At 39.1% G+C, this 121,896-nt stretch overlaps 2 protein-coding genes across 2 annotated transcripts; both read right to left on the bottom strand.

Annotated features, from left to right (window-relative positions):
• Positions 1-16,353: 16,353 nt before the first annotated feature.
• On the bottom strand, positions 16,354-71,821 carry Sms (spermine synthase). The gene is made up of 11 exons (XM_027927388.2): positions 71,651-71,821; positions 45,319-45,439; positions 42,674-42,767; positions 40,765-40,829; positions 33,814-33,989; positions 32,740-32,894; positions 31,814-31,903; positions 25,221-25,335; positions 24,096-24,175; positions 18,442-18,557; positions 16,354-16,489 (listed from the first exon to the last, which is right to left on the bottom strand). The coding sequence occupies exons 1-11, from the start codon at positions 71,697-71,699 to the stop codon at positions 16,450-16,452; spliced, it is 1,101 nt and encodes a 366-aa protein (XP_027783189.1). The 5' UTR covers positions 71,700-71,821; the 3' UTR covers positions 16,354-16,449.
• A 41,519-nt stretch (positions 71,822-113,340) lies between these two features.
• On the bottom strand, positions 113,341-113,843 carry LOC114086157 (NADH dehydrogenase [ubiquinone] iron-sulfur protein 5-like). The gene has a single exon (XM_027927448.3). It carries the CDS (start codon positions 113,777-113,779, stop codon positions 113,459-113,461), a length of 321 nt encoding a protein of 106 aa, XP_027783249.1. The 5' UTR covers positions 113,780-113,843; the 3' UTR covers positions 113,341-113,458.
• Positions 113,844-121,896: the final 8,053 nt, after the last annotated feature.

The following is a 121,896-nucleotide window of genomic DNA, read 5'->3' as shown; positions in this document are numbered from 1 at the left end:
AAACAACAACAACAAAAAACTTAACACCAAAAAAACCAAACAACCTAATCAATAAATGGGCTAAGGAACTAAACAGACACTTCACAGAAGAAATACAGTTGATCAACAAACATGAAAAACTGTTCATCATCTCTAGCAATTAGGGAAATGCAAATCAAAACTATTCTAAGGGGCTGGGGTTGTAGTTCAGTGGTAGAGCACTTGCCTAGCATGTGTGAGGCCCTGGGTTCAATCCCCAGCACCACATTAAAACACACACACACACCAATAAACAAAATAAAGGTATTAAAAAAAACTAAGATCTCATCTCACTCCAGCCAGAAGGCAATTATCAAGAATACAAACAATAATAAGCGTTGACCAGGATGTGGGGAAAAAGGCACACTCATACATTGCTGGTGGGACTGCAAATTGGTGCAGCCAATATGGAAAGCAGTATGGGGATTCCTTGGAAAACTGGGAATGGAAACACCATTTGACCCAGCTATCCCACTCCTTGGTTTATACCCAAAGGTCTTAAAATCAGCATACTACAGTGATGCAGCCACATCAATGTTTATAGCAGCTCAATTCACAACAGCCAAGCTGTGGAACCAACCTAGAGGCACTTCAAGAGATGAATGAATAAAGAAAACGTGGTATATATACACAATAGAATATTACTCATCCTTAAAGGAGAATGAAATTATGGCATTTTAAGGTAAATGGATGGAAATAAATGGATGCTAAGTGAAATAAGCCAAACTCAAAAAACCAAACGCCAAATGGTTTCTCTGATAAACCAATACTGATCCATAAGGGGTGGTAGGTAGGAAAAAATAAAAGGAAATTTGGATTGGGCAGAGGGGAGTCAGGGGAGGGATGGGGCTGTGGGAATAGGAAGGAGGATAGAATGAGATTAACATTATTCCCCTATATACATGTATGATTATACCAGTGTGACTCTGCACCATGTACAGCCAGAGGAAGAAGTTGTGCTCCACTTGTGTACAAAATGTCAAAATGCATTCTATTATTATGTAAAACTAATCAGAACATTTTTTTTTAAAGTAACATTTATTTTCTAAGGTGGGGTGCATAAACCTGGCTTAACACATTGTATTAGTTCATTTTCCATTTCTATAACAAACTATATGAGGCTGGGTACTTGATTTTTTTAAAAAAATGAAGTTTATTTGGCTTATAGACTTGGAGGAATGAGAGCCTGGTGCTGGCTTCTGTTTGGTTCTGATGAACACCTTATGGCTATGTCACAACATGGAGGATACCACCATGATGAGAAGTTCCAGAGGAGAGTTCAGATGACAAGACAGGAAGCCAGAGTGATTCAAGGGTCAGGCTCACTCTTTCATAATGTCCCATTCTCTTAGGAATTAACTTGTTCCTTAAGACCAACACTCATCCCATCCAAGGGCAGCACCCCCAATGACCTAATTACCTCCTGCTAGTCCCCACCTCCTAAAGGTTGCACCTCCTCTCACATTGCCACATTAGAGACCAAGCTTCCAACACATGAATCTTTGGGGGAGGGGAGGAAACACATCCAAACCATAACATACATTCACTAACTTCTGAACTGTTCTTAGAATATGCTTTTGTTTTGATGAACTGTGCATGCTGAAGTACCCTGTCCACAAACTTAATAATCTTAGTTATGATTACCACATCTGATAAAATACTTTATTCACAGCATCTTTGGTAATTTGTTATAAATGTGACTGTTTAGCCTATGATAACAGATTCCATGTAACTTAACTACCAATTTAAATGTTCAAATGTTTGAAATTAATGCTTAAAAATAAATTATAATGTGGCCCATCATAAGAAATCATTTCAGCTAGAATGTGATCAACATCTTTTTCCCTTTTTGTGACATTCTAAAATATTATCCATTAGCATTTTGAAGCCATCCGTATATCTTTTTTCAAGTACATTTTTAGCTCAGCCCTATCAACTATCAGTTTCTCAAAGTAAAAAAAAAAAAAAAAAAGCTGTTATGTTGTTATACCTAATACAAGCCCACAAGTAAATAATTTAATATAGGATAACAAATGTTTTTCAAACACTTGGGAATGAATAAACAATTTAAGTAAAGGTACTTGGGCAAGTGGTGATCACAATGGAAAACTACTCTTACAACTCATAGAACATAGCATGCCAAAAACAACAAAATCTTTCCTCATATCCTACCCAAAAAAAAAAGAAAAAAATGGCTCATAATTGAAAATCCAAATTATGAAAAAACAAAAGTTTAAAACACTCACACACACATATGCACATATGGCAAATAAGACTAGAGAAAGGTTCTAAAGACACAGTAGACAAAAAAAAATACATAATGAAAACAGTAACAAATCTGACTATATTCAAATAAAAAACTTAGGTGCATCCAAAATACCATTAACAAATTAAGTGGCATTAGATACATGTAATACTGTAAGCTAAAAAGAATTATCCTGAAGACTGTAATAATAACACATCAGTAGGAAAATAAAAGTACAATAATCAAATGGACAAAACAGATACATTTCCAAAGAGATATACTCTCTGTCCAATTAACTTAAAAAAATGTGCCCAACCTCATTAGTACTCAGGTTATTGAAAACCTAAACTATAAGAAATGACCATTTCACACCTCAGACTAGCAAAAATGTTAACGTCTAACAAAGCCAAGTATTGGCAATGGAGCAACTTCAATTCTCATAACCTGATCATAAGTGTAGAAATTGGTATACCACTTTGGGAAGCAATTTGGCACCATCTAATAAATTTGAAGCCTGGAGAAGCAGACATGCAGGAAGATACTGGAAGAACTGGATTTTTATTTCTGTTTTCAAAGTCTATGATGAGGTGCCTTCTTAAACGAATTGCAAATTTCAAGGCCAGGAGCCAAGCAATGAGAAGTAGCACATAGGAAAAAGATTCATTTCTAGGTCACCTCTGATGAATTTTGCCATTTACCTTTGTCATTTCAGATGATTTGTGTTTTTAGCCCTTCACATGTGGTGATTTCAGTGCCTGGTAGGATGTTCCAAATGAATTCTTTGGTACATAACAAAAATCCACAGTAAAATGAATGTTTTCTAACTTCTCATTGCTTTTTTATATAGTAACATTTTTGTAGCATTCTGACTCTTGTGAGGATGTTGACATTAATCTTACAAATTCAAAGGACTGCATGTTTAAGCTTGATTAAATGCATTTGTTCCATGAAAGAGAAAGCCGATCATCCTTTAGTTGTTCATTTCTTTCTCCATGTCAGTGCCCAGTTGAAACATACATTACTCACTGTTCTTACCATTAGGTTGAATCACCTAAGTCCTCTGGATGTTATTGGATCTTACAGAGCCAAACCACCAGATGTCATCTTCTTTGTGATTTACATTTCATATCATCTCTTTGATCATTTATATTTTCATTTTCTCTTTCCTATTAAGTATCCGGTGAAACTCAATAGGCATGGTCCCTGCCATCTTTTTGTTGTTGTTGTTGTTGTTAAAAAGTTTATCTAACCTTGACCAATTGTAACATGCAAATTGAACATCATTCACCTTTCCCTTAAATGAGTCCTTCCCAGATAAAACAAGAACATCTAACATCTTAACTGCACTCATTTAATTATCACTGAACATAGTCAGATAACTTATAGATGTGGAAAAAAATCAAAGGAAAAAAATGGAATATTTGGGCAAATCAAAGTAACAAGTTAGTGAGTACAAATATTGAAAAGGACAATGCTAAACGTATTTTTCAGATTCCACTACCTGATTTCTTTTAAAGGCAGCAGTAGCACAACACAGTAGGCAGTTTGGCTGTACTGGTATGAATTCTGATTTTGTGTTAACTAAATGTTTGAAATCTGATACTTGCTGATAAATAATAAAAATATGACATTTGAGCACTTACTCTGTGCCAGAAACCAATCTAAACATGCACTCTTTGATTTGATCCCAATAATCCAGATGGAGGGCCTGTTATTTCATCTAACATATGCATAGAGGGCCAAGGTATCGGAGTCAGGCAGTAGGAAAGCCAGGACTTGAGGTCAATTCAATGGTCTGAATGGAGAGCCTCTGCTCAAAACCACTTTTATATCGTGGATCCCAGAAACAGTCTTTGGAGGAATTGGTGTGGCCTATGATGAGTACACTACAGCACTGCTAAGTATATGTGAAGCACTACCTTTATGCTGGAAATTTAGGATTCCTTGAGCCAGTCTTGATCTCACCACTAAAGGCAAGGTGTAGAGAGGGAACAACACTGTCTTGTAACTCTTGACTTCTAGGCAGAATGGAATACAACTTTGTCTTGTGTCAGGCTCCCCAATTATCAAGGGAGTAATTGCCAAAATAATTCTCATTCAAGAAAACCACAAATTTTGGTATCTCAAGTGGACACAGGATGCCTGTGTACTTCACAGTACTATTTTACATATGAGGTACCTGTTATTATTTTGGGTTATTTTCTTCAAAGATTTTTATTTTTTATCTATTTTTATTTATATGACAGCAGAATGCATTACAATTCTTATTACACATATAGAGCACATTTTTTCATATTTCTGGTTGTATACATCTTCAAAGATTTTTAAATCTTTTGCTAGTAAGTGGCCATCTGTTGAATATTTTGCTTAATTAGGCACAGGGCTATAAAATTCAGTCTTTGTTACATTTGCCAGACTCAAGCTAGATTGCTGCTACTTCTGAGAAATTATCCTTATTTTCTTAATTACCATTACTTTTGAATTGAGAAAATAAAAAAAAATCCCTGGATTTTAAATTCTGAAGTAGAATGTGATAGATTGAATTCATTTTCCCAATTCTTCATTCCACTATCATCTATCTCCTTGCCATGGCCTCTTGATTGGTGGAGAGTTCCTGTTTCTAAGCCTTGGGCTTAGCCATGCAATGTGCTTTGGACAAGGAGACAGACATGGTACCTAGGCTTGGCCTGTGCTTACATCATATGCTTGCCCTGTTGCACACCTGCCTTTTACTAGGCGAACCTGATTCAGGTAGTCCCTGGTTAAAGTGGATGAGAAACATGTGGAACAGACCAAGCACAACACAGAGCTTGGAGCAGAGCCCAAACCAGATCAGTTGAACCACAGCCTATCCCACAGATGGGTGAGAGACAAATCAATACTTGTTGCTATGCGCTGTTGAAATGTCAAGTTTGCTTGTTATGCAGTATTATTGCACTAATGGTTGATATATAAACCCTCTCCCATCAGTGTGTAATAGCTTCACATTACTATAACAAAATACTCAAGACAATTAACTTCTAAGAAAAAAGGTTTATTTTGAATCATAGTTGTAGAGTTTCCGGTCCAAGATTGGGCAGCCCCATTGCTTTGGATCTCTGGTGAGGATGGCACATCACAGCAGAAGCAAATGGCAGAAGAAATCACTTACATCATGAACCAGGAAGCAGAGAGCAAGAGGATAGGTGAGGTCCTACAATCCCTTTCAAGGGCATATACCCAATTACTTCAGGACCTTCCATGAAGCCCCACCTCTCAAAGATCCACAGCACTTCCCAATGGTACCATGCTGAGGACCAAGCCTTTAACATGTGGACCTATCCAAACCATAGCAGCCTGCCTAATTATTGTGAAGACCATCTGTATTAGCCCTCTGTGTATGCTGCAACAAAGTACTACAAACTATGTGGCTTAAACAATAGAAATTTATTTTCTCAGTTCTGGGAGGTAGAAATCCAAAATCAGTGATGGCCAGGTTGTTTTCTTCTGAGGGCTATAAGGGAAAATCAGTTCTGCCTCTCTCCCAGCTTTTGGTAGCCTCAGGCATTCCTTGGCTTGTTGATGGCACTCTCCTTGTATGTGTCTTCATATCATCTGCCCTCAATATATATCTTTCTGTTCAAAATTTCCCTTTAATATTCATTTTTTAATTTTAGGTGGACACAACATCTTTATTTTTATTTGTATGTGGTGCTGAGAACTGAACCCAGCTATCCCTTGAGCCACATCCCCAGCCCCCAAAATTTCCTTTTATAAGGACATCAGCCACATCATATTAGGGCCCGCCCTAAGGACTGCATCTTATCATTGGCAAAGATACTATCTCCAAATTAAGTCGCATTTGCAGGTACTAGGGGTTAGAACTTCAATATTTTTTTTTTTTTTTGAGAACACAATTCAATCTTTAATACCATTCCAGATGTTTTTCTGGGGGGTGGAAGGAAGATATAAGAGTGGAAAGGTCTAATGACCTTTCAGCTAATGGAAAATTGAAGAGGTCATGTTATTATATAGCTATAGAAGCAGTGAATGGGATTAGGCTTTGCTGTGTCTTCTAAATGGTATTTTATTGGGCATTTGTAGTAAATCACCTTTACCTCTGCCCATCCCTTAAACTAGGATGTATGTGCTTTCTTTATAGCTTTTGACTTATTAAGCCTACACTTCCTCTTCATGCCTCTATTTCCAGGAGCCCTCCTAGTGCCCTATTGCTTTGGGCTGATGTTTTATGCTGCTTTTTTTCTCCTAAAGATGTTGCTCACATGTTCTTTCCTTGACACACTGCCCTGAATATATCTGACCCCCTACACAGAGGCTGCAGCATAAGTGCTGCTGAAAGCTGTTCTAGTACATCAGAATGGAATTGTATAACCTCTAATCTTTCCTCTTATTATTCTTTGCATTTTTAATAAACCTGCAAAAGATCCAAGCACCAACTAAAATTTGTTCCAGTTTTTACTCTCCACAGAAATAAACAAACTTACCTAAGCCCATGAAATCAAAGCACAACCCAGGCTTCAGTAAATTGCATGTTTAGTTGAGTAAAGAGTATAATCCCTTATCCTGTGTTTAGAGTCCTCAGTGTGCAATGTCTGCACACTGAACAGGGTCTGCATCCTTTCAGAATCACAGAGACTTGAAAATGTCTGCACTGCTCATTGCTTCAGTCTTCAGTAATGGACCTCTTATCTGTCACCACTGCTATGGATATCAGTCCCAGATTAAAAGTTTTGGTTTTGGGGGGTTGTGCTGGAGATTGAACCCAGGGCCTCTGATGCTCTACGTAAGTGCTCTACCATGCAACTGCACCCAAGCCCTTCCTTTTAAATAATATCCATAAGAACATTTCTAGCCATTGGAAAATAAACAGGAACTCATTTTAGCAACTATTATGGCAATATTTATTGCTTTTGAAGCCACTTATAGTTAAAACACAAATAGAATTAAGGACAAAAATCACATGATTATCTCAATAGATGCAGAAAAAGCATTTGACAAAATCCAATACCCATTCTTGTTTAGAACACTATAGAGAAACTAGGAATAGAAGGAACTTACCTCAACATTGTAAAGATTATATATGACAAACACAAGGCCAATATCATATTGAATGGAGAAAAACTTAAAAAGCATTTCCTCTATAAATAGGAGCAAGACAAGGGTGCCCACTCTCTCTCATCACTCCTATTCAACTTAGTCCTGGAAACTCTGCCAGAGCAGTTGGGCTAGACAGGGAAAGTAAAGGGATACAAATAAGAAGAGTTCAAATTATCTCTGTCAACATACATAAATCAAATACTTTCCTATACTGAATCTGCTGAAAAAGAATTAGGCAAAATAATGAGTTGTAATGCATTCTGCTGTCATATACAACAAATTAGAATTAAAACAAAAAAAGAATTAAGCAAACTATCCCACTCACAATAATCTCAAAAAAAAAAAAAAGAAAAAAAAAAAACACTTGGGAACTAATCTAATGGAGAAGTGAAAATGCCCAATAAAATACCATTTAGAAGACACAGCAAAACCTAATCCCATTCAGTGCTTCTGCAATAACAACTAAAGAACACTAAAGAAAGAAATTGAAGACCTCAGAAGATGGAAAGACCTTCCATGCTCTTGCATAGGCAGAATTAATATTGTCAAAATGGTCATACTATCAAAAGTAATACACATATTCAGTGTAATCCCCATCAAAATACCAATGACATTCTTCACAGAACTGCAAAAAGGAGTTCTAAAATTCATTTGGAAAAATAAAGAGAGCCAGAATAGACAAAGCAATCCTGAGCAAGAAGAATGAACCAGGAGGCATCACAATACCAGACCTTTAACTATACTACAGAGCTATAGTAACAAAAACAGCATGGTACTGACACCAAAACAGACATGAAGACCCATGGAATAGAAGACACAGAGACAAACTCACATAAGTATAGTTATCTGATACTAGACAAAGGTGCCAAAAACATTTGTTGCAGAAAAGATAGCCTTTTTAACAAATGGTGCTGGGAAAACTGGATATCCATATGTAGAAGAATGTAACTTGACCACTATCTCTCACGCTGCACAAAAGTCAACTCAAAATGGATCAAATACCTAAGAATTAGACCAGAAACCCTGCACCTATTAGAAGAAAACATAGGCCCAACACTTCAACACATTGGCACAGGCACTAACATCCTTAACAAGACTCCCAAAGCATAAAAATTAATAAATGGGACGGTATCAAATTAAAAAACATTTTGCACAGCAAAGTAAACAATTCAGAATGTGAAGAGAGAGCCTAGAGAATGGAAGAAAACCTTTGCCACCTGCTGCTCAGATAGATAAAGAACTCAAAAACTTAACACCAAAAAAAGAAAAACCCTAAATAACAAATGGGCAAAAGAACTAAACAGAAACTTTTCAGGAGAAGAAATACAAATGGCCAGTAAATATATGAAAAAATGTTCAATAACTCTAGCTGTCTGAGAGATGCAAATCAAAACTACATTGCGATTTCATTTCACTTCAGTCAGAATGGCAAACATCAAGAATACGAATAATATGGGCTGGGGTTGTGGCTCAGTGGTAGAGCACTCACCTAGCCTGCATGAGGCACTGGGTTCGATCCTTAGCACCACATAAATGTAAAATAAAGATATTGTGTCCACCTAAAACTAAAAAATAAATATTAAAAAAGAAAATAGAAATAATAAATATTAGTGAGTATGTGCAGGGGAAAAGGTACATTCATATTATTGTTCATGGGACAGCAAATTAGTCTGGAAAGTAGTATGGAAATTCCTCAGAAAAGTAGGTATGGAACCACCATATGACCCAGCTATCCAACACCTTAGTATACATCCAAAGATCTAAAATCAGCATATTATAGGGATATAGTCACATCAATGTTTACAGCAGCACAATTCACAATAGCCAAGTTATGAAGCATCTCAGGTGCCCATCAATAGATGAATGGATCAAGAAAACATGGTGTGTGTGTGTGTGTGTGTGTGTGTATATATATATATATATATATATATATATATATATATATATATATACATACATACATACACAATGGAGTATTACTCAGCCATAAAGAAGAATAAAATTATGGCATTTGCCAGAATAAAGATCAGCGGAGTAAAGGAAGGGGATTGAGGGGGAGGGAGGAGAGACAGGATAAGGGAAGAACAGTGGAATGAATCTGACCTAACTTCCCTATACACATACATGAGTTTTACCTTTATGTATATCCACAAGGCACTAATTTAAAAAAAAAAAAAAAAACAAAACTATAAGTAAATAGCAGAAAGACTAGTAAAGGGAAGGGAACAGGGAGGGAGGAGGGAGAGAAAGAGGAAGGTACAGGGAACTGAATTAGAGCAAATTATATTCCATGTTTTTATAGTCATGTCAGAATGAATCTTAATGTTATGTATAAATAAAAAACTAAATTTAAAAAAGGGGGAAAAATCCGCAATTCTTCATGCCTTGGCTTTCTGTATTTTTTTTGCAATGCAACCCATCTGATTTTCCACTGACCAATACTCAAAGTATAGTCCACAGACCAGCTGCATCAATGTCCACAGATAAGATGAAAAATGCAGACTGCTGGGTCCTGCCCCAGACTTACTGAATCCAACTTCTTTTAATGTGCTCTTCAAGTAGTTCTCGTATGCACTCAAGTTAGGAAACCACTGCTCTAATTTTTCTCTTCCTGTACCTAGATGGCACAAAAACTTTTCTTTAAGCAGAACCTGAAAAAGCCCTCAACCACTTTTTTCATAAAACTAATTGAATAGCCTTTTAATAGGATCCTATCTTCAAATTTGAAATATTAGAACAATATGGGGCTCTTGGCCTTAAATCAAGTCCTCAGACTTCCCTCTCATTCTCCATCCATCTTTTTTTTTAACATTTATTTTTTAGCTGTAGGTGGACACAATACCTTTATTTTATTTATATACAGTGCTAAGAATTGAACCCAGTGCCTCACAATCAAGGAAAGAAAGAAAATAAAAGACTTCATGCTTGGTAATGTCTTAGCAGCAGATCAAGCTCAAGCACAATCATCTAACAGCAAAGACAGTGGAGCATATGAAGCAAGTTCTTTCCTCAGGGCCTTTTATCCCTAAGCCAGTAGGATCCACAAGAGCCTGAGAGTAGCTGGAAGGTGAACTGTCACACCATCCTCTTACTCTTGCTGGGTCTCCCTTTTTTATTTCTCCTACAGCAGATGTCATGGGCAGAGCCCTACTCCTCTGGCCTTCATGATCTCTATTGGAAGCTCCTATAGCTATGGTTTCTTTTTTGTGTAGCAGACAGTTGGAAAGCCTCAAAGACACAATTTAGCCACTAGAACTTCTGCAGCTTCAGGAACATGTCTCTTATGGTAGATCTTAAAGCAGCAGGCATGCTTTTCTTGGGTGTCACACAGGTCCCTTGAGCCTTATTCCTGCTAGATTTTTGGTTGTGCCCAAAATTCTCACAAGCATTTCTCTCAAGCAGATGGGAAACCATATATCTGTGCCAAGAGTACCCCCCCACTAGGTTTTTTTTTTCAAATGTTTAATATTTTATTTGGAAACAACTTGGTTGCAACAAAAACTTCAGTGAATTCAACAGATATAATACCTATATTATAAAGAGATATAGATATATATTAGTAGATACTTTTTTAGTTGTTGATGGACCTTTATATTATTTATATGTGGTGCTAAGAATAAAACCCAATGCCTCACACATGCTAGGTAAGCGCTTTACCACTGAGCCACAACCCCAGACCCACAAAACCTGTATTAAATTGAGACTACTGTCTGTATTCTAATTTGCCAGTTGACAATAGTCTCATGAAAGTGTCCTTTACAGCATTCTCCCCTCCAATATAGGACTTAGTTTAGGATCAGGTGTGACACTTGTCATGCCTCTTTAGTCTCCTTTAATCTGAGAATTTTTCACATTCTTTTTGGTTTAATCTCCAGCAACACACATATCTTTGAAGAGCGCACTGGGACTTTTTCTTAATAGACTGTTTCTCATCTGGTGTCTAAAGTTTCCTCATAGCTGGGTTCAGGTAATGGATTCTTAGCTAAACACTGCATAAGAGGTGACAGATCCTTCTCAAACTATCACATTTGGAGGCACAGGATATCCACTTGTCCCTTGGATATGTTGATTCTGGTCACCTGGTGTGTTATTCAGTTTCTTATCATTATGACCAAAATACCTGACAACAACAACTTAGAGGAGGAAATGCTTATTTGGGGCTGTTTCAGAGGTTCAGTCCATTGTTGGCTAACTCCATTGCTCTGGGACCAAGATGGGGCAGAATATCATGAAGAAAGGTATGACAGAGGAAAGCTTCTCAATTCATGGAAGCCAGGAAGCAGAACACAAGCCTGGGTAGCCAGGGACAAAACATAACCCCCAAAGGCATACAAATAACCTTCTTCCTCTAGTCATGCCCCACCTGCCTACAGTTACCACCCAGCAGTCCATTCAAATTATTAATCCATCAAATGGATTGATCCACTAATGAGGTTACAGCTCTCACAATCCAATCATTTCACCTCTGAACCAAAATCCAAATGTCTCTTCCTTTCTACCAAGATGCACCATCTCTGCAGGCATGAAACACTTCAACAGACATAAAGAGATATGGGGTGAAGATTATATAATAAGACTGGAGAAAAATTGAAACACTGAGTGTGAAAGGTACAGCCAATGCAGGAGATATGTTGACAGCTCCTCTTAGCATTGAGAGGATAGATGGAGGAAAATTTCAGGTAGCAAATTAAACCCAGACAAAAACAGAGAGCAGGGCAAGGGAGAATATCTAGAAAGTAAATGATATGAAATATATACAGAGTTGTATGTTTAGTCAGCATCACTTGGCATGAATGTAAGTTACCACCATCATTAACCAAGATATAAAATGATTTTAGAACAAAGTCAAGACACAAGGATTTCCTAATAGGTAGAACTAGAAATGATCTCTAATAAGGTTAACTCTAGGGTCAAAGTCAATGTCTGCAGAGACCTGCCCCTTGCATGTCTTTACTATGGTGGATATTCCATCTTTGGGGAAATGGGGTGAAGAGACCACCCAAACCTCCCTCTCTTGGATACTGGAGGTCTGCTTTCAAAACAGGATTGTTCAACCTGCCTCTTTACACAGGAGGGACCCTGATTCATTTATTCTGTTACAAAGTTGCAGAGAAGAGCCTATTCCCTAATGCTTCATCATGAAGGAATTGCTTACTGAAATGATCACATGGTTGGTTGTTGCACAGGAAAACTGTCTACATTAATGAGCCAGCCTGAGCATCCCCCGGACCCCCAGATACAAGAGATAAGTATACCTGTCTAGTCACATTAATCATCTGATTTCCCAGGGAAATCACATCCAAGAGTACTCAAACAGCTTTCCAAAAGCACTGGGATATTTCTTGCTCATGTTCTATTTCTCATTTTTGAAATAATGAGTAAAACAGAAATCAGTGGAATGACTGCACCAGGTAATTGAGATTTTAAATGGTTCTGGCTGAGGAGAACTGACCTGCCAGAGTTAATTTGAGGTTCTGACAGAGGGGAGAAGGGACTCAACTACTTTCCTCACCACCCAAATCCAATCAAACAGTGGAAGCATAAAAGTTAAAGGTTCTTAACCTGGGGTATGGACAGAATTCTGTACATCCAAAAACTTAGAGGGGACAACATTTTTATCTTTCTCTTCACTAACCTCTCACTGAAATTTAGCATTTATCTTAAGCATGAACACAGGTAATAACCATGACTTTGTCAACGAGAAGAATCAGATGCCTTATCACATTTTAGTTCCTACGGATTTTATAAATATTTATGCTTATTACAACTTCAAAATTATGGAACTTGACCCACCACTCAATTCAGCTATGTAACAAGTTAATAAAGCAGCCCAAATATTAAGCCATAAGTTTTTTAAATCTAATAACTCATTTTCTTGTAATCCTATGTAATATGTTTTAAAACTTGTTTCTAAGAAGGAACTCTCAGGTTTTGCCAGGCAGCTCCAGAAGGAGCCCAAGGTACAAAAAAAAGGTTAAAAACCCTTGATGGAAGCTTCCATGTTAGAAACTGAGAATGCTACAACCTAGATTTAAATTGTGACTACCATGGGACCCTCAGGCACATTCCACACTTGGACTGCTAGCCTACTCAATGACTGGGCAAGAAAACATAAATGAATTGGTTCATTAACCAAAGACACAACGATGTTAGAGATTATTTGCTACAAAGACACTTAGCAATAGGGTGGGCAACAGGGTGATTGAAGGGAGTCAAGTGTTTCTTCAAGGTCACATAACAGTTCCTATCTGATACACACCTATCAAATAATACAACCCAACCAGCCTCTGAAACAGTGCACACTTAAAATGTTGTTTCAAGAATATATGGTAACATGTCAGCCATGGTGGTGTCCCTCTATAATCCTATCTGCTTGGGAGGCTGAGGTAGAAGGATCCCAAGTTCAAGTTCCAGGCCAACCTGGGCAACTTAGTGAGACCCTGTCTAAAAATACAAAATAAAAAGGGCTGGGGATGTAGCCCAGTGGTAGAGCACTTGCCTAGTATATACAAGGCCCCAGGTTCAATCTCCAACACCACAAAAAGGAACTTGTGCCACTATGAAAATCAGTACACTAGTGTTACCCTCTCTGAGAAAGTCTCACCATAAGGAAAAAAAGGTCAGCTGAAATAAAGCACTTAGAAATCAAAGAGTTGGTTGATGGACCAGACTTTGGGTAGCATTGCTCTGATGCCTCAAACAAAGGCCAATGTACATAGGACACAACACCCCCCACACACAACTCCCTGCCCTCTTTAAAGAGTCAAGGGAACAAAATGCAACTGATTAATTTATTGACAGATGGTAGAGAGAAATGCAAACTCTTGTGTCAGCAACAGTTAATGCAAGCAAGGACGTGACTTACTCAAACTGCACAGAAAGGAACAGAACATTTTATTTTGACATCAACAGTGCTTCAGCCCATTAAAAACACCTTCAATCCAGCCTTCTACCAGCCCAATTGGATGATCATTAATCAAGTTTTATAAATATTCAATCACATTTCCAAGAGAAAGCAGCATTTCATTTTTTAAATAAATCAATACTTGATATCTGGTGATGTGTTGAATAGAATTTAAACTATAGCCATGTTAGTCTTGTCTTTCATTAAAAAAGCAGCTACAGGATACAACAGTATATTCTAAAGGAGACCTTAACACTATATAACACTGTAGCCATTAAAATAAGATAACAGTGCTAGATCATTTAACATTTCCTTAAAAGGCAGCAAAAGCCAAGATGAATTTAGTTGTCATTATTCAGTTTGCATGCTTTTGTTTTAAAATAACAACAAAGACATTCAAAATAATCAGACATCATCCTTTCTCCAACACAAAGAAATGGGTTGGATCAGAATTCAATATTATCACCAAAGATAAAAATATCTATCTTTCCATTTCTTTCTTCCCCCTCATACCACTTCCCTTATTTTCTCCCAAATGCATCATCCCGTGATCTGGCACAACCTGATCCACTTAATTTCTTCCTGTCTCAGTTCTTAACAGGACCTGTATCACCAGACTTATTAGTGGATCTGCTGCCTTGGAATCAAGTTAGTCCTGTGTTAGTAATGCACACTCTAATCATATCATATCAAATAGCAGATACATTTGGTTTCTTTTCTAAAATGGAAAGAAAAAACACCTCCATTCTATTGACCTCAAACAGTGTTCTAACAGTAGCAGCAGCATCATTTTAAAATCCTACCCAACATACAGAGCCTTTGCATAGCACTATAGAAGAATTTAAAGGCACAGGAAGACGTCCACCAGTTCCATTTTTAACCTATATGTGTACAAGAAAAGTATGTGTTCAGCTTATCAAGTTTCAATGTGACTCTCTAACTCCTTTTATTCTACCGTATTGTTCCTCATCAATCCAATAAAAAAGAACATTTTTAATATACTATACCATTTAGTCATACCTTGGGGAGAATGTTCTATGGTGACACTAATTATATCTCAACTGGATATTTCATTTTTAATGTTTTGCTTACTATAAATTCACTGTAAATGAAATGATTCCACTGATTAGTATAAATTTTTATAATACAACAGGATTACCATTGCCATCTAATAATCCAAGTCACTATAAATTCCCCTTTACCCAGAATACAAAAGCAAGCTCTAAGTTATGTGCACTTTCTTAGTAGTTTTTAAGTCATTCCTTTTGCCACAGGCCTCTCCATAAACTCTATCATGTAGCTGTGCATCTAAGAATCTTCTCAAAGTTTCATAGCAGCTATCCTAAATGATCTCATTTCTACACTTAATATACCAGTAAGAGTGGGGATAGAAATAGGCTTTAGGCTTTTGACTTTCAACTTTACAGTCAAGCAAAATTTCTTGCTATCCTCAGGTCAACTTTATAAGAAGGAAGTGGTGAATGTAATGGGCTGTGTATCATTTACCACAGTGCTAAATGAAGTCATTATTACTGTTCAAGAAAGGCCCCAAGGCTATCCCATTATAAAGAGATAAATGGTACCAAGTGCTATAACAAAGTAAAAACAGTCCAGGAGATACCTTTGTTCTAAGCCAGAGGGAGGAAGAGGGGACTGGGCTGAAAAAAAAAAAAAAAAAAAAAACAACAACAACAAAACACATGAAATGTCTCCTTTGTTATTTTAATTGAAGCATTGCTATTCATTTTTTAACTTTCTTATAAGCACCAAATTTTGATATCTAAATCCATTTTGGGGGAAAGAAATCAAACCAAGAACTTCCCTCCAGAACAAAAAAATGATGTTCATTCCTCCAAACATCCAAATTTAGGTCTACCAAAACCAAAAAAAAAAAAAAAACCCACACAGAACTAAAAAGTAACAAAAATCACATTCTAAGGGGTCAGTGCACTTCGCAGTCTTTGCTGTACTATCTAATTGCCCTTCAGCTGACTTTCCAAAAATAACACCCTAGCTCATCAAAATATACATTTTCCATTTGCTTTTTTAAATTAAAAATAATAATTAAAAGAAGAGAAACTTTAAGGAGTTCACAATCAATTGCCCGACTCTTTTTAATGTCATGTACAGCATTCAGAGGTCAGGAAAGCTGTTTGCAGCACACATGATTGGGGGATATTCATCTTCAAGGTTTAGCTTTCTTCCAAACAGTGTAAAATACCCACCTGGACTGAGAGTCAAGGAATGCAAGCAGGTAATTCAAGGAGGAACAGGCATCACTTAACATTTGTGTGTTGGCCTACAAATTGGAAGATGAATGAAAACACTTCATGGCTTAGAGCATTGTGATAATGAGAATGAAAGCCTTTGAACAAGGCCACTCTAAAGTGTGAGATTTCTGAAGGGAGCACTAAGTAGACAAAAGGCTAAAGAAATGCACAGATGCTCCTGGGTATCACTACTGCTTACCAGGTCTCACAAAAGGTTTGGGGAATTGGTATGAGGAGGAGAGGAGAGGAGGGGAGGGGAGGGGAAAGTGAGGAAGGCAGAGAGAGGGTGAGCAAGGGGAGAGGGGAAAAAGGGGTAGAAGGAGGGAAAAAGGGGAACCATAGGACTGAAACCTTTTCCCAAATGTTACCAACTGACATCTCAAATGTCTTAAGCATGTGAACACTCACCTGAATGAACAAAAATGTTCCTGTAGCAAATGATAGTCCATACCCTTATAATTATGTAAAAAATGAATCCTAATGTTATGTACAACTAAAAAGACTGAATGAAAAATGTTCCTGAAGGGAAACCCTGAATCAAGCTGAATTGTAGGAGACACTGAATCTTTCTACAGGCCATGGAAGGACATGGCCGCCTCACAAATGAGAGGATCCCCCTCCTCTCATGGAGGACTAGGGAATTCTTGCCTCTTGCCCAGCATCTGGCCTCAGCAGGCTGCCTATGCTCTGCCAGGTTCTGTCACTTCCAGCCTTACCACAGGCTGACAGCGGGAATCCCTGAATGAATGACATAATTTTCCTATGTACATATATGAATACACCATAGTGAATCCCACCATCGTGTACCTCTACAGAATGGGGTCCTAATTAGAATAACATATAGTCCATGCTTGTATAATTATATCAAAGTGGACTCTACTGTCATGTATAAATAAAAAGAATTTTAAAAAGAATGAATCCTGGGCTGGGGATGTGGCTCAAGCGGTAGCGCGCTCGCCTGGCATGCGTGAGGCCCGGGTTCGATCCTCAGCACCACATACAAAGATGTTGTGTTCACCAATAACTAAAAAATGAATGTTAAAAAATTCTCTCTCTCTCTCTCTCTCTCTCTCTCTCTCTCTCTCTCTCTCCCCTCTCTCTTTAAAAAAAAAAAAGAATCTCTCCCCTCTCTCTTTAAAAAAAAAAGAATGAATCCTTAATCACTTAATTTTTTAATCATATAAAAAAAACTGCTGTCACAGGAACCTAGGTTCAGCCATAGTCTGCCTACTTTTTAGAAAAAGGAAATACAGCGCAAATTTCCAACAATGATGCTCTAATTTTGGTTTCTCTCCATGTTCTTTCCTTTGTGATTGGGACTAACTTAAGTGGAACTCATGGAGAATACCAGCATTAACTCTGCACTCCCAGCATTATTTCAGCTCTCGATTTCTACTGCAATTAGCAGCAAGTGTAGAAACTAACATTAAAGACTGATGATTTAAATATGAGTAAAGTGAGTGTCTCTAGGATTTTTATCTGCCACAGGTGGGGCAGCATTTTACACTAGAGCATTATGGGTGCACACAAGTTCCCTGGAGGACTGGTGAAACAGTTCGCTGGCCCCAGCTCCAGCACTTCTGATGGGGCAGCTGGTCAGGGTGGGATATGATAATCTGTATATATACCAAGTTCCCAAGTGACGTGACAGGTCTGGGACCACCTTTGAAAACCTGTTTTTTGGACCAGTGGTACTTGATAATTAAAAGCACCTGGCAAACTGTGGCAAGCCACACCCAAGAGTCTCTAAAAGAATGACCCAGAAATCAGTTTTTTTTTTAAAGCTCTCAGCTTAGTTTATATACCACAGATCTATTTGTTTATTACTAGGATTTAAAATATTAAACTAGCACAGGATTGACTTGGGGGTTCTGATCTGACAACACAATGTCACAATCAAAGGATACAATTCCAAGTATGAAGGGACACAGACGATCTCCTTTGAGAATTCCACAGGACAATAGAGGCGCCCGAGCTGTTCTTCATAGAGTGACAAGGCTTCAGTCAAATTAACACAGTTCCCCTAAATCAAAGAGAGAAAAGCAAACAATGGGATTCTTGAGTCCCAGTCATTAGAATGTCTCTAATAAAAGAGAAGAATTCTAGCCTGAGATAAAAGTTCATCTTTAAAAATGAGATAAGGCCTCTGTACTTTCACAAAATGCACAGGATTCTATTTATAGACTTATTAGCTCATTCTCCTTCTACTTCATTTACCAAGCTATTTCAAATTATTAGAGTATGAAGTAATAGAAAGCAGTGAGACCAATTTCTCATTAGTGACACAGTTCACTGTATCTGCACCATGCAATTTAGCAAAGATTCATACACATAACTCATTCAAAGTAAATTTTTTCAATAATGGTCACCACTGTGTAGAAAATGAAGTATTAAAAAAGACAGTGTTCTTGCTTTCCAAATGGTTTAAACTACAACACTAAGAATCTAAAATGTTGACAAGGAACTACATTCACAGTTCATGCTTCTTTCCCCAAAATCTGTGATTTATCTTAAAGCATATGACAACAAAAGTTTATTCAGGATATATGCTAAGGATATCTGCCCCCTTGATTGCACTCTTTATCAAAAACTTTCTTCATTGTCATAACTTTTCTTCCCTTTTTGGTCACCACTTTTTCAGTCTCCCTAGCAGCTAGGGATGGTCAATGAGATAGATAGTGGAAGTCTGCTAGGAAAACTTTAGATTCTAAACATAGAGGGAGTGATCTGCCACTTCAACTCTCTTCCAGTCTATAACCTGGATGTGACATTTGGGGCTGCAGTAGCCATCCTATGTTCACGAAGGAAAAAGGGTGAAGAGAATCAATGACTAAATCTGCCTACCTCAAGAGCAGTGCTTTGCAATCTTTAATGTGCATATAAACCAAAGGGGATTCTGTTAAAATGCAGATTTTGATTCACTAGTTCTGGGATATGGTTTATCATCATTACAGCAAAATCACCACCACTCTCCGCCCAGTGATTTTCACTTTGGATTTAGAAAACAAGATGGGTATATTTAATATCACCTACAATTTTTTAACCATTGAAGTTCTTAACATTCAGAATACCACTGAATCTGTATATTAACTCCATTTCTTCTTCACAAGAATTATACTATTGATTTGCCTCAAAATAGCCAAGTACGATGCAAGGCAAAATAATATACAAACAAAGGCACCCATAATGTGAGAATTTCTGAGAATGGCATTTCAAAACCAACCAGCTAGCCAGCCAGTCAGCCGTGGACAAAAGGTTAGAACTATTCCAAGAGCTGGCCTTGGTGGTTTTAACTTAGCACATTCGCTCAGCATGACGTTGCCATTCAGTGCCAGCCTGTTTAATAACACATCATCTAGGGTCATGCAGTGGGATTTGGCCAAAGTGTCCTTCACCAGCATATAATTTGGTTTCAACATCAAGTTCACCATGAGAGCGTATAAACACCACACGTGTAATTTACGACTCATAAATAGAAAATGCTACCAGATGTTTTTAGAGCACATCACCACTAGGGAAGCTGCTATAGAATGGAAATGCCACCAAGGTGCACAGCTGAAGGGTTTTCTTTTCCATCTTAAAACTGACACCACACTCTCGCTTTAGAGAGGACACATGGGAGGACCTCCTTATAGAGAATGTGGAAAGGAAATGGGAAAGCTTCAATTTGTTCTTTCCCAACACTGCCAAGAAGCAATTTTTAAGAAGGAAAAAAAAGAAACTCTCCACAAATAGAAACCTACCCCCCAAAATAACATGATACACATTTTACTTTGCTGTCTACTTAAATAGAACACTTTTTCTTTTATTTTTAAGACACACAGGGCATGCAGAATGGAAACCAAAAATAGCAAAAAAACAAATGCCCCTTAAGGATGAGAGAAAGAGATGAGACAATAGGTAGGAACATAACTAGGGGTTAAACTTCAATTCTATAGCTTCGGCTGCTTGTCCCATGTTACATGTGACAATTTACTTTTTTTATTTTATAGATTTCTGTATTGTTTGTACCTTTTAAAGGTAAGTTAATTATATATTATTTCTTTTTTAATATTTTTTTTTTAGTTTTAGGTGGACACAATATCTTTATTTTATTTTTATGTGGTGTTGAGGATCGAACCCAGCAACCCGCGCATACCAGGCGAGCGTGCTACTGCTTGAGCCATAACCCCAGCCCTAGTATATGTTATTTCTGTAATGTATAAAAAGAAAACTGAAGAACACATCCTTGACATGCCTTTTAAAATCAGGTTCAAAAGCAAGCAAAACTAAGTTATATAGGAAATTACAAGTATGTGAACCATCTATAAAGAAAATATAAGAAATTTTTAAAAATGATACTAAGGATGGATTACTTCCAAAAGCAGCAAGTATTAGGCAGGAATATAGTTTGCATAAAGAGTACTGGTAATGCCCAGTTCAAGTTGGGTAGAGTGGTCAGGTGTCTGCTATTATTTCACACAGCATAATTTTACACTTATTTTTTATGCATCAAATAGCCTATCATTTTAAAAATAGGGTTAGGGGAAAGAAGGCATGTGTTCAAGTCCCAGAACCTTCCTCCTAATCCCATGAGAACAATTCCTCTACAATTTTACTTCTGACAGCCCCACCTGGACCAGCTCAATTCCCACAAAACATTCCCCAGCTTCATGGCATGCTACTAAAGGCTGCCTTCAAGCAGTAAGGTGACATCACAAACTTTCAATGTGATACAAGCCATTCTGGGCAGGAACATTTAGCTTTTGTGAATCACTATACAACCTATACAGCACTTTTATCCCATCCTTAAACTTACACTCCAGTTCTAAGCTGCACACTTCAGCAAGCAGAGTAAGCATAGCAATAAATTAAGGGTATTGCCCAAGCATATCACTCTGCAGTTTAAAGAAAAATCAAGGGCTGAGGGTATAGGCTTGCCTAACATGCATGAGGCATGAAGCCCTGGGTTCCATTCCCAGCACCAAAACAAATAAACAAACAAAAGCCTTCACTGGTAAGTATATCAATATATCCTCAATTAGGCTACCCTGCTTCTTGACTAGTCTTCAGCTTCCTGAAAGGCCTGCACACTTCATTCCATATGAATCTCAGGATATGGCACATTTCACTACTGGATTTACTCCATGTTCCCCAAAATGGATATCACAAAACGAGATCACTTTGTATTTCCAACTATAATAAACATAGAGACAGAAAACATGTTGTAATATATCTTCTGGAAAATTCTTGCAAAACAGCAAACCCCTGAGCACATAATACCTGTGATTTTTGAAATAAGTCAATTGGCCAAGGCAAGTTATCAAAGCCTAGATAATAAATATTTATGACTGGACTGGTATTCTAATTAAGCATTTCTATTAGTCTCCCATACTAAGATACCAGTTCTCTATAGGAGTCAGTCTACCAGTCAAATGTTCAGGATGAAGAAAACAGTCACATTTCCTTTCCAACACCACCTGTTATCTATTATAAACTGACTGTGGGGATCCATTTTTTTTTTCAATCTCCATAAAAAAAGTTTTTCTTTTTGCCATTTTGAGACAGGATCTCACTAAGGTGCCTCAGACTTGTGATCCTCCTGCCTCAGCCTCCCAAGTTGCTATGATCACAGGCCTTAAATTTGCAATCCTCTTGCCTCACCCATTATTGATGTATGCCATGCCACCTGGCTTTTTTTTTTGGGGGGGGGGGGGTCTGGTTTTAGTTAAACATCTTTCTTTAACTTAAACCTGCATGAGCATTCTATTTGCAGAACCATGAAAGAAAAAATGGTACAAATATGCCCTGCTTAAGAAATTCCACTCACAAAAATGCCCAATTCACTGAATCTGGGTTGCTTTTATAATAAGAAGTCTTTGAGCAGCTTTCACTGTAGATATCCTATAAAACAGAGGTCAGCAAACTTCCTCTGTAAATAGCCATACAGAAAATATTTTAGGCTATGCAGACCATAAGGCCACCCCCACAACTACTCCTTGCTGCCATTGTAGCACAGAAGCAGCCATAGACACTATGTAATGAATGGGCATGACTGTGTGCCAAGAAAACTACAAAAGCAGCAGAAGGCCATAGTTTGCAGACCCTTAGTCTAAATAGAATCAAATTTAGAATGTGTTAAAAAATCACTTCTAAATATCAGGAGATAAATTATCCACTTATAGGTAGTTATATACTCGCCTCAAAGCTTTGCAACTCTTTCACCAAGTGCAGAGACAGGATGAATCACTACATGCCTGTAAGCATTGCACACAGTGGGAAGTGCGAGAAAACAGAATAGGCTAGAGTCTGAGTTGAGGTGTTTCAAAGTTATATTATTCATCTCAGATCCCATAAAAAGTCCAGGGTTGGGTAGGGTCTGGAGGTAGGAACCTTCCCAGGAAAATATAGACCTCTATCTGTTATCGATGGTGAAACATATTAACCTTTTTTTAAAGCCATTGATCAATGGGTACAAAGTTAACAGTAAGATTGGAGCAAGAAATTCTGGTATGCTACTGCATAAAATGGTGACTATGGATAACAAAACTATACTACACATTCTAAAAAGCTAGAAGTAAAGGATTCAGAATGGTCTTTACCATAAAGAAATAAGAAACATTTGAGGACACAAAAATACTTACTGATTAAAACATTATCCCATCTATATTCATGTACTGAAACATCACCTGGTACCTCATTAATATAACAATTTTTATAGGTTTATGTCTTTTAAACAATTTAAATTTTTAATTAAAAAGTAGCACATATGACTTAACAAATAAAGTACATATTTTTTAGTGAAATGAGTTCCCAAGATCTAAATACAATATATTATTACTTTGTAAAGTTGTTTACATATACAGAGTCATGTGATTAGGACTGTGGATATATGGTAGAATATGAAATACTGTTTATGATAGTGTTTATGCTTTAAATAGTAAACCTCTTATGTCAGTATAAACAAAAGTCAGGGTAGTGGGGATTTTTTTCCTGTAAACCCAGAAGAAGCCAGAGACAAGAGTGCAATACTAGGTTCTCTGTATGTATATGTATATGTGTGTGTGTGTGTGTGTGTGTGTGTATATATAGATAGATAGATAGATAGATAGATAGATAGATATACCTTCAACGTTCATTGAGAATTAAAAATTCACTAGAGAATGAGAAAAACACCACAGTTTGCTTCCATCTGGTGGCAGCAGCTCATACTACAGGCAAAGCTATTATTAAGTGTATGTTGCTAAATGGGCTTTTCAACCAAAACTGTCCTACAGGATGAGGGGAGAGGGAAAAAAAGAACCACAATCTGTGTCTCCATCTGGTGGCAGCAGTTCATACTACAGCCAAAGACTAGGGTTGACAAATAAGGATAAATCTTGAGTGTTGCTATGAACTGATTAATTCTCAAGAGATGACAGGTCAGGAATTTAGAAACTTACTACTTGAAAAAATATCACCCAGTGACGTTGTTCTATCATTAAAAGACATAAATTTTGATAATACACATTCAACCTTCAAAATATAAAATTCTTATTCGGAGTCTTAGGAGGAAAAAAAAAAAAAAACTTGAGTAGCCTACCTGTGTAAAATATTTCCCATCCTGTTTCAATACTTTCATTGAGAGGTCAAGAATCAATCTGAGAAACTCCCATGTGGAATCTGAATGTTAAAAAAATTAAATTTTATAAGTACGGGTTTGCATCAAAAATATCTATCACCAAATATTCACTCTAGTACTCAATAATACAAAAACAGGAAGGAAGATCCATGAGCTTGAGACCCACTATTAGAGGGTTTGTTCATGAACAATAATGCAACAGTCATATAGTTAGTCTTACATGCACACACACATAAATTCCAAGGTCAAAATCAAATTTGTATCTACTTAGCATTGTTCTCAAACCACCAAAAAAGATTTGACATAGGACGTCAAGACTATTGATCAGTGGTAAAGTGCTTATGTAGCCTGCAAGAGCCCTGGGTTTCACTGCCAATAACCTCCACAATGCACCCAAGTAAAAAAAAAATTCCACACAAAGGTAATTGTTGAAATCTAAAACTGCTTCAAAGGGGGAAGTAGCAACATTGGGAGAAAAATGCAAGGATCATCAGATTGGGACCCCATTCTGCAAACTCAGCCAGTAAATCAAGTTTACAGAAAAAAAAACATTAATAGAAAACACAAACTAGCAGCAATTGGAGGCATGTGGTTTGAGGAGAATTGTCTCTTGTGTTGCTTAGAAAGATTATCAGTTTGTCCCATTATAGGTAAAAACACATTATTTAAATAAAATATCAAATAATTTAATGTCTCCGTATTGTGATTATGGGCCATTTCACTTAATGTTTGTTTCAAATGACTGAATTAATTCATTTAAAGGCAGAACAGGAATTAAAGCCAAATCCGAATCCAGCCATCTTTCCACCATGGCCCTCAGTTTAACTCCATTTAAGAAAATGAAATAGGGGCTGGGGCTGTAGCTCAGTGGTAGCGCGCTAGTCTAGCATGCATGAGGCACTGGGTTCGATTCTCATCACCACATATAAATAAATAAAAAATAAAAGTCCATCAACAACTAAAAAATATTTTTAAAAAAAAAATGAAAGAACTAGACAATCTCTAAAATCCTTTCACCTTCACAAAGTGCCAGGAGAAAACATTTCCATTAATAGTTATCTTGGTTAAAAACAAAACACAATCTACCTTCTTCTGGAGATGTGGAGATTGGAACAGCTGTCAAATCATTAATCACATAATCAAACTCTCTCCCTTCTTTGGCGTACCTCTTCAGTACTGGAATACAGTCTTCTATTAGAACCTTCCAGAGATAATAGGATTATACAAGTGAGCCAATACATGTGGATGTAATTAAACAACATTTATAGAGGAAGGGGGAAAATACAAGCCGGAGATTAGATCCACAGCACCTGCCACACAAAAATAGACCTTCATCCATGTTTGTAATGGCAAAAATAAGTGTTCATTATATGCCTCATACGCCTTCTCATTTCAACTAAACGACAATTCTACAAGGCCTGTTATCATCACCATTTTACCAATGGAGAAAGTGACTTAAGAGAGGTTACACCCAAAACCACCCAATAAACAGACAAAAAGTACACCAAGAACTATCTGAAAGCCAAGTTCATATTTTTAACTCTGATCCTGACTCCCTCTCCTAATACTATCTGAATTTTCTTCTAGTTTTTTTTAATTTATACTAAACACTGAATGACTTCATGGCTTATTAATTCTTGCATCTTAAACTATTAACCTATGGTTTCTGAAATATTGAGTACTACAGATAATTAAGCCATTTCATAAATATCAACTTCCACCACAGAAAAGTCATCAAGAGTGGAGAATAGTAGTTAAAGGCTGAAATTTTCAGACAGATCCTGTATAGTAAATATAGTAGACTCCCCCTTATATGCAGTTTCACTAGGCATGGTTTTAATTACCCTTGGCCAACCTCAGTCTGAATGTATTAAATGGAAAATTCCAGAAATAAACAATTTGTAAGTTTTAAATTGTGTGCTGTTCTCATGATGAAATTTCACATCACCCTGTGCAGGACATAAATCATCCATTCGTCCAGAGTATATATTACTACTAGTCATTTAATAGCCACTTAGTAGCCACCTCAGTTATCAGACTATTATAATATCGCAGAGCTTGTGTCAAAGTAACCCTTATTTTGCTTAATATGGCCCCAAAGCACAAAACCAATGGTGCTGGAATTTTGTTACAGTATGTTATTACTGCTGTTCTACTTTATTAATAATACCTATTATTAATCTTACTCTACATAGCTTATAAATTCAATCTCATCATAAGTATATACATATATATATATATATATATATATATATAGAGAGAGAGAGAGAGAGAGAGAGAGAGAGAGAGAGAGAGAGAGAGAGACATGGTATATATAGAAATCTGTACTACCTACAATTTCAAGCATCCACTAGGGATCTGGAATCATATTCCTCCAGAATAAGAGAGGACTAATAAATTTTGGGTTTGCCTCATCTTTGAAATACTGAAGCTATATGCTGAGGACACACCTGGGTCTAAGTAAAACCCTGAAAGAGACAGGAGTTATTCTCCTCATCTGTTGTTTTCCTAATTACAAAAAAAAAAAAAAAATCGCATGTACCAAGTCAGAAATCAAAAGTGTGCCACAATTCCCTATGATGACATCCTGTAGTTTTTAATCAGTCATAATTTTAAAAGAATTTTACTGTCCTATTGTTTTATGACTTGTCTCAATGCATCAGAATAGTTCAAGAAGGCAAAGGTGACGTACTAACAGCATCTTATAATCTACATATTAATCTCATTTGTCATAATTTTCACAGTCATATAGATTCTTATACTCACACACACCTAAACACAAATGTGTTCTGTTTTGTAAAACCTGAATCACATACATCATTCTCAACTTGGACATTTTTGTCTAACATTGTTTTTATATCTTTATTATAATAATTGTATTTCTATATAATGAATTTTAAGATTATGCCATTTCACTAAAAATGTTCTACTCTTGTGATCACCAAGCCTTGGCCTCTATGAACATAACAAACTTCCTTCTCCTGATGCCTTCATCTGTGAGCTGGGTGCTCAAACACTGGGTTAGTAAGGTAATCAGCCACATGTGTTTTAAGTTTTCAGTTTTGGAAACAACTCATGTTCCAACCAACAATGCCTGCAAACCACAATTTCCTTGCATCCTCCCTAGCATGGAGTACTGTCCTAAATTTTGCCAAGTTGCTTGCTAATGTTTCCAAAAAACTTCCTGGGTCATCAACAGGGGTAAGCATCTTGAAGTATTTTGAAAAGTCATTTGACTTTATCCTCTTCTAAAAAGTACCAGTTCATATTCTTTATACTTTTTAAATTTAGCTAACTTCATTTGTAAATTTTAAGTGGTAAGGACTCTTTTTTATTAGTCATGGGATCAAAACCCTATCATATTTGTTACCAGTACTTCTCTAGTCTTGTCTTTTGGCTTGGTAATGCCAAAAAAACAGCATCCACAGTTTCTGAATGTCTTTTCTTAAAATGTTTCCCAATTCTAAATTTTCATAAATCTATTGATCTGAAATTCCTCCTTCCATGGTTTCTAGGGTTAGCTAACTTTGTTCTCATGCAGATGGTTAGCCCACTATGGCTTATTAAATCAATTAAACCTCCTTTTCCCAAATGAACTGAAACGTATCTTATATCTTAGTTCATGTACTACAGATCATGTACTAACACTATGTGTAGGGATACACACCCAAATATGCAAGTTTCTGTTTCATTCCTCTAAACTATGTCTAATCCTATGACATATTTCCTATCTGAATACTGTGACTTAAATTAGCAATCAATAGGGGCTGGGGTTTGACTCAGTGGTAGAGCGCTCACCTAGTATGTGCGAGGCCCTGGGTTCGATCCTCAGCACCACATATAAATAAATAAATTAAATAAAGATATAAAAAAATTAGCAATCAATAGGATAAGTCTCCCTTCACTATGATTATTTTCCAAAATCTTCTTGACTATTCTTAGATATCTATTTATCTTTTAAAATGAACTTTAGGGGCTGGGGATGTGGCTCAAGCGGTAGCGCGCTACCCTGACATGGGTGCGGCCCGGGTTCGATCCTCAGCACCACATACAACAAAGATGTTGTGTCTGCCGAAAACTAAAAAATGTAAATAAAATATTTAAAAAAATGAACTTTAAAATCAGTAGGTCTAAGTCTAAATCTACTCCTTGGAATTGCTTATAACTACAAAAAACAAAAACAGGTATTTTTTTCTCTTATCCGTGAAGGAAATAAGCATGCCTCTCCTCCACATATTCAGACTTTATGTGATATCTTTCAATAAGATCTTAACATAATTCAGATCACTCTCAGAACACCATTCGTGTTCAGTTTTTCCTAGGTGTTTAACAGTTGGTTATTACTTTGAATAGGATTTCCTGCTCTCTCACTCCTCCCTTTTTTTTTTTCAAACTATTCAGCATTTCAGCAGGGAGAATATTTTTCATCTGTCCCTATCTATCACTTTACCAGATTCTCATGAATCCAACTGATTTTCTATGGTTCCTAGATTTTTTACAGTGTTCATTTTCCTACCTGACTATATTACCTGCCTCAAAAACAACCATGAAGACAAATAATAAGCATCCTCTTTTTGTTCCTAGTTTTCAGGTGAAATAGCTTTTACCACTTATATTACTATAATTTTACTATTGTTTCTTTTTTAATATTTATTTTTTTAGTTGTAGTTGGACACAATACCTTTATTCCATTCATTTATTTTTTTATGTGGTGCTGAGGATCGAACCCAGGGCCCCACGCATGCTTGGTGAGCATTTTACCGCTGAACCACAATCCTAGCCCCTACTATTAAGTTCCTGATAATTAGTTTCTATTACGTTTTGATGATTCCATCTAGTGCAATTTTATTTTACTTTAAGAATTTTTATAAAGAATGACTGCTAGGCTGCAGTTGTGGCTCGGTGGTAGAGCAATTGCCTAGCACATGTGAGGCACAGTTTGATCCTCAGCACCACATAAATGAATGAATGTATAAAAATAAATAAATAAATAAAGGTAATGTGTCCATCTACCAAAAAAAAAAAAAAAGAATGGGGACTGTGGTTGTGACTCAGTGGTAGAATGCTCACCTAGCACACAAGGCACTGGGTTCAATCCTCAGTACCACATAAAAATAAATAAATAAAATAAGGTATTATATCCATCTACAACTAAAAATATTTTTTTAATAAAATGACTGGGGGCTGGGGATATAGCTCAGTAGCTCAGTTGGTAGAGTACTTGCCTCACATGCCCGAGGCCTTGGGTTCAATCCCCAGAACCACTAAAAAACATTTAAAAAAAATGACTGCTAAGTATAATTTGTTAATATATCACTCTTTGTTCATATAATGAATTATGTTAACTGTATTTCTCAAAATTCACGTCTTTACATATCTGAATGAAATCCTACTTAGGCACAATGTAGAATTCTTAAATAAGTTTGTACATTTTACTTGGAAACTGTGTGTGTGTGTGTGTGTGTGTATACATGCAAATGTATGATCAGTCTTCAGTTTTCTTGGTATACTACCTGTACTTCAGTATTAAAGTTATTCCATAGTTATAAATCCAGGAGGGCTTTGGAATGTTTTCAATTTTCTAAACAAATGTGAAATAGCTGCAAAGCCTTGGCTTCTCATCAATGGCAGCACTTTAATGGACAAGGGACTTACATGCCCCTGAGGAAAAGTGGTCAGGTAGGTCTTTCTTCCCCCACAGAGGCGGCCATGCACTCAGCCCCCAAGCCTATCAACTCTTGAGAGTAATCCCAGCAGCTCAGGAGGCTGAGACAGCCTCCACAATGGTGAGGCATTTAGCAACTCAGCGACCCTGTCTCTAAATAAAATACAAAATAGGGCTAGGGATGTGGCTCAGAGAGAGAGAGAGAGAGAGAGAGAACTCAAGTCAGTCACAGAAGAATTTTCCAGGCTCCCCCTGGTAATGCTGATGTTCCAGAAAAGAGGAGGATGAGGATGCACTCCAAAACCAACTCTCTCCAATGATGCCTTAACTAAAAGCAAGATGTGATTTGATACTATGAGTTCTTTTAACAGGTGAATTTAACAATATTCATTCACTTATTCTTTTTTAATTTATATTTTTATTAGTACATTATACTTTCACATAATTGTGCTCATTTTGACATATTCACAATTGCATAACTTATTTTGCTTCATTTCAATCCTCATTAAGACCTCCTTCTCTTCCCACCTCCCTCCCCCGATCTACTTCTATATTAATCTTCCTTCTATTTAACATTATAGTTATACATAAAAGTGGAATTGATTGTGATATATTCATATAGTATAATTTGATCAATGCATATTTACTGAGCACCAACAAACAAACAAAACCCCAGTCGACAACTCAACTGTTTGGGTTTTTGCTTATGGTCTTAATCCAGGTAAGAAAGCCACATAAGAAGGAAGGGAGATAGGAGTCTATGCCACACTCCTATAACCTTAAAGAAATTCCCTTTAAATTCTCTAAGCTTCATTGTCATCCTGGAGTTGAAATAGTACCACCAGTTACAAGTATAAAGGTTAAATACCATGGGCAGAGGGTCTGGTTCATTGTTTGCAAACAGTGGTAACTTTAAACTCATGAAACAATTTGATTAAATATATTAAATAGTTGCAAACACACTCTGAACAACCTAATGTACCCTCCCCCAACTGTAAGGATTGAACCCACTGCTTCACATTTATTAGGCAAGTGCTCTACTGCTCAGCAAAATCCCACTCCTTTTTAAAAATATTATTTTGAGACAGGGTCTTGCTTGGTTGTCCAGACTGCAATCCTCCTGCCTCAGCCTCTGAAGTAACTGGGATTACCACCACACACACCCCACCTTTAAGCTTTCATATAGTGAAGCTGAATTTATGTCTTTCTCCCCTATTTCCTATAAAACAATCACAACTGAATTTTAAGGTGCACAAAATTCCTCTCAAAAGACTAACATGCATGTACCATGAAATCAAATTTAGATGCACATACATTAGGGAAGGAGGTATTAAATAATTTACATATTAAAGCACTCATCAAAATTTCTGAAGAAACACATTAAAAATTCTGTTAAAATATGTATTTTCTTAGATGCCTTGCTTCAACAAACCTGTAGGTATGTGTACCAAACATATGCATCTCCAAAATACAATACAAAATATATACTACACATCACAAGCACAGTGGAATTTAGAACAGAAATTAATTGCTTATTAACAAGACATTGCTCCTATCTCATGCATTTTAATCATGTATACCTACCAATTAAATATACCTGAATTCCTACTGAAAGATCAAAACTCAAAGAAATGATTCAGGATAAAACAGAAGGTGATGATTGCCAATTCATAAAAAGGTACATGACATCTTTTCTATAAGAATTAATGTAGGTTGGGGGTATTGCTCAGTGGTAAAGTGTGTGCCTGAATGTGATCCCCAGCACCAAAAATAAAAAAGTAATGTGATTCAATTCAAACTTATTCAAACCTGGAATTGGTGGTTTACTTCTCCTTATCTGTACATATCCACCCTAAATGTAAGTGTACACTGAACTCACATAGAGAGACACTCACATAGAGAGACAATCTATTTATCTTCTTAACCAATTATCTAAAAGCTGTTTTAAGATACAATTCCAATCAATAATTCATACCAGTTGTCCTAAAATACATTACCAGGAAAACATAATTACCTGATAGCAGTCTCCTTTAAGATTGTCTAAGACGTCACCACATGTTTTTCTCATATATTTCTTACATCCATCAATCACCATTTGGTCAATGTCCGAAACAGGTTAAGGAGAATTTAAATGTATCAAAGAATTCTGAAATAGTAACACTATTTTTAAAGAAGATCAAGACAAAAATGAAGGGTTTTTTTGTTGTTGTTATTACTGTTTACTTATTTTGTTTTGTCTTGTTTGGTACTGGGGATTGAACCCAGGGGCACTTTACCACTGAGCCACATCCCCAGCCCTTTTCATTTTGAGACAGAGTCTAGCTGAGTTGCTTAAGGCCTCACTAAGTTGCTGAGGTTGGCCTTGAATTTGAAATCCTTCTGACTTAGCCTCCTGAGACACTGGGATTATAGGTGGGCACCATCGAGTCTGACAAACATAAAGGTCTTATAGGACTTTGAGTATCATAGGCTAAAGAAAGTTGATGACATAATGGTTTTATTTTCACACTAGGAATACTAAAAAAGAAATGAATTTTTTTTTCTTTTATCTTTAATTTTTGTTCATAATACTAGGAATTAAGCCCAGGGCCTCATGTATGCCAGGCAAGCACTCTACCACTGAGCAACATCCCCAGCCCCCTGAATTTTCTTTTTTCTTTTTTTTTTATTAAATGGCTTAGGGAAGCCATTTTGGTAACTGCTAAACACCAGACAGGGTACCAAAGCCACTTCCTCTTTAATCCTCAACTATGCTATCTCTACTTCTTTGTTGGTAGCCATATAAAAAGCTACTAGTACTAAACTGAAGCATTTGTTGAAGGCAGTCTATGTAACACGTCTGCCTTTAGTCTGTGGTAATATTAACTTGAGTCTTAAAACACAAAAAGGGAAGAAAAAAAGAAGCCCAGTGAACTTGTTCTTTTATATGACAAAGGATATCTCTACCATAGTGACCATCTTTGGTTTCAGTTTGACTATTTCACATAATATACCCCCATCTCCGCCTCCTAGAATCAGCACATCTTTGCCAGTGTAATCTTCTTTGCCACTGCCCATGATAGCCCGGGTATACGCCAGATCACTCTCTGCCAGATCTAGAGAGAAGAAACAAAGAGCCAAATGGTGACTACACAAATACACAAACCACCTGATCTCACTATCCTAGAAAGTGCTGGAATCTAGCCTGTAATATAAAATTTTCAATCTTTGAAAACTATCAGTAGCATTTATTTACTTACTTAATTACTTGCTTACTTATTTATTTATTTAGATAGAGGAGTTTTTAATCAACCCTTTGTCTCTGACACTACTGTCTTTTAAGATATACATTCACAACATACTAATTAACCTGTAGATTGCCTGGATTTTCATGTAAACTTTGTGTTGACATTATTTTTTCTTGTGATGAGTACATGGATTATATTTCAAAAGAAAGTGCAATTGCTTATTTAAAAATACTTTGTTAGAGAAAAATGCAAACATTAAGTAGGTCTCATCTAACATCATACAGAAATGAACAGTTAGTAGTCAGTGTAAAGAAAATCCAGCCTTGGGAATGTGCTTATATGCTAAATAATTAAAGCAATGACATCTTTAGGGATGAAATGATATGATGTCTGGGAGCTATTTCAAAATAATATGACAGGAACAAAATGCACACACTGGGGCTTAGGTGAAACAAGACTGGCCAAGAGTTCATAACTGTTGATGTTCAAATGGTGAGTATACTACTTAAGGTTTGAATATTTCCCTAACAAAGTATTTAAAATAAGCAATTGCACTTTCTTTTGCAATATAATCCAACTATTCATCACAAGAAAAAAAGTCAAGACAAAATTTACATGAAAATCCAGGAAATCTACAGGTTAATAGATTGTAAATGTTTGTCTTAAAAGATAGCAGTGTTAGAGACAAACTTGGACAAATCCATATCTGTGGTACTTGTAAGGAAAACACAACCATTCAACATACCATGAACTTATCACTTAATCAAGGCTGGGATAGAATACTTACTAACATCCCCGCTGAGGATAAGAATATTTCCAAACTGCTTCGAGTGTAGAATTTTAATGTTCTGATAAGGTGAATCTTCATCATATACTACTTCATCTATGTCGTACTCAACCAGGCGTCCATCAGCAGTAGGCCAATATCTGTCAATGGCCCCTCCTCGAACTATGGGAGGTAATCTGGGAAAAAAGGAAACAGAAATGAGCCTTTCTTCAATGCAGCCTTAAAAGGGGATAAGGGATGAAGAGTGCACAACAGAAAGCCACATGCCACAGGTGGATTCTTTAAAAGAACAAAAACAAATCCAGAGATTGGGCATTTACTTTTATACATCCTCAAACACAAAGAAACTGAGAACACATTGCACATACAACATAAGATCAATGTATCAACAACTATTACACATGAGTTTAAAGTTTTTCACAAACTTTCTGACATGCTTTACATTTTTCCTAATAAATAGCTGAAGGAGAAAATGGTCACTGCAAGTATCACACTTCATCCCCATATACTTTTTTTTTTAATATTATTTCAGTTGGCAATGGACCTTTATTTTATTTATTTATTTTTATGCAGTGCTGAGAATCTAACCCAGTGCCTCACATGCTAGGCAAGCACGCTACCGCTGAGCCACCACCCCAGCCCCTCCCCATATACTTTTGCTTAAGACCTTTTACATAGCCATATGGCCATTACCAGTGTCAACCATTATCTAGTACAGAGTTCACCTTCAAGATTCCTTAAATGTCCCAATTATGTCCTTTATTGCAGTTCTGCTTTTGAATAAAGGTTTACACACTGCATTTTTCTATTATTCTTTTATTTTCTTAACCCTTATTTTACTTAGAATATTCTTTTTCTATTCTGGTATGTTTTATGATTTCTCTACAAAGTTCAGATCAGGTATTCTAAAGAAAAATCCCTTCCGTGAGTTTGCCTGGTCTTTTCATGATCAGTCAGGTTGACATATTACACAGGCACCTCATAAGGAACACAAGAGGTGTTCCTGTCCTACCACTGGTGATGCAAAGTGGGTGGGCATTTGGTTACAGTAATGCTTGCTGGATCTCTCATTTGCAAAGGTCCCTTTCACCCACAGAAATTACTAAGCAGGCTGTGGTGGGGCCTCTGAAGCTGGGTGACTGTCCTGATCTACCAATATATCTTTACCAGTGGCTGTGTTATCTAGAAGATTCTTGCCTGAACTAATTATTATTGGAGTAGCTACAAAATGATGAGTTTCTTGGTCCATGCTTTTATAAATACTCAGTGGTTTAGATAGGATGAATATACTAGAAAATACCAGTAGAGGGCACTAAATGACAAGAGAAAAGGGACCTGGAAAGGGGGCTTGGCAAATCTAACTCAAACACAAAGAAACTGAGAACACATTGCACATACAACACAAGAGCATGCAAGTTGTGTTCTCAAACATAGTAGTGTTCAATAGTAAAATGGCATGAAGTATAGCCACAGACACCCACAACACTAGAACATAACTACCTCTGCCTTACTGCTGAGTCTCTTCCCACTCCCCAATCATTGGCTTCCAAGAGTAACAGTTTGAGCCTGTTACAAGTTAACAAGGTTTTCTCTGAGAAAATACTAACATCATAAAGAGCACTAAGGCTGACAAAGAAAATTTCCATAAGCTCTCATTTAATCCTAAAAACTCCAGATTTAACCACTTCACCTTTCCAGTGAACAAATTCAGCTTTCAAAATGTTAGGCAGACCAGAGAGGTATTTCTTTAAAAGAACAAAAACAAATCCAGATTTGGGGCATTTACCTTTATACATCCACAACCACATATCAACAACTTTTACACATACGAGTTTAGTTTTTCACAAACTTTCTGACATGCTTTACATTTTTCCTAATAAAAAGCTGAGGGAGAAAATGGTCACTGCAGGTATCACACTTCATCCCCATATACTTTTTTAAAAAAAAAAAAAAGTAAAAAGTGAAACCCCAATCAGGACAGGCCCCCAAGACCAAGCAAAGAGGAGTTGGAGGAAGCTTCTCCCACCAGATAGATGATAGGGTATATTGTGAGGTGGCACTAAATGAAGATAAAAAAGTCACAGCTTTCAGGGGAAGAATCCTGCCCCCTGGTTGACAGCCAGCCAGCTCTAGGCAATATTGAACTAGGCACAAATCCACTGAAAATAAACAGTGCCTAGCCTTATTTATGTCAATAGTGCCTTGGGTTAAGATGAAGAGCTCTCTTCTCCATTGCAACACAATGGTTTTTAAAGCCAGGCAAAAAAGCAACAAGGATCTCAAACCGGATGTGGAAGCCATTACCCTGAGAGTACTCAACCCAGCATAGAACACATCATCCTGTAATGTGCTACCAGAAGATGCTGTGGAGCTCTAGAAAACTCATTTCAACCTTCACTGTTGAAAATAAAAAAAATCGACTGCAGAACATCAGGTGGAATATGTCCTGGGCCTCAGGTATGCTGTGTAAATTGCAAGATTTTTAAAAATGAAATGGCTGGGAATGAAGCTCAGTTACAGAAGATTTGCTCAGCATGTGGAAAGCCCTGGGTTCAATCCCCAGCACTGGGGAGAAACAAGAAACATGTAAGCTTGTTTTCTTGCTCCTTTTCATTTGAAAATATAGAAATAAATGTTCAGATAAATCCTATGGGGCTCCTTAGTAAAAAAAAAAAAAAAAATCAGATTTAATTCATTAGCCAAAGGGGAATAGTAACAATTTCAAATAATGTTACGAAGATGTCTGTTCATGATTTCATCTGTAACAATCTCATTCCCCAGACAAAAAAGTAAAACAATCCTTGACCTTTTGGGCCATTAACAAAGGGTCTACAACAAGATATTCCCAAGTTATTGCTCTTTTGACCCTTATTTTATAAAAAGAAGATGTAAAAACTGTGACAAGCAAAAACAGGATCTGCATTTTGATTTGAAGATCTAAAGCTTGGCTCCAGTTCCACTTAGAAAATTCCTATACCAAAAAAACAAAAGAACCAGATTTCTCATGAATGCTGAAGCACAGAAATGTATTCTATATGCTCACTCCTAGAAGTAACCCTGATAAAGATCAGGGTGTATTTTGATGTGGAACAACTCATTTTCCCTCATAATGAGAACAGATTCAATTCAATGGATGCAGATAAGCAAAACTGTTCAAGAAGGAAAAGATGAAGTGTCCAGAAAGTGGTGTGGGTGTGGATATGATTTTAAGAATGGGGAAGGGACTTCTTTTGACTGCTTCTGGATAGGCACTGTCTATTTTCAGTGGGTTTGTGCCTAGTTCAGTACTGCCTATAGCTAGCTGGCTGTCAACCAGGGAGCAGGATTCTTCACCTGAAATGGGGAAGGGACTCCTTCTGGCTGCTTTTCGGACTCCAGTGCTCTGGCCCCCATCCAGATCATATCCACTTCTCTCATATTCCCTGGCTCAGTTGGCAAAGGCTGTGCCCATAAGCTCTACTCAGATGTGTAATGTGTTCCCAGGCCCTCCCCTAGCACAACCCCCACACCTTCAAATACTGAAGCCAGATAGAGAAATCTAAATAGCTCACTGCAGATAAGGCCCCTGTGTCTAGAAGAGAGGTACTGGGCGGGATAGGGGGCAGGAATCACCATTTCAGCCATTATCATGGGGACTATCAGAGAGTTCCTATCCAGAAGTGGCATGTGCAAAGGCCTGTAGGTACTACTAATTTGGCAGCATTGGGGAAACCCAGGATTGACTGTGTCTGCAGGAACAGAGGTAAAGTGAAGGCTCTGCTGTAATGGAAATCTGAGATGGTGCCATGAGGGACGATTAGTTGTAGAATTATTCTGCCCTGTGTTAATAATTAAAGTTGGGAGGGGAAAGGGGACAGGGAATAAAAACAGGAATACTGAGGGGGAAGCCACTGGTTTAGATTTTATGGGGAAAAAGCCCATAATGATGCAAAGTTTAGATGAGAAATACATTAAAAATATGACAACCTCCCTTTATTCACAGAAATGAATGCCTGGTAGAAAGAAGAAAAAGATGAGGAAGGCCATCTGCAGAAGACCCCAAACAGCACTGATGAAAACCAGGACCCTTAAGGAGGAAGAGGTCAAGCTGGCCCTGGGTTTCTCCAACCTGAAGGATGATCCAGTGGACACTCTGGTCTATGGCTCATGCACTCAGAGGCCTGTGATCCCACCAGGCATGAATTCCACTGTCTCTCCTCTGTCTTCTCTGAGGTATTCCTGGATAGAGCAATGAGAAGCCCCCTAGTGGCAAAGGCAGGCATTATATAATATGGATGTTGCAATGGCTGAACCTGCCTGGGATATACCATTGGACCATAGCCACCACTGAGCCACAGGCTATAATCAGGCTTCCCTGAATGAAAGGAATATAAAAAAAAAAAAGTCACTTTGACTCATCAGGATCTCGGGTGGGGATCTGGCCTCATTCTGGACCACAAACACCCAGAATCAGAAATGGAGGGGGTGGATTTTTAGAAACCTATTAATTATTATATTCATAAGTAACCTGCCTTCAGATTATTTGTTCTTGACCCTGGGTGAACTCTAAGTGGAGGCTAGACAGAGGGGTGGCAGCAGAGAGGATATGTGATTAGATATCAGACAAATCTGAAAAATAGAAGTGACAGGATTTCCTGCTGCATTAGCTAGAACTGTGAAGAAAAGTAGGGGGCAAAGGTTCATCCCATGATTTTTGCCTGAAAGTCTGTTTTTTTTTTTTTTTGGTGTGTGTGTGTGTGGTGCTAGGACTGAACCCAGGGCTTTGTGCATGCTAGGCAAGCACTCTACCAACTGAGCTATATCCCCAGCCCCTTAAAAGTCTGAAAGAATGGTGTTGGGGAAGTCAGCACAAGAAACAGGTTTCAAAGAGAAGATCATGGGCTGGATTTTGGATGTGCCCATTCGAAGATGTCATAAGGTAAAGACATGGGTTGGTGGACCCAAGTTCCAGAGGTTAGATAAGGAAGGTAGCTAGTATGGAGCTTTCATGGTGTTAGAAGATATGGGCAAGATGAGGACTTGTTTTACGGATCAGATTGAAGAGGAAGAATCTTAATTTATTATTTCAGAAGGGCTCTGTGCTAAGGAAGACAAGTCTGAGACTCAGAAGGCAGACTATGGGGAACTCATCCCTAATACTCCCTCCAGAAAGGTACAGATCAGCAGTAACAAGATTTTTTTGGTATGTGTATGTGAAAAGAAGGCTGAATGGAGTAGTAAGGAAATGACCTGGAATGGAGGTATAAGGTGTTGTAGACACTCTACACTGTAGGCTCAGAAGACCCCCAGGGCCACTCCCTATGAAAGAAGAGAAAGTTCAGCTGGGCTAGTGGAATATCTGGTCCAGACCTAGGCATTGCTTTCTCATATCCTCTATCCCTCAGAATATTATATAACAAGCAGGCTTGGTCACTGAAGAGACCAGTAACTAACTTGTCTGCTCAGTATCTTCCTATAACTCATTGACTTATGAATGTATAAAACTCATTGATCTAAACACCTGTTAACCTGATCTGGGGATGTAGATCAGTAGATCACATGCCTAGCAGGCATGAGGCGCTGGGTTACATCCCTAGCACCATCAAAAAAAGAAAAAGAATGGAGAAAGGGACAAGACATAATCAAGGGCCCCTAAACTGAACTTGGGTGGGGTAACAAAAAAGACTGAGTATTCAAATATGTTTTTAAAAGTGGCCAAGTTTCACACCCAGTCTGTTCTTTTCACTTAGTTTCCTTTTTCCCTTTCTACCTACTGGAAGTTAAATAATTACCTTGTTATCTTGCATCTGCCCTGGAGCTTTCCTATGGGCTGATCAAACTGAAAAGGGTGAGTCATTATGTACTTAAACATCCTACCCCTTGCCAATAAGGATTCCCTCTTCTGGAAACTGCTATGAACTAGCAAAACCAGTATTCTGATTGCTCCCATCAATGATGGAGTGACCTTGACAAAATCCCTCCTTGTCTGTCTCCACATCTATGAAATAACTTTATGAGCAAAGGCACAGGTCTTCTATGACTTGTGGCCTGAGGAGGAACCACCAAGGTAAGGCAAGAACAAATTGCTGAGAAACAGATGCTGAGTATTCAAAGCACTTAATTCAGATGACCCACCAGACCCTATCCCTTCCAACAAATGTTAAAATTGCTATGTCTGTCAAAAAGCTTTTCAAAATCAGGCACCACTGGCAGACACTTCAGAGATAGCCAACAGAAATTTCTGTAATGATGAAAATGTTCTGTATCTGTGCTGTGCAGTGTGGTAGCCACTTGCTATTGACATGATGCTAACACAACTGAGGAACTGAACTGTTTATTTAACTTTAAATCACCACATGCAGGGATAGGGGTGTGGTTCAATGGTACAACACTTGCCTGGCATACTAGAGGCCCTGAGTTTGATCCCCAGCATGGAAAAAAATCTGTTAGCTAACTGACTAGACAGGAAAAGCTTCTTTTTCTTCATCACTATTTGACAACAGCCTACCTGTGGTAGTTGATGATGGGTGGCCTCTCAATTCTTAGTATCTTGGAAAGTTTCCTAACTTGAAAGCTTCCAGTAAATTTTTTTTATCACTCTATCCTACCAGAAATGTCTTAAAACTGCTTAATTCTACTCTGGACTCCAGAACCCTGAGCAGAGACACACCCTTTTCTCTTTTGGAGGTTCTAGCTTCCCCTTTGACTTAGGTGACAGCTCTACCTGAGTTTCTGCTTTATACAGTTCCTAGATTTTAGTTTCACTATATGTACCAAAACTACCCACCATTACTGTGTGTTAAATATAAATGTTGTCCTATTTTAGTGTGGGGGCCCAGAAGCTTAATTCATAGTGCTGCCAAAAGCCAGCATTAACTTTGGTCTCTTCCACATCTTAAGCAGACACTGCTGGGAACAACAATGCCATTTTGATTTAAGCAAATATGAAAGAACACCGAAGAGTGGACTTACCGCTTCACTCGCCCAGTACTATCCTGACTCAGTTCTTTCATTCTTTCTTCTACTTTGTTCAAAAGCTACAATTAAAAGCAAATAAATCAATGGGTATATAGAATAAGCTGTAGATAACAACTAAATGACAGAGAAAAGATTGAGGCCAGGTTGACAGAAATATGTCATACTGGCATATACACCTGCCCCCTCTAGCTATGGCCCAATACCATACTTCCACTCCAACTAACTCATGGCACTGACTTTAACTTAGTTAACAACAAAATAACTGGGAAGGAGAAGACTAAAGGATATTATAGGAATAAAATCCTGGTTAAAAGATCTATATTTTTAGGCTGGGGATATAGCTCATTTGGTAGAGTGCTTACCTAGAACACACATCAAGGCCCCAGCACCACACACAAAAAAAATTCTATAATTTCTCCAGTGGAAAGTAAAATCATTACTCATACTCAGTGCTGAGGTCCAGCCCCGGCGGGGGGAGAGGTAAGGGTCCAGGGTGGTCCTGAAGGACGAGTGACATTGGCGAAAGAAGAAGAGTTGGGAGGACAGGTTGCAAGTTACGAGCAACCTCCAGAAGACATCTCTTTGCCCCTGGAGGGACCTTTATTTTTATACCTGTTTTACAGGTGTTTTTTCAGGTAGTTAATGGATAGCTTCAAAGCAAGCCCGAAACTTTTTTGATTTACATAATTTATAAGAATTACAATCTTTTCTGACACACATTGATTACCAAAGATATTGAGTACATTGTCCAAATATTTTTCTGTAACCTTAGACAATCATGATTAAGCTTTACATTTTTACCTCAATCACTAGGTGCTAGGCAACGCAACAAAACTACATGACTCCTGACCTATTATTCACTTCTAACTTTAAAGCATACCTATAATTATTTCATTAACCTTTAACTTTAAAGCATACTTATGATTATTGGTAAGCTTTCTTACTTCTAAACTAAAATCCCAGTAAAACACACTTAAAGTAGATTTTAGTTTATTTAAAAGCCTACTACTCTGAAGTGCCTCTAAAATATATCTATGTTAATTTTACATTATTCTATTTTTAATTTCCAAAGTAATTTTCTTTTTTTCATGAGCTATTCAACTGCTTTCTTAAAGAACTTTCTTGATCCTTGGTCAAAGCACACCAATTCTTATGTCTGTGTAATCTTCAACTAAAGGGCAGGCTTTACACCTCAACCCATTTGTCATTTATATTAACTATGTGTTTTCCATTTTCATCATAAATTTCTGCGTAAAGCAAAGGAGGGTCTATTGGTTGGGGAATGTATTTTTATTAGCCTCTTGTCCTCGAGGGGATACCATAAGCTACACACGGTGGTCCTTATACTATTGGCACAGCAATTGTTTTTCTGTAGCTATGCTGTTGTACAGGTTGTGGCTTTAGGATGGGGTTGGGGGGAGGGGGCTAGTGTAAATTGTTAACCATGGGATAAATATTTCTTGTTGCTTAGGCTTGAGGAATAACACCATCCTGTGAGACATTGAAACACCTCCATGGCATGTCTCCATTGTATCCTTGGTCTCATTCTGGGAATTTTCCTGCAATCTCAGGCAATACATACTCTTATTATTGATTTACGGATGCCCTGTTATCCATATCATGAGTATCATAAACAAAACACTTAACATTCCTAATGGTTCAAGTTTCCACATGGTGCAGCCTTGCCGCAGCATCCCCCACACTGTGACCCTGTCAGACAGGCAGAGCAGGAATGCCTTCACCAACTCAGGAAGTGAAACCAACTAAGAAACAACTATTTTCTCTACCAAAACCACTTATCTGTGGGGAGGGGAGTTTAATTAAATTAAGCTAAGTGGATTTTATGATCCTTAAATAAATTTTAGAAAAAAAAATTTAAGATAAATAAAAGTAAAAAACCAACACTGTCAATTTCTTCTTTGCCCTGTGCATCACTGTCGTAACTCTGAAGGTCCAGCAACACCAATCCATGTGGATAAATTCTCAAATTGGCAAAGCTACAAAAGAAAGTTAGAAATGTTAGGAATCATATCATGGCAAACCAAAAGAAAAAAGAGGCCACCCCAACTAGAAAAAAAGACCACTGCTCTTTTTTTTTTTTTCTCCCTGAATTATACGTTTAACTCTGTGGCTTTCTTTTTCAGGGCCTCTCCTTGAAGAGCAAGCTATCAATCACTTATGGAAAATTTAGAGGGTGTCACCAAATACTAAGGCTTTCCAAACTGGTTCTTGGGCCCAAAAAGTGATTCAGTAGTTCCCCAGGTGATTCCATAGAGTACAGCTGTACAGTAAGGAAGGAAAGGGAAGGGCAAATGGGGTTCTCCCAGTAAACCCTTAAGGTTCCTTGTCCTGACTACAGGCTTTGAATGATTTATATTTTTAAAGAGTTGTTTAAGCTGGGTGTGGTGGCACACACCTATGATTGCCCCTGACTTGGGAGGCCAAGAAAAAAGGATTCCAAGTTCAAGGGCAGACTCAGCAACTATGTGAGGCACTGTCTCAAGAGAAAATGTAAAAAAGGCTGGGAATGCAGCTCACTGGTAGAGCACTCCTGGGTTCAATTCCCAGTACAAAAGATTAAAAAAAATGGTTGTTTAAGAAAGAATATCTGAAAATATATGAAAGCAACCTTATGCAATTCAGGGGTAATAAAGTTCTCTTACACCTGATTTAGTGGAGCTGATCAGTCCTTTATTAATGAAATAAATTTGAGTATAACACATGCAGTAATATATGTCTGATGAAACTTGTTGATTATATGCATATATTTGTATGAAATATACACAGATGTGCATTTCCAGGTTATGAAATAAATTGCTTCTTACTATAAGTTGTGGTTTAAGAAATGTTTGAAAAATGCTAAATTAAAAGAAATTCTGTTCAGAGAATACAGGCAATGGGCTTGGATTAAAAATTAAATAAAACCAATTCATTTTCACCTTCAGCCCTTAAAATGGCTCCAAAATCAAGTTCAGGCCCAGACACCACAAGCTCATCTATACCTACATGAGTATAGATGAGCAGATCATCTTTCCTTTCCAGCAGCTGCAACAGCACTAAGGAGCAGAGGAGTGGGGGTTGAATCAAAGATAGAGAAATATGTCCCTTAACCACATAGGTGGTTCCAGCATGAATACAGAGAATGCTGGAAGGTAGGATCCAGTACCAAAGCCAAAGTTGGATACTCCTAAAAATGAAAATAGCTCTTGTCATTTAAAAACTTCCTTCTGGGAAGGACTCTAAGTCCTCTGCACAACTGGAATTTGTGCCTATAGTAGAAGATTTTAAAACCACGGCAGGAGGACTTGGCTACAAAAGTCTATGAGATAGTAGGAGAGAAGTTTTCACCTGGGAGTGGAAGAAGTGCCCACCAAAGTAGCAGAGACTTGCTATGGTCTCCAAAGGATGAGCACAGTAGAAACAGTGTGAGGTGGCAGCAATTGGGAGGAGCTGAGTGCAAGTCTGCAGGAGCTGGAGGATAGTTGCAGAGCCCCTCTTCTTCTGGGAGCCTCTCCATTAACTGGACCAAAGCATGGAGGAGAAGGATGAGGGATAGAGAAAGGATTGGTGGTGGTGTTGACTTTGGACCATGCTTAAGGAAGAAATATTCATTTCAGAAACATTTGAGACATCTGCTGAACACACATAGGGAGGCTGGCCACATAGTTAGAATGCAAGTCTAGGTTTGGCATGCTAGTCTTTGAGAGGCATCAGGATAAAGAACACCAGTTAATGCCCTAGAGGTAGACCAGACAGACAGAGAATAACTAAAGAGCAGAAGGGCTCAAAAAATAGTTTTTTTCTCATCTCAACGACCTTTTTCTTCTGGACCTCTGGAGGTGGTTACTTGCCTTTAATAGAAAAACAAAGAAGGGAGAGAAAGTGGAGCATTAAGGAAATCATGTAGAATTTTAGTACTTTGTACTATTGGGAAAATAGGTTACTACTAATCTATACAGTATATAAAATCTAAAAATCTATACCACCACCAAAGATATGAACTCTTGGATCATCTCAGCTTCCTGTCAAGCAACTTATAGACAAAGTTTTGCAGAGGGGACCGAAGAATATGTTTTAACCAACTCCAGATCACTGCCTGCCACTTCACTCTGCTTATGCTGTTAGGGGTTATTGGTCCTAACACATAATAGAATCACTGGAAATGGGCTGGGTTTGTGGCTCAATGGTAGAGCATTTGCCTAGTACATGTGAGGCACTGGGTTGATCCTTAGCACTGCATAAAAATAAATAAAAGTACTGTGTCCATCTACAACTAAAAATATTTTTTAAAAAGAAGAATCACTGGGGATTTAAAGAAACAAATATGTCCAGGCCCAGTGGCCTCAATCTCTGCAGGAAATGCTTGGGCAGGGGTATTTTGTGAAGACTCTCCCAGGAGATTCTGATGTACAGGCATGGTTGAGAAGCAATGAATTCTAGTCCCTCTACAAGATGTCAAGGGATACCACCCCCAGCCCCCACTTTGTTCCTATCTTTATTCTTCCTTAAAAGTTCCAATATGAAATAAGAGCCCTTGAGGCTGCTCACCTGCCATTTTTGTTTGTGTAGGTTGCTAAATAGCCATGATCCTGCCAGGTGTGCACCGATTCTGCCATCCCCTGCTCCTGGAAAATGGACTGGAGGCCTTTTAAAATGGTCTCACCATCAGCTGTAAGACAGAGGAAAGAAAATGGTAAGAAAGAAACATTCAGAAGAAAAGCTAATGATTCATGGTTTGATGACTGAACCTGACAAGAAATCTGAACAGTCAGGCATGGTAGCACACACCTGTAATCTCAGCTACTCAGAATACAAGGCAGAAGGACTGCAAGTTGGAGGCCAGCCTCAGTAATTTAGTGAGGCCTAAACAACTTGGCAAGACCCTGTCTCAAAAGGAAAAATTAAAAATGGGCTGGGAATGTAGCTCAGTGGTTAAGCACCTCTGGGTTCAATCCTTAGTACCAAAAAAATAAAACAAAATAATAAAAAGGGTATGGGGCTGGGGTTGTAGCTCAGTGGTAGAGCGCTTGCCTAGCAGATGTGAGGCACTGGGTTATATTCTCAGCACCACATAAAAATAAATAAATAAAATAAAGGTTAAAAAAAGGGGTTGAGGATATAGTTCAGTGTGTGAGACCCTAGATTCAAATCTCAGTACCACAAAAAAGAAAGAGAGATAGTGAAAAGAAAGAAAAGAGAATTGTCAGCATCTCTTAACCCCTGTGTTAAGAGCTAGAAATGTTCTCCACCCTGTGAGGAAAAGCTACACGGAATGCCTGGTTACCTAAGAAGATCACAAAAGATGACCACCAAGAACTTTGTCAAGGATACAGAAAGATATTCAACCTAACTAGAGATAGCATAACAAAATATTCAGCATAACCAGAAATCAAATATAGAGAGGAGCTCCCACTTCAGGTTAAATGAATTAATAAGGAAACATAGCCAGAAAGAGGATGCCCATCTGCTGTTGATGGGTATTATCAATGACTTGAAATTTTCCAATTTTATTTCCCAGGTGTTGCTTATATAACTGAAAAACAGAAATGAAATTGTTACGCTCACTAATATAGTTCTGAACAGTAAACACTGAACAATTCCATATGGGATAGACTGCTGGGTTGTAGGTATTCCCTCCCTCCAACCCTGCCCCATTTCATACCCTGTCCCCCAAAGTAGAGCTCTGTGCCAAAAGAGACAGAAGAAAAGACACAGGGGAAAAGGAAGGCAGGCGATATGAAGAGGAAGCAGAGATTGCAGTGATAAAGGCCACAGTCCAGGAAAGCCAAGAGCCATAAGAAGTAAGAAGATGCTAAAAAGGATTCTCCCCTAGGACCTTCAGGAAAAGCATGGCCCTGCCCCACACCTTGATCTCCAATTTCTGGCCTCCAGAACTGAAAGAAAAAATTTCTGTTGTTTTAAGCCATTGAATTTACAGTACTTTGTTATAGCAGCTCTAAGCAAACTCTATATGTACTAAAAATTGTTTGTCTTTTTCTTTAAGACAGGGTCTCACTATATTGCCTGGGCTGGCCTCAAATTCACATTCCTCCCATCTCAGCCTCCCAAGTAGCTGGGTTTACAGGAGTGCACCACCACACCCAGCTCAAAAATCTGTATTTTCAACTTTGTTCAACAAACAATAGCAAAAATAGTAGTGAAACCATAATTATTAAATCTTCTGAATTGCCAAAGATAGCAATTAGGATAGCAAAACCAAAAATAACAAACATTTAAAACAAAACTAGATGACAGAATATGCCTCCCAAGCTCCCCAAAACAGGAGTGGGTAACGGGCTCACAACCCTGAGACCTGTGCAGCACCAGCAATTGTTTGACAGGAAGGAGAGAATGCAGAGGAACTTTACACACCCTGAGATCTAGGAGTTTCCTCCTCTCAGAATACAGTACCAAAGCCAGAACATAGCTAAAACCATAGAGAGGAGCAGCCTGGGGTAGGGCCAGATAGTGTCAGGATGGTGGGTGACGAATGTCTTTATGAGAGACAGAAAAGGAGAAGACACAGGAAGAAAGAGGAGCAAATGGTATAATAGTCAAAACAAACGAACTGAGGCCACTTTCAGGAAAAAGGCCCCACATCAGGGATAGACTGTCAGCACAGAATTCATATCTCTTACCCATCACAACTTAAGCATCTACACATGAGTGGTGGTCCAATGAATCATTGAATTCTCATTCATTTCTAGCAAAACTGTGCCTTTGGGAAACTCATTTGGCAGAAAATAATCTAGCTCACTTAGCTCTTCTGAAATTGGTTTCAGGAAATTAAAAGGGAAGGTCTGAATTATATCTCCAGAATGCAGCATTTAAGACTGAATTTCACTTTCCTAAAAAAGTAAAATAAAATAAAATTAAAATTAAAAAAAAACCCTCTTTCAAACTTGATAAAATGAAATAAACATGTTCGTTTTGGTTTGTGTTGTCACTGAAGCCTGGTAAGGCAACCTACCACACAGGTGTCTGAGCTGAGTATAGGGCAGCAAGAAAAGGTACACCTAGCCCAGTAGAATGACCCTAAATGTGAAAGCCACTGTGTAATTATGTGATCACTCCCCAGCTAAACCAGATGTTTTCTGTTTTGGAAGTGTATAAAACAAATCATCCCTCCTGGTAAATGGCCTCAAGACTGGTTTGTGTTGGCACGTTACGAATTACCAAACAGAACACAAATCCCCCTACTGGTGAAAGGGAAAATCCAGGCAAGACCATCCTGCATGGGACTTACCAGGCTGTGAAGTTGACAAGGAGCCTGTCCTAGGGGTAGACTTGGGGAGAGGATTCCATCCCTTAGGCCAGAGAAAGGGGATGCCTTTGATTCATGCAAAGGCCTTGAATGCTGGCCAAGCCCAGCATGGCAGCCATCCCCTTTTTCTCACTGGCACAATTACTAGAAAGGGACCATTGAGCGAGCTAAAGGGAGTCTTCCAGCCAGGTTTCAAACTGAAGACAAAGTGGTACAAAAGAAAGCTAATTAAAGAGTTACTTGTTTCTACACTTATACTCCTCATTCTCAGTTCAGTAAAAACTGGCCAAATCTCAATGTATTTCTGACAAAAAGTTCTTCATTCACCACATACCCAGTGCATTTTTGAAGCTGCCTGGTCCCTATTGGTGTCGTAGTGTTGCTTCCTCCAGGAAGGGCACTATGGGGAACTTGCCATTTTGTTCAATGTCTACCTCATTTCAGATTCAACTTCCTTCCAACAGGTCATGCCCTGTCAACCAGATGTTCCCAGTCCTTGGGAAGACTCTAGAAAGAGGTGTTATGGCTGAACCAACTCTCCAGTATGTCTTTTCCAGAATCAGGGCTTTAAAGTGAAAACTGAAAGCCAAAGGTATGAGTTCCACTAGGTTCAGAGTGGGTTTGCTTAATCATTTTAATCCTAGGCACTCAATGTTTTGTGCATAAATGAAAAGTTATTTCATTTTGATCAATTCATCATCTACATCCATATCACTCTATCTTTGCAGAATTTCTAGAATATCTAGATTAGTAATTTTCAATCCTACCTGTGCATTACAACCACCTGGGGGATTAAAATTCCAATATCACATACTAGAACAATTGAATAAAACCCAACCACACCAGTATTTTTTTTTAATATTTATTCTTAAGTTTTAGGTGGACACAGTATCTTATGTTACATTTATGTGGTGCTGAGGATCGAACCCAGTACCTTGTACATGATAGGCAAGCACTCTACCACTGAGCCACAACCTCAGCCCAACACCAGTATTTTTCAAAGCTCCCTGGAAAATCCCAATATGTAGCCATGACTGAGAATAGCTAATCTAAACCATCCTATACAAAAAAAGAAAAAGAAAAGCTAGGAGTGTACCTCCATGGTACAGTGAGTGCATGGTTAGCAAATATGAAGCCTTGGGTTCAATACCTAGCACACGAAGAAGAAAATAAAAGAAAGAAAGAAACCCCCTACCATCTCTATACTAAATATACTCAAGTCACCAAAAAGTTATAGAAACTGTTCAACAAAAGCTCTGAAAAAGTCTGAACTCTTTATTAATCAAAGTCAAAGGTAACCCATGAAGTACCCCAGAAAGTGCTTATTATTATTATTATTATTATTATTGAAAACTTATTATTATTATTATTATTATTATTGAAAACTTCAACTTTTGTTCAGGTTTGGTATGGAACATAGAACATGATCACACCAATCAGACTTGTTCTATTTGTGTTCCTCAATACTGGGGGTGAAACTGACAACATGATATAAAGGACTGACCTAAGACTTGGACAACTTCACCCATACCCACTAGATGTCAGTGATGCCCCCTTGTCAAAGGAAATTAAAAAAACAATACTCAAGTTGGTCTAAGGACAGAAGGGGGGCCAATTCAATCCCTTGAGAACTAGTAGGTACTCTATACATGATGAAAATGAGCCTACGATCAGAGTATACCCATATTTGGGAACACAGGACGGAAAAGTCATAAATGTCTATGAATCAAAAGAAAATGTAAAAGCAGCTCCAAATGCTAAAAGATAAATATACCACTTTCAAGTAGACATGGTAATCTGAACTAGGCTAATAAAATGTTTGACAGAAGTTCTTAGAAATCTTGCTTCTATGGCCAGGCAAGAATGATGTATTATAACTAGTGCATCACTCCGAGATTTTCAAAGTACTCTGAAACACAGTGACCTCTCCCAGAGCAAAATGTATCCTTTGTCCACTGAACAAAGCAATGTCCCCATTTCCAGACCACTGCCTGCTTTGTTTGTTCAACAATAACTTAGAATAAATCAACTGGTCCAAATTAAATACACCCCTAACAAAAGAAGAGAAGGGATGACAGAAAGAGGGAGGGAGGGAAAAAAGTATGAAGGCCTAAGTTTCATCTCCCTGCCTCATTTTATCCTGGGGATCTATTTATAGTTCCCTCCTGGAGTACCTCAGTCCTCTGACTCTTGAGTATCAGCCCCAGATGGCTGAAATCCAAATCTGTATATTACACAGCTGCCTGCTCAAGGCTCTGTTCCAATCACAAGTCTGAAATCACAATCAGGCTCATGACTTCTCTGCTCCCTTCAATGGTTACAGGATGAACCTTCATAACCTGAAAATCCAAAATTCAAAATGCTTTAAAAATATGAAGCTTCCTGAGCACCAACAACATGATACCATAAGCTGAAAATTCCACACCTGACCCACCCCAAGAGATGGGTCAGTCAAAATGCTGCTGCACTAAAAATTACCTTCAGGCTATGTGAGTAAGATATATGGGAAACATAAATAAATTTTACATTGAAATTCGGGTCCCATCCCCAAGTCTGTCTCTGTATATATATATTTTCATATATATGAGAATACTACAAAATCTGAATCACTTCTCTCAAAAACATTCAGATAACGGATACTCCACCTGTACTACCAGCCACTTAAGATATACAAAAATGGCTGGGCATGGAAGTGCAAGCCTGTAATACCAATGGCTCACGAGACTGAAGCAGGAGGATCGTGAGTTCAAAGCCAACCTCAGGAATTTAGCAAGGCACTAAGCAACTCAGTGAGACCCTGTCTCTAATATAAAAAAGTGCTGGGGATGTGGCTCAGTGGTTAAGTGTCCCTGAGTTCAATCCCCAGTACAAAAAAAAAAAAAAACCAAAAGGTCTTCCAAATCTCCCACCAAAACCTCCCTTCTCCCCCCAAACTCACAGACCTAACTTCCGTATAATGGAGACAACTCTTTGTAGGATTCCTGTACAGAACCCAGAAATAATGTTAGTTCCAACAATCCACTCCTAGTCTTGCACTGCTATTTAACTGCTGATCCATATGGTGAGCAGCCCTGCATGTATAAGTAGATTAGCTATAGTAACTCAACTTTACTAGCCCAGGAAGTTCAGGGAGGCATGTTGACTAGAAATTCAAGAGACCATGCACCACCCTTGATAAAAAGCAGAAAAAGAAGCTTCAGTTGTAGTCCTGGTCTGCCTTTACTATTAGAGGCTACACTAAGGAAATAAGAGATGTTCACACTTCCACAAAAAAACTTAATTCTCCATTTGTGTCCTTGGAGTGTAGCTTTAACCTTTTTCAATCTCAAAATTTTCAGGTAGGAAAATTCCAGTCATGGGCATGCTAGGCAATATGTGAACTTTTTGAGGGCTATCCAATGTCAAGTTTCATGTGCGGACACCACCCTTAATCCAGAGCTTATCAGACTCCATGGAGAATTCAGTCTACCCTTCCATCAGCCAGAATCTTTCTGAACAATCTCCTCAAACAAAAGAAGGGGGATAAACAGAAAATTTTCATTCCCATTTTTTTCAGTTCTCTCTTATTCAAGCAGACCTTGGCTTCTAAATATTAGGGAATGAATTCCCATTCTGGTCAACCATATTTGTTTTTAAATTATGAAGGCTAGAAATTCCACACCTCATCATTGACACCTCCCTAAACTTCTTTGCCACCTAGGTCTCTCCCCAACAAGGAGCCCAAGCTATCTAAGCTCCAAGGGGTGATTGTTATTCTATCACCATGTCACACTGGAAGTGATAAGGTCCATGGCAGAAGCTCTGTTTCCAACCCACCTTCTTAAGCAACTACAGGAACTGGCCACTCCTCAGACCTGGGCATGTCACAGACCCACTGTGGTATTTCCAAAGCTCCATGTCCTTTCACTTAGAGGCACCCTGCAGCTCCCTTCAAGAGGAAGCAGAAAAAACAAGCATCTTTTCCCCCAAACCCCAGGCTCAGAGAACCCAAGAGCCAGGCTTGGATTATACGGCATTTTCCTTCACACATAAACCAGCTTTCTGTTTTTTCTTAACAGAGACCTTTCAGTCTGAAGTCATTAAGACAACTGTCTTAAAAATCCATTTGGAGACAAGTGTGGAAGATCACACCTGTAATCCAGGAGGCTGAGGCAGGAAGATCACAAGTTCAAGGCCAGCCTAGGCAACTCAGCAAGACCGTCTCAAAAAAAAAGGTGGGAAGGCTGGGGACACAGCTCAGTAGTAGAGTAACCTTGGGTTCTTTTTTTTTTTTTTTTTTAACTTTTTTTTTTTAAGAGAGAGAGAGAGAGAATTTTAATATTTATTTTTTAGTTTTTGGCGGACACAACATCTTTGTTTGTATGTGGTACTGAGGATCGAACCCGGGCCGCACGCATGCCAGGCAAGCGCGCTACCGCTTGAGCCACCTCCCCAGCCCCCTAACCCTGGGTTGTATCCCCAGTACTACCAAAGAAAAAATCCATTTGTATGTTTTAATCTTGATGGTGTTGTGGTCACGTGACAGCAAGCATCATCCAAAATTCAGAACTGCATACTAAAATTTATTCCATGTAAACTATATCTACAGTTAAAAAAGAAATGTGTGTTAAAAAGTTAAACATCACTGGCATAATCCCCCTGTAAAATACAAAAGACTATAGCATCCCTCGTGGGCACCTTCTCACCCAAATTGGTAGCTCAGTACAGCCAAGGTTTGAGAATATATTTTGAGATGCGGTCTTGTTATGTTGCCCAAGCTGGCCCAGAATTCCGGGGTTCGAGCAATCCTCCTGCCTCAGCCTCCTGGGTAGCTGATTAGCTGAGACTATAGGTGTGCACCACCCTGATCAGTTTAAGAATACCTTTTGAATTCACTCAAAAGATTCTAAGTGTCATAAGAAACACAAAGACTTGACTGAATTTTTGTTTTTCCTTTAAAAAGGGTCTGACCATAAGGAGACTCCTCATACATTCAGAAGCCCGATGAATTTCCAGGGATTAAAGTGAAGGTCAAGCATGTGGTTTCTGGGCGTGCCTTACTTCAACAGCTTGGTTTCATATTCTCAAATTCAGTCCTTTTTACAACAGCTGCATGATGATTAATCTCACTGCACAGAACCCAAGCCAACATGAATGTTCAGAGCAGCATGACTCATAATAGCCAAAAAGCAGAAACAACCCAAATGTCCATCAACTTATAAATGGATAAGCAAAATGTGGTCTATCCTTACCATGGCTGTTATTCAGCCATAAATGAACAACATACACATACATGCTGCATTCAACATGGATGGACCTTGAAATCATAATGCTAAGAGAAAGAAGCCAAGCACAAAGGACCCCAGAATGTAAGATGACATTTATATGAAAAAAATCTAAGAGACAGAAAGTAGATTGGTGGTTGCCAGAGGCTAGAAGGAATGAATGGATGAGGGAAGCCAAGAGGAATGGGGGTGATGGCTGAGTATAGGGTTTCTTTTTGAGGCAATAAAAATATTATAAAATTGACAGTCATGCAACTCTGTGAACATACTGAAAAACACCAAATTGTACATGTGAAATAATGGAATTACATAGCATGTGAATCATAACTCAGTAAAGTGCCTCCCCCCCAAAAAAAGTCAAACAAGCTGAGCCTTCAGATTTCTACTCATTCAGAGGTAACAAAGGCAAGACAAGAAAGCCCCAGAAATTTGGTTTGCTCCCCTTCCTCCACCACAAGCCCTTTCCAGGCACAAGCTCAGATGCAATGTACACCAAGTAAAGGGACTGCAAAGGATAGCTGTCTTTACCAACCCCACCTATCACTGTATGGCAAGTAGCTGCTGTGCAAACGTGTTGTCCCAGGCACTAGAAATACACACTGACAAGCTCCTTCACAGCTTTCCTGCCACTAAAGCACCTGCAACCAGTGTCCTGGGCTTCTCTGTTCACTCACAGCAGAGAGATATGGCTGCAGATGCAGAACAGAACAATAGAATAAACAATTTGGAGAGGTTTTTTTTTCCTTTAAGAGCATGGTTTCTGATGTTTATAAAGAGCAACCAAAACAGGAAAAATTAGCTTTAGAAAAAAAAAGAAGGCCTACTGAAGTTGGAGTAACAGTCATGCAACATCAACAAAGAAATAACACCCAAGCTCTTTTCATGCAAACATGCATTAAGGAATGCCAGATGGGAATGTTTAGTGTACCAGCCACAATGACTATTTCTTAAAACTACACTAAGTTACAGCATAATGGGAATGTGTTGCTAATTATTTCACTGCCCTGCCTTCCATATCCCACAAGGGAAAGCAGTTACAGGGGCATTTCCCATGGACATGTGGGGCCAGCTCCTGTTACCCTCCCCTACTACCTATTGGAAAGCAGGCAGAACCTCTCTTTTTCTACTTTAAAATAACAACCAATTTAGATCCTCCATTAGCCAATCTCCTTACAAAATTAAAGTAGGGCTTATAAAAACGTAATTTATGACACACCATCCTAAACCCCCTTTGGTTTAGAAGCAGAACACCAATTAAGCCCATTTCCCTGAGAAGACTAGGAGTCTTTAAAAGTAGAGAAACAAGCCCCAGGCTGTGATTCACCTTTAACTACTTCATCCAGCACTAAGGAAGGCAGCTGGCTGGATGGAGCTGTCAACTGACCCAACCTCTCCCCTGTCCTTACCCTTTCGACTTAACCCATGTGAAAATTTAACCAAGATTTAAGAAAATAAGGCACAGAAACACAAGACTATACTAAAGCCTGCCTTTCATTTGCTGGCAAGGTAAACTATGTTAGTGCATTTATGAGATACTAAATGACTAGGCCACTTGACATCTCCCGGAAGGAATCATTTGAGCAACACAAAGTAACAAGGGATGCAATGTGGGCTTCATCAACTTAAGGAATAAGTTTTCAGAGAAGAGGAAGGAATAAATTCCAAGGCAGAGGACAAGAAAAGGGATCAGGCCCCACAAAGCAACCAGGAGGGAAGGCAGTCAAACTATGACCATCAGGAAGGAGAAGTTAAAGAAATAAGAGAGAGGAGCTGGGGATGTGGCTCAAGCGGTGGCGCGCTTGCCTGGCGTGCATGCGGCCCGGGTTCGATCCTCAGCACCACATACAAACAAAGATGTTGTGTCCGCCGAAAACTAAAAAATAAATATTAAAGTTCTCTCTCTCTCTCTCTCTCTCTCTCTCTCTCTCTCTCTCTCTCTGTCTCTAAAAAAAAAAAAAAAAAAGAAATAAGAGAGGGGCTTTGTATGGTGGCACATGCCTGTAATACCAGTTATGCAGGAGACTGAGGCAGGAGAGTCACAAGTTCAAGGCCAGTCTGAGTACACCCTGATTCAAAATAAAATTTTTAAAAAGGGCTAGGGGTGTAGCTCACAGCCAGAAAGCTCCTGGGTTCAATCACCAGTACTGCAAAAATCAAAGAAAAGTGAGCAAGCCTCAGCACAACAGCACCATAAAGAAGACCAGAAAGAAGTGGGGGGAGGGGGGGACTTTCAATGCTTGAGGTCAGAGGACCAAAGGCTTTTAAGAAGGCCAGCCCTTCTCTTCAGTTTAACACTGGCATCCACATTCTCGGGTGAGGTGTGGAGAGGGTCCCCAGCTGCCACCTTCCTTCCTGCCTTCATTGCAGAGCAGCAGGCCCTGTTCCATGCCGGCCCACAAACAGATGGTAACCGTTTCTTTCAGCTTTGTCCAGAAGGAAAGCAGGATTTCATTCCCAAAGTAGAAAGTGTGGTATTGCCACTTTTATTACCCAGGAAGATAAAATCTGCTTTCTGAGCACTTCACCAACATCATGAATATCCAGCTTTCTTCCCACTAACTTTAAGTGGGAAGGTCCTATCTACTACTATTTGTGTTTCTATGAACAATTCAAGGGTTTCTGCCTGAGTGCATGTGCCAGACTATGAATCAACAATGACAAAGAATTTGCAAATATTACATAGTTTCGACTTTATGAACTTTGTGGTGGCAAAAATCACATTTCTATCAGAGCTGTCCCTGAGGTGGCACCTCAACCTTCCCTTCGTATGGCTTTACTATGGCACTACCAGCATAGAGGCCTTTTCAGAATGGACTTCCAAGGAGATTTCTCAGAACCTAGAAGGCACAAGAAAAATAAATGCCACCGGAGTAGACAAAGAAAGGCTAAGGACACATGTCAAAACTACCCAAACATGGAGAGGCTCATGTGCTATGATGGATTCCAGATGAGAAACAAGGCCGTGTGGGGGGCCTGGGAATCTGTACTTTGGAGCTTTTCCAGATGGCTTTGAAACAGACAACCAACATCACTGAGTCTCCATGGTCTAAAGGTGGGTGGCAACTTTCCATAAAGAGCCACATAAGAAAATATTCAGGCTGTGCTGGCCATGCAGGTCACTACCACAGGTTCTTCTCTGTGTGTTTGTGCCTGTGTTTTACAACCCTTTAAAAATGCTTAGCTGGAAGGTCAGACAAGAATAGGCCAGTTGAGCAGAATTTGGCCCAAGGGCTTCAGTTTGCTGATCCCTGTGTCTAAGGTCTTTTTCCTAAGCAACAAAGATATTAAGCTAAATTTCCATAAGTGACTTCTTAGAACTTAAGACTAGAATAATTTGAGAAATATTTCCTGCATTTAAGTTAACAACTTACTAAATGTTAAAAAAAAAAAAAAACAACAGCTGATAACTTATAATTGGGACTCCTGCTTTTGAGGTATACATATAAGTAACATTGACAATTAATGGAAACAACTCACACTAGAGAATGAGAATGCCAATATCCATTTTAACCTCAAATGGCTAATGTATGCTTCCATTTCAAGAAACCAGAAAAAGAGAAAACTAAACCCAGAGTAAAAGGAATGAAGGGATTAATAACAGAAATCAATGAAATTAAAAACAGAAAAGCTATAGGAAAGAAACCGAAAAGCTATAGGAAAGAAAATATATATATATATATAATCAAGCAAAAGGCTGTTTCTTTCAAAAGATCAATAAAATGGCAAACTAGCAAGACTGACAAAAAAGAGAAGACATAGACTGACAATATTAAGAATAACTGGCTATCATTACAGACCCATAGGCACCAACAAGGCACAAACAACTGTACACACTCAAACTTGACAATTTATGAAATGGGCCAATTCCTCTTAACAACACAAACTATCACAACTCACCCAATAGGAAATAGGCAATCTGAACAGCCCTAAAACTATTAAGGAAATTAAATATATGACCTAAAAGCTTCAAATAGAAAGAAATCTTGAGGTTCAGAGGGTTTTGCTAGATAATTCTACCAAACATTTTAAGAAGAATTAACGGCAATTCTTCAGTCTCTTCCAGAGAAAATAGCAGAAGGCCTCCTAAGTTTATGAAGCCAGTATTTTCCTAATATGAAAACCAGACAAAGCCAGTACCAAAAAGGAAACTTGTAGCAGGGCATTATAGCACACACCTGTAATCCCAGCAGCTCGGGGCGGGAAGCTAAAGCAGGAGGATCGCAAATTCAAGGACAGCTTAGGCAACTTAGTGAGACCCTGTCTCAAAAGAAAAGGAAATAAAAGGGGCTAGGGATGTAGTTCAGTGGTAGAGGGGCCATAGGTTCAATCTCCAGGACAAAAAAAAAAAAAACCTAAAAGGAAAAAATAAATCACATGCATCACATTAACTGAAGCAGAAAATGTATTTGGCAAAATTCAACACCCATTCTAGCCAAAAAACAAACAAACAAAAAAATCAAAAACAAAGAACACAGAAAATAAAAAAATAGGAACTTGATAAAGATCATCTACAAAAATCCTATAGCTAGCATAATACTCAATGATAAAAGACTGAATGATTTTCCCCTAAGATGGTTAACAAGGCAAGTATGTCTGTTTTCATGGTGGCTGTTCAACACAGTAAACAAAGTGTAACCAGCTCAGTAAGGAAGGGCACAGAGAAGTTAACAACTCAAGGTCACAGCTGGTAAGTGATGAAGTCAGAATTCAAATCCAAGCAGCTGGGCTCCAAGCCCCAATGCTTCTAAACAAAGGAACTCCACTAACAACTTACTATTCGCAAGATGCTTTTTTAAAAAAAAGCCCTATCATGTTCTTGAGCTTTATACCGAAGGGAGTTAAGGTGATGGTATATGGTCTTTCCTTCCTCCAACACCAAGACTACCTGCCCTAGACTATATAAACCCCACTTAGGAATACCAAACATATGCACAGAAAGACTCATGACCCTCTTTCTTAAAATTCCAGAACTGGACAACTTCAGCATTATACTGTTCCGATGTTAAACCCCACTACTGTTTTAAGGCACGAGTCCTAAAAATACTTCAAGAAAAAGGGTTCTTCATTAAACCAAGTTTCAGAAACATTCTATATTCATCTCTATGCCCTAAGGTCAGGAGGGAAATCTGGAATGCTCATTCCAGTCTTATTTAGCCACTATTATCTGCAGTGTTTCTAAAAGACTTCAACTAAACATTACAATGTCCTAAAAATTGCCTGGGACTCTTTCTGGAGATTTCCATTCTAGGGAAAATGTACTCAAGTAACACAAACACCTAAGCAATACCTTAAAAAAAATCAAAATATCCTTTAAAAATTCTGTTTTAATTACTTAGGAAAGTGCTTTATCTAAAGTAGACAAGTCTTCGAATAACAAGCCAACTATTATTTTCTACCTCTTCTCTTGCCAGAAGAACTTTCCAAATCTTTCAGTAAGTTAAATTCACACCTCTTTGTAACTGAGCATCTTTATCCACTTTGGCACAATTTCAAAGTACTAGGACCTAAATATTGCAATTAGTGTTAAGTATTTTATGTATTATTTGACAGTCTTCCAAACATTTTATTGGCCATCCCACCCAACAATGCCGTGTGTGGGATTTTTGTTATCATTAGCACCTTCATGGAGAGGGAAGAATTTAGGTACACATTAAACTACCCAAAGTCAAGATTCAAGTCAGCTCAGTATCTGGAACATGCTACTGGCTCTTACCAACCCCTTATGAGTTTGATTTAATACATAAATGCATTTAATCACCAGTATTGAAACGGACTGAATTTGTCACCAGCTCCACTTCCTAAGAGGAAGTTCTGCTGAGAGAAGGAAGCTAAAGGGCCACAACTGGCCACTCTTGACAGGCACTAAAGAAGATGGGAGCAGAGATGAAGATTGCCCACTCAGGCCTGTCTAGGTGCAGGCTAAGTAAATCTACATTATCTACATCTTCCTGCCCTTATGTACCTTCCCTGCCTCTTCTCCTTTAAAAGTTCTACTAATTTTCAGGAAGTTCAGAGATGACAGTTTTGTTTTGGTACCAGGAATTGAACTCAGTTACTTAACCACTGAGCTACATCCCCAGCCCAGAGATGGAAGTTTTAAAACAAGTACATCTCTTTCACCTTCCTTCAGAGCTGGCTTTGAATAAAATCTCTTTTCCCACCAATTTGATTCCAAATATTTCTGAAACAGCAAGTGTCATGGCCTAGCATCATGGTCTAGCCCCTTTCTTCCCCTGGGGAGATTTCATACTATCCAGTAACAGTTTTGGCAAGCCAGACAGCAGAAAAATCCTGCCTTGAGCAAGAGAGCTCAGGCCAGCAGCAATCTCTGAGGAGGAAAGGACTTTGGGCTGAAACCTCTCACAACTAGCCTAATTTGCACTTGGAATGACCTGGGAAGGGTCCCACCACGGCTGCCTGGAGATATTAAATCCTGGGGAGATTTGTCTTTTTCCGTTCCTGATGCAACTTTGGCTGCTTAAAATTTGCTTAATTGGTGAGGAAAATGAGGTTATTAGAGATGATTGATGGGCCACTGTTGGTAGACCCATCAGGGTGCACAGCGAGGATTTTTATCTCTACCATTGAGGTTTTTGGACTTTCAGTAGGGATCATTTTGAAGTATCAGCTATAAACAGCCTGGGCTCTTTAGGTATTTGGAATTTAAGCTACTTGGAGCTTGAGTGAGCTGTTCTAAGCCATTTGCTTTTTGGGTACTGGTCAATAAGATGAAATTCTGAGGACAAAAAAATGTTCCAACAATTACACTGGTTTGATGAGTGTTCCTTTGTTCATTTGTTCAGTTTTGTTTGGAAAAAAGATTACATCATGGCCTAAAAATCTAAAAGTGCATGCTAACTTAGTTCAACTGTTTTATATTGTTTGTTAACTTGACAAGTGGCTTCAACAGGCTATATTCTGATGGCTGTATCATCATATTTATCTACTAGCATGGGGAATTCCATTTCAGAAGAACATGTCCCATTACTGGGTTGGAAGAAACTGTGAGAAGTTCATCCAGAAGGTACAAAGTAAGGGTTTGGTCAACCCACATCTAACCCCATTCGCCCCTCCGCGTGTGGGTTTTTTTTCCATGACATGTAAGATGGATTTCTCCAGCCCACCATTGAAACAGTGTAAGAAATTCTAAAAGCGACACATTTTACTGACCAAAAACATTTCTAGGGCATAGTCCTTGCTTCAGTCATCAGATGGGCCTCTATCAAAACAAAAAATGGACAAAATTTATCTGCAATCTCTTTGGGCTTCAAGATTTTTTTTTTCTTTCTGGTGAATTCACTTTTAATTTTATGCCCTTAAATTAAATGTTTTTGTTTGTCTAACTGAGGCTTTTCATTTTCTCTATCTGAGGTTATTTCCCATCTCTGAAAAAGAAACTTGTTCTACAAGTTTTGCTGCCCATGGTCTTTAAGATATAAATTTTCTACCTGGTCTCAAGGTTGGAAATGCAAATTTGACTTAACAGAGTGCTTTCAATATCAGGTCAAAAGTCTGACTTTTAAAACTAGCAAATTTTAAATCTAAGTTTTAAAATTTTCTTGTATGTACCTATGTTTATATGCATATGTTTTCTATTAGCATAGAACCAAACTGACTTATAGAAAATTTGCCCAAATGCCTCTATTGATATGACTTTAGCAAATCTGTAATAAGCAATTTAAACTGAAGAATGTCTTTTAAAATCTAGCAGCTAATTTTTCTGGCCTACTAAACAATTAGGATATTTGTCTCCAGATATTTAAGATACAGTGTTCAGATGGGTGTGATGGCACACATCTGTAATCCCAGCGGCTCAGTAGGCTGAGGCAGGAGGACTGCTAGTTCAAAGCCAGCCTCAGCAACTTAGTGAGGCCCTAAGCAACTTAGAGAGACGCTGTTTCCAAATAAAATATGAAAAGGGATGAGGAAGTGGCTCAGTGGTTAAGTAACTCCGAGTTCAATCCTTAGTACCAAAAAAAAAAAAAAAACACCCAGATATAGTGTTCAGTGTTTTCTATAGCAACCTCTTAAGACCTTTTTGACAAAAAAAAAAAAAAAAAACTTAAAATGATAACTATGATTGATTTCCATGCAACTTTTTAAATACATGACAGTAGAATGTACTTATATACTTTGATATATCATACATAGATGCAATTTAATGATAGTTATTGAAATTAATAAAATTAAATACAGAGGGGAGGCCTTTTGATTCTTAAAAATGTAGCTTTTAAAATTGTTTTGTTTTTACAAGGAAACTTTAGTCCAGAACTAAACAGTTCTGTTTTCTTTTAGTAAGTATGTAATGCTTGTAGCTATATATGCCACTCTTGGTTTATCTAAAATAGTAATTATTTAATAGATTTGGAAATTCACAGGTGAGCCTGTTCTTTCCTTGTTCCAGTCCTGAAATAAGCCAAAGGAAATACATGATTTAAAATGCTAATGACCTATGTACAGTTTATGTTTCTGATTTCTGGAGTGACTTCATTGTAAAATGAGCTAAAAATTGAAGTTTGTGAATTGACTATAAATCCTAACAGCACTTTCAATTTATTCGGGACTGAGCCCAGGAGCACTTTACTACTGAGCTATATCCCCAGTCTTTTTTTATTTTTTATTTTGAGACAGGATCTCACCAAGTTGCTGGGTCTGGCCAAACTTGTGATGCTCCTGCCTTAGCCTCCCAAGTTACTGGGTTTACAGGTGTGCACCACCACACCTGCCCTAACAGTACTTTCAAAAATTAACTATCAGTCAACAAGGTACTTCACTCCATTTTTAAAATGTTTTAAAAAAAATTGTTTGTCTGATGTCAAAAGCCTAGCAATGCTTAAATTCTAGAAAAACTTAATTTTTTTAATATTTTTACTTGTAGATGGGACACAATTCCTTGATTTATTTTTCTGTGGTGCTGAGGATTGAACCCAGTGCCTCACACATGAGCCAAGTGCTCTACCACTGAGCTACAACCCCAGCCCTTAAACAATTTGTAAAATGCATTTTTCCCATTTTTTTTTTTTTACTGGTGCTTTATAATTGTATATACTGATGGGATTAAAATGCATTCATAAGTAGGATCCAAAAGTCTGGCAACTAGTAAACCACTCTTAGTAAAGTTTACAATAAAGTTTTAAAAAATCTGAGCCAGAATATTATGTTGTAATTGTTGTAGATGTAACTAAATTGTCTAATTTGCAAACTTTAAAAGTGATGATAATGCCTTCTATATTGCTTGTAGTCATTTTTTTATATAATGTGAGCTATGTCTCTATAGTTAACAAGAGGCACTCTGCTTTGTTCGTCCTGCATCTCAAGACCAAGATTTTAAAATGTGTAAGACTGGCTATTTTAAAAAAAGGTATTCTCAAACTATTTACATTGTGTTAAGACTTAGTTTACAAAGTACACTTCAGTACATATGTATGTTCCTAATTGAAAAATGATATTAATTCTTGTAACTTGTGTTCAAAGTTTTTATAGTTCTATAAAATGTACCTAAATTCTAAAGATGCTTTCTACTGGATGGTAATTAACCTTAATTTACATAAGAAGGACTCTGGGTGACAGGCACTCAAACTCAGACCAGACAGGATTGAGTTGAGCAGAAGCTTTGCTTTTGGGGGAGGAAGGAGGATAAAGATGATAAAACTAAAGAGGTTGTGTTTATTCAAATCTATTATACAGACTAGATTGCCTTGCTCTTATTAGTGATTTGCATTTTTCTGGACTAAGAGCTAATCTTAAAAAAAAAATTCTGTTCCTTAAAATTGGCTAAAAGTGTGTGTGTGGGGGGGGGGGGGGTCTTCTGATGCTGACTCAGACTGTCTTGTCACTTCCTCTCCAATGTAGAAACACTCAGATAAAAGAACCATGGGCTGGGGATATAGGTCAGTTGGTAGAGTGCTTGCCTACCATGCACCACGGGTGGGAGTTGGAGCAGGAGGATAAACAAGCAGGGTATATAGTGGTGAATATCTACAATCCAAGCTACTTGGGAGGCCAAGGCAGAAGGATCTCAAGTTCAAGGTCAGACTGGGCAATTAAGTGAGACCCTGGCTCAAAATTGAAAATGAAAAGTGTTAGGGATATAACTCAGTGGTAGAGCACCCCTGGGTTCAATCCCCAGAACTGCAAAAAGAAAAAGAAAGAGGGAGGGAGGAGTGGGGAAAGCTCCTGCAACATGGGAGCCAAGATGCTTGGCAAATGATCCACACAGTCTTCAGAGAAAATCATTCAAAACCAAAAGTGGAAAATCATGTAGAGTCACTTGTCAACCCCCACCAAAAAATAAACAGCTGGGAGGTCATGAAAAGCAAGTTCTGGCAAACTAATGTTAAACATTTCAGCCCAGACACCTGTATGCCAGTGGCTCAGGAGGCTGAGGCAGAAGAATCAAGAGTTCAAAGCCAGCCTCAGCAACAGCGAGGGGTTAAGCAACTCAGTGAGACCCTGTCTCTATATAAAATAGGGCTGGGGATGTGGCTCAGTGGTTGAGTGTCCCTGAGTTCAATCCCCAGGACCAAAAAAATTCAAAATCTGCCTCCTTTAGGAATAAGCATCTGACCTCTTATGTTCAAGTTATACACACTGATCCAACAATGGACTATCAAGGCAGGTGACACAGAAGCCCCAATTGTCTCAAGACTGAGGGTATGAAATAAGCAGGGGGGATATAAAACAGACTGAATTCGCTACCCCCACTTCCTAAGAACAACTTCTGTTGAAACAAGGAAGCTAAAGGGGCTGCAACCCCTCACCCTGACAGGTACTAAAGAAGAAGGGAGCAGAGATGGAAATTGCCCACTTAGCCTGTCTAGCTGCACGCTAACTAAATCTACATAGCTACATTTTTCTACCTTTTTGTCACTTCCTTGCCTCTTCTCTTTAAACACTCTGCCAATTTTCAGGGATTTCAGAGATGGGCTTTTTGAAACAATTATGTTTCTTCCATCTTCCTTCAAACCTGGCTTTGAATGAAACCTCTTTTCCTAATAATTTCACTGTGAATTCATTTTCTGGAACAGCAAGTATCATTCCTCTCCAGGTGAGATCTTGTGCTGCCTGGTCACAGTATTGTCAGTACCTCACTGACTCCCACCTGAATACAGATAACAGTATCAATTTAATAAAATCCAGGCCCATTACACCTCAGGGCTGCAGAGTTGTTTTTCCTGGTGTCTGCAAAAGTGCCTGGTTGTAAGGATTTAAAAGAGCATTTGTGATGGTTTATTTGCAGACTCAATTGAGGAGGTTTCCCAACTTTTCAAAAGAACAGAGCCCTATAATTAAACTACCAAGAAATGGTGGTTGGAGTGCACACCAAAGGCTTTGGGTTACAATTGCAGTGAAATGGTAGATTAAAACGCCTAGAATATGCACTGACTTCAAAAACTAAACTCAATAATAGCTTTATTGAACACTTTTTAAACAGATACCCAATCACAATCCAGTAATTTTTTTTTTCTTACCAAGGCTGGTCTCAAACTTGTGATCCTACTGCCCTAGCCTCCTGAGTGACTGGGATTGGAGTGCGCCCAGCTCAACAGGCCAGTAATTTTATAACTAATCCTTACCTGCAAAGGGTTAGTATGACCATATATATATAACCTTGGTTGCAATTTAAATTCTAAAGAACATTAATTCCAAATCTTCCAGATAGCAAGTTCAAAACCAAAAGCTCTAACTTTTCAAAGCTATTAAATAAGGCTGGGGATGTTACTCAGTAGCGGAAGTGGTAGAGAGCTCCCCTAGCATGCATAAGGCCCTGGGTTCCATCCCCAGTAATAAAAAAAAAAAAAGCTATGAAATAAAGGCCACAGCACTTCAGTCTTCTCATAAGAAGGTGACTTGGGCCTGTGACTGTCAGTTCAAATACAGCCGATTTAATTATGTACTAAGGGGATGAAAAGATTCCAAACTGTTAACTCCTCCACTGCAAACCATCTTTCTCTCCTCAAAAAAGCACAAGACAAATCATCTACCAGTTACTCAATTGGAAAATGGTCTCCATAATGGCTCAGACAGAACCTCAGATTACTTGAAAAAGCATCTCTGCCCCAATAGTAAGGGGGTGAAGGGGCACTGCCAGAGTCTTGCTAATGGAGTCACTTCTGTCAACTGTCAATATTCCTCCGAAAGCACTTAAAACAAGAGAAAACTACCCAATGAGCCCTAGAGGCTGCCTGACATAAATTAAAAACTAATTTTACCATATGCTATCTCTATTGGTTTAAAGAAATGGGTATAACATAGGAACTATACTATAAATAGAATCATTATGGTTTATACAATTTTTTAATGGCAAGTTCACAAAATGAATTCCCAGCACTGGGAGATAATTCAGCTTGGAATCATTTGGAGTATGATGAGTACAATTAAGGATCTTTTGCAGAGTTGAGGGAAGGAAAGTTTAATAAAGAAAAAGTCACAATAACACAAAAGTGCACACCAAGGAAGACAGACTCCAACCAGGGACCTCACCCAAGCCGTCCATAAAACATTTTCAAATATAATTAATATATGAGAGAAAATCCATGCAAGGCACAGAAAGAAATGTCTTGCTCTAAAGTTATTCCATTCGGAGTCCAGGAGTTTCTCTTTCAGCCACTTGAAAGCAGAGCAAAAGACTCAGAGCAAGGAATTTGGGTGTCTGTTGGGAGAGGAGGAATAATCAGGTAGAAATGAATCTTCTGGGTGGATGTGGAATTTAGTCTTTATCCAGGGGTAATGGGGACCCTTGGGAGGGTTTTAAAATGAGAAAAGGGACAGGTCCTATTGAGTCCCTGATGACTAATCCCTCTTCAAAACACACAGAAAAATGGGAGGCTGTGGCCAAGAATCAGGAATCAGATGAGTGAGTAATGAATTTGAGAGCATTCAACAGGTAGAACCAACAGGACTTAAGGAAAAAGCTAACTGGTGGCGGGGGTAAGGTGGGTGTGCCAAAGGTTTCTAGCATAAATTTTTGTGTTTTTAATGAGGAACCAACTAGAGTGGTCCTCATACTTTAATCAACATCAAAATTACTGGAAGATGCTTAAAAATGCAAATTTCAGGAACTCATCACCCCCCCCACACACACACACACACACACACCACATTGTGATTAGAGTCAATCTACAACAGGGCCCATGCTTACATTCCCCACTCCCAAGACTCCACTGTCAAAGCCACAGGCAGGTGCACATATTATTTATGACAATAGGGGATAAAGTGTAATGGAAGGGGATAATGAAAAGGTTGGGGGGGGCAAGCTCTTTCTATTCTTGAAAAAGAGAAAAAGCTAAATGCAATTAAAATGGATTGTTTAGGTTTTAGTTAAAACAGTTATAGCTACTTAAAACACACAAAGAAAGTATGCTTCCACCAGAAAGCAGCTCACCAAATACAGAGAAGGGGAGCTTGCTGGATGAGCTAATGGTTCAGGAAATCAGGGTAGACAGATCACCTCAAGCCACAGGCCGGGCTGGGTAGTAAGTGTTGGCCAAGCCATGGGTTCCTAATACCTTTGGAGGAAGTAGGAGCCATCCTCCCTCCCTAATAACTTACTGTGTACTGGAGACTTCCAAAAAGGACCAGGTTAATTTTGATGATTTGTCAACCAGATTACTGAAATGCCTAATCAGAACATAAAGCAGGGATACACCATCTGAGCAGTATTAACATTTTGGGCTGTCAATGCTGTGGGGGGACCTACTGGACATAGTTAAAATGTTGAGCAGGATCCCTGGCTTTCACCTACTAGAGTGGAATACCATCGCTACTCCTCAGTTTAGCCAACCAAAAATGTCTCCTCAAACAGTCAAATGTCCCCCCAGAGGGTAGGGGTTGATGGAACACCTCCATTGAAGGTGAATGTTTTTAAACTAAGAGGCTTCCCAGTTATATAAGTGGCAAAGGCCTTGTAATCAAGTAGTCATGGCCTTGAATTCCATATCACTTAAAAGTTGAAAAATCTCAATGGAACTATTTGTTCATCTTTAAAATGGGGACAAGTTGACCTACCATACAGTTGGGATAATTACCTAAATTCATGTGTAATACAATTAGGGCAAAGCCTGGTCCCAGTGGCAATTAATGTGTGTTTTACTCCTGAACACATGCTTTGAAGGAGAATCAGACATATCTGCTTTTAGTGCTAACCTGGGTAGAAACCTACTCCACATAAGAAAATTACAATATGATCATAGGCTATGAAAGGGCAGTCCCAGTTCTCTCATTTGGGCCTGGGGTCTAAACCTGAGTTCAAAGACTCCCAAGGGACCAGGAGATCCAATTATGGGAATGTGTAAATCTGGGTGGGAAAAAATACACATCCTTTTTTTTGGGGGGGGGCAGGGGTAACCAGGGACTACACTCAGGGGCACTCAACCACTGAGCCACATTCCCAGAACTATTCTGTATTTTATTTAGACAGGGTCTCACTGAGTTGCCCAGCACCTCACTCTTGCAGAGGCTGGCTTTGAACCTAAAATCCTCCTGTCTCAGCATCCTGAGCTGCTGGAATTACAGGTGTGCCCCAGCATGCCCAGCTCACTTTCTTATTTTCACTAGCTAAAATTCAACATTTTTTTACTTGCACTTGGAGGCCAAAAACTATACATTAACTATTCCTGGCCATTATTGCCAATTAAATGACAGATTTTTCATATCACATACATTATAGCTAAAATGCTGATTTTGTACAGTTCTACTTCAAAATTATATAAATTATTAGCCCTGCTGATAACACCTTGTTGTTTTGTGTTAGTAAAGCAGCATATGTTATATATCACATTTGGGGATTTTGTATTTTGAAAATTATATTTTAGCCAGGCACAGTGGGCATGCCTGTAATCCCAGCGGCTTGGGAGACTGAGGCAGTAGGATGGAGTTCAAAGCCAGCCTCAGCAAAAGTGAGGTGCTAAACAACTCAGTGAGACCCAAAATAGGGCTGGGGATCTGGCTCAGTGGTCATGTGACTGAGTTCAGTCCCCCATACCCCCAAAAAAATTCTAAAAGGGAAATGTGTGCTGGCTGTCCCCTGATGGATGTGAATCATCATTCCACCATTATTGTAAAATAAATTTAATCCATTTAATCATAATTTACCAAACATCTATCATGTATCAGAACTGTGTCCAGGACACAAACCCCAGACATCTGTCTTTGTGAAGATATGGCCAGCCCAGGGAACGAAATGGGGATAAAAGTACAATTGTAGAACTTTCCAGGGCTGTCTAGCCACCTAGAGACTTCTCTCCAAAGGGCACCTCACTCTCTTCTGTATACCCAGCACCCTATGGGGTATAAAGGACCAGGAACAAAGCATGTGTCCTCTACTAACTCAGATATGCCTAAACTATAGAGACATGGAAATGAGTTTATTCTTGTTAACCTCAGGATGAAAAAAATCTCAAAATGTTTTCTGGGCTCAAGAGTCCTCATAGTCCAATACTTTACTTACAAAATGATCAAATATGAGGGTTTTTTTTTTAATTTTATTTTTATTTTGTTCTTTTTAGCAAAAATAATTTTCTGAGTTATCTCATCAGCCAGAACACTAAACACCACCACCGGGCCCTACCTACCATTTCTCTTGGTGGTCTGAGTAGCTGGGTACTAACTGGCTTGCATCCTTAACTAAGCTATACAGAATCACAACATAATAACATACCTAAGTGGTTCAAGTTTAATTCCACTAAAATCACATCATGGAACTACAGCATTAGGAAGGATTACTGACAAATGGGAAAAAAAGAACATGAATCCAGGCTCCACAGGCATTTGACTCACCCTTGAGTCACATCCAATATTCACATGCCAAGAGTAATGCCTTTTGACTCATTATCATCAATTAAAATAAATGTTTATGGAGACCTCACACGTGGATTTCTCACCAAGTACCCCTCATTGAAAGGGAAAAGAATTTAGAAGATCCTGATCTAGCCAGATCTCTTCATTTTCCAAATGTAGATTTGGACAGAAAGGCTGAAATGCTTCACACCAAATGAAGTGACTGGGGCAGAAATACAGTAAGAATCAATTTCCTCCCAGAACATTTATGTAAGAACTCAAGATCTGACATAGATGCATATACATATATTCCCCCCCTCACACACAGTTATTTATTCTAGAATGTTCTTCACTTTGCCATAAAAGTTTTCTTATCTCTGAGTAACAGACTGGGAATTAAAATATTAATAGCTAATGTTTGATCTTTCTGTCTTAAGAGCCTTCTATCCTGCTTTACATGTGTACACACACACCCTTTTATCACCCATCATTTTACATTTTACAACTACATTTAAATGTCACATCCACACCACCTCAACAACTTAGAACCTGCCAGTTTCTCTCCTCCCCTCCAAAAGGTGCACCCATGGTTTTCTCTCCCTCTCTAACCAGTTCAGCTCAAAGCACTGACATTTTTCTCCCTTTTTCTTCCTGCAGTCATGGGAAGGTTTTTCCCCCACTTGCAGGACACCACAACAGACAGAAGTAGCCTGTCGTGTCAGCATTTCAGGAAGCAATACCTGGATTAAGCTAAAGGAGGTTCAAGACTCTAGCAAGGACTGAGGAAATGTAAAATCCACAGGCCATACTGAGACCACTCTCCTTACAGCCAGCAGTGTGGGGGAAACCATGCTGCACAAATATAGGCAAGTGTTCCCAAGGTGCTTACGATCAGGAACACTTCCCAGACTCGGCCCTTACTGGTGGGTGACCGTGATCCTTTCAACCACAATTTCTCCATAAAGCTTCTTCCTCCTCACCACTCAACTGAGTATACTAGAACCTCCATTAATGACTTAACCCAAAAGCTGAAAGGGTAATTCTCAGCAAAACCTTAGCGATCTCCTACATCTCCACCACCCAAGCACTATTTCATCTTCAGATTCTCCCCAGTAGTCTCCCATCCCTCCGTCCTCACCTAAGAAATGTGGGAATTAAGATGCTTTATTTTCTCCAAGTCACTTCTGACCACCCAAACATACTGACTGGTATTGCTTAACAATTCTAGTTTACAGCTAGATCCTTAACAATAAAAGCCCTAGGAGAGTTTTATGAGTTGTGCACTGTCCCTTCTGTACACCCCCCACCCCACCCACACACACAGGGAAGATGAGGCTTAGAAAGGTTGAGAAATAAACCCAAGTTCACATGCAGAGCCAATCAGGAAAAGCAGGATCAAACCTAGGTGTTGCTCTGAATCCTCAGTTTTATTAAATCTTGTGTCATCTGAGGTCCTTTAGATTTGAAGAAAATGCAAAGTGGATCCCCAGAAGTTCAGAAAGTAAGTTCTGTGTTAAAAAAAAGAAATAGTAACAGAAAAGGCTGCTCCATTTAATTAGTGAAAACGCAAGGTACAGAGATACACTCCAAGGAGGGCACACGGAAAGTGCAGATCCAAGTCCGCAGCAGTTACAGGCTTAAAGGCCACCAGAAAAAGAACAGGCAGTCCCATCCCTCCCGCCCCCACCCCCAGGTTGGAGGCGCCCAAAGAAAAGAAGCCAGCAAAGCACCCCTCCCCTTCAAAATTCCTGCACAGTTCCCAGTTTCCCAGCCCTCTCCGGTGTTGCCGGCTCTGCCTTCTGAGCCTCTCTGATTAGAGGAGTTATAATTCCCGCGCCCGGACCTCATCCCTCCCCACCCCCAATAATAATAACCGCTTCCTTTTCCCATCCCCCCTGTCCCTTTCCGGGGGATCTGTCTTCTACGCAGTCCGCTAAGAATCCTTCAAGCACTGCGTGGCTGCGGTCCTTCTCCAGCCAGAGCACCCCAAGAGGGGAAACCCCCGCCCCCAAGAGGGAAATTTACCCGCCGGCAAGCACAGGAAAAGGTGGCGCGGGCAGCCTCGCGCCGCGCACGCCCCCAGCCCAGGCCTGCGGTACAGGTCACGCCTCGCTAAGGCTCCAACGCGCTCCAGCACCCCCGCCCCAGGGGGGATCAGACAGCACCCTGCAGCCTGAAAGGGATCTCCCGGTGAAGCGCAGGGGAAAGGAGCCCTCTTAGGGAGCGGGTGAACGGTCAGGGCCCGGAAGGGCGGTAAGGCAGGCGAGCACCCGACGCGGCCCCTTCAGGCCCCGCACTGCGGCCGGGACAGAGCAAGGAGCGAACAGGGGCGCGGCGCTAGCAAGAGTGCGGCCTCCGCCCGGTCGCCAGTGCACGAGGCCCCGCAGCGCGCCTGGCGCGGCAGCCTGGGAGACGCCGGCGCCTCGCGGGCCGCCCGCATTGTTCAGCCCGCCGCGCGCGCCCCGCCTGGCCCCGACCCGGGCCCCGGCCCCAGCTCCAGCCCCAGCCCAAAGGGTGGCGAGGGCGGCGGGGGCAGCAGCGCCAGGGCCGGGCAGGTGGCGCCTGGTGCCCTCACCTTTGGCGCCGAGCATGAAGTCCAGGGTGCTGTGCCTTGCTGCTGCCATAGTGAGGAGAGGCCCTGTGCCATGCCTGGGGGAGGCGGCCGCAGAAGACTGGGGGGCCGCGCGGCGTGTCAGGCTGCGGGCGGCGGGGAGTGATCTGCGCCGGGGGAGGCCAGGAGTAGGAGGTGGGCGGGGCCGCTGGGAGCGACCCCGAGCGCGGGGGCGGGGCCGGGCCCGCCTCCAGGAGGGAGGGAGCCGGGACGCCTCCAGCCCCGAACTTGCAGCGCGGGGTGTGAGGCCTCACTAATGGTGGAAACGTGGGCGCCTTGCTCCCTAGCGTGCGTCACCAATGGCCGCGCCCTGCGCCAAGACTCAGGCCGGCGCTCCCGCCATCCGTTAGGTCACCTTAGGTTTAAACAGCGCAGCACGACTTCCAGGGGGGCCCACCCCATACACTTCCCCATATACCTCCCTCCAAGCCAAGGCCCCTTTTATTTCTCGGCCAATCAAAAAAATAAAATGCTAGGATCCACCTCTGAAGTCTTAAGTACAGCTTGCCTTTTTCTTAAAATGCGACAGTTAAACTCATTAGGATTATTATTATCATTATTATTAACCAAGGTCTGCTTTACATTTGAGGTTAGAATGGGGAGCTAAGAGAAGAAAGTAAGAAGATAACATTGTTGCTAAGTTTGGGGTGGGCAATTGCAGATTTGGGAGCTCCTTCTCCAGCAAGACTTTTCCATTGCTAGTGCCTCTATTCATGGCAATGGGCTTTCTGTGGTGGGCTTATTTTTTTACATTGAGGTTACAGCTAGTACTCAACAAAATGAGATCACAGAGAACAGAATTGTCTGTGGACTAAAACTCTCCTTGATATGACTGACAAATATCCCTAGGCAAATGCCTCTACCATCCAGCAGGCTCAGGTGCCTTTCTGGACCACAGGGAATTGCTGTGAACAGCTAAACAAAATTTAGATCAGTAAACTCATATGCTTCCACAAAAGCACCAAGAACCTGGATTTGAAACTCCTCTGTCCTGGAGTCAGTTCCTAAGGGCTGTTTTGCTGAGTCCTTCAGGGTCCTACAGCAACCAGGCAATGTCTTCAGGAGTGTTCTTCAACAGACTGTTCTCTAATGAGAGCTGAATCCTTTTTCAGCAACCATGTTAATTTTTTTCCTACCCATGGCCAACTGTATGTTACTCTGCTCTACTTCTGTGGAGCACAAATCCTCAATTTTGTTAGCAATATATTTGGCTTTCTCACCCTTCAGTATCTCTATGTGAGTCTGCAACTCCTATTTCTTTCTGGGATGTTCTCCAGTTCTTACCATTCCTCTGGAGTCAGGTCATTGGAATGTAGCTGTCCCCCTTCTGTATGCTGCAGGGTCAGTAGGCCCCACAGGCCTCAGATGTGCCTCTCCCCACACCGCATCAGGGTGGGCCAAGTTCTCAGAAGGAGCCTGCCCTTGGTTTAATTATGTGCTGTAGCCATCTTGAAATTCTCAAGAATTTTTGAACCTGGAACCCAGTGTTTTCCTTTTGCAATGGGCCTGAAAATTATGTAGCTGGTCCAGCTCAGCAGCTCATGTTGGGGCAGTGTAGGCAGCCCTCAGACTGGGCTTGAAACCCTATGCCCATCACCTATACCTCACTTTGTTTCCTGCAAGGTATAAAATAAACAGATGAAAAATCCCGAGATGCTTTGCTAATCAGCCATAAAATCAGCCATAAAAAAGTAGAGTTTTTAAAAACCATTCAGGCCTGGCAAGGTGGTGCATGCCTGTAATCCCAGCAGCTCAGAGGCTGAGGCAGGAGGATCAGGAGTTCAAAGCCACCCTCAGCAATTTAGTGAGGCCCCAAGCAACTCAGTGAGACTGTGTCTCTAAAAATAGAGCTGGGGATGTAGCTCAGTGACCAAGTGCCCCGAAGTTCAATCCCTGGTAACCCTCCCTCCCCCCAAAAAAAGCTGAGAGTGAAAAACCATAAGCAACTTGCTTAGCAAAATGCTACTTAGTGTTAGGCATTACTCCTATCCTAAAACTTGCTTTCAAATGTGTCCTTACTGCCCTGAGCTGTTAGCCACAGTGACTACCAACTGAGGATAAGTCAAAAAACAGAAAAGTGCCCTTTGTTAAAAAGGAGGTGATGGGGCTGGGGTTGTGGCTCAGTGGTAGAGCGCTTTGACTAGCATGCATGAGGCACTGGGTTCAATCCACAGCACCACATAAACAAATTAAATAAACAACAACAACAAAAAAGGTATCCTGTCCATTACAACTAAAAAAAAAAAAATCAAGAAAAAAAAGGAGGTGATGGTGATGGTGGTGGCAGTAGAGGAGCTGCTTTACTTACAAGAAACATCCACTGAACCACTAGGAGACTGTCCATTATGCTTCTGTCCCAAACCTTCCTTGTGAAGGAGGGGATGGGAATGGGGGAGGGTTAGCAGCTCTTAGCAGCTGCCCTGGCCATCAAAGCTAGTAACCTTTTGTTTTACTGTTTTCTTTTGTACCATTTCACTTGGGACCCTAGGAGACATTCCACCTCCCAGCCTCCAGTGCAGCTGTGATGAAATCACTTCCCCTCTTAAAAACTTGGCAATAGCTATTAGGGTTAGAATGGCCCACAAAAGTCTGGATCACTCCCCCGCCATCTTTCCAGATGAATGTGGGACTCACCCAGCTCTTTAAACACTACAATATTTAAAATTTTGATTAAAAGGAGTGTGTAACTGAAAAGAGGGCTTGGATTTTTTACAAAACAATTCACAATTTCAGCTGCACACTGGAAACACTGGGGGACTTTAAAACATACTGCAGTTGCTTGGGTCCCAGTCCTATCATCTCATGGAATTGGCCCCAGGTACAATCTGGGCATTGAAATTGTTACAAAAGTAAATAAATAAAAAACCAGGAGATCTCCATGTAAATCCAACAGTGCCACTGCTAAATCAGAAAATAGTTTGTACCATAGTAGATATCACTCCACATTGACTAGAACGTAAGGAGTGAGAAAATGTAGTGAAATTATAATCCTTTTTTTAAAGAGAGAGAGAATTTTTTAAATATTTATTTTGTTTTAGCTATCGGCCGACACAACATCTTTGTTTGTATGTGGTGCTGAGGATCGAACCCGGGCCGCATGCATGTCAGGCGAGCGGGCTACCACTAGAGCCACATCCCCAGCCCCAAGAAATTATAATCCTTCTATACCACTGCCAGGAATACAAAATGGTGCCCCAACTATGAAAAACAGTTTGGTCGGGGCTGGGGATGTGGCTCAAGCGGTAGCGGCTCACCTGGCATGCGTGCAGCCCGGGTTCGATCCTCAGCACCACATACAAATAAAGATGTTGTGTCCGCCAAGAACTAAATAAATAAATATTGAAAAACAGTTTGGTCTTGCCCCAAGATAAAATGTGATTACCATATGAATGGACTAGGAATGTAGCTCCCCCAGCAAACCTCATGAGGCCCCAGGTTTAATTTCCAATATTGTGCTGGAAAAAAAAGAGAGAGAGAGAAGAGGAGGGGCTGGGGTTGTGGCTCAGTGGTAGAGCACTTGCCTCACATGTGCGAGACCCTGGGTTCGTTCCTCAGCACCACATAGAAATAAATGAGTGAAGTGTTGTGTTCAACTAAAAATAAATAAATATTTTTTAAAAAGAGAGAGAAGAGGAAAAAAGGAATGACAAAATTACCATGTGACCCAATTATTCCACTCTTGAGTATATTGACACAAAGTAATCAAAAATAGATGTTCAAGCCAGGTACAGTGGCTCATGCCCATAATCCCAGTGCCTAGGAGGCTGATGCAGGAGGATCACAAATTCAGAGCCAGCCTCAGCAACTTAGAGAGGCCCTGAACAATTTAGCCAGATCTTGTCTCAAAATAAAACATAAAAAAAGGGGCTGGGGATGTGTCTCAGTGGTTAAGCACCCCTGAGTTCAACCCACAGTACCAAAAAAAGAAAATAAATAAAGAAAGAAAATAGATGTTCAAAAAATATGAACATTTATAGTAGTAGCATTATTCACAATAGCTAAAAGGTGTAAACAACCCCAAATGTGCATCAGTAGATATCAGTAGATGAACAGATAAACAAAATGGCACAGTCACATCATAGAATATTGTTCAGCCATAAAAACAAATGAAGTCCCAATATATGCTACAACATGAATGAACCTCTAAAACATTACATTAAGTAAAAGAAGCCAGACACAAAAGACCACCTATTATATGGTTCCGTTTAGATGAAATGTTCAGAATAGGTAAAGCCATAGAGATAGAAAGTGATGGGGAGCAAGGGAAGGTAAGTGCATTATGAATATCACTTTCCTTTTGAGATATCATGAAACTAAACATAGGGCTAGGGATATAGCTCAGTTGGAAGAGTGCCTGCCTTGAATGCATAAGGCCCTGGGTTCAATCCCCAGCACCATTAAAAAAAAAGAAAGAAACTAAATAGAGTTGATGGTTGCACAATATTCTAAATATGTTAAATACTTCCAAATTTTTCACTAATTCTGTTTTGTGAACTTTAACTCAATTTAAAAAAAAAAATACTTGTAGCCAGCCCATCTTGCTCCATTCTGTGTTGTTGTAACTAAACACCTAAGGGCTAGATAATTTGCAAAGCAAAAAGGTTTGTTTTGGCTCAAGTTTCTGTTACCAAACTAAGGCCTCTCTTGTGCTCCTCACAGTAAGCCAATCACTCAAACAAGTTTTGTCGGAGAAAGAGTTCATTCATAAGGCAGCCAAGCATGGAGACAGGAGATCTAAGTCCCAAATCCTCCTCCCTGCGAATAGGATGTTAGGGGTATGTTATAGTTTGGATTTAGAATGTCCCCCAGAAAGTTCATGTTTTAAAAACATGGGCCCTGGGGCTGGGGTTATAGCTCAGTTAGTACAGTACTTACCTCTCATGTACAAGGCCCTGGGCTCAAGGTTCAATCCCTAGCACCACAAAAAATAAAAAGAAAGCATGGGTCACAGATTCAGGGAAGCTGTTTATTTTTCTTCACAGATTTGGGCACCTTGGGGACTCATTTTCTGAATGCAAAAATGGCTACCAGTTACAGAGAGGATTTTGGTTTTATAGGGTACAATTAGGGTGGTTCCATCATTGGAACTTGTGGGTGTGCTGTTCAGACAGTCAGGGCTAGTTATGTAGGTTAAAACTTTTACTTCAGGAGGGCCTCTGTGAAAGGTTGAAACTCAGTTACTTCGAGAGACAGGAGTCCAGATTGTGAGGAATGGGTATTTCTTTTTCTGGAGCTTATTGTCTCCCAGAGTTTGAGTATTCATCTCCTTCCTTCAAGGCCCATTGTTATCAGGAAAGGATTTACTGGAAAGTTAATGCTTGGCTCGTTTCCCCCTCTCTCCTCCTGAGCTGCACTGTCTATCACTTTTTTGGGGGGGGGTTGTTTTGTATGATTATTATTTTCTATAACTTTTAATTTCAGACATTGGAAGGATAAAGGAATTGGGGCACCAGATCTAGATCTAGCTGCTTCGAGCTTAGAAGGGGTGTAGTGGGAGAACTCCTTTTGGAGTTCTGGAATAGAGCACAGAGACCCCATTAAGGAGAGGTGTAGGGGAGGGGACCTTGAGGTCATCCAAGTGGAGTTTCCCTTTGTGGTCTCAGTAAATCAGAAGGTGAACAGGAGAATGGCATCTGTCCATGTGTTCTGGGAGGCAGCTGGAGCCTGGCAGGTAAACTTATTAAGAAATTGTTCCTAAACCGGGCATGGTGGCACACATCTGTAATCCCAGAGGCTCAGAAGGCAGAGGTAGGAGGATCCCAAGTTCAAAACCTAGCCTTAGCAACAGCCAGGCGCTAAGCAACTCAGTGAGACCCTGTCTCTAAATAAAATACAAAATAGGGCTAGGGGTGTGCCTCAGTGGTCGAGTGCCCCTGAGTTTGATCCCTGGTACCCCCCAAAAATCATTCCTATATAAAATTAATAATATGCAGAGGAAAGGTTAGTGTAAGTACAGTTGTAACAGGGGTTCACTTGATACTGTGACTACATGTTTTTCTTTTTCCCAATCTTCTTTTCCCTAAACTTCTCCCTCATCTTCTTTCCCTAAACTTCTCTTCCCTAATCTTCTTTTCCCTATACTTCTCCCTCACCTTCTTTCCCTAAACTTCTCCTCCCTAATCTTCTCCCTCATCTTCTTTCCCTAAACTTCTCCTCCCTAATCTTCTCCCTCATCTTCTTTCCCTAAACTTCTCCTTCCTAATCTTCTTTTCCCTATACCTTCCTGATTTCTCCTCTCTAATCTCATTTTCTCTGAATCACCTCTATAAAAGCCCCCGTTCTGCAGATGGGCAGAATCAGAACCTTTGGGACAGGAGTCTCCTGTGTTTCTCCTTTGCTAGTGAAGAAATAAGCCTTTTTTTTTTTTTTCTCAAGACCTTGTCTTTGTTATTGGATTAGCCTCCAGGATGAGAATGGAGCTTTCATTACATGATGAAATCAGGTGATTATAAGAAAGGTGAAGATTAATTGATTTGATATCACTAAGAAAATAATTTCAGCAGATAATACAGTTGGAACCCTATTGTCCTTAGTAAGGGCAATGTGCCCTACTCAGATTTAGGGTATACTCTCCATGATTCCAGGAGTGTAGGTTCTTCAGAGCACAGCAAGCATGATTAACCATGGAATCATAGTTTCCTGGTGTTTTAATCTTCTCCACCCTGCTCGACAAATTATGCAAAGTAAAAACAGATAAAATTAACTAGTTATAGTTAGTAATCCAGTAACACATGTAGAAAAATATTTAAAAGGGTTCAGAGAAAGAGGAGGGAGGGGAAGAGAGGGGGCATGAGGTAAAGAAAAATGGTGGACATCATTGCCCTAAGCATATATATGAAGAACAGTGTGACTCTACCTTGTGTACAACCAGAGACATGACAAATTGTGCTCTATATGTGTACTATGAATTGAGATGCATCCTAGTGTCATATATAATAAATTAGAATAAATAAATACATATTTTTAAAAAAGGGTTCAGAGAAGAAATTACTTCAGCTAAAATGCCCCAAACTTCTTCATTCAGCTGTCTTTGTCTCCACTGTTTCTGGTCTGATGTTGCTGTTTGTGAAGTTAAAGATAATATGCAGAGGGCTGGAGATATAGCTCAGTTGGTAGTGTGCTTGCCTTGCATGCACAAGGCCTGGGTTCCACCTCCAGCACCCCCCCCCCCCCACACACACACACAAATGACAATATGCAGAAAACACAGAGAAGAAAGAGATTTGGGTGGGGGTTAAGTCAGTGAATGCCCCTTGAAGCCAAAGATCCCAAATGAAGTCTAATGCTTGAGAAGGAGAGAGATGAAGGGGGAGTGAATATAAAAAATTCAATCCCTCTCTGAGGACTGTTAAGAAAAGTTGAGAGGAAGCCTGGGAAAGAGACATTGGGGAATTTCACATGTGAGGCTCAGCAGCTTCCTCAGGAATGACAGGAAGGCGGGTGGGGCCTGTGGGAACTGAGTGATACCAAGCATGAGCAGGAATGAGTTTTAAATTGTTTAGATGGACCCTGGAGGCATGACCTTCTAAGTTGGCTGCAGTTGGAGTGGTTAAAATGACCTTGAAGGGGCTCATCCACTTTTCTTGTAAGGGGGATACAGGTTGAGAAGGGGAGAGGTAAACTAAATCTCCTATGATAATAGGAAGGGGTGCCCCTGAAGATTGGGGCTAAAGAAGATGGGTATGGGTGTACTTCCAGAGGATAGCCCTGAGGCGAGCTAGGAAGGGTTTCAGGACATCATGGGGAATGCTAGGTGCCTGAGGTTGAATGGTGGGTGGGATGAGGGGTCACCTCTAGAGAAGTTCAAAGGGGCTGATAATTAAGGGCTTCTTGGGCAATGCTCAGATCCCAAGGAAAGCTAAAGGAAGGAGCTTAACCAATCCTGGTGTCTATACATAATTTGCTGAAGGTTGCCTTCAGGGTCATATTTGTCCTTTAACTTTTCCTGAGGACTGTGGATGATAGGGAATGTAGAAGTTCCATTTTATATTTAAAATTTTAGCCACTGCAGGAAGTAAACTCAGGACCATTATCTGACTGGAGGGAGCAGTAATTGCAAATTTCTTGCAAATTATTGCAAAAGCAGTAATTTGCAATTCCAAAGTGTGGAATTATTTTCCAGGAATGTAATGTTGCTACCGTGGAAGCCCGCTTGTTGCTAGTTAGAGAGGCTTCAACCCATGAGTATAGGTGTCTACCAAAACCAGGAGATATTTGGTCTTAGTGGCATGTGTGTGAAGTCAAGTTGCCAGCCCATGGCTGGAAGGACTCCTCTAGCTTGGTGTGTTGGAAATGGAGATGGTCTCACATTAGAGTTAGGGTTAGCCTTGAGATGAGTTGTTCATGATTGAGAATTTGTGGGAGATATTGTAAATCTGAGGGGGCCAGGTTTAGTGAATTCTTTAGGAACACTTGGAGAGAACTAGTGTTCGGATGGAATAAATTATGGAGATAAGACAAGAGGGCCTTGGTTTCATCAGGGGGAAGCTAGAGTTTTGTAGACATGGAATATAAACCTGTTTGGGGTTGGTGACTAGACTGTCTGCTTCCTGGTTCCTTGAGGAAATGTAATTTTTATTAGTCTGATGCCCTTTAAGATTGCTACCTTATGGGGCAAAAGTGCAGCTTTAAGCAAATCTTTTATGTAGCTAGCATTAAGAATTGGGATTTCTGTCTGAGTTAGGAGGCCCCTTTCCCTCAATATTAAGATGTTAGGATGAATAATATTGTATGTGTATTTGGAATCAGTAAAAATATTGACTGATTTATCCCTGGCTAATGAGAAAGCTCGGGTGAGGGCCACTAACTCAGCTTACTAAGATGTGGTGCCTGTGGGTAAAGGAAATAACTCTAATATCTGAGTGAGAACAAAAGGGGAATCTGCTGTATCCTTTCCTTGAATTATAGCATAATCTGCAAGGCAAGGGGACTGTTTCTGGGAGCTTCTATGAACCAGTCTGGGGAGTCAGGTAAATGCTGATTCATTATGTGAGAAAATGGACTCATCAAGAAGTCCAGGGACTGGGCTTAGTTGGTAGAGTGCTTGCTTTGCATGCACAAGGCCCTGGGTTCAATCCCCAGCACCACAAAAAAAAAAAAAAAAAAAGAAAAGAAAAGGAAAAAAAAAGGTCTTAAACTTAATTCAGGCTGGGATTGTAGCTCAGAGGTAGATCACTCACCTAACATGCATAAGGCACTGGGTTCGATCCTCAGCACCACATAAAATAAAATAAAGATATTGTGTCCACCTATAACTAAAAAATAAATATTAAAAAAGTCCAGAATGTCAGTGAAAGAAGAACCGACGCGAAACAAGACACTGGAGAAGTTCCACTTTATTACAAAAGGCTGTAGGCTTATATAGATCTAAGGAGAGGTGGTAGGGCTTAGGAGAATGACGGGTCACCCATTTATTGGTAAGTTCTTCCAGATGTCAGTTCTGGAGCCCACGAAATTAGTTCTTACTGGGGCTAAGGTTCCCCACCAGCAAGATTTGAATATTGGCGCTGGCGGGAAAGGGAGAGAGGAAGAGAAGCTCCTCAGGCGCCATGTTGGGGTTTTTGGGGTGTGGCTGCCGTTATACCTTTTCCCAATAGCCAGGACAAGAGTGAAAATAGGGCTGGGAATGTGGCTCAGTGGTTGAGTGTCCCTAAATTCAATCCCTGGTACAAAAAAAAAAAAATAGGGTGAAAGGTGATTGGAAGTGAAATAATCCATGGTCTTCACATGCACAATCAATCTTCATGGTACTTCATGGAACATACAACCAGAAGGTTGTGGGGGTCGCATAATCTGAGGGTACAGTTTTATATATTTTTTTAAGAGAGAGAGAGAGAGAATTTTAATATTTATTTTTTAGTTTTGGGGGACACAACATCTTTGTTTGTAGGTGGTGCTGAGGATCAAACCCGAGCCGCATGCATGCCAGGCGAGCGCGCTACCGCTCGAGCCACATCCCCAGCCCTCTGGGGGTACAGTTTTCCACCCTCCTCTGATATCAAAAGATCACCACCCATTTGGATGCTTGTGCAGGCCCAAATGAAGTCAGTGGTTTTAACAAAAGTGGCTTTCAAATCCCTCAAAAGTAACCTAGGCAACTGTAATCATCATGACCCACATGTCAGAGGTATTATCTATGGCAAAGCTAGTGGGAGACTAATATATTGCTCAGCTGCTTCAATATCTGACCTTAAAATTCATGATTTTTAAGATCAACTAAAAGCAGGTGAAGCCAAAGTTGTTGTTTTTTTTTAAGTTTTTCCCTTGGTTTTAGTTCTATTTGAGGTCATGCGGCCATATCTGGCTGGCTTATGGTTAGGGCCACATGCTATTCCATGCATGATTGAAAAGCAGAAGAGCAAGCAGGCACAAGAGCACAGATCATAGGGCAAGAGAGGAAGCAAGATAGCAAACTGAGGAAGCGGAACTTGCTTTATAACAGCTCACTCTCACAGGAACTGCATTAATCCCTTCATGAGGGTGGGGTCCCCATGGTGAAACTACCTCTTAAAGGTCCCACCACCCCTTAACAATGTTACCTTGGGGACCAAGATTCCACATGAGTTTTGGCAGGGACAAACTACATTGAAACTGCAGCATAGTTACTCCATGTTTGTTAGATAAAACTGTACAGAAATTTTCAGGGAGGGGGTCTTATTACCTGAAGCAAATTCCATGATGGGATGAAGTTGAAATGAGGGGTTAGCAAAAATGAATGCTGCTGGGAAACTAGCCTTGTGGTTGTGGTTTTCTCAAAGATAAGAAGACAGGAGACCCTATAGTCATTTAGGGGGAACAGCCCTAGAACCCCAGAGGCAGTGCTGTCAGTTGCTTTACAAGTGCTTACAGAGGCTAGAAAAAAGGTTTTTCCTCTGCCTTGGCTCCAAAACCACCCCTAACTTCAAGTCTTCCTTTATATTAGCTACAAAGTATCTTTTTTTTTTTTTTTTTTTTTTTTTGTGGTGCTGGGGATTGAACCCAGGGCCTTGTGCTTGGGAGACAAGCTCTCTACCAACTGAGCTATACCCCCAGCCCCTACAAAGTATCTTAAGTCAAAAAATTCTAAATATTTTAGGACCCAAGAGGAAAGGCCTCTTAAGAGTACAGTCTATAGAATATCTTGGGATAAACATTTTCCTTGGGCCACTGGGACTGGGGGGTGAGCTTCCCCTAAAACTTTTTTTTTTTGGTAGCTTCTTCAGCTTCAAATGCTAGATTATATATAGGGGCTAGGCATGTAGTGGAGTGGTACACCACATGCTTAGCACACATAAGGCCTTTGAGTTCAATCCATAGCTCCAAAAAACAAAACAAAAAACCTGAAAGGTAGGTGCTATTATTTCCATTTAACAAATGGGTTAACTGAGGCACAAAGAGATTAGGTAGCCAGAAAGTGGTAGAGCCAGGACACAAACTCAGGCAGGTGACTCCAGGGTAAGGCTCTTCACCACCTTCATGGTGCTACCTCTGATTGCTCAGCTTCAGTGATCCCAAAGTCTCCCCACTTATGATACCTCAACCCCCAAGTGTATGAGTCTGCTTCCCTCCCACCAGAGGGCATCCTCATAAGGGTGCAAATCCTTGGAAGAAGTGTCTCCCTCCTTTCTCTCTGCAGCTATTGCCTAAATCTACTTAACAAGGTCTGGGGTGAAGTTCCTACCCCACATCTAGTTAGCTGTGTGATAGTGGACAGGTTCACCAACCTCTCTGTGCCTTCTTCCCCACTCTGTAAAATAGAGCTAATAAAAGTACATACCTCATAGAGTTGATGTGAGGATTAAATAACTAAATATATGACAAGTACTGTGGGCAATGTCTGACATGTAACAAATATTCAATAAATGGTAATGGAAGGCAGATACCATGAATGGAGGGTAATGTGGGATATTATATGCATGTATGAATATGCCTCAATGAAATCCATTATTTTGCATAATTAAAATGTGCTTATAAAAGAAGAAATGTTGGTATTATTAAGATGCCAACCACCTTCAAGACTTACTTTTCACCCTTGTGTTCCCAGTACTTAGCACAGTGCTTCCCACATAGTAGGCCCTCAATATCTCTGTCATTTGAAATTAACTGAGAAATAGAATGACATGTTCAACATCCCAAAGAACCCAAAGCAAAGACCAGGTTCTCTGGGATCTGAGCATTTAGGGAGACAGGTACAAAAGCCAACTCACATTCCCCAACAGAAGTAGGCTCATATTCATATTTGACTCATATTCCTGGCCCCCAAGGCTTCTGGGCAGTCCACAACCCACTTTGAAGCCCCAGGAATCCATTGGTAGAATTTCTGGAGAATTAAGAAAAGTAAATGATAAAGTTGATTTTCCTTGAGACGTTTTAAGCCAACACCCTGAATGCCAGTTTTAATCTTCATTTTTATCTCCGGTATCAAATACGGAACTCAGAAGGATGAGGATTCAGTTTCTGCTCTTAACCTGTGGCCACAGCTCAGCCCTTCAGACTCATGTATGTACACTCCCAGAGGTTTCCCCCAGCATGAGAAAACCTGGATTAGGGTGAAAACTGCAGGCTGAAGTCCTTTGGGACCTATATACTGCTCAGCCCTGAGGAGAGGACATAACTTGGAGAGAGAAAAAAAGCCAGCCTTTCTTAAAATAGCCTCCACTTGAGACTCTACTAAGTCCTCATGATGTCCGACCCACCCTACTTCCTCCTTTCCTCTCACTTCAAGCAAAGAATGGCACACTAGGGGGAAGGGAGGCTTAATCATTGCAATGTGTCACCTGAATACTTATGCCCAAGTAATGATGTAATCAAAATTGTTACCAAAGCAAATAGATCATTTTTTTAATTTCCTCTGAATGCAGCATTCACTACAGCTGTACTTGAAGATGTGACTAAATTCTTTGTTGTTAATGCTAATTAAACATATATTTTTTCTTACTTCCTCAGTCTCCAGAGAGGCGGTATAGCAGTGTAGTTAGGATCAGGGTCATTTGTCATACAGTCTGTCATCTAATCCTGATTCTTCCACTTCTTGCTGGTGACCTTCAGCAAGTGATCTCATCTTTCTGAGCCAGCATCTCTTCATCTGACGATTAAATAAATTAATAGAAGTATTAGAACAGTGCCTGACACATACATAGAAACTCCCATGGAAAGATTAGGTAATATTATTCATGATCTAAGACTGATGTTCAACTTTTAGTTTCCTTTGCCTAAGTCTAAATGGTGAGTACATGGCGGGTTACAAGTTAACTCTCATATCAGTTATCTTTTTCTATGGAAGAGGTAAAACATTTCTAAAGCATGCTGCTTTTTTACCCAGACTGTAATATCACAGGAGAAGCAGCATCTCCAAAGGGTCTGAGGCATTCCCAGAGAGAAGGAGAAACTTAACTCAAGATTGGTGAGTTCTTGCATATGTGTTGAAAAAGAATTCCAGCACTTGCCAATCAGAGACAGAGGCAGGTTTATTTAGGAAGCAGATGTACACTTAAGGAAGAATGTAGGTTATCTCAAGAGTAAGAAGCCCCCTCTTGGTTTGGGGGCTCCAATATTTATATAAGGGTAGTAGTTAGTAGCTGGACTGAAGATAGAGCCAGGGTGGAGTAAAGCAGTTTCATGCCAGTTTTTTTCTGCACTTGTGCATTACCCTCATGTTACTTTTTGCAAGCAAGGGCATGGGTCAAGAGTACAGGCCTAGGGGCAAGCTGGGTTGTTCAGGAGTTGCAGAGGTTCCTGGGAGCTTTCTGTATTTTGATGGCTTATGGGTTTTTGTTTGTTTGTTTGCATTTCAGAGGTTCATGGATGCTTCCTTTGAGACTCAGCATATCTCTCTCTTTAGCCTCAAACCCCTATTTCATTTCTATTTTATCTGGTGGCAAAACTGCATTCCCAAACATTCAAGGTACAGCTCAAGTGCCAACTGCTGGCACAGGCAGAGCCACCTGTTTGCTCCCTTGATTACCTCTGGGTTCCCACAGCCCAGGATTCAGCCTATAAAGAACATTTCACCTTGTATTAGTGACAGCATGCTAGCTCCCCAAGAACTTGACATGTTTCTTGCCAACACTCCTTCTGTGATGAAACTCCAGTCAACAAAGTTTGAGGGACAAGCCCAATGTAAGGAGCTTGTTACTTTAAATAAAGGATCAAGGACCAGAACTGTGGCATCCTAGTTCCCAGGCCAGGGCTCTTTTTGTTAAGCTAAACTTTGTGTTACGTTGTTTTTATGTCTAACTTTCATAATTGAAGGGCTACAACAGGCCACAGAATTTGGTTTTTGTTGTCATTGTTGTTGCTTTTGTACCAGGGATTAAATCCAGGGGCGCTTAATCACTAAGCCACATCCCCAGTCCTTTTTTATATTTTATTTAGTGACAAGGTCTCACTAAGTTGCTTAAGGCCTGGCTAAGTTGCTGAGTCTGGCTTTGAACTTGTGATCCTCCTGCCTCTGCCTCAGCCTTAAGAGCTGCTTGAATTATAGGCATGCACCACTATGCCCCATCTGGGCCACAAAATTGTCATACATATATATTTGTAAAGTACTTTGTCATATATATATATATATATATATATATATATATATATATATATATCCAAATCAGCAAGGTTTATTCTCCTCACTTTAATGTATATACAATGAAACTAAGTGACTTGCTCAAGGCCATATTCCATTCCATAGCAGAGTGAGGTATGTAGGTCTGTCTTGTCTCAAAGACAGTAGAATTTCTAGTCTGACATGTTGCTATTCAGAACTGAAAACAAGTGCAAAAAAAAAAAAAAAAAAGTAGCACTGAATGACTTATTTTAAACAAACTCATTTTACATGCAAACAATTGTTATTCTAAGGAAGGGGCAGAAGGAAAAGAGAGATTATATTTTGGTTTGCAAAGGCAAAACGATAAATATTCCTTTTTCCTGTTCCTGGATCCCATTGCAGCTTCTTCAAAGAAAGGAAATTTATGAGTGTTGACACAACCCTTATTTAAAAACCTTCCTTGGCTCCCCTTTCCACTTTTTCCCCTTGGCACAAACAGACCCAAGATTCCCTTCTGTCAGGTTCTAAGGATCTATCCCAAACCCTTATGCAGCAATTACTGCTAGGATTTGCACCACAAAGGATAATTCATTCTTCTCTACTAAGCCATATGTCTATTTATTTATATTGTATATTGCCAGGCATATTACAATGTTAATCAAAAAATCTTGCACTTTAAAGTATATTGATATCAACATTTTAAAACTATTCTCATTGTGTCCAGAACTTTGTCCATTAATAATGTAAATTCACATTTTCAAACTTATTTACAAATGTGTAATTGTCTCATTTTTTTTGAAAATAGATTTTCTTTTAGTCAAAATATTCCTGTTGACATTAAAATGCCATGAGTGAAAATGAGTGTATTTTGTTTTAAACTTGCTTCCTTAAAAAGAAACTAGGTTAATGCTCATTTGTTGTTGTTGTTTGTTTGTTTGTTTTCAACTAGTCTAAAAGAATTTCAAGCCAGGCATAACAACATGTACCTATAGTTCCAGAGACTTGGAAGTCAGCCCCGGCAAAGTAGTGAGACCCTATCTCAGAAATAATTTAGAAGATTCAGATTATCATGCTTGTGCATAAAAAATATTTTACTACAATGCAAGATGCCTGCCAAATAGAAAATTAAGGTCAAAAGAACTTTCTTTTGCTATAATAAAGCAATGGTATGATCACCAATTAGACCAAATCAACATCATGTGCTTCCTGCTATGATTTACTGAGAAGGACCCAACACTCTTTCTGTGCTCTTCTTGCCAAACACATACAACTTGAATTTTATAATGATGAAACATCAGATAAATGTAATCTAGGCGAACTTCCAAAAAATGAATGGTCTTCAAAACATGTCAAGGTCAAGAAAGATTAAGGAACTGTTCCAGATGAAGAGATTAAAGAGAGATGACAACTAAACCACAATGTGTGATTCTGAATTGGATCCTACCTAGACCATGAAAGAAAATGAGCCATATAAGACATTATTGGGACAATTGACCAAAGTGAAACAAAGACTGGATTAGACAATAGCATTGTGTCAATGTCAAATTTCCTGACTTTGATCATTATACTGTGCTTACATAAGAAAATGTCCTTGTTCTTAGGAATGACACACTGAAGCATATTGGGTAAAGGAGCATAATGTCTCTAATTTACTCTCATATGGTATGAGAGAAAATAATATGCATGTGTGAATAAAAATCTAGAGAGAGACTGATCAAGCAAATGGAGTGAAATATAAACAATTGTTGAATCTGGGTAAAGAAAATACAAGAACTCCTATTACTGTTTTTGAAACTCTTCTGTGCATTCATTTGAAACTATGTGTAATAAAATGAAAGGTTATCAAAAATAGTGAATGTATAGAAAATGTAAGAATATTGCAAAAACAAAAAAGGAATCCTCTAAAGTGTATATGACACAGGAGAACCAATAACATATTGAAATCTCTTAGTACAAGCAAAACTGATTTAGGGAAAACAGTCTTCCTTTTAAAGCGCAAAATTGTGGGAAATAAAAATGTAACCTTGGAGCCCACATGGTGATGCATGCCTTTAATCCCAGCAGCCCGAGAGGCTGAGACAGGAAGGATGGCTGAGGCAGGAGGATTGTGAGTTCAAAGCCAGCCTCAGCACCAGCCAGGCACTAAGCAACTTAGTGAGACCCTGTCCCTAAATAAATTAAAAATAGGACTAGGGATGTGGCTCAGTGGTTGAGTGCCCCTGAGTTCAATTCCTGGTACCCAAAAAAAGTAACCTTTGATACCTTCAGCTCATCATTCACAGACTTAATTTAAAAACGTATCACACTTCTCTCTTGGGAGTTTCAAGCCTCATTCAGCTCCGTCATTCTCTACCAGGCCTCCATGTCACTTACCTTACTGATAACTGTGATACCACCATGACCTCAATGCCTGCCTCCAGCCTGGGTGGAGTTAAGCTTCTCTGTGGATGAAGCAGCTACTGCCCCATCTCAGTTTCTTGACTTCCTCAGCTCCAGGAATTCTGGGTACATATGTGGAGCAAAAGGAGTAAAGGGACACAGTGGCAAAAGTGGTAGAAACCTGGGGCCACTCAGAATATGTATGCCATGCCCATTCAAGATAAGGGGGGGAAAATCGGCACTGGTGCTGATTGGTACACACACACACACACACACACACAAGCACATGCTCATGTGTACGTGTGTGTGCTTTCCTTAATGACTGGGCTTTCACTTCATTTAGTAATCCTTATTTTTTTGTACTAGGGATTGAACTCAGAGGCACTCACCCCTGAGCCACATCCCCAGCCCTATTTTGTATTTTATTTAGAGACAGAGTCTCACTGAGTTGCTTAGGGCCTGGCTGTTGCTGAGGCTGGCTTTGAACTCATGATCCTCCTGTCTCAGCCTCCCAAGCCTCTGGGATTACAGGCATGTGCCACCGTGCCCAGCTCTCAGTAATCCTTATTTACCTTTCTAGGTTTTTGTTTGTTTTTGCCCTATCCAAGGCCCTATGCATGCTAGGCAAGTGTTCTAGTATTGAGCTACATCCCTAGCCTCAACTTTTCTTGTGTAATCTCAAATTTGAGACATTTACTTGCTTATAAATAATAAATAAAAATAGACTGCCCATGGAGTTGACCACATCAAATGCTTTGATTTCATTCTTTATCCTTCCCTTTACTTCCCACAACCTACTAATCACCAAATCTTCCGTAAGTCCATCTTATTATTTTCCCGACCCCCTCTTTCCAAAATCTATATTAAGGCCTTTATTTTTTTCTTCTTTTTTATATTTATTTTTTAGTTATAGGTGGACACAATATTTTTATTTTCATGTGATGCTGAGAATCGAACCTCACACATGCTAGGTGAGCACTCTACCTCTAAGACACAATCCCAGCCCCAGGCCTTTAGTTTTTCTATCCTTTACAGGAATAACTGCCTCCCTGGAATTCATGGCCCACCTACTTACTTCAACAGTTACCTTTCCAGAACAAAAATCTAATTATGCAACAACCCCCTTTCTAGAACTCTCTATTGGCTGTGAATCACCTACAAAAGAAGACCAAATAGTACATATGACTTAAAGAATTTTCATGATGTGGCTTTAGTCTGCTATTCCTTACTCAACTCCTATTATTCCTCCAAAGATACAGGACTGTAAACGTTAAGTTACTGCAATCTCAGATATAGCATGATCTTTCATAAGCTAATAATGGCAAGGAAAATAATCTAAAATTTAGAAATAAGAATAGTTACTAGGTCATAAAAAGATAACTCCCTGCACTTTCAATGTTGTACTGAAGTATTATCAACTAAGTACATCTTTGTTGACTGATCCCAGAGTAGTGATATCCAAATAGAGCCACACATACTTTAAAATTTTCTAGGAGGTACTCCCCACCCCCCAGTAGCAGGGATTGAACCCAATGGAGGTTAACTGCTAAACCACAACCACATCCCCATCCCTTTTTATTTTTTTATTTTGAGACAAGGTCTCACTAAGTTACTTAGGACGTTGCTATGGTTGGCCTTGAACTTGTGATCTTCCTGCTTTACTGGGATTACAGGCATGTGCTACCACATACAGCCAGTAGTCAGGTTTAAAAAGAAGTAAAATTGATTCTTGGCCATTTGGCTAAGATCAATTGTACAAAAAGATGTAAAAATAAACTGGTGAGATTCATGTTAATAATGCATGTTATTTTTACCTAGTATATCCAAAATATTATCTTTTCAATATGTAAAAAATATGAGATATTTTAGTTTTTCCATTTAACCTATGCCTTTGAAATACAGTCTTCACCAAGCACATGTTTGGATGCTACATATTCATGGGTAATGCTTCATAGATGTTTATTTTTCATAAAATTTTTAGTGAGAGAAAAGACAGATTTGAATACTCGATTATATTTAATATATCTAAAAGTTTTTCAATAACTGAATTCAGTAGCAAAAATCATTTCCTTTAACATTCTTATTGACAAAACTATTTTTTTGTGGAAGAATTGATTTTACTTTAAAGCAAAAAGTTGCCACTTTTGTGTGGTAGAAAAGAGACTGAGCTCTTTCCTGCATATCATGAAGGGTCATGGCTGATATCACTATAACAAAAGACAGGTGAACAAGAGAAAAACATAAATTTATTTTGTAACAAATTACAAGACATTGGAGCCTTCAGATTGAAGAACCAAGGACCCATGGTGAACCACCCATTCTTATGTTTAGGTTCTTTGAAACATGGATAGCAATGTAGAACTGTGATTGGACAAAAACAGTATGAGCAAATGATAATGGACTATTGTGGGGGGCATAAAATCTAGCAAGTCCTGTTTGTTCAGATTCTTCTAGGCCCCTCACTTGTAGCATTCCTTCCTTTGGGTATAAAGCAGGATCCTTTCTGGAATGGAGGGTCATATGACCTACAATCTAAAAGGTAGGTCAGAGAATTTCATTATGGCCAGCTCTTATACAGAAAAGCAGGGAAAAGTTAGAGTAATATTTTTAGATTTTATGGCTGGCATTGGGAAAAGGGAGTCTGTTTTCCATGATCCACCATGGGGAAGAGGATTTCTAATTTCTATGGCTTGCCTCTGGGGAGAACAAGGGGTGAGAAAAGAAAAGGAAGAGGGCAGAGAGAAATTTTGCTTCTAACATTACTTCTTTTTTTCAAGGGGTACTGGGGATTGAACTCAGGGGCACTCAACTACTGAGCCACATCCCCAGCCCTTTTTTGTATTTTATTTAGAGACAGGGTCTCACTGAGTTGCTTAGTGCCTTGCTGTTGCTGAGGCTGGCTTTGAACTTGTGATCCTCCTGCCTTAGCCTCTCGAGCTGCTGGGATTATAGGTGTGTACCACCATGCCCAGCCTAATATTACTTCTGAGACCTTCACTTTGGAGTATGGTTTTCTGACACCTGATATTGTCAAAATCATGTCTATCCAAGTTAAGTAAATTGTTCATATTGTATTCAAAGAGGTATTATATGATTTGAGAAGCAGTTATAAGTTTACCTATATAAGTGAGGCATTCTTCAACTCTTATTGTTTTTGTAGCCAATTTATATAAGGCTATATATTAATTCAAAACTTCTATATATTTGACCCATATTAGAAAAATATATCAAATCATTAGTATTGATTTGTATCATAAAAGTTTCAATTTCAATATAAATCCTTACATCTATCTAGTTAAGTCACAGACAAGCTTTTCCTTTCCCTAGAGTTTCAAATGTATTTTGTTCATATACAATGAGACATCCTTGAGAAAACACATAAATCACATTGCCTTTTTTCCCCTTTGATTTCTGGTATTTGGCAAGCATTTGTTGTGTTTCAAGAAAATCTTGAATTGGAGTTAACAGCACAGTAAAACTTTGTAAAACTCTTTGTGGCTCAACCAACAAGCATTGGCAATGAACACAAGATTAAATTCATTGTCTCCTTTTGACAGTTCCATACACTGGTGATGAGTCACAGCATTTGCACATATATGCCAAACAATTTTAACAATAGTATGCATGAGATTTTTCATAGTCTGTTTCAAAGAACTGAGTTCAAATATTTTTGGTATGTATCATACAATGATATGAAGTCACCAGAAAAACATCACTCTATTATTTTAAAATGCTATGACAACTGGAATTTTGACTTAACATAGCTGAATTACCATTCATTGTGATATGTTTCTATCACATTTAACTGAAATTCTTCATTGATGGATGTAAAAGGTTAAAAACACCCATGCCATACATTTTTAAAGGCTACATAAGCTGGCATTTCTTTATAATATGGAAACATATTCAAATTATTTGTTAGGTAGAGTCATATATCACATTAATTATCCAAAGCTAAAGAAAAAGTATTTGTAAGTTTTCAAATTTTGAATCAGTTGATTTTGGATACTAGTCTTATGTTTACAGGCAATTATTTTGTAGTTAAATTGAAGATATTTCATTTTTAATAAATTGTTTTAGTATTTCCTTAAATTTTTCCAAAATTTCCAATAACTGAAATAATTTATTCTACTATTTCCATCTAAAACTGGTTTTCCCTTTTTGTGCAAGAAGTTTAATTTTTATAACTGGGCATGGTGATGCACACTTGCAATCCCAGCTACTTGGGAGGCTAAAATAGAAGGATCACAAGTTTGAGGCCAGTCTGGGCAACTTAGTGAGGTCCTGTCTCAAAATAAAGCATAAAAAGGGCTGGGTATGTAGCTCAGTTTGACCCCAGTATTTGATCCCAGTACCATAAAAACAAACAAACAAACCATAGATAAATATAATGGGGAGAGAGAGAGAGAGAGAGAGAGAGAGAGAGAGAGAGAGAGAGAGAGAGAGAGAATGAATCTGAGCTATTATGAAACTGGCCAAAGTTACAAGCCTAGAGTTGCTGGGTGTGGTGGCACATGCCTATAATCCCAATCCCAGCAGGTGGGGAGGCTAAGGCATGAGGATTTCAAATTCAAAGCCAGTTTCAGCAAGTTAGTGAGGCCCTGAGCAACTCCGTGAGACAAGGGGCTGGGACTGGAAATGTGGCTCAGTGGTTAAGTGCTCCTGTGTAAAAAAAAGAAAGAAAAAGAAAAAAGAAAAGCCCTCAAAGTCTATTATCCTTTCTAAAACAATTTTATTGGCTATTCAATCTTGAATTCAGGCTACTAATTTTATTGAGTTTTTGACTGTTATCAAATTCACTCTGTTTGCTGAAAATGTCTGTTAATATTGTCTACTTTATTATCTTTAAGCAATTTTTACATAACAAACAGCTTTTCTTGTTTTGCTCTGCCACAGGAAATTGCATGAAAATTACAACATACTTTCTTCCAGTCTGTGTTTTCTGGCATAGTAGTAGTTGTATCTATATCTCCACTCAATTGTGCATCACTATTATATCTTCATTTTTCATTTAATAATTAGTTCATATTTATTTTATTCAAAAAAATATTTAATTATAATTCAATGCATAAGTATTTCAATTTAGATACCAACTGTGATTTACATTGGCTTTACTGTAAATCATACTGTATGTATAAAATATTCAAATAAACACATTTCAATGTTGCATCTGTGCACAGGAAAAAAAATCATTTGAATTGAGTCAATTTACTGACACTGACTAGTTTGCTCAATGCCTATGATAATTCCTCATATCTAAAAGGGAGTAGACATTCTATGAGTTTGTGAGGAATAAATGAAAGAATAGGAATTCCCATTCAGCCTCTTAATATGTGCCATTTTGACACTGTGGATACAGCCATGAACATCTGTGAGTTTGGAATATAAGAAGACCATGATTTAACTGCTTGAATATCATAAAATGATATATTAAAAAGCAGAAATTAAAAGATAGAACCAAGAAGGCAGCATAGACCCAACTAGTTTTATAATGTAGGGTGTTCATCCTAAGGAGGAAAGCATTGCATTACTGCTCAGGTGAGAAGCAGAGTCCTTACCAAAGAGACTTTCTTAGCATGCACCCAATCTTAACTTCATGTGAAAAACTTAAAGTCTGCTCTTTCATTTTTTTCTTTCTCCAAACCTTGCAATTGGGATTAGAATTACAAGTTGGTAAACCTACATAGAATTTGTAGCATTCTGTTTTAAGTGCAGAATCTGTTGAACTCAAATAGAATCAACTGTTTTCATCAAAGCTGGATTTTTACCTTCTGTGGAACTGTGGAGTCCTTTCATTGAATTATCTGTTAGTACAGGGTTGCCTTGTTTCTGTATTCCTATGGCATGGAGGCAGACATTTCCACAGGGGAAAAATGTAATTCTAAAGTAGAGTACCTCAATCTTGGTAGTTATGGTGGTCTTAAATTGATGTAGAAGGAGTTATTAAAAAATGAGTTTGGTGCAGTGGCATGCACCTGTAGTCCCAACCACTCAGGAGGTTAAGGCAGGACCATCACTTAAGCCCAGGAATTCAAGACCCAACCTAGACAATATAAGACCCTCATCTTGGGCTGGGGTTGTGGCTCAGTGGTAGAGCACTTGCCTGGCATGTGTGAGGCCCTGGGTTCGATCCTCGGCACCACATAAAAATAAATAAATAAATGTGTGTGTCCATCTACAACTAAAAAAAAAAAAAAAAAATTAAAAAAGACCCTCATCTTAAAACAAAACAAAACAAAAACCTCACCAAACCAAAAAAATGAGACATCCACTGATGTCTTATTAACTTAATGGAGAAGTCTAGTAGATAAGATCTTATCCAATGATCCAACTTGCATCACTAATAATGGACATCATAAGCTTCCCTCTGTGACACAGTGGCACCTGGGTTATCCATTGTTGCATTATAAGCCATCACTTGGTAGCTTAAAATAATAATGGGGGGAACCTTAAAATTGAATACAAACAAACACAAATGAGCTGAACCACTTTTCAAATAAATAACGTAATCACATTGGAGAATGAGATTTAATCCAAGTAACTTTGAATCATGGAATTTGGACTACATGCCTGTAGGCCAAAGAGAAAAACAACACGAAACAAATATTGAACTCTAGTCAGAAAACTTCATTTTTTTGTGTGTAGGCATGAGTTGTCAATTGTGAAACTACTTGCTATGCATTTTAGGATTAAGCAAATAAGTAAATATATTGTGGATAAGGGGATTCAAGTTTTTCATTGTTGGAGAAAACAGTTACAATTACAGAAAAGGGGAAGGATAGACCAAATAACACTACCTTGGATTGGAATTGTTTGTATTAGTAGGAAGTCATGCACTTATTTTTTTTAAGATGGACACAATATCTTTATTTATTTTATTTATTTTTTATATGGTGCTGAGGATTGAACCCAGGGCCACACATGTGCGAAGCAAGTGCTCTACCACTGAGCTATAACCCCAGTATTGGAAGTCATGAGTTTTAATACATATGTAGAGAGATAACTAGATACAGAGATTGATAAACACATGTGTAAGTATGCAAATATATTTAATATGTGTGTGTATACACACATATACATCTGTTTACCAGCTCTGTCTTCTAAGAGGGTATAGAAGCAAAGATACCTTATTAGCAATGAACACACCCAGACCTTGGTTTCTTTCCTTCCTTTCTTCCTTCCTTCCTCCCTCCCTCCCTTCCTTCCTTCCTATTCAGACCAGATGCCTAAGCTGTTCGCAAACTTGTGATCCATCTGCCTCAGCCTTCCGAGTCATTGGGATTACAGATGTGCACCCAGACCCTGGTTCTAGAGAACATTGTCCACTAAAAGGAAGGAGGTATCCTTAGAGAAATGACTGATTTCAGGGCTGGGGCAAAGAAAATACAAGATGAGTCTGGAGCATCTTGTTGTGCTAAACTGTAAGGGAGTTCTCAGAAAATGATAGATACAAGTTAGAAGATCACAGAAGCCACTTTGAATAACTCCCATTGGCTAACTCTGAAATGATCTGAGCATAAAATAATAATATTAAGGATTATAATTTATTGAATAAAGTAAGAATCCATGAGTCCACAATTAAGAACAAACAAGTAAATAAATAAGAAGGGAAAGGCTTTCCTTATAGTAGAAAGCCAAATAATAAATGCAGGAAGAATAATGGAAATAGAAAAACCACCATTTGGTGGCCACCATAAATAATAATTGATACAGGCCAGGTATGGTGGTTCATGCCTGTAATCCCAGTGATTTAGGAAGCTGAGGCAGGAGGACTGCAAGTTTGAGGCCCATCTGGACAATTGAAAAAGACCCTTGATGGGCTTGAGCACTTGCCTAGCATGTGTGAAGTACTGGCTTTGAATCTCAGCACCACAAGTAAATAAATAAACAATAAATGTCCATTGACAACTAAAAAAAATATTAACAACAATAATAATAATAAGAAGAAGAAGAAGAAGAGGAGGAGGAGGAGGAGGAGGAGGAGGAGAGGGAGGAAGGAAGGAAGGAAGGAAGGAAGGAAGGAAGGAAGAGACCCCGTCTCAGAATAAACATTAAAAAGGGCTGGCAATGTAGCTCAGTGTTAAAGTGCCACTGGGTGCCTGGGCACGGTAGTGCATGCCTATAATCCCAGCAGCTTGGGAGGCTGAGGCAGGAGGATTTTGAGTTCAAAGCCAATCTTAGCAAAAGTGAGGTGCTAAGCAACTCAGTGAGACCCTGTCTCTAAAAAAAATACAAAAAAAAAAAAAAATGGGCTGAGGATGGGGCTCAGTTTCGAGTGCCCCTGAGTTCAATCCCTGCTACCAAGACAAACAAACAAATAAACAAACAAACAAAAAGTGCCCTTGGGTTCAATCTCCAGTACCAAAACAAAACAACAACAACAAAATACATTTAAAAAATAATTGATTCAGGCAAGAATCATCCACAGATGCTAAAAACAGTAGTTGGAAGTCTGAGTAGTAAAAAAGAAAATCTTTCTAGAAGACATTTGTTAATTACAAAGGGAGGGGCTGGGGATATAGCTTAGCTGGTAGAGTGCTTGCCTTGTATGCACAAGGCCCTGGGTTCGATTCCCCCAGCACCAAAAACAAACAAACAAACAAACAAACAAACAAAAACCAATTATAAAGGGAAAGGCAATTGATAGCAGAAACAGCCATTGAGCAAATGAACAAAGTCAACATTGTTAATAATGTATCAAATTGATTGTATGCACCTGCCTCCTGATAGGAGACACAGAATAACTCAGCATTACTTCTGTGGAATTCCTACCAAAACTGCCTAATCTGAACCTAATCATGAGGAACAACAGACAAACTGAGAGTGGAGGCTAATCTATAAAATAACTGGCTTGCATTCTTCAAAAAATGTCATGAAATACTTTCTAGACTAGAATAACTCTAGGGAGTTATTCCACATGAAAGGAGACTTTAAAACATGACACCTGAAGGCAACATGTATCTTGAGACTTTCTTTTTTGTTCTGTTTTGTTTTGCTATAAATGACATTATTGAGACAACTGGTAAAATCTCAGTCAGGTATATAGGTTGTTCTACTGCATTTTATTAATGTTAATTAACCATGTTTGATAAGAGAGAAAGATACAGATAGATGATAGATGGTCAGAGATTGAGAGATGGTAATAAAGCAAACGCAGTCAAGTATTAACATTTGGGGATTCAGGATATCTGGAAATTCATTGTACTATTCTTGCATCTTTTCTATTAGTCTAAAATTATGTCAATAGTTTTTTAAAAGCTTATTTTATCCCTTCTGGACATGGTGGTGCACACCTATAATCCCAGCTGCTTGGGAGGCTGAGACAAGAGGATGGTAATTCAAAGCCAGCCTCAGCAAGGGCAAGGTACTAAGAAACTCAGTAAGACTCTGACTCTAAATAAAATACAAAAATAGGGCTGGGGATGGGGCTTAGTGGTTGAGTTCCCCTGAGTTCAATCCCTGGTACCAAAAAAAAAAAAAAAAAAAAAAAAAAAAAGGTTATTTTATCCCTTGTTGCTCTGTGAGTTGACTGGGTTCCACCAAACATTTTTTTTTTTTTTTTGGCATAGTCAAATGACAGCTGGGGCCAGAGACAGCTGAAGGCTCAACTGGACTGAACATCCAACATTGGCACAATCACTCTCATGGCAGGTGCATGGGTGGACTTCACACAGCTTTTCTTTCCACAGGGGTGGCCTGGACCTCTCATGGTGGCTCAGGGTTCCAAGGAGCAGGAAGCAGAATCTATTGGACCTCTTCAGAACTAGCACATATTACTTGGATCTCATTCTATTCGTCAAAGTATAGAATGGCGAAATTCCAGAGGGAAACTGATCTAGATTCTTAAAACTTTCAATGTCATAAAATACTAAGATTAAAGGATACTAAAGAGGCTTGGGGGTATAGTTCAGTGGTAAAGTGTTTGCCTAGCTTGTGTTTTCCAAAAACAATTGATTTTGAGACAAGGTCTTGCTAACTTGCCCAGGCTGGCCTCAAACTTGTGATCTTCTTGCCTCAGCCTCCCTAGTACCTGTAAGTAGATGGGATTACTGGAGTGTGCCACCACACCTGGATACCTTTGTGTTACTATGTATGAATTTTTATTTAATTTTAATTCCCAAAACTTAAAAAAGATACTAGAGAGAATTGACTAACAAATGTACTGTATGGTCCTTGATTGGATAGATAAACAGCCATAAAAGAACAGTTGGGGTCAATTGGGAAAATTTGAATGTGATCTACACATTAGATAATATTGCTTCATTAATGCTGAATTTCTTGGATATGATAATAGTATTGTGACTTTGTAGGAGACAATTCTTTCTCTAAAGAAATATGGGTTGAAGTATGGTCTTTCAAGGTACAGGATCATAATGTCTACAACTTATTTTCAAATGGCTTGGCAAAAATAAAAATAAGTCTGTGTGTGTGTGTGTGTGTGTGTGTGTGTGTGTATGAAGAGGGAGAGAGAGAGAGAGGGAGAGAGAGGAAGCAAATGTGGTTAAATAATTATCAATTTTGGTTAATGGTATAGGGCATTTATTCTACTATTCTTTTAACTTATCTGTAGTTCAGGATTTTTTTCAAAATAGAAGGAGAGATGGGGGTGTAAATATAAGACACACACACACACACACACACACACATACTTGGAATGCAGGATTCTAAATGCTAGTTGGTGGATGCACTGAAAGTTTAAGAATAAATGTTTGGTTCCAATTTAATAGGGTAGTTGTTTTCTTTAACATTCTTCAGAAATACTGTTATCTAAGGATCTAAAACTGGTCACTTCTCAGGTTTTTTCTCTCCCACCAGATTAAAAGACATTTAATACAAATACTTCAAATTCCTACACTATTTGAGACTCTTCAGACAGGTGAGTAAATGTGCCATTGCTGCTCAGAGTCCTTTATTTTTGGTTTGACTTATCAGAGCAGACCCCTGAACTCCAGAGGGTATTGCCATTTGAATTCATGGAGTTGGCCAACTGCTGTCTTGGATGTGACTGTAAGCTTTGATCCTAATGGCTGGCTGATGATCATGATAATCTTAGGGCCAGTGGATATAACTTTTAATGATAACAAATAATCTGATTCTAGGATTTTTTTTTCTTATAGAAAATATCCTGTAAGCCAGGCACAGTGGGGGCACATCTGTAATCACAGCAGCTTGGGAGGCTGAAACAGGAGGATTGTGATTCAAAGCCAGCCTCAGCAAGAGCGAGGTGCTAAGCACATCAGTGAGATCCTGTCTCTAAATAAAATAAAAATAAGTCTGGGGATGTGACTCAGTGGTCAAGTGTCCCTCAGTTCAATCCCTGGTACCCCCCCCCCAAAAAAAAAGAAAACATACTGTAAATTTTATTTGTTTTAACATGTTTCAGGAATTTTTATAAATAGTTCTTATATCATGAAAAGTTTCCCAGTGTGATAAAACACACAAGATGTATTTTTTTTTCTTTCTCTTTGATGAAATCATGCTTGCCACTAGTATACAGTAGTCATACTTAATAGTATTGGGTGTATTGCATGGCAGTGATGAAAATGAGTTCTTATGGCTGCTTATTAGTAATTAGACCTTGGAGAAGGGGAAAAAGTTGGTATCATTAGCAGGCAGTGTCTTGCCCTTTCTCTCAATTAATTTTACTGGTAATTGTCTATAGTCTTGAACTTTGAGATTGTGAAACAGGTTTAGGGCTTTCAACTGTGGGGGAAAGACATTAGTATTATTTATATAGCATAACTTGAGGTTGGAGAGTACCCTTGGGAGCCTGTAACCAAAACTAGAAGGTAACTTCTGGGATGGATGGAAGTTCCCTTGAAGGGTACCAACCTAAATCTTTTTTTTTTTTTGATACCAGGGATTGAACTCAGGGGCACTCAACTGCTGAGCCACATCCCCAGCCCTATTTTGTATTTTATTTAGAGACAGGGTCTCACTGAGTTGCTTAGTGCCTCTCCATCGCTGAGGCTGGCTTTGAACTCGAGATCCTCCCCAGCCACTGGGATTACATGTGTGTGCCACTGCACCCAGCTCAACCTAAATCTATCTCAGGTTAGCAGTTAGCGTAACTTTTTCAAGATTTCAGGTCAAATGTGATAAATTATATTCAGTCAATATATTACTATGCTTAAGGTTTTTGTTTCTCCTTAATTGTTAAATAAACATTGGCTGTGAAAAACTGAGAGAGAGAGAGAGAGAGAGAGAGAGAGAGAGAGAGAGAGAGAGAGAGAGAGAACAGAGAGAGAGATATTGGGGGTATAGCTCTGTGCCTAACCTAGCATGCTCATGATCCTGAGTTCAATTACCAATGCCCCACACACACAAAAGTGAAGACTTAGAGATAAAAATAATAGCATTTTTTGAAACTATTAACCCCCCAACATTGCCAACATTGTACTTAACCCATTCATGTATCACAAAATCTTAGAATTTGAGAGTCCTTAAAGTTCATCCAGTTCAATGTTAACTGTGGGTTGCAATTCAATCCACTGTCATGAATAGTGAGTCATTGATCAAAATTTTTTTTAATAGAACAGAATAGAATCAAACAAGAAATATCAGTGGGCCCTATCACTTATTAAGATAAACCTGTTTGGGGAATCTTTTGTTTGAAATATATATATATATATATATATATATATATATATATATATATATATATATATATATTTATTTATATTTATATATACATATACACACACACACACACGTGAGTGTGATGGATCTCAGTGAAAAGCATCTATATATTTTTTTATTGTGGTTTGTGGTCAGAATGACTTGAGCCAGGTGTGGTGGTACACACCTGTAACCCTAGTGGCTTGGGAGGCTGAGGCAGGAGGATCATGAGTTCAAAGCCAGCCTCAACAATGGTGAGGCACTAAGCAACTCAGTGAGACCCTGTCTCTAAATAAAATACAAAATAGGGCTGGGGATGTGGCTCAGTGGTTGAGTGCCCCTGAGTTCGATCCCTGGTACTAAATAATAATAATAATAATAATAATAATAATAATAATAATAATAATAATAATAATTTTTTAAAAAAGATTTGAAAGTTTCATCTGCTCCATACCTCCGTATTAAATCAGTTCAATTCAAGTCTGGGCATTTTGATCTTTAATAGAGCAATTTTATGGTCTTGCTAAATTGCTGAGAGTCTCACTAAATTGCCCAAGCTGGCCTTGAACTTTCAATCCTCCTACTTCAATCTCCTGAGTTGCTGGGATTACAAGTGTACATCACTATGCCAGGCAATAACTGTATTTTCAACATAATTGGCTTCCTTTGTGTTAGTATGTATCTTTTGTTTTTCATGTATCCTTTTTCCCCCTAATTACTAGAGATTAGACTCAGGGCCTCACACATGCTAGGCAGACACTCCACTCCTGAGCTATATTCCCAACAATTTTCCAAAAACAATTTATTTTGAAACAGGGTCTTGCTAACTTGCCCAGGCTGGCCTCAAACTCGTGATCTTCCTGTCTCAGCCTCCCTAGTACCTAGAAGTAGTTGGGATTACAGGAGTGTGCACCACACCTGGATACCTTTGTGTTACTATGTATGAATTTTTATTTGTGTGTATCCAAAAACATTATTCTGAGAAACTAGATAGAAAAAGTGCCCAAGTTAAAAAACAATGTTTCCAGGTACACCCACACCTGTGTAGTCTTAGCTGTTTGGGAGGCTGAGGCAGCAGGATCTCCAGTTCAAAGCCAGCCTTGGCAACTCAGTGGGGCCCTAAGCAACTCTAAATAAAATATTTTAAATAATGGGCTGGGGATGTAGCTCAGTGGTTAAGCACCCCTGGTTCAGTCCCCTATACCAAAAATGAAAAAAAATTTTTTTTTAGAATCCTTGGACTAGGTGATTTCTGCTTTTCAATGCCCACATTGACATATACACAGGACTTTTCTTTTCTTCTCCTTCTCCTTTTTCTTTTTTGTACTGAGAATGGAACCCAGGGCCTTCTACTTGCTAGGTATGTGCTCTATTGCTGATCTATATCCCCAGCCCCTATACACAAGATCACTATCAATCTCTGAGAGAATGGCTCAGAACTTAGATAATTATCTCTGTGATATGGTCACATTAACATTTTTTTTTCCTGCAGTATGGTGAATTGAATGCAAGGGTGCTCTACCACTGAGCTACAACCCCAGCCCTTAAATTTTTTTGGGGGGGGTGGGGTGGGGGACAGGTTCTCTCTAAGCTGCCAAAGCTGGCCTGGAACTTGCAATCCTCCTGCTTCAGCCTCCTGAGTCACAGGAGTTACAGGTCCTCACCACTGCATACAGTCACACTGACAATTTTGATCATTTCATGTCTGACTTGAAGCACAGACTTGTTGGCAAGCCAAAGCATCCAAACCTTTAAACTCAACTTTTCCAACATATCCTTTAATTAAAATTATTTTCTAATGAATTTAAGGAAAAATAGCAGTAGAAACTGAATCAGAAAACCCATATCTTACTTCTAGTTCTGCTGTCTGATCCTGGGATAGTCATTTAATGTGACTTATCCTCATCTATAAACACATTTAGATGATCTTTAAATCTATAAGCTCTCTTCACTTGTAAAATTCTACACAGGATTCTAGGAAGCTAATACATTGAGTTATATTTAAGCTTTTTTTTTTTTTTTTTTTTTTTTTGTGTGTGTATGTGTGTGTGTGGTGCTGGGGATTAAACCTATGGCCTTGTGCATGTGAGGCAAGTACTCTACCAACTGAGCTATCTCCCCGGGTCTAAGCTGAGTTTTTATAGGCTGAGTAGAAGTCCATTAATGAAGAGGACAAGGATGTTCTAGGCAGAGGGGACACTGCCTATAAAGGCCCATTGTGCCTAGGGACCACATGCACTGAGAGGTTTGATGGGTATACAAAGGGGGCCAGATTTATAATGACTTTTTCTGCAGTATGGTGAATTGAATGCAAGGGTGCTTAACTTAAAAGAAATTGGAAAAGATGTATAAACAAGGGAAGTGATGTGATTTTGTTTGTTTTGGAAAAAGGGCTTGGAGAGCAGCATGAGGCATGGAGGAGATTGATATCAGAGAGATCAGCTAGAAGGGAGAATACTGGGGCTGGGGATACAACTCAGTTGGTAAAGTGCTTGCCTTCCATGCACAAGGACCTGGGTTCAATCCCCAGCAAATAATAATAATAATAATAATAATAATAATAATAATAATAATAATACTGTAACATCTTTAGTAAGAAATAATTTGTTGTGGGTTGTGATCAAAAAGATTTGAGGGCTGGGGATGTGGCTCAAGTGGTAGCGCGCTTGCCTGGCATGCGTGCGGCCCGGGTTTGATCCTCAGCATCACATACAGACAAAGATGTTGTGTCCGCCGAAAACTAAAAAATAAATATTAAAAAAAAAAAATTCTAAAAAAAAAAAAAAAGATTTGAGCCTGGTACAGTGGTGCATGCCTGTAATCCCAGTGGTTTGGGAATCTGAGGCAGGAGAATCACAAGTTCAAAGCCAGCCTCAGCAAAAGCAAGATGCTAAGCAACTCAGTGAGACTTTGTTTCTAAATAAAATACAAAATAGGGATGGGGAGGTGACTCAGTGGTCGAGTGCCCCTGAGTTCAATCCCTGGTTACCCACCCCCCAAAAGGATGTGTACTACTACTACTATTACTACTACTACTAATAATAAAAAAGACATGTATCAAGGGATTAGAGATGAGTCAGAGGATGAAACAAAGAAGTAGGTGATCTTTAGGAAAAACTGCATGATAATAAGGGAGGAATCAAGGGTGATTCTAGTTTCTACCAACACCCATATGAAGGGTACAGCCATTTCCCAGAATAGGGATTATAGGAGGAAGAAAAGGTTTTGAGGAAGATGCTAAGCCTTGAAATATTGACTTTGAGGAGTCTGTTTGGTCTCCAGAAAGAAATTCTAGCCAATCCTCGGAAACATCTAAGGCAATAAGGAACATCCAGAAATATAGAATTATAAATATTACAAGAAGTAGCTGAAGCCATTTTATCACCTTCCTCATCACCATCAATGTCAACGTCACCTACTTGGTCCTTCTGCAGTGCTTCACATTACCAAGCATGCCAAATCCTGACTCCTGAGTTTCCTATTAAGGCAACAACTGCTTCCTTTTCATTCTCATCTTTCTAACTGATCTTTGTTGTTCCATAACATATCTGTGTAATAGTTAGGGTATAGGCAAAATTGCTATAGCAAAGAAATCCCAAAGGACAATAGTTTATATAAGATAGAACTTTGTTTCTTACTTATATGACAGTCTTGGCTCTGGAGGGCAGTTATATTTCATGAGGACATATAAGAACCTAGTCTGGTGTGTAGCTCTGCCATCCTTAGCATCCATATTAGGGACCAAGGGATTGTTCCAATTATTGTCATTTACCAACCGGTGGAAAGATAACTGAAGGCAACGTTTTATCTTCGTGGAGATGAACAAACATCATTTCTTCTCACATCCCATGGTCCCAAACATGGTTAGAGGACCACACCTACCTTCAAGGGCTACTGGGAAATGTAGCATCTTGCTGGGAAGCCATGTGATGAGTTCACATTCAGGAGACTCTGTTACTAAAAAAGTAGAATGGGAAAATGGACACAGGGGGCAATTAGCAAACTCTGACACTTCTAAACCCCTGGTCATCTAAATATTCATGCACTCCCTTATTTCCACACACAGAATACACTGATCCCATCCCTTGATATATAATTCAAAGTACAATCCATTTACTGGTTATAGAACAAAGTCTACCACCTCTGGGTAGTGTGCAGTCCTCTCCAACAGGTCTAGATCTAATGTCCCACAATCCATTATTTTTAGTAATAGGCATTTAGACAATGCTATTTGATTTTATTCTTATTTAAAGGTCAGTCAGGGCAAAAGGAAACTGAAAACATGCCTCATTTAGAATTTGGTCAATGTTTAAATATCCTATTTGTCATTTGAAAAAAATCCTCTATCAGACTAGATCATGTCAAAGAAAAGTACTCAGGAACTAAGCTCCTATCTGCAACTGAACTCTGGCCCTATGTTGTGGTTTGGATGTAATGTGTACCCCCAAAAGCTCACCTGTGAGACAATGCAAGGTTTACAGGATAAATGAGTTATGAGTGCCTTAACCCAATTAGTGAATTAATCCCCTACCAGAGATTAACAAGTGGTAACTAAGAGCAGGTAGGGTATGGAAAGAGGAGGTTGTTATTGGGGGTGTGGTTTGGGGTATATATTTTGTATCTGGCAAGTGGAGTCTCTGTCTGCTTCCTGGCCATGTCCTGAGCCACTTTCCTCTACACTCTTCTGCCATGATGTTCTGCCTTACCCAGGAATGAAGTTGAATGTCTATGGACTGAGATCTCTGAAACTGTGAGCCCCTCCAAAAACCAGAAATTGGTACTGAGAAGTGAGGTTGTTGCTGTGACTAACCTGACTATATGGTTTACAAGCTTTTGAAGCTTTTTGGAATTTGTTGGAGGAATTTTGGAAAGTTTAAAGATGAAAGCTGGAAAAGCTTTAGATTGCTGTAAGTGGAGCTTAATAGGCGATTCTGGTGGGAACTCAAGAAGACCAGAATGCTGATATAACTGTAGATGGTAAAGACAGGGCTCAAGAGGTTTCAGAGAAAAAGGAGGACACTCTTGGTAATTGGCCATATGTGTTATGTTCTGGCTGAGAAGTTGTCTGTATTTTGCCTGTGCCTTGAGACTTTCTGTGAGGCTGATTTTAAAAGAGATGGACTTCTTAAAGTGGCGGAAGCATTCAGGCAGTGGCAAAAATATTGCTGGTGGCTCTTAGCCAAGTTTATTGTGATATTCAGGAGCAGAAAACAGAGTGTAAAGATTTGCAAAACTTTGACTTGAAAGGTGAGAATAAAACTGGGGCTAAGGAAGTTGTAGTTGTTAAAGACATTATTGCCACTAAAGAAATGCAAAAGACTTTCCTCCAGAGATAATAAGAAAGATGACTTGATGGCATCTTGGGAATTGGCAAGACCATACCTACCTCAGGCTCAAGGGAGAAAAATAAAAATGGCTTTGAGCAGATAACTGTGGGGCACCCTGCTTGCACAGAAGGCCTGGGAAGTCATTTCACCATGCTCAGGTGCCCAGGCACTCAGAGTCTGCTACAGCTGTGGTCCCTGAAGGCAAGGATATGGCTGTCTATGGACCCAGACTCTGAAGCCATGAATCCCAAATAAACTTTTCCTCCTCTAAAACTGCTCTTGTCAGGTCTTTTAGTCACAGTGGTGAAAAAGCTGACTAAAACATCCTGCCACATTCACCCATCTAAAGAGTCACATACATTTTGATAGGCTATCGCAAGCACTTTCAATGATACTAATGAAAGTTTGAGAAAGTAGTTATCCAAAATTATCTTGACCCCAAATTCTATGGTGAATCCAATAATAAAGTATCCCCCCAAAAATAGAATCTCTGAAGCCATATATTGACAATTTAGTAATAGCATTTTCCCAACAGTATTGTTATTATTTTTGAGGTCCTGGGGATGGAACTCAGGACCTCGTACATGCTAGGCAAGCATTCTACCTCTGAATTACATTCCCATTCCTTTTAAAATTTTTTAGACAAGGTCTGGTGAAGTTCCTGAGGCTGGCCTTGAACTTTCAATACTCCTGCATCAGCCTCCAAAGTAGCTGTGATTACAGGAATGTGTACCATGCCTAGATCCCAATATTATTGTTCATCAAAATAAGTTGTTAATACCATGCTGGTTTTCAACATTATTTTGAAATTTTACTGGACCAAGAAATTCTGCGGAGTTTAGCGTTATGTACTTACAGCTCCTCAAGCCACTCCACATTCCAATATTCCAGAAAGCTTTCAGCCTGTTTGCTAAAGCTCTGCAAACAGCAGGCAAATCTGCATTCCACACTGTCAGGAACATGATTAATTATCTGTTTAGATTAGCCAACAGAATCTATGTTCCTGTGTTTCTGTGACATGGTTACTTACATTTCTTAGCTTTAGTGGTGCTTCTGAGTTACAATGCTTTCTGAAATGTTTGTTTTTGCTTCTTTTGCAGGGGGAAAAAAAAGAAAAAAATCACATAGCCGAGCAGTCAGTGAGAAACCTTAGATTTCTTATTTCTGTATCAACATGCAGTGTCTTAGATTTTAAAGTTTCAAAGAGAAAGCTTTGTGTAAGTTCTTGTGTTTTCTGCAACCAAATAACCTTACTATGGAAATGTGCTCATGTTACACACCATAGCCTTCCACAGAAAGTTGCAGAGAATTTGAGCTTTTTAATCAGATGAACTTGCTTTCTGCTATGAAAACGAAATTCCATGGGGAACCTGCTATTCAGAGCAGGCTTTGTTCTATTATAATATACTTTTCTTTTATTTTTCTCTAACCAAGAGGACATTTTTGGAAAAATCATCTAGAGTAGGGAAGATGGTATTTCAGACGAACTGCTAGGAGATTTTTAAAAATCAAATCTATTTTGGAAACTGCTATCAGTTGCAGAGTGTAAACTGCTAAATTCCTTAAAATTAAGCCAACTATGAATATGTTTTATCAATACAATACTGTTACTAACTTCAGTAACCTAATAAGCTACCACCCATTTCATGGGCTGTGGATGATTGAAAAATAATTATCACATGACCTTATGGTTTCACTTGACCAAATTAATCTGCTTTTGTAATAGAATTGTTCAGGCTCAGTTAGGTCTATTTAGATAATGATTATCAAGAAAAATTAATTTAAATATCTTTTTTTTTTGGTTCCAGGGATTGAACTCAGGGCACTCAAGTGCTAAGCCACATCCCCAGCCTTTTTTGTATTTTATTTAGAGACAGGGTCTCACTGAGTTGCTTAGGGCCTCACTGTTGCTGAGGCTGGCTTTGAATTTATGATCCTCCTGCCTCAGCCTCCTGAGCTTCTGGGATTATACGCATGCACCATCGTGCCCAGCACAATTTTAGGATTTTATAGATATGCATTTACTTGTCTCTAAGGCAGAAACCTGGACTTGCTTTAAATTCCCATATTTTATTTCTGAAATCTCTTTGTAACTCCATTTGTGGCTCTTTATTCCATCAGCTCTCACCAGGAGGGATTTGTATCTGTTTAGGTGGGTGGGATACATGCAATGTTTGACTATGTTAAGAAAAATTACCTAATACTTGGAAACATTGCAAAAGGATGACTGCTTATCCTTTCAAAGTTCTGAGTGATGCTATATTGAAAGGCCTTTATCTACAGGGCCCACCCAAGGATTATGCTGTTTTCTAAAGGAATGAGCTGTTGCTTGCCTAAGGATCAGACATGTTTACTTAGAAGTTAGAGATGCAAATGATCTCTGCAGAAGTGATATACCCCAAGGTTATGTTTTTATTACCCTGTTTTGCCTCTAATTTATCAAACATATTTCAGCATGTCTTTTCTTTTTGAACATATAAATCTGTCTTTTGAATTCTTTGTGCCAGATTTTACCATACTGCGGTTTCCCTCATTAATGCATAAAGCCTATGACATGTTCATTCTGTATCTTCATCTGGTCATATATATTCTCTCTCTCTCTCTCTCTCTCTCTCTGTGTGTGTGTGTGTGTGTGTGTGTGTGTGTGTGTGTCTTTCTCTCGTGGTGCTGGGGATCTGAACCCAGGGCCTTGTACATGCAAGGCAAGCACTCTACCAACTGAGCTATATTCCCAGTCCCCTGGGTCATATTTTTGAAAACTATACTTTGTCTTTACAAAGAGATGGATCTCACAAGATACAGCAAGATCTGAAAAGACACCTGCTCATTGCTTTAGTTTATTCAGTGTCTTCTCTATGGCTAACACATTTACAAAAAGTTAGCTAATTCATTTAGATTTCTTCCTTTAAATCTCATTTCCTGGTAGCCTCCTGACAGGGTCATCCAGCTTATTGTCCTAGGAAGGAAAGGACAGACAGTTGCTGCCTAGAACAGGGAGTAATGTTCACCAGCTTTGAAATTCAAAGGTGATTTTCTTGACCTCTTTTTAGTGAGACAATGTACATTAAAACCTAGGCTTTTTGGAAGAAGCCATTTCTAAGTAATGAAGATTCCTCTGAAATACACAGGATTTGTGTGCAGTACTGAAGACCCCCCCCCCCACTGGCAGTAAAAAGGAGAGGAAAAGGCATCCCTATCTCTCTTCTGGATTCAGTTGTAGAGAAAAGTTTTAAGGGAGAGTAAATTCTGGAGACCAGGTCACAAGACCTAATTGTCCTAATGTTCTCCTTCCAGGTTGAAGTCCTAGGGCAGGAAGTATAGCAGCTAGGATGCTGAAAAGGTAGAGGACCAAAAGAGGGAAGGTCTGGATCTTACTTTTTTGGAGGGGAGGATTAATATCTATCTGCTCTTAGCTACTTGGATGTCATGGAAGTCACCCTCTCTCTGGAATAGCAGACCCTATCTTGGAGAGGAGCAGAAGGAGGAGTGGGATTCCTATTGGGTAGAGCACTTAACTCATTCACCCAAGTAGAGATTATTTACCTACAAAGACATTTTAAATTATGGGGTCAAGTTGAGGTTAATAAACTGGACTCAGTCTTGTCCCTCCCCTCTCCTATCCAGAGAGTAGGGGTTTATAAGGTGAACCAGAGTAGACAGGAATAAAATTACATTTTCTTTGCCCAGTTGAGTATATCCTGAGTACACGTGAAAACACTTCTACCTGTGTACGTTACAGGTACATTGCATGCTCCTCTATTCTTTTATTGCCATAAATAATCAACAAAAGCATTGCTAATTTTTGATTTCATAACAAACATGTTCTATTTTACTTGTGGCTTCTGATCTCCCCATCTGACACATCCATGTACTTTATATAATTCTTACATCTAACAAGATAAATCTGGCCACAGATTAGAGTAGCAGGTGCCAGGAATATTCCAATATTTACTTATTCTATTCTAAGCTGTGTTATTTGGTATCATTCACCAAATATAACCTATTCTGCCCACTTCCTGTTCCCCTTCTTGTTGGATAGGGGCAAGTGATGAATTGTGGCCATTGTGTCATAAATGTAACTTCTGGGCTAGAGCATTTTGTTGCTGATGTGCATCCTTCCAGAGCTCATTTTCCTCCTAGTTAGGTAGCTGGCACAGTGTGACACTGTAGCTGATCCATGAACTATTTCTGAGTTACTATGGTGGGCAAAGCTGCCAGGTAAAACTTTTAATGGTCACTACTGTGAGTGGAAATACATCCTGTTGTTTGGACTTATTTGTTGCAACAACATAACCTAATCTACGCTGAAATAGGCATTTTAAAGAAGGAAAGTGATGAACCCCAAGATATTTCTTTTAAAGAGGACACTGGATGGTGATTCCTTTTAATGGCTCATCTTTTTTCAAGTAGACCAGACCAGGCATCTTTGGGGAGAAAATCTGTTCAAACACATAGATGTATATATATATATATGAATATATATGAGTTTGTGTGTATACAAACACACACACACACACACACACACATACACATACACATACATCCTCTTCCTTTTTTTCATTTTTAGTACTGGGATTTAACCCAATTATGAAATACAGGAAACTAAATGCGAAAAGAAAGTAAGCTCTGTAGTTCTATTCTAAAGGCATTGTTACCATTTTGATATTTTCTTTTTTATTGCAGGCAATTCATGCTTAGTATAGAAATATAAAAAGGCATAAACGTGCGTTGGGGTGTGTAACTCAGTGGTAGGGTGCTTGCCTAGCACGTGCCCTTTTTATTTATTATCATTATTGGTATTGGGAATTGAATTTAGGGGTGCTTAACCACCAAGTACATCACCTGCCCTTTTTATATTTTAGAGAGAGGGTCTCAATGAGTTGCTTAGTGCCTCGCTAAATTGCTGAGGCTGGTTTTGAATTTGTGATTTTACTATCTCAGCCTCCTGAGCTATTGGGATTAGAGGCATGTGCCACCACACCTGGCTTATTATTTTTTTAATGAAAATATTTCTACATGTTATGTGTTTTCCGTAAATAACTTTTAATATCTTTTTCAGAGAGAGAGAGAGAGATTTTTTTAATATTTATTTTTTAGTTTTCAGCAGACACAACATCTTTGTTTGTATGTGGTGCTGAGGATCGAACCCAGGCTGCACGCATGCCAGGCGAGCGCGCTACGGCTTGAGCCACATCCCCAGCCCGAACTATCCATTCTTATGTTTAGGTTCCATGATGCAGGGATAGTGGTGTAAAAGTATGATTGGACAAAAAGAATATGAGAGAATGTTAATAGACTATGGGGGATAGGGAGTAAAATCTATCAAGTCCTGTTTGTTCAGATTCTTGGTTCCTCACTTGTAGCATTCCTTCTGTTTGGACCCTTTCTGGAGTGGGGGGCCATATAACCTACAATCAAATGAGGTAGTTCAGAGAATTTCTTTATGGCCAGCTCTTACACAGAAAAGAAGGGAAAAGTTAGAGTAATATTTTTAGGTTGTATGGCTGGCATGGGGAAAAGGGGGTCTGGTTTCTAAGCCACTGTGGGGAAGAGGATTTCTAGTTTCTATGGTTTGCTTTGGGGAAGAATGGGGGCAGGAGAAGGTCATAGAGAAACTTTGCATCTGAGCCTTTTACTCTAGGGTTATCATTTTCTGAGCCCCAACACAACCCAAAGTATGTCCAGGCACTGCCAAGTATTCCTTAGGGAACAATATGATCCTGTTGAGATCTCCTGGTGTGGTACATATGGTATATTTAATCCTATTGAATAAGCCCTTGTTATAGCCTGATGAATAATAAATGGACAGGATAGAAAGCTTGGAATCTAATTTCCTTTAATGGATATTACCATATCAATATCAATTTCTTTTTGTGGTGCTGAGATTAAACCCAGGGCCTCACACATGCTAGGCAAGCACTCTACCATTGACAAAGCTATATCCTCAACCTCCAATTTCACTTTTAAAATTTGCCTTAATACATTTTGAGAGAAACTGATGTCTTAGCAAATAAATGGAAAAATAAAAATGGACAGTATTTGATAAGTATAGATTATTCCAAATCTGTAAATTGAATGTGTGGGTTCTATATAAACTGCAAGAACCTAAAATTCTTTTTTTTAATATTTATTTTTTAGTTTTCGGCGGACACAACATCTCCGTTCGTATGTGGTGCTGAGAATCGAACCTGGGCCGCACGCATGCCAAGTCGAGCGTGCTACTGCTTGAGCCACATCCCCAGCCCAAGAACCTAAAATTCTAATGAAGATAGTTTTCTTGACAAATATTAGATAGAAACAAGGAATTTATTCATTATATAATTGTGAATAACAAATTTTATCAGTAGTAGCCTTTACAGATTTATTAAGTAAAACACAAAGTCAGATTATTTTTTCAGGCATTATAGAAACCATTTCAAAACTACTTGTGTATGAATTCTACCTTTAACCTGGAAAATTTACATGGCATTTCAAATAGCAGAATTAAAAAAAAATATTTATTTATTTTTTAGTTGTAGTTGCACACAATACCTTTATTTGTATGTGGTGCTAAGGATTGAACCCAGGGCCTAGCACATGCTAGGTGAATATTCCACCACTGAGCCACAACCCCAGCGCCTCAAATAGCCAAATTTAACACTCCCAATAATCAGAATAAAGTGTTCATTTGAATAGGAATCCTTAAGAAAATCTTTGACCAATGAAGATCAGTGGTGTTGTCTTTGCCTCCCAAATTTAAAGCAATTATGTCTAGATTATATTCTTATCATTGTGCCAATAAATTTAGCCAAAAAAAAGATTGTATATTTTCACTCTTTTTTTTTAAGATGGAGCAATCCTTTATTTTATACGCTTTGAAGTTTTCAGTAAACAATCTTTCAATGGAAAAGAAAACATGAAACATCAGCCTCCTGCCATCAGCAGCTGCTCTGCTCAGGGCCTAGGATCCGCCTTGCCCAAGTGATGAGGTGGAGGGGTGTATTTCCCTTCCTTTATTAGCTTATCCCGCTGCTTCTTGATGGTATTCACACGTTTCATCGTTTTCAGCCGAAGCAAACATTCTACAAAATCTTCATATTCTATCTTGCACTCTTTCTGTGCGCAGATATTACCAATTCCATGTGCACACTCTATCCATTCTTTTTCAAAAGCGTGGCATCGAGAAGGAATCTTGTAGGGCTGATCAGCACTTTGGATTGTTAGATGACGATCTAAGTTAATGCCCAACCTTTTCTGCACATCAAAGAAAGGCATGGCTTCCCACCACCGTGTCCTTGTCTCCTCCCGGGCCCTCGCTTCAGAACGTCCTGTATTTTCACTCTTGTAGTGTGTTTTTCCTCAACGCATATGAACAAGTCTTTCTATAATTCCCGAGACTTGCCAGGACCACATGTTTTTGGGGATCTAAGCTGACAGACTCTTATAATGTCAAGGATTTTTGCCGCAGTCTGGCTGGGCACAAAATCACGAGCCACCACACAGCTTGTAGATTCAAACAGCAACTCTTTATTCCCGAACTCACACCAGCCGTCTACAATCACGTTCTGGGGAAATCCACGTTCTCTGCCCAAATCCACCCCCACTGGGCTTCTGTCTCCCAAAAAATACTGTCTGAATCCCGTGAGAACTCAAGGGGAACTCAGGCAGCAGGATACGCCCTATTCCCAGCAGGAATAACCTTAAACCTGGAACGCCCTAAACCCGGATTATCCTAAACCGGGAACACCCTAAACCCGGATCCGCCCTGGTCCTTGAGCAAGGTCACCTTAGATGCAATGTCACTGCAAAATGTCCTATTTCCACGAGTCCTTCCACTAAGCAACATGGGGTACGCTGGCAAGGAAATTGTCATACCTACTTGGCTAATGGCTCCCAGCAGATTTTTTCATATGCTTATGTTCAGTAGCACACCCTCATAGTATCTGAGGAAACTTTAGTAAAATACTTGGTGCAAAATATTTTTTTTCCCTGCACTATATTTAAAATCTGATGCAGTTAAAAAAAGATGCCTTCAGCTCTGAGTAACAATATCCAACTAAAAGTGGCAAATCCTGTGGGAAATTGTGTTTGCCTTATGTAAAAAGACATTAGAGGTTAATGGTCCCAGGCCAGTGTAAACAGTGACCCAGGCTTTTTTCATCCCTGCATGTTACCATCCTAAGTACATTAGCTCTTATCTACTGCTTAATAGCCACAATATTATTTCCACAGTTCCCATGAAATAAAATGCCTATGAAATGACAGGAAGGAAGAGCAGGGAAAGAAAGCCCTCCCTGAATAGCTCTTGCTTTTGTCAGGATGGAAAATCTTTCCAGAAACTTCTTGGGAAAGTGCTGCTGAAAAGTTCATTTGACTAGATGAGTCACATGGCTAGCTCTACCTGCAAGGTGGCAAAGAGAGGATCTGGCATTTTTAGCTGCTATCATAGGAAGTAGACTCTGCAGGAGGGGAAGGAGAGACAGGAATGTCTTTGGGGGTAAGCAACAGAAAGTGAGTGCCAATACATATTTTTTGAGACTATTCCTTAATTTAAAAGCCTATAGCCAGAGTCTGGCACAGTCGCATATACTTGTAATCCCAGTGACTCCAGAGGCTGAGGCAGGAGGACTGCAAGTGAGGTCAGCCTCAGCAATTTAGTGAGACCCTAAGCAACTGAGACCCTGTATCAAAATTAAAAAAAAAAAAAAAATAAGAAGGGCTGGGGATGTAGCTCAATGGTAAAGCACCCCTGGGTTCAATCCTCAGAATTAAAAAAAAAATCAAACAAAACAAAACAAAAAACCCACAAAACAAAACAAAAAGAAAGCCTATAGCTGAGTAATAGCATGCTTATAATTCCAGTGACTGGGAAGGCTGATGTAGGAGAATTACAAACTCAAGCCCAGCCTGGACAACTTAGGAAGACCCTGTCTCAAGACAGAAAAAAAAAAAATGGTTGGAGAGCTGGGGATGCAACTCAGTGGTGGAGTATAGATACTAAGAGAAAGCATGAGATCTCAGCCTTCAAGGAGTTTATAAATCAGGAAAGTAAATAGGACACATGAGGTTATACCTGAATGTCATGAACATGTGTTTATAAAACTTAAGACATTTGCTTCATTTGCTTATCAGCTCTCTGTCATTATCACAAAATAAACTTATAAGGATAAAAGGTTTATTTTGGCTCATGGTTTCAGAGATAAATTTATTAAGAGGAAAGGTTTATTTTGGCTCACAGTTTCCGAGGCTTCAGTCCACATCAGTTGGCTCCATTGCTTTTGAGCTTATGGCAAGGCAATACATCATGGTGGGGAACATGTGGTGGACACCTCATGGCACCTGGGAGACAAAGAGAGGGTGGCGGGGAGAGGAAGAGACCAGAGTATCCATATTGCCTTTAAGGGCACACCACCAATGACCTGACCTTGTCCAACTAGAACCCACCTCTTAAAGGTCACACTACCATCCAATAGTGCCATTATTGGGGACCATGTTTTTACACATAAGCTTTTGGGGGACATTTCAGATCCAAACTTTAACATTACAGTACAGATGAACATTGAAAACATTAAGTTAAGTGAAATATGCCAATCACAAAAGGGCAAATGTTGTTTGATCCCACTTATAGGAGGTATATAGTATAGTTAGTTTCACAGGGAAACAAAGTAGAAGGGGATTGCCAGGGGCTGAGGAAGTGGGAGAAGTGGGGAAAATGGGGAATTACTTTTTAATGGTATGGAGTTTCAGTTTTGCAATATGAAAGAGTTCTGAAGATAGATGGTGATGATGGTTGCACAACAATGTGAATGCACTTAATGCCACTGTACTGTACACTTCAAAATGGTAACTTATATATGTATTTTACCACAATTATAAATAACGTTAAGCTGGGCATAAGCTGGGTGCAGTGGTGCATGCCTGTAATCTCAGTGACTGGGGAGGCTGAGATAGGAGAATCACAAGTTCGAGGCCAGTCTCAGCAACCTAGTGAGACTCTGTCTAAAAAAAAAAAAGGGGCTAAGGATGTTGTTCAGTGGTAAAGTGCTTCTAGGTTCAATCCCCAGAACCAAGGGAAAAAAAAAAAAAAACAAAGAAGAAGAAGCTGGGCACAGTGGTGTGTGCCTGTAGTCCCAGCTACTCACGTGGCAGAGGCATGGGGACTGATTGAGCCCAGTTTGAGGCCAGCCTGAGAAACATAGCAAGTAATAACAAATAACAAATAACAAACAAAAAACCAGATAACAAAACAAAAGTAACAAAACAAATAATAAAATAAAAACCCCAAAAACATTTGAGAAGGAGAAATATCAAATTGTAATATAACATAAAGAATATGACTAGGGGCTAAAAGAACTTGAGTTCACATCCTGTATTTACATCAGCAGTGTGACCTTAGCCATGTCATTTAACTTCATTAAATGTCCTCACCAGTAAGGTAGAGAAAGTTATAACTTGGAGGGTTATTGAAAGAATTCAAAGATATATGATAAGCAATTTAGCTCAATGTGTGGTGTGATACAAATTAAGTGAGTATCATGGGAGCAATGAGGGACAGATTCATAAAGGAAATGTAACTTGAATTTGTTTTGGAAGAGTAAATAATAGTACTTCTTGAGAGCTACTGTGCATCCATTTCAGTTTACTTGGCAAAAGTTAGAAGATATTATCCCTGTTCTAAAGAGCAAGAAATGAAGATACAAAATTTGTCTAAGCCCCCAAAGCAGCTATCTTTCAAATACCTTACCCTTTGCACCCTTGGAAAGTTGTGAAATAAAAAGGTATTGACAAAAAACAAAAAAACAAACAAAACAAAACAAAAAAAAAAGGTATTGACATTGGAAATAGAATGAAATAGAAAATAAAAAAGGAGAATTGATCAATAAATGCAGACACTTGTTCTTTTAAAAAATAATTTTATTTTGAAAGAATTTCAAGCAAAATTTCAAGAGTACAAAGAATTCTGAAAAAAAAGAATTCTGTATCATTGACCCAGCTTTAACAATTATTGATGTTTTGCTCTATATGCTTTATTATCTCTCCTTGAATCATTTGAGAGTAAACTTCAAACATCATACCTGTTTTATATTGTCAAGGAGGAAAAACTTATGTTCCTATGTTCTTGGAGACCTGCAAATTAAGCTGATAAAATATAGAGTAGTAATATAGAAAACAGTTTTTTATTATGTAGGTAGGGATGGGAGTTCATAAAAAAATGTGACTCAAGGAGGTGGTTAGAATTTGGGGCTTATATGCCATCTTAATAGGGAATGAGGAGGAGCAGAGGACACTTCTGGGAGAACAAATGCATTCTTAGAAGGGACAGGGGAAAAGTAGGTACTCAGAGAAAAAGCAATATTTCTGAAACATTTGATAAAACTCTTATAGGGTCTTTTTTTACTTTATTTTTTAGTTATAGGTGGATACACTATCTTTGTTTATTTTTATGTGGTGCTGAGGATCGAACCCAGTGCCTCACGCATGCTAGGCAAGCACTCTAACACTGAGTCCCAGCCCCAGCCTCATCTTATAGGGTCTTGATTTAACACCTGAGCACCCATCTTAAATGTTAACCACCATCTTATAAGTATTGCTTTCTTGTACTTCCTCTTACCCAAACTCCCCCCACCCCCATTAGTGACCTCCCCCTATGGTACCATAATCCTAATCCAATCCCAAAAGGACACAACCCCTTAACTCTGGAATGGCCCATGGTGCCATCGACCTAAGCCAATCCCATGCTATCCCCACTTCCCTAGCTCTGACACAAGCACCCCTGAGCCTATCCCATAGCACCACTGCTACAACTCCAAACCCCTATCCCACAAAAGCTGAACACCTGAACATCTTGGGGCCTCTCTCCTCTCTATAGAGAGATGGGCTTTATTTGTTAGCTTTGACAAATAAACCTTTGTGTGTATCTCTGCCTGGTCTCCATCCTTCATTTCTCACTTGCCCATCTCTTGCTTTCTCATTTTCCTTTCATTTTGGTGCTGATACCTAGGATCGGGTTCCATGGTGAGCCGGCTCCCTTCTTCGAGGGTCACTGAGCATGCCTGGGCCCCAATCTGGATTCCATCGTGGGACCAGGCTCTCCATTCTGCTGAATGCCCTCTCTGCACTCACCACTGGACATTTCAGGTAAGACTGTCTCTGGTCGACCTAAACGACCTACAGATCCTGGGAGGTGCCCGTTGATCCTCTGGTACTCCCAGGGTTACTGTGTGGTGAGGGCACCCCCAGCCACAGCTTTCACAGCTACAGCTGATCCCTCCTGTCACCTGAAGCTATATTTGGGTCCTGGGTTTTGAGAAAAAAACACCAGAGGTGATTAGGAGTTGTTCCTGGTGAGACTACCTCTTGGCTGTGGGTTAATCTCTATAGGCTTTTGCCCCTTCTACGGGCTTCTGCCCCTACTACGTAGTCCTAGCCAGGTGCTCAAGTGCCTCTATGGGCTCCTGCCCTGACACCTACACAGCGGTGGTGACAACCCCTGAGCGTAACCATCCTCTCCACTAGGTGATACTAGAGACTGAGGGATGCCCCTCCTCTAAACTCACCTCCTACGTCTCACCATGGGTGGCTCCTCATCCATTCCCTCCCATAGTCCTCTAGGCTGCCTCCTGGCTAACCTAGTTTCTCTCTCACCAGGACCTAAACCCCCCAAAACATATATGCTTGTGCAATCAGATCTGGCCTCAATATCCTTTGGATAATGACTCTAAATGGCCACTTAACGGCACTCTAGGTCCCAATATTATCAGGGATATTTTAACTATTGTGAGCTTTTTGGGAAAATGGAAAGAGAACCCCCTATCCTCAGGCCTTCTCTTTCCTTCCTTCCAAATTGTCCTTCTGGTCTTCCTGTTCTCGGGCCCAGGTTCTTCTGGCTCTTAAACCTTCTCTTCTTGACCTCAGGACCCTCGCGAAACCCCAGACTTTGACCCGCTGACGAACCCCCTCCCTACTCTTCTCCACCTTCTGCTCTGATTCTTCTGGGATCTCCTTCACCTACAGTCCACTGCTACTCGCTTTTGCTCTCGCCCTGCCCCATCTACCCAGCTCGCACCTCTGCTTCCCTTTTGTGAAATAGCACGGTCGGAGGGAGTTGTCTGTGTACATGTCCCTTTCTCCCTTAGTGACCTTTCCCAAATTAAAAGAAGGCTGGGGTCTTTCACCTCCAATCCTTCAGGTTACATTAAGGAATTCCAATACCTAACCCAGTAATACGATTTAACTTTCCATGATCCTATCTAACACTTTCCTACTCAAGGATTGCAGAAGAGTTTGGGAATAGCAGTTTTCCCCAGCTCCTTCCAGACTTATGTCAGGACTTACATGGAAATATAAATGGAAGAAGCCTCATACTATACTAAACCAAAAAGTAAATTGTATGTTACTTTACTAATTACCAGCTGGTCATTTTTTCTAGGACTCTTTGTTTTTCTTAAATTTCACATTTTTGGGGGCTGGGGATGTGGCTTAAGTGGTAGAGTGCTCGCCTGGCATGCATGAGGCACTGGGTTCGATCCTCAACACCACATAAAAATAAAATCAAGATATTGTGTCCACCTAAAATTAAAAAAATAAATATTAAAAAAAATTCCACATTTTTTGAACTCATAATTTTGGTCCTATGTACCTAGGTTAATGTTTTCCTGATCAGTCCTATTTTTTTATTCAACTACCGAGTTTTTAAACATCTGTAACATTGCAATGGAGATTCACCTGTAAAAAGCTACAAGGTCTTTACTTTTGTATGTGTGCACACTGTGTGTTGTGTTGTCTGTCCATATGTGTGTCCATATGTCATGTACATGATATAAAAATTGGCAGATTGAAAATGAGTGCTCATAAATTTAAAAAAATGGATCCAAATACCTTTAATGCACATGATTTAAAATGGTTCAATTTAAATTGGGTAAACAGATGAAAGTAAAACTGTCTTTAAAATTAAACTTAACTCACAAGTCTATCTAGGTGGACAAAGAATAAAATGTTGATGTCTATAAAATGTTGAATATCCATTGTTTCTAGGACTTTTCTTCAACAAGGAAGAAATGGCTAATACTGTTCAGTATACTTATCTGATATCTTGGTAAAAATAAAAAGATTTGACATGGGATTTCTCATAAATGTGTTTGTTAGACATCTGATTAAATTTACAAGTTTAAAATGCTAACTATTAAATATACCATCAAGTACTCCTAACTCCTTGAATTCCATTGAATATATGATTGATGTTTTCATAAATTGGTAAATGAAAAAAAAGGGGTTAAAGTTGTTTTGTCATCACTGGGAAAATGTTACTAAAAATTTTAGAGTCCCAACAGCTATAATTCTATATACTTGAAGATTGTGTTTTTATGAAATGGTAAACAGATGTGATTCTTTCTATATACAAAGGTTTATGAAAGATTTCTATATACAAAGGCCCAAAGTTTCAACTGTTGCAATTAAGAGTACTGTAGATAACATAAAGTGTCTCTATTTTATTAAAATGAAATAATTTATCTAAATTCATAAATTTACAAGGATTATTTCAGAATGTAAACAGAAAAGAGGGTTAACAGATGGGAAAGAGAAATTAGAAGGTTCTAGGTATGGAAACCACATTTAATAGAAGGAAATTAAAGTGTTTCTGGATAAGAAAGTCTTTAAGTAATAAAGTAAATAAGAGGATTTAAATAAGTGATAAAGATCGTCTATGTAAGTTATTTATATATGTATATGAAATAATCAATCAAAGCTATATAAGGTGTTTTTCCTAAGGTCAAATGTTAATGTACTGATATAAACCAAAGCTTAATCTATGTGTTAAAAGGACAAGGATTTCTTCAAACATTAATTTACCCATACATTGTGTTTATTGTTTTTTTTTTTTTGAGCAAGTAATCTTGAAGGAATTAAGGATTATACAACCGTGGTTAAACAGTTGTTACTGTTATTTTGGAATATTGTAATATGTTATTTCTTTAAGAGCTAAACTTGACTAATATAAAACCATCAATATAATTGTGATGCTATCACTCCTCTTTGTATATTAAGTGTGTTCATATCTTCCAGGTATACAAGTCTTTAAGGTAGAAACTTTAAAAGAGCATTAGATCAAGCTGGTGTTCTCCAAACTAAAGCTGTATGGTAATTTTAGGCTTATGAGGATAATAAATATTATTGGAGATTTATTTATATCTTTTAATGTTCTATAACTAGATCTGTTATCAATAAGATATAAAGTTTTATGTTACTTTTTACACTGGGGTACAATTTAAATGTATTTTTAAGTTAATGAGAGCCTTATCTATGTAAAGGTTAATATTGTAAAGCACAAAAGCATTTTGCTACTTTTCCACAAAATAGTTAAAAATTCTCAGCCTTTTTTAAATTCGTGTTTT

This window comes from Marmota flaviventris, chromosome X, assembly GCF_047511675.1.
Source record: "Marmota flaviventris isolate mMarFla1 chromosome X, mMarFla1.hap1, whole genome shotgun sequence".
Taxonomy (NCBI): domain Eukaryota; kingdom Metazoa; phylum Chordata; class Mammalia; order Rodentia; family Sciuridae; genus Marmota; species Marmota flaviventris.
Note: the sequence above shows the minus strand (reverse complement) of the source record. Positions and strands in the feature narration are given on the sequence as shown.

Bases quoted from the DNA above. Each gene is read 5' to 3' on its own strand.
- Sms (XM_027927388.2), bottom strand. From the start codon at position 71,699: ATGGCAGCAGCAAGGCACAGCACCCTGGACTTCATGCTCGGCGCCAAA. The intron at 42,768-45,318 runs GTGAGCAGCCTC...TTTCTTTTGTAG, and splicing joins TACACAAACAAAAATGGCAG to CTTTGCCAATTTGAGAATTT. The intron at 24,176-25,220 runs GTAGATTGTGTT...TTTAACATTCAG, and splicing joins CTCCACATCTCCAGAAGAAG to ATTCCACATGGGAGTTTCTC.
- LOC114086157 (XM_027927448.3), bottom strand. From the start codon at position 113,779: ATGCCTTTCTTTGATGTGCAGAAAAGGTTGGGCATTAACTTAGATCGT.